At 42.0% G+C, this 113,867-nt stretch overlaps 1 protein-coding gene across 5 annotated transcripts; it reads left to right on the forward strand.

The window, feature by feature from the left end:
- The first annotated feature begins 349 nt into the window (after positions 1-349).
- Positions 350-110,663, forward strand: LOC146381484 (zinc finger MIZ domain-containing protein 1-like). Of its 5 annotated transcripts, XM_084937541.1 has the most exons (25): positions 350-663; positions 28,280-28,378; positions 48,757-48,882; positions 70,807-70,926; positions 76,346-76,459; positions 80,267-80,372; positions 90,831-90,866; positions 101,196-101,331; positions 101,713-101,827; positions 102,007-102,224; positions 102,358-102,559; positions 102,869-103,144; positions 103,228-103,410; positions 103,551-103,628; positions 103,736-103,904; positions 103,996-104,137; positions 104,578-104,788; positions 105,041-105,146; positions 105,228-105,388; positions 105,478-105,545; positions 105,637-105,705; positions 105,796-106,040; positions 106,140-106,303; positions 106,702-106,977; positions 107,104-110,663. In XM_084937541.1, exons 4-25 carry the CDS (start codon positions 70,858-70,860, stop codon positions 107,209-107,211), a joined length of 3,252 nt encoding a protein of 1,083 aa, XP_084793667.1. In that variant the 5' UTR covers positions 350-663; positions 28,280-28,378; positions 48,757-48,882; positions 70,807-70,857; the 3' UTR covers positions 107,212-110,663. The 5 variants fall into 5 exon arrangements, with proteins under 5 accessions (XP_084793667.1, XP_084793666.1, XP_084793668.1 ...); XM_084937540.1 differs by lacking the exon at positions 48,757-48,882; XM_084937542.1 differs by lacking the exons at positions 48,757-48,882; positions 90,831-90,866 and having other exon boundaries at positions 351-663.
- The last annotated feature ends 3,204 nt before the right edge of the window (positions 110,664-113,867 follow it).

Below are 113,867 nucleotides of genomic sequence, written 5' to 3' on the forward strand. Positions count from 1 at the left end.
ATTTATTTCACTGCCACTGTTATTATTATTATTATTATTATTATTATTATTATTATTATTATCAGTGGCCAAGTACTTGCGGAAGTAGTTGCTGTCATGTTTAAAAACATATATTTTCGTCTATTCTGATCAGTCTAAACCTAATTTATTAGAGGCCATTAGAGTTAATATTTCCTTAGAAACTGTCATAAATAGCATTTATTAAATCAGTATCGAAATGCAAACTAAAATACCCAGCAATGACGCTTTAACAGCCTCATTATTTAATCTAAATCTACCTTCCTGTTTAAACATCCCCAAATCATAACTACACAATGCGGTAGACAGTCAGAGCCACAATCAGAGCGGGTCGCTCCAGCACATCCAGATACCATATGGCCGCTGTGCTGAGCGACAGTCCGACTCCGCTCCCGGCTCTCTCCTGATGGCTTCTCCGCGTGTATAATCCGCGACACATTTTGTCAGCAGCCACCGAGCATGGGTCCCTTTGGTAATAGAATAGCCAATGTAATTTGACACTTCAACTTACTGTGCTCTCTCCGAGTCTATTCAGTTACTCACCCACTGACGCCGAGCCCATTCTCAGTGGCCGCGAGGGGGGAAGATATTTAAAAAAAAGCAAGAGTCGAAAATTACCGAGGACTTTCTGCGCTTAATAACCCGGTGAGTAGCTGCAAACTTAACGTTGCTTGTTCCCGGTGTCGCGCTGCGAGGCTCTTGTCTCGGAAAAGGTTTTGTTTCCACTTTGGCTCAGATTGTTTCTCAACAATAGAGTGACCACTTGAACTGGCACCGAGCGGCACGTCGGAGCCTGTAATAATAAACCGCAGCTTTTTATTTACTATCACGCCGCTTCGTGGCGTCGGGACTGAACCGGCGGGCTGTTAATAAGCAGGTTGTGCATTTCGTTAGTAACAGATGCCGCGTTGATCTCCAACGCGCTGGGGCTTGGAGGCTACACTGTAGCAGGCTGTATGGATCTCGCTCGCAGAATGAACCGTGTCTGGGTGCGCGTGTGTGCGTAATTTCATGATGTGGGGTTTGCTTTACCTTCAGCTTCTTGACGCGCACAAAGCACATGGTCTGTCTAAAATGGGTTTTTGGGTGATACGTGCAAGCTGTAGAATAACTGGACGTGGTAATAACGGTCACAGCACTGTTCGGGATTTTTCAATGAATGTCACATAAAATCATAATTTCTGAACTTTGATAGCAACAGCACATGTATACTATTAAATGATAATGGAAAAAAAGCAAGCATGTCTGTGACAGCCTGCAGTTATCTTGTTGCTGTAGGTCATTAGCGCTTCATAGAGGTTTAACAAGTTGACTCCCAAAATTCCAGCTGTCTGAATATATGGAACCAGTTGGGGGGGGGGGGCGCTCTCATTTAGAACTAGGTTGCCTTTCACTTGCAGTACATCTGTCCAGGAAGCAAAAAAGCATGGCCAAGTGGAAAAAAGTAAGCTTGACTCTGCTCCTGTTCTACTTCCTAACCATTGTGACTGAGAGAGAGAGAGAGGAGAGCGAGTGAGAGTTTCTGTCATCTGTAATTTTCTTTTCTGTTACAAAATGCAAGTTTTGGAGCATCAAGCAAGCAAACATATCTGTGCAGATGTTTCTCGTCCCCCTATTAAGATGCACAGGAGAGCTCTTCCTGCTTTTGTGTTATGCTGTTGAAAAGTTCATTCGGCTCATATCTACTTTTAGCTGCTGCAGCATCCAAGTTTGTCCTGCGAGCAGAGTGTTTTGCACCGAGCCACATATGGGGGTCATGAAAAACCTCCGTGGGGACTACTCCAGTTATTAAGCACCCTCGCTTGCTTGTTTACATTTTTGCCATGTAATTCAAGGGTCTTGTTGAGTTTCTTCACTTTGCTGTTTTCGGAATTTGAGATAACGGCTGAATGAAAGATTTGAGTTGATGTCAAAGTAGGAGGCTATCATTGGCTGATTCACAAGCACTTGATGGCACAAATGAGCTGAATGAGTGCCTGTATTTGGGAAAATTAAAACTTTCAATTATTGGAACAATTTTGGTGTTGTCAGACAGAGGAGGTCCTGTCCCCTCCTTCCCCATCACCCCACCTCGGTGGGGCCCCAGGTTGGGCTCCTGAATAACCACAGACCCCACCAGGCTGACCTTCTTCTATTCAAGCTGAGGATGTTGAAACACCAGCCGTCAAACAAAAGACACATTGAAACAGAGATCTGCAACCCAGCACGTGTGTCTGAGTGCTGAAGTAGACCATTTATTAACTCTCAGTTTCTTGCTGACCAATGGAAACTGTCGACACAACAAACTAAAGTCGTGAAAAGGACAAGTTTCTGCAGATACACGTATTAGTGAACAAAATCTAAAAATAAAGAGAAGCTAAATATATATATATATTTTAATTAAATCATACACAAAGCATCTTCTACACACTTTAGCAAATCTTTTCTTTTTGTCCAGACTCCAGGCTGGCTTAGGTTTGCATGTCGCACCGTAAGGCTGACAATGGCAACACGTTGTCAGCGCAGGGTGGAGGGTTCTGCTCTTGCTGTCCCACCCGCCCGACGGGCTGAGAGTAAAGGCGGAAGCTGGAAATGACTGTGCCACATGGGAAATTATTCAACTCTCAGATCAGAGAAGACACACAAGAGGCCTCATTACCTCCAGCAGCACTGCTGGTCAGCCTGTGAGAAGACCGAGAGCTGGTGTGTCTTAACTAGCTGAGCTCACTTACTACAATCCTGTGTATCATATGCTTCTTTCGTCTGAAAGAAATCCAACGCATGACACATGACGCGTGACACAGAAATACACCCAAAATCTTTAGGAATAAATGCTGTCTTCAGAAAGGAAATATGACCACTTTGATCTGTAATACAACAGTAAAAGAAAACCAGTCCCAAAGGTTTGCAGTCTAAGCCTCTTTTTACCAACAGTATGTACTTAAATAGCTGGTAAATAGGCCTGTTAGCTTGTGTATAATATCATAATGTTATTGATTCAGCTTGGGAATTCCACTTGCAGTGAGCGGCTCCTGTGTATGGCGAGCTCTCTGAAGCACTCTAACAGGAAAAAGGTGAACGAGTAAGCAACCGAAAGCTCTTCCTCCGCGGTCAGAGCCTGTGGGAGGTTTGTGTAGGTTTCGCTCAAGGTCCTTTTTGTGTTGTCTTTACTCAAGAGAATAAACTCTTGGGATGAATCACCCTGCTGGTATGGCTATTTTCAAATGGTAAGGAGAGTCGAGGGGTAGAAAGTATGTCACTAGGTAGATATAGCAGTTTAATCATGAGGTTTACCTTTGTGTCAAACAGCGCTTAATAGTCCTGTTATGTTAGTTGTGAGTAATTACAACCTTGTGCAGTGTTGCTGTGACTTTGAGATTGTAACTCGTGCTGGAAAGTAACTAAATGCATTACTCAAGCTACTTCGAGTCCTCTGCAGATATAAATTTTACATACAAAACTGATGAAAAGCAACACATTGTTACAAATGAAGCCCTTATTGGTCCTCTTGGCTTATTGTGACTAAGTGGAAGCGCCAAAAATGCAACAGGTAACATTTCACACATGGTGACCTCTAACTTAAGACAGTTTCATTTAAATTCATTTTACGATTACTTAGTATGATCAGCGAATGTGGTGAGGAAGAAATCCATTTTCTCACTTAAAATAAACAGAATTAACTGTATGGGAAGTTGTTAAGAACTTCAGGGATCTGCTGTAGCAATCACATGGTGAGAGTGGGGAAAAAGAATGTCCTTTTTCAACAAGACGATACACACAGCAAAAACAGACTTGGGGAGTGAGCAACTGGTTGGTTGTTGATAAATAATCGATCAAAATAAACAAAATAGTCTATGTAAGACATGATGCTTCAGATTGGAGTCACATTAAAGGATCCTGACCCTCAGGTTGAGACACATTAATCACAGGGCAGCATAAAGGCTTGAAAGTGACTTCCACCTTAGCCAGCTACAACACAGAAAACACATTTTACCTATAGTATCTTTTTTACACATCTTGTACTGTTTCGGTAAAGGGAACTGAATGCAGCTGATCTGAATAACAAAATAACCATTTGCTCTACATCATACCAGCGTATTCTTCTTCCATATGTTATTCTGCATTCCTCGTGTGTATGTGATGATTCGCGACGCTCCACCTCTGTGACACGGAGCTGCAGTAACATGTGTACCGCGCAGATATTCACTGAGGGGTTTTATGGTGGATAGAATGCTCTGACTGTACCTGTCAGCTTGACTGTTGACTGTTAATATGAAGCTTCTATTTTCAAAACACAGCTCAGGGAAAGGGAATCTGTATGTGTGTGTGTGTGTGTGTGTGTGTGTGCGTACTTGCTTTGTGCAGGAGGGAGATACAGAGCATAGCGAGGGATGGGAGAGGTCCTGGGAGTGACGCCAGACCACACATCATTTAATCATGTTAGCGTGTGCAACCACTTTGTGCATATTTTCGGTTGCATTGGTGATAGGAGTTGTTATTGTACAAACTGTACTCACACCGAGAGAGAGCGAGAGATGGCTTGACAGGAGGGAAGACAGAGATGACAGTTTGATGCAGGAGAGGCAAAATAAATAGCTCTTTGGATTTTTTAGATTTGTGAAATTTCAGTTTTATGGCAGAAAGCGATAACACAGCCCGAGTCTGATTTTCAGTTGCTGCTGCAAGCTATTAACATCGCTTGAGAAATCCAAAGTCACCACGTTTGAGAGCATTTAAATGTGAGCCGGTGGAAGGATGACCATTGTGCATATTAGCATTGGATTTCAGCATGCTCTTTGGGCTTAATCCCACTGTTGACTTGCCTGCTAAGTACTGAGTGTGTTATTTTTGCTCTTTTTAAAGAGCCCCTCTACATAATCTCACCTAATCTAATCTATCCCCTTTTATAATAGACTCGGAACGATGTGACTTTATAGAAAAAGCTTTAGTGTAGATCCATACCAAACAGACCAGTGTGCTGCTTGCTTCCGCAACCCCTCTGGCAAAGCTCTTGTGAAAATGCATGTGACCTCTGTGCCCCTTGTTAGTCTGAACAATAGGCTTGCCTCCTCTTACAGCTGCAGCCATGCTGGAGGGGAAGTTTGCCAGAACAGAAGACACACACCGTCTGATTAATAGGTTTAAAGACAGCAGGTTTAGCTTCATAGAAGGCACAACATCCTTAAAAATATAGATTACATTCAAGTTTTGTGCTTGTTGGTAGGCATGGGAAGCAAATGTGAAATTAAAATACATTTTTTAAATCTAAAACAGATGAAAGGGTTAATCAATTAACTGATTTTCTACTTATTTATTTTTGTTAAAAGTTATACAAATACTTTCTGCAGAGTAAATTAAATATTCAGACAACCAAATGGACAAAACAATCTCCTTGAAGATGTCAGTCAAATCTTTTTCTAAGAATTCCCAGCATTATAACTGTTAATTGATTATGAAAACAATTCCTTCCTTTATTGCTCATAATTAAAGTGCAATTAAAATCTACTAATTCTTTGTTTGCATGTTTGTTGTTGTCAGCAGGGTTTTAGAATTTCAGTGGACAAATTAGAGCACAAACTGAAAAATAGCTGTGCAAAAAGCAAAAGAAAAAAAAAAAAGAATATAATCTGCGAGTCTTAACCCACACAGGATGTAATTGGAGCTTTGTGGGGTCCCCACCAGTCGTAGGCTCATGCATGTTAAATGTGACATGCTGTGAAAAACAGACGCGGATGATGACAGTGCATCGTCGCAGTGTTACGTGTAAATGAAAGGCTCTGGATCTTGGAAAACATCCGGTTCTACAAAGTCTCAGCCTTTATAAATTTAAACAAGGTCCAACCGAGGATCCCGTCAAATCTTCCAAGTGTTGCATAGCAGGCATATTCCCCTCTTAAATGTGAGCAAAGACCGAGAAACTAGCTCTCAAAATTTGAAAATGTCTCAAGAGGTGTAATCTCACTATCAAGAAATGGGCACCGGGAAGGCTCCCGAGAGGGCTCTGCTGAAGCATCAGTGTCTAGTGTGCGCTCCAGAGGATTTTTCTTTTTTCTTTTTTCGGGGAGACAGAGAGATCTACATCTCTGATGAGTAATGAAGGTGATTCTGAGCAAGTGGTGGAATTACATTCAACAGAGCCCACGGGGGTCCATATCTTATTGTTCTGTGACAGGGAAAATTAACTGGGATTTACTAATACACAGGGAACGTCCTTCCCCCATTCTCTCCTGCGCTCAAAGAAAAGGTCTGAGGGTAATCTCTTTCCCAAGCACCCCCACCCCCACGCCCCCTCCCTTCCCAAACACAAATGTCAGATCTTTTCAAGTTTGCTATCGAGATGTAAAACATAAGTAGATAAAATCCCTGACATGTTGCCCCATCTCTCATTCATCTGTTGCCGTATGTTGACACAAAAGACGCGTTCTGCTTAAGTGTTGTTTTGCATTTCACCTGTTCTCCTTTGCATAGTCACTGCGGCAAAGCGTGCAGGTGACCCAAAGTAGACAGGGCTCCATGGCTTTTATTCTCATGGGATCTTTGAGTATTTGTGACAGTTTCACGCTTATAAATTGTCATCGTCGGTACTGCTTGTGTGCAGTTTGATTAAATCTGATTGATGCTGGCATAAGACAGCAACCCAACAACAGACTGTCTTAAATATAAAATTTGCATTAATATATTTTGATTGGTGGGTTATAATGCATGCTTTTCCACTTCATTTAAAGCACCCAGACAAGAATAGACACAAATCTTTGCAAGCCTTTTGCCTGCTGTGCATGTTAAGAGCACTTATGTACTCACTGTGAGGTTACCTTTGTAAAATTAGCATGTATGAAAATCCTGCCCTTGCTTCAAAATATACAAGATACTGGATATATTATTACTGATGAACAGGTAGAACTTGACTTCAATAGTATTATCACAAATCAGCCAGACAAGACCCCAAATTTATAAACATGACAAGGTAACAGAAATACATGTGCACACACAGAGAAGCAGTGCAAAACCATCAGCAGCCTTCATAAAATCTGAACATGGCAGATCACAGCAGTTATAGCCAGATGTGTACTCTGAGTAAGCAGCCAGGCTTGCTTTTTAGTGATTTTTCATATTTGTGCAGTTTTTGGCAAGAAAATAAATTAATAAAAAAAAAATGTTGATCTTCTCTTTGCTCCTATTTAAGTCCTTTTTGTGCCCTGTTTGCAAACCCATCTCACCAAAGACTCAAAAACTGATTTATTTATTCATTTATCGTTTTTTTCTTCTTGATAATTTAACGTTTGAATCTTTAAAATTGGCACAAATAGAAAAAAACAGCTTGCACAAACTGCCGAGGTCCAAGGTGACATCTTCAGATTGCTTGCTTTGTGCAACCAACAGTCCAAAACCAAAACACATTCAGTTTTCAATTATAGAAAACAGAAAAAGTCATCACACTACAGAAGCTCTTTACAGCTGCTGATCAACTGTTTAATTGAATAATCCTTTAAGCATCTGTTTACCGGAGCTACAATTCTCTCGCTGCGTTTTTAATCCATAATGATTTTTGTTTCTTTTGTGACCCAATCATACTTTATTTTCTCCTCCCTGCTCAAACAAAGTCTTTACTGATGATGAAGTGTGGACAGCCGTGACACCACACCCACAGCCTGTGTGTCAGCTTACACTGTACCCTCATGCTAACGCCGTGTCTGTGTGCGGTCGGTTACCCAGGTGCAAGGCATGCATCACACACCGGAGCTGATACACTGACGTGACAGCTGTCGGCAGAGAAAGAAGATCACGAGAGAGGTCTCGGTGCTGGATAGGGTGGAATATGTTAACCCTTAACATGCGACTGATGCATTTTAGGTCACAAAAGGCACACCTTCTGTTCTGAGTTTGCCTTATTTGTACACAATTTTCAGTTGATTGGGATTTAAGCTCTGTAACTTCCCATCTCATAATCCTCAAATCTCAGACCTCTCTTCAGTGTTAATATGAGGCAGACAAATGTTGTCAGTAGTGTAAACAGGCACTGCAGAAAGCTAAAGTCTGACATTTCCGTGGTGCAGATTTGCTCCAAAGTAAGCAAATATTTACCAAAACACCAGGGTCAGGTGTAGCCCTCAGCTAATTTGGCATAGCTGTGAGAGTACACCTGGTTTTCATCACTCAAAGCATGATGTAGCACAAATCCAAAATTTCTATAAGTTTACATTACTATTACTTTTATCTGCAGCACACAGACATTTCATCATATCTGACCATCTAGCATTTTATGTAAATTACAGGCAAAGATCCTAGAGAGCTTTAAATAACTCTAGTGTAAACATGTCCTCCATGTTTCTTTACGTTCCTTCATCCTTTGGCTTTTGCAAATGAACCGCGACCGCAGACAATAGATTTCTTTCACACTAATAGTAATCAGTGATATCCTAACAGCCACCACTGCTGATGATGAATGCTAATTAATTGGGCAGTGCTCCTGAATGTAAACATGCAGTGCGACACATATGCAGAAACACTTCACACTCCTATTTATAGGTGCCGATTGCATAAGCTCTTTTGCAACAACAGGGTGTTCTCACTTTGTCAGTATCAAACCGAGAAAAACTGTAACTGACCAGATTATTTTTACACGCGCGCACACGTATATTGCACTTCTTCCTGGCATACCGTGTGTGGCCCAATGGGTCCCACGGCTTACAAAAATGTTGACAGTGGACGCTATTTTTGACCATCTGCTCCGAAACGAGGGCATGTTTGAGTCACAGACGCTGTGGTGCGAGGCTGTGCCCGTGATGTGCCTGGCATGTGGAGAGAGTCAGGGAGGGAGGGAGGGAGGGATAGAGAGAGATGGCTCACCCGAGGGCCCAGCATCCTCCGTGTCACTGTGGAAGTGCACAGTGTGCGGCTGGTTTCACTAATGTGTATTACATTAGCATGGAGGGTGATGGAAGGGGGGAGGCTGTCGAGGGGTGCCAGGGAGTGGTTGATCCTTCACATCTTGGAGGAAGAACAAGAGAGGAGATATCCTTGCGCTTGACTCATGGCGTAAACATCGTCAGTGAGATGAAATAGTGCGAGGTCAGAAAAGTGTCTGCGTCTCATCTCTTTTTCTTGTGTGCGTCTGCGTTATCTGTGAGGCAGGAATGCGAAACCAAATCTGGGGTGTTCTCGGGATGGGTGGGTGGGAGTCACAGCGGGATTCTTTCAGAGAATTACCCCTGTGTGTCGCCACCTCTCACAAAGTTTACGACTTCTTTCTTTGGAGAGTAGTCGGGCCGTTAAACTACTTTGTAAAGTGCTATTTGTTTTTGCATCCCTTTAAAACTGCCTATATTTCTTTAGCTCTTCGACAGCATTTGTGCATATCGACAAATGTTTATCCTCTCTGATGTGGAGATTTCTACCTTTCTAGACGTCTTTAAGACTAAGTAATCACGCGCTGTCTTGCTGTCTCTCAGCATCAGCCATTCTCTTGATTAAGTGATTTAATTATTTAGTCCATAAAATGCTAGAGAAGTATCTATCCTAGTTGTCAGAGAGCTTCTGATGGCATCTGTAAGTTCTAAACTGAATGATGTTTTAACTCAGAAATAAAGTTTAACCTGCTTAGAGGGGAAGTATTTCAAGCTGACTTTTAACAGTTAAGCAATTATCCAAGTAATGGCTTAATGACAATAATTTTTTTAATTTGGGATGCACAGATATATTGGCCAGTATCAGTGTTTTTCTGAGGTGTCACATTAGATTTGTGCTGGCTAAATGTTCAAAGACTTTTAAGCAGTGAGCCAAAGTATTATTTTAACCATCAGCATGAGTGTAACACCACGCCTCCTGAACTCTGTTTAAACGCACTGATCCCTAAACAGGAAGTTAAGAGTTACCGCTTTTACGTTAACTCTGAGGTTTTGCTTGAGGTCAAACACCACAACGTGGCTTTGCTGTAACAAGGACCACCTGAGTTCACCGTTAAATCCTCAGCACTTTGTGGCTTTGCTGCTCTTGATTTTATTTTTCTGGCACCAGCTGATGTCAAGGAGCAAATTGAAAGAGCAAATTACTGCGGGCTGCGTATCCTTCGTCGTCTTTGTGTGCACTTCCTTTGGAGGAGGGAGGTGGAGAAGATCATGTGAGCTGTAATTATATTTATGTTGGGCCCCATTCAATCTGTCACAGTAAATTTTGCCCGACTTGTCATATTGTAAATCATTACAGCGGATTAAATGCTGGTTATGAACGCAAAAGGCCGGGAAAGGATTCTTTTTATTTATTTTTTTGTCCTTGTGATCGCTGTATTTGTTTGTTTGTGACAAGCTAGTTGTGCCTGATATTGGCGGTACAGTGTTTTCTACATGCGTTCAATAAATTTTAATTGGGTGCAGAATGGGTAATGTCACCGATGTTTGCTTTGAAGAAAATCCCTTTCAAAAGGGCAGGCAGCCTTCCAAAAGTGAAAGAATACCTCTGAAAGGCTTCGTGTTTCACAAGCCGTCCTGCGCATTTTGTTTTCTCATTTGTCTGGGATCAAAGACGGCGATGAGCACCGATGGAAAGTTTGACTCTTTTTCTGGGAAGGGGCTTCATTCAGGAAAGTGCGAGAGAAAAGTGTGTGTGTGTCAATCAGCTGCTGAGTGCCAGAGCAGGAGAGACTGATGAAAGAGTAATTGGTTTTGCATGTTTCACATACACTCGGTGTCCAAACTACGATAGTGATGGACTGTACTCTTGCCTATGGCAGGACTTAGCTGCCACAGTGAGATTCATAAATATCCTCATGATTAGCAGGGCTCCTCACTCATTAGTAAGTGGTACGAATCGTTACTCCCAAGTCACTAAAAAGATTAGTTCAGAATGAATAAACTTTTCATGCTGCTTGCACTTCGGCTGCTCTCAGACAACAATAGTATTGTTAGGTTTCATTTTACTCGTCCCTCATGAATTTTCAGCAGTTAAATCAACTTACAGCAGCCAGTTGTCATACATGCGTTCTGCCACTCTTGAGCACAAAGACTGGATGCAAGCCTCACATGTCGGAGCAGTTGCTTCATTTGTCTAGAAAATCACTTGTTTGGAGAAGCCCTGAATGTTGCATCCCTTGATTTGTATGCGAATAACATCTACCCAAATAAAGCTTTGGAAATTTCCCTAATGTTCACTGCAGCAAAATCACATTTCAGCCTTATTTATGCTGCTGTCTATACCTGAAGACATAATTTCATACCTAATTTTTTATAGACTCTCTTAACCTGCTATATATTATGGATTTTAGCTTGCCAGGACTTCTAAGAAGGAAACTATGAATTATTTGTGTCATTACTTTTGCTGCTGATAGTTTGTAATGTTTTGCATAATAAACAGCCGAGACAACAAGTGAAAAATTAATGAGCAATATTGTTCAAAGATACAGTTTATGATGCGTGTGATGTGATGCTTGCTGATGACCAAAAAAGAAAAGAAAGAAAAGAAACTCTATTGTTTTTGGAATGACTGTCAACCATCAATTTTCATAACGTCATTGTTCGGCTACGGAGTATTTATTTTCATTAATCTCCACAGTTTGTATTGTCATGTTAATTTACTCGACAAGTCTCACTACAGTGTGAGATTTTAAGAACAATGAGGATGAAAGCCAAGAAGGCAAGGCTCATATCAGCCGAGGAGGATATTGGAGAGGAGTAGTCTACACTTTGCCGAACTCCCAAAGCTTCTTTTTTAATATTTAGCTCCTGTCAGTTAAAATCAAAAAGTTTCTCACTTTCTCTAAAGCTCGCACAGAAAGAGAGAGAGCGAGAGGGGGAAGCTGCTTCACGGGTGAAAGCCCTCACACATGAATATTTAATGGTTGCATTTTAACCAGAGTCATAAAATCCAAGAGGATGTGGCTGAAAAGAGAGCAGTGAGGAGTGTGCAAAGTAGGCTACATTGTTTCTTTATAGTCTGAGCTGGATGCCTGAAAGTCATGTAACTCTTCTCAGGCTGAAATAGTGAATCAAATATGTGGATTGTGTCAGGCTAATTTAAAGCCTGGGCCACGTTTAGCAACGTGTTGCGGCCTGTTTTTGCAGGGTAAGCAGCTTGTTGTACAGCAGGATGAAGAAATCTTGGACCATTTTGACACTTCCTCAATGCACTCAGGAAAATGAATTTCATACACTTAATCCATTTGGCCAGTTGACCAAATTGTGAGGAAACATCTATTCAATACGCATCAGTTTTAGCTTAATGGAGCTGGAGCCAAAAAAAAAGAAGAGGAGGAGATGAGGGTATCTGTGTGTATTTAATATGCAACCTCTCCTTCTTCCTCTACTTCTAGTCTTGTCATGCATTTTTAAAATTCTGTTCAGCCCTCCGCTGAGCCAGACTTGCAGCCGACAGACACTGAGCTGATTGTTAAGTTTGATAAAGCTCTGCGTTTGTGTGTAGCTGGGGCTATTTTTGTGTACGTAAGCTTTACTTCACAGAGGTAATCATTTGTCATCCAATATTGAATCAAGTTAAATGGACTCATAAATTGCAATCACTTAACTCAGCCCAACTATTATGTTTAATATTGCTTTGTGGGAAAAGGTCAGCCGGCAGTGGATCAGGTTCCAGCAACACAGATAATTCAGCTGCCTTTTATGAGTCTTTTAAAGCTCCGGAAGGAGAAAAAAAATCAGCACCCAGGAAAAAACTGACTGTACACTACTTAACAGCGGGAGCGCAGGATACGCAGCAGCTCCTGTTTATGTTTTCTATCCTTGAATATCCTTAATGCTGTGTTTAAAGTGTGTGTGGCTGGCAGGTTGCAGATAAAACACAGTGGATGCCCTTAAGGGAAACATAATAAAAGGCTTTCCCCTCTGAAAGGTCCAAAGTGCAGTTGTCCACTCTGCACAGCAACAATGGAGCGCTTGTGCAAACGGAGCCATCAGTGGCACTGGCAAGCTTGGCAAACCAGCTTATCAGGAGGCAGTGCACTGAGTAGTGGGGGGGAGAGAGGTGGATAGAGTATGTGTTTTTGTGTGTGTGCGTGTTACTTTGTTTTGTCCAGAAGCACTGACCTCTTAATTAATTCATGGCTCCTCTTGTTTTTCTTGCATGTGTTTGTGTGCATACACGTTAATGTATTCGATCATGTGGAGCATACTAACGGCTAACCAATACCGTTAAGGGAATACTACACCAAAAATCTTACCGAATAACACAGTGAGTGCCGAAAACTACCTGGTTTTAGCAATCGTGCCACCATTATGTGATATCATAAATCAGTGTGGCAAGTGGCATTTGCATCTCCTAGACCAGAGGGTGATGAATTCAGTGAAAATTTTGTTTCCTTGAACCCGTGTCCACAGCACAAGTAGCACTGCTTCACTGAAAATGTGCCATATTTGCAGGGTATCTGCTGATCAGCAGGTTGTTGTTCCGAGCCATGCCTCCTTCAGTCTATATGTTGAAGTATTTTCAGGCAAGACACTGAACCCCGAGTTGCCCCCAAGGAATTTACTGGAGTGTTTATGTATTTTTAAAAAAGGCACTTGTAGTAAGTAAGCTCTTTGAGTGCTCAAATTGAGCATAAAAGTATATAAGTACCAGCCCATTTACCATTTATTACAAATTATTGTATAACTGGATTTGGCTGGAAAGGCTTAAATCTTCTTTGAGGGAGCCGAAGAATTCAAGTAAGAAATCTGCAGAGAGCTAATCTCGCATAAATGTTAACATGATGTTAAATCTTAGATCAACAATATTAGAGTTTACCACACGAGCAAGAAGCTGGGCTGGTGCATCAGCAGAGTAATTGGGAAAGAATCTGAGGTTAAATGAAATGCTTTACTAATCAGACAGAGTTTTGATCATTGATATTTGAAGTCTTAAATATTGTTGTCCTAACAAATAGTTTAAAAAAATTCAACTTAAGGCATAATGAGAAGTGTTGCTTAATTGATTGGGTCTTATTAGCCAGCTGGTAGTCACACAAGTGTGAATGAACCAATGATTGTGATGCACGAATCAAGCTCCTGATGACAATCAGGGAATCCCAGCACTGATTTACTGTCCAATAGCAGGCTTAAAAGGTAGCTCTGAAAAGTCTGGAGTTACAGTTTCCATGCTTTAAAGTCCCCGAGCATGGAGAGAGAGATGCGGAAAATTTTAGTCAACCACCTATTTAACCCTGGAATATTACTGAGCAGATGTTAAATGGCTGTCATCGGTCAGGTCAGCCGGATAAGCACTGGTGAGCACTATCAACGTGTCAATATTTACATTACTTTACCAATTGCAGTAATATTTTTGCACCACTGTGTCCCTTTTCGGCATCAAAACTGCATGCATGTAACCACATGAATTCTCCTCATCTCTCACACAGGTACAATTTCAAGAAGTGCAGTTTGTTGGTGGCAGATTTTTTTCTTTTGCTTTCTCAGAGCTGTTTGAGTTGTTGGAGGAATGCATCGTGTGCTTAGTTTACTCACTTGCCAGATAGTCTGTAGTGCTTTCACTGCATTTCCTTTGGGACACAACACTTGGGGGGGAAAAAAGGAAGTCTCAAGGTGCCTGTGTTCGGCTTTAGATGTGACTCTGGGTTGGTAAATATTTAGAGAGCAAACATTTTGATACCAGCAGGGATTATAGTTGGGGGAAACATGCTTTTCTAAGAATGGAAATGTCAGCATATTGCAAGGTATCATGCTACAATTTTTATTTTAATGCCAGTCTCCAAAAAGTAGCAATTTAGCAACTCAAATCCCACTGAGGAAACCAGATTGCTTTTCTAAGTCCGGCTTATTTTGATGTAGCTCGCCCACTGAAGCTCATTCTCTTTGTTCGAAAGCATCCAATTCATCAGCAGGGATTGTTGCCGCCTACCAACAACCAACATATTTGTTCTGCTGCTTCACCTTGTTGGCTTTGCAGAGAGAAGGTGCCAAAGGTGGATGTTAAACATGTCAAGTGCTATCTGCTTCATTTACTTGGTCACTGAATATTCATGTGCCTTTATACTGGTGTCAGCCTTCAGCCAGCCGTGCAGACAACCAGCAGCCGTCTCTACAGTCATCACACAAGCACCATCCCCGTGTCGTCCGAGAGATCCTCTTTAACGTTATCTTTTTTTGTTTTTTGGACTTTTTTATCGTTTGAAAATAAGGTGGTGATTGTGCCCGGAGCTGACAACCATTTCCTGTTCCAATTTGTGTGGCATGCGAGTAGAGCTGTGCTGCTTTTCGCTTTGAGGTGCTTGGGGACGAGTCAGAGTGGGCACCCCACGAAGACGACGAGGGAGAAGGAGGGAGGGAGGGAGGAGAGCGAGTATAACCCTGTGTACTGCAGTCATGCCCATTTACTCTCCCTGACACCTCCAGGGACACGCTCTGACCTCTGCGGGGATCTCGCCCCCTCTTTACTCTCACTCATGCGTTTCCCTTCCGCTCTGGGGAAATCGCACCAAATTCCTTGTGCATTACAAGAGCTTTCGGGAGGCCCCAGTTGACGCTTGGCCTCGTCTAGACTGCCGTGACTGTTGTTCGGCAGCGCTGCCGAGCTGCGGTGCAGGGTCAGACTCTTTGCATGGCAGCAGAGATTGCAGAGGTTGTCTCATTAAATATATGCTTCCTGGTAAGATGAAAAGCTCATGCTCTTTGTTGGTTCTTAAGATGAAAGGCCCCCTCTACAGGCTGTACTCAGACAGAGCTCGATAATGTAAACACGGTCTGTGCTGTAGATTACTCATTTGCATGGTGTTGCAGTGAGCTTTGATCAGTGATGGATTGCAGCTAAGTGTGTTTGTTAGTTAAATAGTTACATTGCACTAAGTTATAGAGGTTTATAACTTAAAAGTCTTGTTTGGAGCTTATTCTGAAGTATCAGCATTTGAGATGCAGCTGATTTTGATAGGGAAAGTTTAGTTTGCATCATGCGTGTTCAGCTGTTTAGTGATCATAGAAAAATAAGAAAAATAAAAATTTTGTGGGTATGATTTGAGTTTAAAGAATACTTCCTGCAGGAATACTCGAGGAAAGGAAAGAATAAGTACGCTATATTTGAGTAGGAAGACTCAGTTATTTGAGAGAGAAGAGCCTGTGCGCTTTACGTTGGCTGCAGCAGAGGGAATTTCATCTCCTGTCATCTCCCTGTTGATTAGTATTGATTGGTGAGGCTGAATTGGCCTCTTGAGTGGAAGTTGCATCAAATAATCCCTCATTCGACTTTCCCAAATCCATTGTGAGGGCTGGCGAATGATTTCATCAGAGGTTTTCTGAGCGTGAGGCACTGAGCTGAAACATTTCCTGCGGGCGACAGAAAAAGGCAGTTGTTTTAGCCTCCACTGTTTTACCTCTTAATGAAAGTATGGGAAAGCTGACCTACTGAATAAACTGCGACAAACAAAGCCGAGGGGGACCTGAACGTTACCCCTGCCCCATTACGCTGTTTTTTTTTTAAATCACTTGCACCTGTGGTTTGTGTAGACATGAATCTTTTTCCCCCAGACAAAAACGAGGAATTCTCTGCAGCTTGGAAGGATCCCCCTGCTGTGCACGGATGACACGGTCTGCTGTGTTGCTGCCACTGCCGCTGCTGCCGGTTGGCTTTCGATGGGGGCAGCTTGAGTGCAATAATGAAATGGAAAAGTTCCAGAGCAGTGAACGCTTGTACGCAGAAGGTAATTGGAGATTGCCACTGAAGAACTCCGCACGATATGCTTTCGATTCAACTTCACAGAAGGGCAGACCACAAAGTTTGATTATGTTTGCTGTTAACCAAACGCCTGCTGCAGTACAGAGAAATGGGATCTTGTTCAGACAGAGAGCGAGGTAGGAAAGGGAGAAGGAAGCAGCTTTGGCCGAATACACATATTTGTTTTTCCACCCATTTTTTTTCGACATGATTTTGTTTTGATTGAATCTCAAGTTTTCAGTGTTGACAAAAACCAGAAGGTTGTGCAGATACGAGTCAAACCGATAGGCAGACGGGCTCTTAATATAACAAATGACTCAGGGCCCATTTGTGTGGCACTGCAAGCAAGTGTTGGAGGTTCACGGCCTTGTTTAATTAAAGTAAAACCTGAGATTGGTGGTCCTTCAGCCACTTTAAGTCTGATTTGACACTAGAGAATCAGAGCGTGTTCAATGGAAAGCAGATGAATGATTGATAAGAGAAGCAAAGCTGCTTCAAATGCTGCTCTGAGGACATTAATAATGAAGGGCACTTTGAGTGCCTTCAGTGGCATATGGGAGACAAGAGATTTCATTACCTTCCCCATTTAGCACAACTGCTTTTGTATAGCTTTTGTTTGCTTTATAATTGTGTTATTATTTTATCAACTTTATGCTTAGAAATGCTGATAATTTAGACACAACCTCATAAAATCATATGTGGCATATGTTTGTCTTAACTGGTGCCCACAAACCATGGTTTGATTTAACTTATTTATCATTTTATTCCCTGTTAAAACATATTTTTTAAATAAAAATGCTGGCTCCAAATTAATATGTAAATCTACTATAACCTTATGTCCCTTTCCACGTGCCCTGTTTTTATATCTTTTCAAGTTGTCAAAATAGTTCCCTGAGGTGGAGAAGTTTTTCTATTAATATAGAAAACAACAACAGATTGCAGTGGAAACAGGCTTAGATAATTAATAAAATATTTAAAAATGTGGAAGATGTGTACATTTTAAACATTGATGTGAGGTTTCTCCACACTGGACAGATGGAAAATTGCAACAGATGTTAGTGGACCACCAAAAAGTCTGTGCTGTTCCTGAAATGAATACAGTAAAAAAAAAAAAAAAAAAATTACGTATTTCCACTGGTTTCCACATGGTTTCAAGGTGTGACAGATGCTCTTATACCTTTGTCATAAAGTTGAGCCCTTCTCTTCTGCAGACATTTCATGGCATCCGATTGGAAAGGCTTTGGGTGGTTTAATTCTAAAGCACCCAAAGACTTATATTTGCATCAAAGTCTTGGTTGGAAATGTCTATTTTTTCACATTTTCTTGTGAAAATTTCCTGTTAAGTTGGATAAAAATATGCACTGCGTTTGGATAGAAACTGTTGACACCTTCCCGTGAAGATTTTTGGGTTTTTTTTTAGCTCACGCCCAATTTTTAAGCAGTGACTGGCTCATTTCAATAGACAAGGCTGTGCTCACAGTGCTGCTTAAAGTTTGACTGCTCACTTTTGACTTATGAGTGCCAGAGGTGCCAGAACACATAAAAGATGTTGGAAGCGGAAAAAGGAAGATGAGATGTTTTTTGGCAGTGTTTTTACTCTGTGAAACTGCTTCTCCTGTCTGCACTGTAGATCCTGCTGCTCTGTGTGTCTTTGTCAGGCTTCGTGTCATCCTGCCATTGTTCAGGCCAGAAATCAGCACATACTTCCATTGTTCTACACTCAAATCTGGAGCTATACACCCTATTCTGCCCCACATTTCTGAACCTCATATTTGTTAAATATACTGCCTCGTCTTAGTCGCGGTAACCGTTCTCTACAGCTTCTGCCACCTCTCTTTGTGGTCTGCAGCTTATATAGCATCCGTAAATGTGAGAAATTGTAGACTCTTATTTAATTTAGGCTCAAAGCACTGCAGCGACAAAAGCATTAGCCTGAGTGTTGCCCATGAGTGGAGGCACAAGTGTGTCCTCTCTCCCAATCCAAACCTAAAACCAGCTCTCGACAGTAAAGGAAGACATGCCTCAAAGTGCATCAAAGTAGTCCCCCATCCCTACTGTCTAAACAAAGCAACTTGTTGACATGGTCCCAGACACAAGCTTGGTCGTTTGTCAAGAAGTGGAGGATAGCCGTAGCTCGTGGGAAAGGACTCTGCCTGAAAAGACGGCCTGACATTTGTTTTCGAAACAGCCAATGTCTGGCTTCACGTTAAAGGGCACCCAGGACTTTGGTGTGTTCAATGGTTTTTCTGTTCTGCGGGGGTGTTGATGCGGGCCAACTTCTTATGTTATTCTATGCGCTGCTTTCATGTGGTTTTTACTTTGTAAGGCACCTAGCTTAACACTTTTACTTTGCCGCTCCATCCACCGGCTGTGTGGCAGCACAGCACGGCTCCTTGAAGGGCTGCAGAAAGTAACCTTTATTTGAGAGGGAAAAAAATCATTTTTCTCTGTACGGCTTTATGCCACTAACGTTTCTTGGCCCCAGCAACGTTTTCTTTTTACGCCGTAGTCTAGGAGCATTCTCACGTAGGGAGAAATAAATGATTGTGTTTGCCTTAAATACTGCGGAGCTGTAGTCGATTCTCCACCGGAAGAAAAGTGCAATGTAATACAAGCTGTATTTGTTCAGTAGTGATGAATGAGAAGTTATTTAAGCTGCAGGCTTGAGAAGTGAAAGTGACTGGTTATCAATTTTCTGCAAAGAAATATTATGAAACTTTTCCAGCTGAATGATCAGACAGCAGTCTGCGATGAGCATTAATAAACGTCTGTGTTATTGCTGGAAGAGCACACCAAAATGTTACAAAAAAACAAACCCAAAACAATTAGATAAAAGACGGTAAAACTATTAAAGAACTTAGATAAACTGCTGGACTTTTGCTGGACAAGCATGTGGCATATCCAAAAAACATTCACTGGCGTTCCTCGTATAATTGTTTGAGGTCTTTAAATCATCAGTTAATTGAATACTTAATTTGTCCTTGATGGATGCTGAGTATGGGAAAAAACATGTGGCTCTGGTATATATAATAGACCGCCTGGTTCTGATGTTTTGCTACAATAATCTGCCAGACAGTTCGCTCTGCTGTGTGACATGAAGAGACCACAGATGAGAATCACCTGTCTGTGGTAAGCCCCGAGAAGCAGAACCCATCTCCTCTCAAGGCGGTTTGTCACAACAGCTATTAAGACTAATAGCTGGAGCCTGTGATAAGCACAGTTAGCTGAATTCATGACCCGAGTGGCCTGAGCAGCGCTATCATTTCCACTTGTGTGTTTTTCTGCTGATGCGTTTAATTTTTATCCTGTCCGGTGCTATGACACGAGGGGAAACGAGAGTAAGAGAGCGAAATAGAAATGGAGCGACGGGGCCTTGGGTGAAATATTGATTGATACAATCCGGGGTGAAGGCGTTGCAACAAGGAGGAGAGATTATTTGGGTCGTATTACTCGAACAGTACTCTGTGTGGTGTTGATTGTGTAAGATTCGAATCAGAGCAAACTGACATAAAAACTACAGATTATATCTAAGATGTTTATGAATCATCCAAAGAGTTAAACGGGTGACTTTTTTAAAGGGTCATTCTGTCAGAAAATACAATGGAGGCAAAACTAGTTTAGGCTGTGATAGTCAGAGCATCAAAATAGATAATTGGGCCTGTTTTCAACTGATTTTTGTTTTATGAAAGTGAAAAAACAGATAGGTGCACATAGCATCTCAGGTCCCACACCCCAGTATCCCACTCACACAGACCTTTTGCCTCTGTAATAGCATCACAACCTGCAGCCACAAGAGCTTTGGGGATTGACCAGGGATTAAAAATGTAGCTATGGGTTGTAATGACCAGCTTGCACAGATAGCCTATCGGGTTATTTTCTGTGTGGGTTGTGGTTTTATTGAACTAATCTTTTAAGGTAATATGGCTCACTCTGTGCTCTGTTCTTACCTTTTTGATGCTTTTCTTTAAACGTAGCGCCCAGTAAACACCAGCCAAATATTCAACAAGCATCAGATGCCGCACCCCACAACCCCGACCCCCGCCCTGCCGCCACATGGCATGCCTGGTATTAGCCGATTTCCTGGAGATCACTGAAGGATGCTGCTGGAGCACTTGTGCTCCTCTTTCTCGCTCTCATTCGCTCTGTGTAGAGTGGCCCGCTTAATGCATTGTAATGGTTGACCATTATTTACGCTGGGGATAAACAAAGAGAAGCAAGGAATTGATGGAGTAATCCACTCTCGCAGTCATTAGGCATTGAGATGGAGGAGCTGGTGGAAGCAGCCTCCTCCTTATGCCTCTCGAGTCGAGCAGCTAATGGAAATGGGACTCATTAAGACACCTTATACTCCGACGCACCCAAGATCATGAGGAATTGCTAATTGATTGTCGTTAGCGTTCTCGCAATGAGACGCTCTGCCTGTTTTCTCATTTGTTATGAACGGCTTTGTTTTCTTCCTCCCGTCTCCTTCACTTCATTATTGATGTTGCTGTTTTTCCTTCTCTTTCTCTTAGCCCGTTTCGCCTCGAGAGGCTTTTTCAACCGAGTCATCGTAACACTGTTAGACCTGGTTAACTGCAACAATCAGAAGCCCACATGTGCAATTCTGTATCAAATCTGTAATATTTTCAATAATTGGAAGATAGCAGTGCCTTACAAAAAATCAATATTCAAGGACTTCTAATGGTTGGCTGTGTATGAAACATACATGCCATAAGCTAGTGCAAAAAGTCGGATGTAGAAAATGTGCTTTGGTCAGCACGGTCATGGTTGAATAACATGAAGGCAGGTCTACTTGTGATACTTTGCTTATTGGTTCTGGAAATTCCTTCCCTTTTCCTCTGGAACCAGCAGATTGTGTTCATCTTACCCTTTAATCATTTTTCCCTCCCAATAGTAATGTGCTCTCTTTTTCCTCCCTGGATTCCTCTGTGTATATGCCCCCGCCCCCTCACACATTGCTTTTTCCTTATTATGAGACAGAGGAAGCAAAGATGAGGGAACGAGATGAAGAATGAGGGCTAAAAATGCAAATACAGGTTCTTTCTTGTCACACATAAGGGCTTGTCACATCCACCTCTAATTTGCTGCTGGCTAAAGGATCTCCTTCTTTTTCTCTGCCTTGCTTGTCTTTATCACATTATGAAGTCTTTCACCTCTGGTAAACCCTTCACAGGCTGGTGAAACAGTAAGAACAGCCAGGTGACCAAGGAAGAATCTATGGCTGCAGGGCACGCAGTTTGCTTTGCAGATGAAGAAGGACAAGGTAAAGGAGGCAGGAGGGGCATTGTTTTTATGTCGCTGGTCAGACGGTGCAGCATTTCTTTGCTTTAGCGCTCTGCCAGCAGTCTACAACTCCAGCTCTATCTCCCTTGTGGGAGTTGCTACCACCTTCTCACTCTGATACAGAAAGACTGGAAACAAAGGAAGAAAAACACAAGCACCCTCTTGGGCTGCTCTCGCCTTTGAAACAAGATATAGTATAGAGAGAGGAGTAGGAGGAAAAACAGTATTGAAGCCATCAATTCATGCAGGACTCATGAGCATCGTCTCACTCTTTGGAAATAGAAAAACAGTCTGTTAAAGTGACAAGCTTTCATAAACGGGTCTTTTCTTGATTCGGGCACCACTTCTGATGCACTGAGTGAAATAACCATTTACAGCTTCAGTAAACACACAGTAAAGACCACATTTGATCAAACACGTGCCATTGTCTACTTTGCAACCGTTTAACTTTTCCCTGTGACCCACTTGTTCATAGTTTCTCTGTGAGAGGAGCGCTCATTGCTGAACACTTTGGAAGTGCTTTGTTTTAATGACTGAGATTGAGACTGTTGCCTTTCCCTGATCTCAGCAGACATTTAATTGACTGAATCAAGGTTCTTAAGCGATAGACATTATAATCCCTTATAATAAACCTCTAAATTAACCTTTAAATTATTCTCATTTGGAAGATCAGCTTTTTTTTGGAGGGGGGGTGACTTCAATTGTTTCACTTGTTTAGGTGATCTAGCAATACAGACAATTGATGCTAGAGGGCAAACACATTGGGAAGTTATGCACAGCAGGAAGTAAATTACCTGAATTTGCATAAATAAGACACATAATTGGTAGTTGCTGTGATCCTGATCTGGTAGCACGCAGTATATATACAACTGCACCTTTTTGCACAAGGGTGTGTGTTGTGGATACGCGTGTGTGTGTGTGTGAGAGAGAGAGAGAGAGAGAGAGTTTCCATGTAATTGCAGCAATGGTGGTTAACTAGGCACCAGCATTTGTGTTAATCAGCAGAGAGTGAAGATCGGGGAGCTCACTGAGCAGGCGTCTCATGCCCTGTAAATGTATCATGGTAAAAACCATTATCTCAAAACCTGTAATCATCTCTACGGCATTCATTCAGTGAAGCAACGTGCTTCATGTTGATGGCTTTTCACCTCTAAAAAATGGTGTGACTCTTTGTGCATTCACTCTGTATGGATGTCCTCTGAGGGAAGCATTATGTGTGTTGGGATAGTGTCCAATTAATCCTCCATTAGGCACTAAGCTACAGTGTGTACTGTATCTACAATATAACCTGTAGGATAAATTGACAGATTAAATTCATTCTTGAGAAGAGCTTTATGTTGTTTATACAGTATTTTCTAACTTACACTGAGTACAATGATTCAAAATGTATTAACTCAAAACATTTATAATTTACTAATTTACACTCAGAGTTCTCTGTGTAACACCTAGAACAGCCTCAGTTATATTAGCGATGAGAGATACACCAGACTGTTCCTAGTTGAAACCTGGAAGCTAATTTCTTAACATATTTGAGTGGACTGCTTTATCCATGCAAGACATTGTTTTGCTAGTTTAGGAAGGTAGCTGTTAGTTAACGATAGATGGGTAATAGCCAACTTCGAGTCAGATTTGCTCTCCAAAACGAAGCATATTTTCAACCGCATTACCATCCCTGCAAGTATTTTGACACTTAATAATTGTCTCTTTTCTTCAGTGTGTAGTCATGGTTCCAAAATGAAAGCTAAACCAGCATCATGAGCTTTACCTCCACGTACATTTAAGGTACTTCTAGAAGATAGTCTGAACATCCTGTTCAAGGACATCAAGGAGCACTTTATGGACTAGAATAAAAGGAAATAAGCACAAAAGAAATCTCAACCAGGGGGAAGAAAAACAACTTTTAATGGTCAAACTCTTGATCCTAAGGTTTCAAGCTCCCTTCTTTTCTTACAAAAGCTAACTGAGTTCACGCTCAAGAAGTTGCATCCTTGGGTTCATAATACTGTCACTGAGGGCAATAATTTGATGTTAACTATGAAATAAACTGGATTGAATTTAATATAACAAAAACAAAACAGGCTATGCTAATAACAGTCTGTGTATGTGTCTGTCATTGAAAAAAAAAATCACAGATGCATTTAATTCTTTTATTGTAATCAGGAAAAGTGTCAACAATTCTGGAGAGATGACGCTAGGGTGTCAGCCATTTTTGCGGGTGTTTGGTTGGCCAGCTCGACTGGATAAAACTGGATAAGCCATTAAATCTTCTGATTACTGTAACGCAGATGTTAGCTAATTCTAGTGAAAAAATCAGTAGCCACCACACATAGATGTTAATAAGCAACTTGGTTTGTTGCTAAGGTTGTAATTTGTGAAGCAGCATCAGTTTTCGTGGAGTTTGGTTTCTGTTTTCTCCGTAATAATAATTTGCTCACACCGAGGCTGCTGGCTTGTGTCTGGCTCTGAGCTCTGGCTAGCTTTAGCTTTAGCTTTAATGACTTAGCTTCTGTAAAATGGGCATTTTCCTCTGGGTGAGGGCAATTTAAGTACCAGATTAGGTTTTGCTGTTATGTTTTCATGGTGCTTCCCCTGCAAACAAGGGTAAGCTTTGTGTCTTCATGCACACTGAAGAGCTTCCTTGGTAATGCTATATTAGCATGTGGCTGTGAGTATGCATATGACTATTTGCCAGCAACACTGTGAGCATGTTGTTATTCATGAAGTGGACCACAAATAACTGGACATATGTGAGGCAAATAAAGCTGGAAATTGTTTCTGGTCTCTACAACTACGTGTCATTAATTAGTGACCGTGTGTTTCTGTTTGTTTTGGTTTTTTGTTCTAAAATCCATAAAACTGCCTTTTAAATATTATTTGAATTGTAGTATTTGCACTAAAATTTACTATCAGATCTATTTACAGAAATAGTCATTTAAACCAATCAATTTATAATTGAATTAGTCTTAATTTGTTACCCTACTGTGGTTTATATGAAAGAATTATATTGACTTTTAACCTTAATTCCACAAAAAATAACATAATTATGCTATTACATGACAGCTGGCAGAAACCTCAATTAATTTGTCTCTAATTACAATATTGGTGTATACGTAAACAAACTCACCGTGCTGCAAAGTGAGGCGATTGCCTCTGTGTTTCCCGTGCTTCATTTTTTATAGTTTTTATTAGCTTCGATTCTGAAAATCGTTGCAAACAAGTAGTCTGCTACTGTCTGTTTCTCCTTTGACTTGAAGTGCCTTTTTTAGAAAGCTTGTGAAAAGAGGAGATGCATATCTTGATTGATCTTGCATGTCTTGACTATATCAACAACAGGAAGTGGTCTAAAGCAGGAATGGTGATTCATGTGCCAAGGTAACACTAAGTAGAAGTAAGGGAGGTGAATGGGAGTTCAAAAGTTTCAAAGCTGGTATTTATTAAGAATATAGTTGATTAAAACTGTTTTTATCTCCTTTTTAAGAATTTTAGTTTCCAGTCACTGTACATATTTGTCAGAAGGAAAGTGATTAAAAAAAGGAAAACAGCTGCTAAATATACTGTGGATTTTAAAGAAGGCTCACCCATGGCATAATTAATTACACTCAGCATATTCATCACTTTTAATGCTAAAGCAACTCTCCGTGTTTATGTTTTTGAGCTGCTTATCATTTTCACTAATTGTTTTATTAAGACCTAAAAATCTCTTTAATCCTTTTCCTCCTCCATTTGTTCGCATGCTTTCATATCCATATGCATTTAAATCCGGCTGTATTTACCAGTTAAAATGCAAATGCAGCTCACTGGGAATAATGGCCCCGGAGAGCTGGCTGGATAGACGGATATGGCTCTCAAGAGCTTTCCCCACAGCGCTGAGAGCAGAGCCAGGTGAGTGCTTCTCTCCAGGTGTCCCTCTCATGCCATTGTCGAGGCTTAGCGGGTGGCACCGAGAGCCCACCGCCCTTCTGGCTCGCCAGCGGGTTTCATGGCCATTTTGCACTGAATGACTGTTCATTGACGCAGCCAGTAAAACCCGCTGCTGACTTGGGAGGAATAAGTTTGTCCAGCTCCAGTGGCTTCAGCAACAGAGGGGATTTTGACTCCATGAGGACCCAATTAAACCTGGGAGGCCCTCTCTGAAGGAATAATAACAATGATAAATGCACCTCTGTGGCCAGCTTAAAAAGCAGCAGGGAGAAATGTTTTATTGTGCTGGCCTGTCTTGACACAATTTACTCCAGGCTTCTGGCTTTTGCAGCATCAGGACGAAAACCTCACCTTGTGATTTTTTTCCCCTTTCCCTTGGAGAAGCCTAATGTCATCCTGAAACATTGTGATGACTCGGCTTTGTGTACCATCAAACCATCCTCGTGTGCCCTTTGAAGTGACTTTACTTACTCAATGCTGAAAGTACAAATTATTTGTTTTTAAGTTGCAAGTCGGTTCAAGGACACGTTTGGGGGTATTTGTCAGAATAAAAGCAATCATTTTTAAGTTACTGATATTAATTTGACCTCGAAAATATTCATCAACTCTGAGGAAAAAAACTCTGAATTCCTCTGGATACACCATCTCATTTGAGAATATCTTCTGTTTTTCACATTTTGAGTAATCTTATTATGCTCTTTATTCGTGTTTACCCATCTTAGAAAAGACATTTAGTCATCACCTATTTTCCTCTGTCAGGTGGTAATTTTGAGAAAAACTCCTTTAATTAGATAACAGGCTTCTGTATTTCAGATTTGCACTTTACCAGCAGTTTATCAATTACTGCTTGTGGTTTCATACTGCCAGTCAGTCTTTGTCTGGGTGCTCGAGCCTCCTCCTCACCACGCTGCAGAGCCGTGTTATTGTACTTAAACAAATCAATTCTCTTGCAGTTGAGCTTTTTTTCCCTCCATCCCCTGTCATTATGAACTGTTTGCAGTGCAGAGCACATTGATTTTTCACAGCCCTGGAAAAGCTGTTGATGAATAGCACAGAGGTATCTGGGGAGAATCTGGCTTTAAAAAGGAGGCACCCAGCGTCAAACCCTCCTCCTCCTCCTCTCTCTCGACCCATTGAGCCCCCAGCGCTCCTCCACTTTCTCTTTTCAGAGAGCGGCACTTCCAACAGGGGAGAAATGCCGCCTGAAAAATCTTCCAATCATAAAAAAAGGATTAAAAAAGTGCGAGACACAAGGGACCACCCTCTCTCGCTGAATGCTAAAACACACTTTGTGGTTAGACAGTTTTTAGATTTTGGGTATTAGCCTTGTCCTGTCAACCAAAGCATGAGCTCACTAAAAACCTGCCTGGGAACAGAAATGGCTAGTATGCTACGTGTCACCTGATGAAAACGCCATTAAATTTGTTCTTTTCTTCTATAACTCATTCAGCTCCTTGGAATTTTATACTTCAACATTTTAAGAGTGAGAAAAACTTATTTTTTCTTTGGACCTGACTGAGCCTCATCTCTCTGAACAAACTCAGAAATGACTACCTTAAGAGATGACTATTTACAAGTACTACCTTGATGTGGCCCTTCATTTAAAGCAGGGAACTTAAGTTGCACTCTGCACCCTCTCATGGCCCTCTCTCAAGATCTGAATGACAGGCTTAAACATCTACAATTTGTCTTCGCATTTGAGAGTTTGTGGGACAACAAACTGCTGAGGTCATCCGTTTGTCTGAGCACTGACATCAGTGTTTGCTGAATCCCACTAGTCAGACACCTTATCATGATGAATTCACAAAGGGAACTAAAGCTTCTAAACTTGTGCGAACAAACAAAAGATGTGATTCTGAACTGTGTGGACCCTACATGATAAGCAGTATGTTTATATATATTTTGGTTTAAAATTAGCTGCTGGTTACTTTCTTCCCTAACTGATTTATAGGTTTTGTACTTCACCAGTCACCCTTAAAGAAAATATGGTCATTTTTTTAAGGGTCTGCATATCACTGGGTATATGCAGGAGTTCTGCCTGCCAGACTGGGTGCCAAGCTATAGTAAAGGACCGTCCTAATAGGCTTATCTGTCAATTGGGAGTGAATTGTGAATGCGCCACGGCAGTGAACTTACCGTGTGGTGGATGTTTATGATGCCATGCTGGTCGTGTGAAGTGTCGGCTGCTCTTTTGATTTGTCCTTTGTGGGCACGGGAGCGTGAAGGAGCTTATCCGTGCTGGGAAGAAGTGTATCACGTTAAGCGAGGCGCACATGGAAGCCACTCAAAGCCCACAGGAATCTGTGAGAAGTGAAATCACTGAATGAGATTGAGTTTCAGGAGAATAATGCAAATGTAATAATTCAGTGTTCGGAGATTGGTAAATAATACTGCGACGACTGATGTATTTTCTTTCTCTGATTTTTCTCAGGGGCAGAAGAATTGAGACACTGGAGTGTTTCTCCTCCTGGTGTGTGAATGGGTGGGGGGGTCCTTAGTGGTGAAGAGTCAAGGATTGAAAATAACACAGGTGAGTAATTTATTTTTCTGAAACATATATGGCGGAGGTTTACATAGCCAAGCTCAGATTTAAATCTGCGCCACAGCAGGAAGTGTGAGCGCTCTGCAAAGATCTCGCTGCTGCATGTTATCATTACACAAATGCACTCATTAAAGTTGTTCCCAGCCTTCTTTTTAGGCTGCATTTGTTTGCCACTTGAAGTTTTAAATTAACCTTGTACATCCTGATGGTGTGCATACAGTTACCATTTAAATTGGCTAAACTGTGTGAAAGTCAAAAGAGATCGCCTGTGTTGAGCGAATCAGAGAATCCTTAATGGGGGAAGCTAACGCGGGTTAATTGCTCAGTTGCACTGTCCACATTTGTATCTATGCATTTCTGTTGATTTGTAAGCAAATAGTATGTAGTCAAATATTTTGGAAAACACTGACTTTTAAACTTTGTTAGGGGCTTTATGGTTATGTAAGAGATCCCTGGAGGAGGCACAAATCAAGCCTCAGGGGCTCACAAGTGTACTCCTACTGCTGGTCCTAAACAGGGAGGGTTGCGTCAGGGAGGGCATCTGGTGTAAAATCCACTTCACATCCTGGGATATAAGGGAGCAGGTGAAAGCTCCCATTTTGGAAAAATGTGTTGCAAAAATTAAGCTTGCTTACACAGAGTTAACAGGCTAGCAAGGTCAGAGAATGTCAATATCTCTTTTTTGATGTGGTGTTCAGGAAACAGGAGTAAACACTGCAACAGATATAACATAAAATAGAACATCTGGGAGAGGTGTTCCTTCTGACTTGCATTATTATTGTATGATTTCATTTACTTTGTTTCCTATTAACATAGGTGATAAAAATGTACACCTCGTGAAGTTTGAAAGCCGAGTGCACAACTATATGTGTCCACATTATTTTTAAAATCCTAAAATTCAGCGGTCTTTGTTGGGAACTCCCTATTTAGCTCAGATGCTGCTTTGTGTGAAAATATGTATCAAAGCAGGAATCAAACAAATCTCGTTACTGGAAACCGATATCTGCCTCCCTTGTCACTACAGTGATATAAAGACCACGGCTTTGTTTGCACTGGCATGCGCTGTCCTCCGCTGTACTCGAGGGTCTTTAGTAAACATGTGATGGCAGCAGTTTGTGTGTGGCCAACATCAGCTCTCCTCTCACAGAACATGTTGATTTCATCAGGAGCTCCTGGGAGGCTCTGTGTAACAAAGTGCTTATGTTCCATATGCAGTCCGAGCACAGGCACGCACACACACATGCAGAAGGTCACAACTATCCTCTTCATCAGCGAGCCACCAGCTCATCCTTATGCAATATGGAGCTCAGTGTACATCCCGCTGAAGGGGGAGAATTATGTTGTGGAAAGCGAATGTAATTGGTTTGTCCACTGTATTATACAATGCAGCTATGGATTAGGAATTGGGGCATCCAGGACACACACGCACACACTGAATAGATAAGAGTAGTTAATCTTGATTAGAGCAGTGTGAATGCTGAGAAATACGGTGCTGTGACAAGCATCTGCCTGCCTCACAGCTGAGTGGGATAAACCAAAGTGATTATTGTGGAAATGTCAGACGAGGTAGACGGTGATAGCAAGTGAAACGAAGGGGGATGTGACATGAACGGGGACATGACATGAGTGCCTCAAAGTCAGTTCTCTCTCATTTTCAGTGACAGACTTTTCCCCTCTCACAGTGCCTTTGTGGAGCGATGGAGTGGAGGGGGGTTGATGATATGGCTACAGCCATGAGAAATAGCAACAGTCTCAAACAGAGGAGTGTAAATAGTGGCTGATAGCCACATAAATCAGCTGGGAGTAAATCTTGTTGGGTTGCAGCTAGTAGTTTTTACAGCATAACTCCTTATTTACTAAATCAAAGTTGTTTTACAGACATTTCTTTAGTCTGTAGACCATCACAAAAAAGTAAAAGCTTAAGGGGATATATTCAGATTTCTTGTCTGAAAACAGTATCAAACCAAACCTTATTCAGTGAGGAGGAGCTGGTGCTTCTGTCTGGCAATTTTTGCTGCATAAACCAGTGTAAAAATTCTTGGCTGGGTGCATTCTGTTTTACTAATTGATTAATCGACTAGGTCTTTCTCTACAAAGCAGACTAGGCACCCTCTTTCATTTCACCGGGTTGATATCTAAAGGTTGCCAGGTTGGTCTTTTTCTCTGTACTGCCAGTGTAAGCTCTAATGAGTAATTGCTTTCCTCTGCGAAATCCGAAGGTGCAGACATTCTGTTAACTTCGCTAAAGGAAAAAGGGGGAGGGGGGAAAAATCTCCTTCCTGTCAGTGGTCTGTCTTTCTCTCTGTTCTTGTTAGATCTGGAACTGATAAGTGAGAGGCCTCTGGTAACTGAACAGGAAGGATAGAGGGCCTGGCCTCAGAGCCCCTGCCTCTGCACACATGTCCACCTCCCCCTGCTCAGGCAAACAAAGGGAGCAGAGCCTGCCACTTAACTTCAGGTTTGAAAACATTCAAGCCTATTAGAAGGATAATCATCACTTATTCGAGTGAACTCTTATCCTGAAGAGATTTTTGTTGACTATAACAACAGAGAGGCATTTTGATAAAACAGGCCGTGGCCAAATTAATGCTTCGCAACCATTTCACATGCAAGCCCAATCACAACTCCCTTGTTCCCCTGGCTGGTGTTAAGTCAAGTGGAAGCACTGTATTAACCAGTCACGTGGCAGAGCGGTCTGGATTTATTGTTCATCCCAAATACCCACAGGTCTGAATGAGTAGCTGTTAAACTGATTAGTGTGATGAGGCTGTTGTAGCCTATATACCCTACATGCTAAAAGCTAGCTAGTATAAAGTAGAATCTAAATTTCTACTAGTATTTGCTATGTTAAAACAAAAACAACAAAACATACAGAGATTGTCTTTAAATGCAGGGTTATACACAACAGATTTCCCAAAGTCAGCGCGAGTTAAAATGGCCCAGAAATGAAGATCATGTGTAATCTTTTTTTGATGATAATCTTTTAGGGAAAAACAGCAAGCTTAATTAGAAAGAAAACATAGGAGTATAGTGGAAAACGTGAATAAGCGCTTGTTAAAGTACAATTTAAACTGTCCGTCACTGTCTGCTTGGTTACAACAATCTAAGCTCGGTGTAAACAGTGCACTACCTTGCTTTATGGGGCCATTTTGCTGTCTGTAATTGCATTTTATTCCTCTAGATAACAGAAGCAAACTTACATGATGTGACATGACAAGATATTTCCAGTGCAGTAACCATGGAGAGTGAATATTTGCCGTACTTATCTAAACCATCAGTACCAAGAGTTTAGTGCAAAACTATTTTGCTCTCTGCAGAATTCAAGAGACAGGTCCCCTTAAATGAAATTCTGTTTCAACGCAAGCTTCTCTGAATAAAATCCCAGTTCTCTAAAAATCTTACTCTGCTTATTACCAGCAGTGGGATTGGAATGTCCAAAAGCAGTCTGGGGAATGCTGGATCGTATTTAACTGGTTTATAATGACACGACTTGTGTGAAAGCGGCTACAACAAACATTACTTGATCTCGCTGAGAAACCTTGTGGAATTATTTGAACAACATTTGTTGTCGGTGAACAGTTATCCAAGGATTTTGCACTTAAAGCTTTGTGTCAAGATGACTGTTGACTCAAAGGTGCATTGTTCAGATGAGTGCATAGATTATTTTCCTGTACGGTACCGGCTGAGTAACTTGGCATGACAAGATAGCACTCGAGGTTTCATTCTTGCAGTGTGCTTAAGATCTCTCTATCATCTTATCTTTTGGACTTTGAATTTGAATGCTCATTTGAATTTTTTTGTTGTATTCTTTTTTAGTTAAAATGAAGGTTGGAAATGTTGGACAAATCCCTTTTTCAGGCTGAGACTGCAGTGGGGTGGTATTCCCAGGAGAAATTGTAAGATAGCATGCCAGTGTGACAGCTGACTTATTAGCCCATTAGTCATTGGAGAGAAAAAGAGGTGGATGAGCACAGCATCCGTCAAGAAAGCATCTCTTCTTTCCAGATAGCCTCCCCCAACGGCCGCCCAGGAATCTTGTAAGTGTCTCCCACTGATGTAGGAGCTGGAGTGCCGGGGTCAGATAGTACGGCCAGATCTCTCTATCCCGGCGCTCTTTGTTGCTGCAGATGACCTAGCTGCCTGTCCTAGGAACAGACCAGCGTAACAGAGGCAGAGCTCAGTGTACTGTACTAAAAATAGATGTAGCTTCATATCCCCTTTCTCAGAGACACATGCAAATGTAGATGTGTCAGCTTATACGTGCATGTATCCTCAGAGGTGGTCACAACCACTGGTAGCATGTCAGTGACTGTCTGACCGTGTGTGATTGACAGGTCGACTGTGGCGGTACAAAGTATCTGTGTACTCGGGACAGATGTTCTCCGCAGCTTGCTTGAGTCAACGTACATCGGGAGGAAGCTGTTAACCAACACTTGGCTTTGAGACGCACCTCCCCACTGCTCTGTGACCCTGCCGAATCGTCCTCTACATCTCATCTGTCTTTGTATAAGCCATCAACCCGACTCTGCTCAAACAAAGAAAAGCAGATAATATTAAACAAATGAAGTAGTGCTTGCTTCCACTGCTGCAAAATTGAAGCTGATGTCCCTTTGACATGCCATCCACGGAGAACTTGTCAATTTCCTGCTCATGATGAATAGCCTGAATAAGCCACGCTTCACGAGCCAACAAATTAATTAATGACATGCTGTAATATGTTTAAGAACACTTGGCATTGACATGTTGCTGGCTTGTGAATGGTCTGCCTCGAAATAGGACCACATTAACCTTTCCATAGCCTCACGCTACTGTATTATTGAATTCCTCTTTGTTAGAAAGCTTTACTAGGGCCTCATCAAATTAGTACATTTTTGTTGTAAAATATGACCAAGACCCAACAAGCTAAAGCTCCACACAGCTTAAATGCTCCATTTATAAAGTGTCTGTGTAAAGCTAATGAAATGATTATACTGGCACCACTGCAGGGCCTTGATAATCTGACTGCCATTCAGATTACCCGTTTTAAAAATCTATTCACAGCAGGATGACAAATATGAGCCCTGAACCTATGTGCTGTAGTTAAAATTCATCAAGTTACCTCAAGTGGCCGTAATTCATGCAATATTTGAAACGGTCATCGGAAAACAAAGTAATAGTGTGATAGAGGTTGTAGTGCGATCGTAGTGATGCCCCTCAGTAATCTGATAATAAGATACGGATATATTTGTCGACTTTACAGAGCAGTTCAGAGTTTCATTGCACTGTACAGGCCCCAGTCACACAGGTCTAGAGACCAGTCTGTGCATCTGGAAATCACTGGTATCTGTGAAAAATCGACCGCTAAAGCCCTAATTGCGTGGGCCTAGAGATCGCTCAGTGCCCCGCTGATAGCAAGGGAAAAGTGTGTATTCTGTTACTAGTTGATAAGTCATTGCTGGAGGTTGCAGGCGGTCACTGGCGTAAAATTTGTTGCAGAGAGGTATACGACGCTGCAATAAATACCAATTTGCAGTTGTTTTTGGTTGCTAGCTGGTTGCCGCGGTCACCAGTAGTTTGCATGGGAAGATTGCGATCTGTTTGCATAACACTGGAAAACTGCTCGCCAAGCTGTAGTAGATCTGTGAAGAGTGCAATGTAAACTGGTAAAGGCGAGCATTCTTCAGAATTAAAGTTGCACCTTAAGCAATGTGTCGGTTGCAGTGGTAAGAAAAATCTTGTATTTTAAAGACAAAATTCTCCATTTCGAGTTCTGGTTTCTTTATAGCTCGGAGACTAAATGGTGATTGCTTGCAGACAAGTCAGTCTTTCAGGTAACCTATGGGCAACTGCAGCAATCTGCTAGCAACCGCTCACAATCACAAGCAGGTTTTGGGTGCATCATAGTCAAATAATTTCACCTGTTGACTGCGAGCTACCCCCAGTAACCACCAACCAGATAGGAAATACACATTTTTCCCAGTCCCTAATGACTATGTGACCAACACCTTAGTTGTCTGATTCACGCTCTCATTTTCACTCATCCTCACAGTTGACCTTTTGCTGTTGCAAGGAGCTGTTCACCTAAAAACAGGCTGTCTTCAAATGTCTTCAAATGTCTGGATAGTCAAATAAACCAACAGAAGATGGTGAAGACCAAAAACAGAGCTAACATGGATTTTGATCTTGCACTTATCAGGTGGCCACAAACAGCTCTGAATGAATAATGATGTTGCTCCTTAACACCTGCGTTTGTACATAGAAAAGGAAACATTTTTAACCTTTAAACGTGAACATAATCCATAAAAGTGCAAAAAGTGGCCAGAAAAATGAACTACAGATTTAAAGGAATAGTGTCCTCTTGTCTGGAGAAAGACTCAATCCAGGAGACTCCCATGGATGTGTTATAGAAAGATCTAGAGGCAACTGTCTAAGCTTAGCATAACAACTGAAAAAAATGCAAAACGCCCAGCGTGCCTCTTTAGAAGTTGAAAATACACCTACTAATACCTCTAAAAACTTAATTGTTATTTATGTGATCCAATGAAATGCTTCAGAGGTGTGGTTAGACACACTTTTCTTGTTTACTACTTAGCAACTGGTTCTCTGCTGGCACTAGTCTTATGTTGGATGGGCCATAAATAGTAATGATCTAGAGCTGATATCTTAATATTTATAGATTTACGACAAACACAACTTTGTCACATTAAACTGTGAAATGCCTTAAAGTAGCTTCATACTCGATACGTTTCATACTTCACATGTATAATGTAGCATCTGGCATGACTGAGTGTTATACAGCGAAGTCCGATCTTTTTGACAACTTGTGAACTTACGTCTGACAGGCTGATTGTCATCAATTTCAGACTTGTTTGGTAATTTTGGGATCAAAGGCTATGATAAGGATGATGATACTGATGCTAATCCCACTAAAGGGGATGATTGAGTCATCAAGGCAAAACAGCTGTCTTATGTGCCGCCTCTCCCCCTGGCTGCTGATGACGATAGCAGAGTGTAAGTGAGTGCAATTGACAGTGGAGTTTGAGCTTCCTCAGGGAGGAGGGAGGAAAGACTGAATCTGAGCAGAGGGAAGCAGGCAGCAAGGGTGGCCATGAAACATTCATGCACCTGGGGACTCTTTGCATAAGGAGAGCAAGCTGAGCCACTAATGAAGTAAAGAGCAGAGGACTTTCAATGGCTCTGTTTGTCCTTTTATGAGATTAGCGTTAGTGTGGCTTCTTATATAAACTGCATTAAAAGCTGATATAGTGACACGTTGGTACTGCCTTGTAGAAAACATTATTTTTGGAGTAATTAAATCATGGTTAGCTGCAAGATTAGTAACACCACAGGTGTGTGGCTGGTTATAGCTAAACGCCGGACAGACAACGGTGCCCCAAATGTGGACATCCACAGTTGCGCCAGTTGAACATTTGTCCCTCCTAAACTCATCCTGCTCAAAGTCTGCGAGCTCACACAGGGACAGAAAAGGCAAGAGAGGAGCAAGATGAAGAGGAAAAAAAAGGAGAAGTAATATTTAGACAGCTGTAATGCCGTGTATCACTGTCAGTGGAAGGGGGGCAGAAGAAGTGGAGAGATATTTTGGTGTCCTCAGCAAGGCCTCAGACAAACTCCCGCTACAGTATTGATGTCACTGCGCCCTCTTGACAGCAGACTGTAAATCAAAAGTCACAGTTATCTATAGATTTACAAACACCTGCTATATCTTCACAGTATGTATCCGAACTGCATAAACTGAGAAAACCTGTTCAAACATGTTTAGGTGGTACTACACTGGCGGGACCTATCTAAGAGCTCACTGTTAGTGTTGCAGTACAGTAACAGCGGTTGTGTGAGACATCTGGTCACATGTCTGCAGTCCTGTGCTAGACTGCCTTGTGCCTTGAGGTGGTGGATGGCAGCTGACTGCTCTGATTCACTGGGAACTAGACTTGTGTGCTGTACGCCTCACAATGGCTTGACTCATAGGGAGTCGACGCTCAGTTGCGCGGAGTCCGTCTCATGGTCATTTTACTGGAAGTTTCTGTTTGACTCCTTTGTTGCTGTTGTGTTCGGATGGAGACAGCAGTCTTCTCTGTGACTGTATTTGTTTTTTTTCTGCACGGTGGGAATGATAGTTTCCCTGCAATTCCGATCCTCAGTCGATACCTAGTCACACCCTTGTCTTTCATGGGTTGCGAAGCGGTCATCGGCTCATTAGCAGCTTCTTTTCACCTGACATGTTCCCACATTAGTATCCCACCAGCATCACCCTTTGAACGTCTTCAACCCGTCTGGTTTCCCAACAAACCCTGCCACTGATTCTAAGGTTATGGTTAATTTTGCTTGTGCAGCTGTGATTTTAACACAACCCTAAAGTGTTTTATTCAAATTCGAGGCTTACTTGACTCACTGTAGTCTTCCCCTAAAAGATAGGTGTTGCTATTCAGAACGAAAGAAAAATCCCCCCTTGATTTGCTGGAATTTGAATACAGGACAGGAAACCAAACATTTGTAGAGATTTTTCCACATTTTTCTGTCGAACACCTTTTCCAGCTGATGTAGAAGTCTCCCTCTGTGCCATAGTAAAATCCCTCCGCTCCTGCATTCATGTATCACCTAACTGCCTTTAGAGGCCTCTTCACACACCTGGAGAGAAATAGTGAATGGTGCATGATAAGCCAAAATAACACCAAAGCACACCAACCAGCGGTAGTCAAGACATCATTTCTGAGAGAGAGGACACCCTCATTTCCAGGGTGTAAAATGCTGATGGGCATGCTAGGTATTCTACCAAGAACTGCCATGCTCACATTTTAAGCTGTCACTATTTGTTGCACTGCTTATTTCCAGAGCTTTCCAGAGTTTTTGTAACCCTGCTTCCTTTTAGAAACAGTGTTTTTATGTGCTAGCCACTTGATTTGTGCTTCATTTTGCCTGGTGACAGCGTGCAGAAACATAACATTAAATCTCTACCTGCAGTCACTCTCCTTCCCCTATCACATAATAACATGTGCAACACCCGCACAGCAGCCACTAATTGCTGCTGGATATTAAGAGCAAGGTCTCTTAAGACACTGACCTTGCTTTAGCCAATCATAACAGAGTGTGTTACCAGGTTGAGCTCTGATCAGAGTCCCCGCAGCTCGAACAGGAGGAATTAATTATTCAGACTGGCTGCTTGCACCTTTTTCTGGACACAGCATTTAATGACATTATAATGGCATCCATGTGAGATGTTACTGCTGATGTGAGAGTATCAAAGCGGGAAGTGCACAAAAGACCAGCCAGAAAGCTCCCTGAGTGGCAGCAACCAACTTTGACAGGCCGAAGGATGTAATGAATCTTCCACATCCTAATGTCTACCTTGTCTCTTATTCTTTCAATGTTAATCTAATTTATTTGCTTCTAATGATGACATGCAGTTAATTAAGAGATAAGGTAAGAGGCTAGATACTTTGTTCAAAATACTCAAAAACCCTGAGTTTCATAACGATCCACGGCTGGGTTTCCAGTGACCTCTAGCAGGACTTAAATGACTTAAAAAATGTTTTGATGTCAGCTAGAAAAAAGAGGAAACTGTTTTTTAGCTCCAGTAACATCTTAATCATGCGCAACTAAATTTTGACTGCAAAAAAAGTCACGTGGCTATTTGTTACGTTAAAGGGTGCTACGTTTCCCGCTCGTCTTACCTCTCTTTATATAAACAGATGCACTAATGTATTAATGTATCAGAGGCATGTAGCCAAAGAGAAACTGTCAAGCAGTGCAGCTCTCACAGCGCTTGTGTGTATACGCTGTAAATAGTGCTGAGCAACAGCAAGGTTACCGACTCTAAATGCATTTGCATTATGCTAATGTAATGAGAACAGGGAGCCAATGGAGGCTGACTGCACTGGATCGCTACGGGGACACGAACGCAAGAGTCATCACGCAAATTATCAGGGTGGCTGATCGCTCAAAAACAAAAGTTTAACGGGAGATAAGCAGCCAAACCGGACCGCTTCTTTTGGTGCGAGGCCAGATTCGGATGCCGAGTTCTGCTTTGATATTTCTCTCTAACCCAATGTTCTTATCACGGCCCTCAAGCAAACATGCAAACAATCTGGCCTGTGTGTTTCCAGTCACATGGGCCCGAAGTGCTGGAGAGTCAGCATGTCTGTCCTGGTATTTCCTGAGGCTTCGTAAACATACATACACACAAGCGTTCTCTCTCTCTCTCTTTTTCTCTGTCACACACAGAGACACGCTATTTAAACAGTCAACAATAATACAGTATAATGATCGTGCGTATTTGTATAGAAGGCAAAGGGCAGAAGCAAAGTAAAGTCAGTTCCCACAAAGCACGGCGATGAGAAAACAAGGAGGAACAAATTAGAGTTAATTTGCATATTAACAAATCAATAAATCAAGTCTCTGTGCAACTCTGTAAGTCTCATACATATTGGAGATGTGGTTGTCGTAGGTGGAATAACTGCGAATCTCTTTCCAACTTGTGGTTACTCTAACCTTAAAATAGTCGAGAAAAACAGAAGGAAGTTCAACTTTATTTTGCACTTCTCCTTTTTAATGCTCTGACATTAATCAACAAAGAAATAAAAGCCTTAAAACCGTGCGCCTGAAAGTTTCAGCGTGGCCACTTTAATCTATATTTTTTACGCATTTAAATAACTGAAAAGTTTTGGGGGGTTTTTTGTTAGTGATTGCGCTATCATCGCCGAAGCCGTTAATGGATGTTGTTTGTGTGCGTGTATGATTATTGGACTGGTCGTTGCTAGAGGATGCCCATGCATTAAATCATTATTGGATTTAAACAGCTGAAATGTGCGTGTGTGTGTGTCTGTGTGCGCACTCGTTCATCTAATTGATTTAGAGTGTTAAAGTGCAGGGTTCGGTGAATACTCTAATCAAAACTGCAGAGGCTGCTGCTAAATAGTGAAGAATGATTTAATACAGCCTGCACTTTTTTAGTCGTGGATTCTTCTGTTTGTTTGTTTGTAGCGTCACAGTCAAATGTAACTGCATGTGTTGATTTTCTTATCTAAAGCTGTCGAGTTAGAAGAGAATAGAATCAATTGAAATCATGAGCCCTCAGCCTTCATTTCAACCTTTAGATTCATGTGAGTGCTGTCAGTATCTCAAGCTACTAATCTCCCTTTTTTGCCCATTTAGTTGCCATCTAACACAATTTCATGGTGTTGATACAGAATCTAAAAATTCAATAGCTGAACATGTATGCTCGGATTATAATTTGGAGTCTCTTTGGGGGATGTAGGTCAACTGAAAGACTCTATTTCCTCAAATATTGTAATCCCCATTTGTTCTGCTTTTTCACCAGAAACACAGCTTTGAGGTCTTTGTCTGACTACAATGCACTGGGCAGGACAGTGGGTTTTAATGCTCTTGTCTTGAATTTTCCACTCGTATGCCAGTTTGCTGTTTATTGTTATTATGAAATCACTTTTTAAAGCTTTACCTGTTTTATTTTCTTTGTGCCTGACATGCTGGGAAAAAAACATCCTCGGTCTTTTACTTTCAGCTTGAACTTTTCCTCCAAGAGGCGACCAGTCGGCTCGGCTGCAGAGCAAGAACCCGAAGAAGGTCAAGTTTATGGTTTAAGTGGGGAAGAGGGTCAGCAGGATATACCCATTTAACCTTTCTGGAGACCAGCAAAGCACAGAGAAAGGAAGTCATTCATTTAGTCTCCAGTGATAAAGCCCAGATGAATAGTTAACTCTGTTTGCCTTCCCATTGATAAAAAGGAAAAAAAAAAAAACGTATTTCACCATCCCTTTTCCCAAATGGTTCCCCCCCCACTCGCCGTATTAACGGCCACGCTCAGCCAAACTAATTTTGTGCCTGTTCCTCCGGGCTTGAGGAATAGTTTTGTGAAACCATGCATGAACAGGAAAAATTGATTTGTTTTTATATCATTTCAGCATAATAGCTTTCTGCAGTGATTCAGTGACAAAACCTGATCTACCTTTCAGAAGAAAAAGAGGAAAGGATTATTTCACTCGCTGGCATGTTCATATTCCATCCCTGTGTTGTCTAAACCTGATAACGAGTATGGCACAAGACAAGGCTGTCCATTGTGGAAAGAGCTTTTTCCACAAAAGTCATTATGCGGGATCAATGCTCCCAGGAGAAACGGCAGACTCGAACGCCACACACAGCCGTGGAGGATTGCGTCAAAATATCTTAACAGCCCCGAGGCCTCTTCTTGGTGGGCCAAAGTACAAATCACATACGTGCAGTTTTACTCAGCTCGCCTAATTCATCTAATGTGTGTCACGCCTTCATGAAAAATGACTGAAAAAACATCTTCCGTGATGGGTGACAAATTAAAGGAAAGCCCCATATAGCATGTCTTAGTGAGAAGCTGCTCGCCAGAAGAGCTTCATGCACCTTGGCATTTAGTTTCCACATCTCCGGAACTGTACTAGAGGGAAGAAATGCCATTCTTCCTAAAGGTATTCCCTAAATGGGCGTTTTGAATATGGCGTGGAGAGCACTAAAATCTCCCATGACTACCCAGGCCTAAGAATATGATTCACATAATTTCCATAATCACCAAACCATTCAGCGACCCCCCCTCAATGCCGCCATTGTTACGCTGAAGAAATCACTCAGGATAGAAATGTTTCATCGCAGGATAAAGGTGATCGCTCAGAACAACTTTGTATTGATTTGCAGTGACCCCTTTCTCTAAAGGAACAAGTGGACCCAAACCATCGCCAGCAAAAAGCCCCCGGAGCATAACGGAGCCACCTGATCCCCTCACACAGGGGGTCAAGGGTTCAGGTTTTTCTTGCCTGTATTTTTGCACTTGCTACTAGTAGCTATGCAGATACTCTTGATTTTAGTTGCCCAGTTTTTGAGTTCATCGCAGGCAGTTGGATTTAAAATGGCATTAAAAGATTTATGTGGATAATCTACAGGCCTGTCTCTATAAGTAGATATAGGAATAATATGATAAGGGTACAATAAAAAATTGAATGGCAGCAATGTGTGCCTGCAGAATACAGCCTTTTAAAATCTTTATAAAGTCTAGTTTTCTTTATGGTGTCTTTTTTTTCTCTATATATTCTTCAGCCATTGCCTGCAATATAAAACTGTTTTCTTGATGCAACATGATATTTTTGCTCCAGTCCACCGCAATGAACTTGAAGACTTAGTAGAAGTAAATAGCCAAGGGAAAACAGCTTACAGCGATATGCATAAGCAAAATTCTCCAGAATGCATATATTAAAGCCTAAAAAATACAAACAAAACCATCTCAGTGTGACTGTAACTCTGGAAATAACCCTCATGGTTTGTCTAAATCAGAATGCTGAAATCAGGCTGGGTTCTCTCCACAGGCAGTATGGACAGGAGGAACAGTGAAGGCAAGTTATTTTAATGTATGGGTGGAGTTTAGAGATGGTTAATGTGCACCTATTCTCTAAATGAAGAAATATATTTTTGTCATTTGCGAGAACTAACCCATCGAAAAAGGGAAGCTTTATAACACAAACCCAAGGCACGTGTAACCTAGCGTCCTCTAGTTGTTAAATCATGGCGACCTGTCTGTCTTTGTCATCCGCCTGCAGTCTGTCTGGGGCTGCGGTACATGACAGCTGCATGTGTATGTATGGACAGCTCATTTACCCTCTCAGTCTCCTCTGTCTCATGTTGACTGTTTGTACCCACGGGTCAAATGAGGTCTCATTTAAAAGATACACTCAGAAGTATTTCCTGGTTTTGGAAGACTAGAGCTCGATCCTCTGAAAAGTCTTCGCCATGTGTCTGCATGAATGCATGGTACATGGAGCTGTGTGGTGGTGGTGAATCTGCTCGAGGGGGTTGTAGAGGCGAGTCGAGGGGATCAGGAGAGGCAGTGTGTGTGTGTGTGGGGGGGGGGGGGGTTCTGTAAATAGCCCACCCTGCATTAAGAACTGGCATGCAGGGGCTGCGCTCTGTGTAGCCTGACCTCACCAAGCAAGCCGCCACTCACATTTCCTCACAGCGCGGGAGGCTGTGGAAGCCAGCGTCGACTGTTTCTTCAGTTTATCCAGGTCAGCTCTGAACTACTCTCAGTAGTAAAGCACTGGCGCTCGTGACCCCACAGGCCCCCCTCGCTGCCAGCCAGTGTCAAAATAACACAAGCAGCTCGGCGGAGGGCCTCGGCTGCTCTACCTGCTTGTTATGAAATCACGCTGCCCTTATTTGGGTGTCTAAAAGTCTACTTGCGGTTAAAATTTCAGATCAAAACAAAGTGTCGGCTCGATTTGATTTCTGTCTTTCTCCACATTAAGCTGTTAAAAAAGAGTTTGCCTGACAGCATATGTTCAGTGGATATGCGTGTGTGTGTGTGTGTGTGTGTGTGTGTGTGTGCTTGGAAGTAGGTCATTGATTTGGAACTTGGACACTGATTATGTGCTGTCCTAGAAATGGGCTATAATCGGTGTCTCTCATACCAAAACAGCTTTTCATAAGTGGCAGTTATTTCAAGGTCAGGAAATAGTATGCATCACATTGTTGCACATGCACACAGATTTTATTTATCTCTTTCTCGGTTTCACCAGATTGTTGTTTCTAGAGTCTGTTCAGTGTTGTGAGACTGCTCATTTTTAAAGCAAAAGAGAAGAAAGATTGCATTTATCTTTCTTTTTAGGGATGAGAATGTGCCAAATTTTCCAGCATGCCCCGTTCTGTCCTTGATGACGACGATGATGTAGTCGCTTCGAATGCCGTTTGAGCCAATAATGTAAATATTCTTGGTCTTTGAACAAGCCAGAACATGATCTGATCTGTCTTTGACGCTAAGTCTCCGGCACACTTACACAGGGGAGTTTTTTAACATGACCGTGTTGGAGTACATCAAAGCTGGGAATTAACTGTCAGCTAGCATCATCACAACTCCCTCTATATGTCTCCCCTCATAGCTTAAAGCAAGTGCTGTATTAGTTTCTGCCATAGATTTTCCTCAAGCACCCCCAGGATTAAGCCTTGATATTGTCTTGCAAATTTAACTTCAACTGAAGTTAACTGAGCTTAATAGTGGTTGTAGGAAGTGAGTAGCGCATTGGTGCTTATGGATCGAGAATAAAAAAAACGTTGCTTGTATGAATGGAAAGGCCGCATGACAAAATGTTTTACTGTGTTGTTGCATAGTTAAGCGAGCATCTTTTCATGATAATACCAGGAAGAACTCGAAAGAACAAATCTATATTTGCATGTTATCCCGGGTTTGCATGAGAGCAGCGTTGCGATCGCTCCTCCTCCTCCTCCTCCTCCCCTCCATGTGTCCCACATGAAAGATCCTCACGTTCGCAGAATGTGCCTGTTTAAATGAGCCCTCACCGTGTTTGCATTTGTTTAGGCAGAGAGGCAGCACCCAACAAGCAGGCACAGACAAAATCCTATCAAAAAATGACATCAGCTGCAACAGCTGCAGGCTGTAGCACTTGGAGGAGAGGAGGGAGAGAGAAAGAGGAGAACAATTGACCAGAAGCGACACGGGAAAGAGAGGTGACCTGATTGCTCAGCTGGCCAAGAGCACGGGAAGGAAGCAGCAGGAAAGGCTGGTCCCCTCAGTCTGGCCTTACTCTGTGCTGCTTCTGGTGGGTCCCTCTATGGCCTTCCTCTCCTCCCTTTTCCCCTCTGCACCCCCACCCCCTAACCTCCTTCCCGCACTGCTGCCTGTCACGGCTCACTACATCGGAACAAAATGATCAGCTCTCACCTCCTCATGAACACGGGTCATCATGGTAGCCACGCAAAGGCTGGGGCCTTTGTATTAGATAGGGATCACTGATATGTGGGAGGAGGAGCTGCTTCAGAAGACTGGAGAAGTCAATATTGTATTATTATTTTTTGTTTGTTTTTCTTTTTTACAGCACACATATGCAAGGGTGTTTAATTTTTATTATTTTATTTATTAGCAATGGCCTTGAGGTTGCCAATTTTGTTGCGCTATTAATTTCATCTTGCCGCTCTCGAGGAATTATTAGATGTGTGCGCGTTTATGATTCCTCTCTCTACAAGGAGGCACATCAAGTACCTCTTTCACAATTCCTGTAGCTCGTAATGTAATTAATTCTAATCGCAATGATCATAATAGCTTTTCAGATCAAATACCCAGGAGCAGTCCTAACAAAATCATCCATCCCTCTGAAAAACAAACACCCAAACTCTCTCTCTGTCTCTCTTGCTCTCTCTCTCGCACGCTGTCTTTCTCCCTCCCTCTGTGTTTGGCTTTGGCTTGGAGAGAAGAGCAGTCAGTTGGTTTTTTGGGGGGGGGGGTGGTGGGACACACACACACAGCAGAAAACAGAAGGACCTGCACATTTGCATACCTTTTTAGCATGTGGCTGAGGGAGCCTTTATTAAATTCAACCCCCCTGTAGGGTGGGTCCTAAACTGTGAAGGGGGGAGGGGTACAAGAGCTCACAGGGAGGGAAAAAGGAGGGGGGGTGGGTCTCATCCTAGAGACGGGAGGCAACATCTGAGCCAGCAGACAAATAATGTTTCCAGTCACGAGAACAAGGTGGCAGCAGCGGCCAAGCATTTTGTTCCTGAATAGTGTCCTCCCCCACTCAGTGCGGGTAAGGGTGCGATGCTCACTCATTGTCTTAAAACCCCAAATTAGCAATGCAGAAATGACTACTTAATTAATCAATTAACTAAAGAATTAATCTAAGACGAGCGTGATCATCAGTTAATTGTTACGGTCTAAGAATAAAGCTCCTTAAACTTACAAATTTGCCAAATGTTATGAAGATGTTAAACTGCTTCAGTCATTTTCAGCAACTTTTTACAAGCAATTCTTTTTTTTAAAAAAAAAATCAAGACTTTTATCATTGCTTTTAACAGTCACTGTTATAATTGCTCATGAATAATCTAACCATGAACATGTTGCTATTAGCTACACTCGTGTAGTCCTATAAGCGCGTAACAGATGTGAATAAGCATCTTAACATGGCTTAGTAACATTTACTCTGGCTTGTATATTAGCATGTGCACATTGTATAATGTGTTGAAAATCATGAGTATTTTAAATCTACTATTAAACTTAAACATAATATATGTTTGTTTTAAAAAAGTAAGACAAACTGCCCCATTATAGTCGCCTACAGAAACTATTTGTGTTTATTAAAAATCCCAGGCATTGCATGGCTCCTTGTTACATCCACCTAAAGAAAAGCCCTATTAACAAGCGATAGGGCACAGAGGTTTTGTGTATACCTGTGTGCGAGTATGTAATGTATCTAAGACAAAGTGGGGCAAGCCCACAACACGCTGCAAGTATCTGTTCAAGCAAGCTGAGGCATTTTGCGGTTGTGCTTTTCCCAGAGAGGAGGCTGAGATAATGAACCAACATAGTGGAGTAAAGTGAGGTTTTCCCCCACCGTGGACAGAGGGATGAGCTGTTAGCACTCTGTGCTAGTTAGCCTGTTAGACTCCGTTTATAAACAACTCAGCAATGGCATGGTGACAAAACATTGACAATTATCACAGATAGTCGTGCACCTCTTACTTACTAGCAACAGTTGTGTTCTAGGGCAATTTTCATAATTAGCTTGTACTTAAGAGAGCAGGAGTGGGAATGACTGTACAATCTGTGGTGACGCTTTAAAATATCATTACATCATACTTTTTTCATAGACTTTACTGAAAGTAATATAACAATAATAATAACAGTAGAACTGGTTTACAGTTCTATTCAATTCAGTTTTATTTATACGCCGCCAAATTACAACAACAGTCGCCTCAAGGTGTTTTATATTGTAAGGTAAAGACACTACAATTATAAATACATTTACAGAGGTCAAAGCACAGAGGTGAAGAAGAAAAAATAATGGAAAATTGTGGAAAAGAGAAATTAACAGTACAGAGAATTATTTTTATTCATATTTGTATTTTTATTCTGTACTTCTACATAAATTCTTTTAAATCTGAGTTTTATATGTTTATGTTCTGTTTCAGAAATATACAGCATGTTTGGTTAATCATCTGGTGATCATCTGATTCATCTTTAGAAAGTGTTTTTTTTTTATTATTTCTTACAGATGAGTTAGTGCACCAACATCTACAATATTATTCAAGGTCACAAAATCAACCCAAATTCACAGTTTCTGAAATATCCAGATGTCTTACCTCCTTGCAAGTAGCTTAATACCACAGAATCAGCTAAACTACAACGCAATCACCTAGAAATATCAAGTATATTTGCATGTTTAGTGTTTTCTGTTGGAAATCGAGCGGAGGCTTTTCAGAGCTCGCTGGTCGTGAAAAGGTAAATGCATATAATCAATAAGCTCGCCTAACCTTCTGCTGAATTTGCAAAATAGTGTAGCAATGAGCTGTAACATCATTCTCATTCGCAAAGAAGCAAGAAACCACGATGGAGATAAATAAGTTCCATGTAACTAGGGATTGCAAATAACAATATTTATATAGTTTCTTTGACTTTAATAGTAGGAATATAAAAACGTTTGATTTATTGATTTATTTTTTCAAACTCTAAGAATTTATGATTACATGTGGCCATCAGCGCTATTCACAACACTCACCAAAAATACTATACTCACACTTTGCTGCTTTTGTAAGCCCCACCTTAACATTTGGCACACGCAAAGAGGGGGGGATGGGAGAAGGAGTATGAAGTGAAGAAATATCACAGATGTTAGTCTGCATGAACTCCTTCCCCTTTGCAGCCTTCCTGCTCAATCTGGCCTCTTTAGCCTCTCTTTTTTTCCTCGTGCTCCCTCCACCAAAGACAAATGACTTCTCCTAACCTAATTTCAGTTGCAGCATGCAAAGGTCTGCCTCAACGCCTGCAGGTCAACAGAGCTCAAGTAGACACTGTGCAGATTCGAGCAAAGAACCGGGTGCTAACTGGGTGAATTCTCATTGATAAGTTGTTGTTTTTTTAATTTTTTTTTTTCATGTAAATGACTTAGATTTTCTCACTTTAGCTTGTATTTTTGTCTTTGTGTGCACTTGTTTATTCATGCACGAGAAAGCGCTTTTCACCACATGCTGCAGGGGCCAGTTGTCTGTTTGAAGAGTGCAATGGAAACAGCAGGGTTAGTGTTTCAACCAGTGCTACAGCCACACTGTGTGTGTGGGTTGTGACTGCGACTGGGGTCACAGTTGTGTGACATGCCAAACCCAGGCTGGTGCTGGTGGTGGCTCTAGCAACGATACTGCTGTCATTCACCCGACCACTCAGTGGGTCAACTTTCACTGCCATTCAAAGTTGAATCTTGCTTATGATAAATTTGGTTAAAGCGAGGCCCTAATCACAGCCCATTTAGATTCTTTGGGCTGATAAAGAACAGGAAGTGGTGGATTGTCTTTGATTATCTTGCCTCTCTCTATTTCCCTGGAGACATGTTGCGGCTTCAAGCCTGACAGAGTCTTTGCCATAACTAGGACAGACCTTTGATTGGTTTCTGATGTGTGGACAGCAGTTGTGTCTCGAGGGTCCAAAGCAATTTATCCAGAGGATATTAAATGACCTAATGGCCATATTATTTGCAAAGAACTAGCCCAGAGGAATATCCAGGTGTTTTTAAGGTGCTGAGAGGTCTGCCCTTTGACTAGCATGCAGTTGACTGCACCGCGAAAGCTCAGATTCATGCATGCAGCTGTATATTTTCATTTTCTGTCTCAATTTCAACAAAACATACCAAAATGGTTTCTGAAGCCAACATAAAAGAGTAGATGAGCTTTGATTCTCTCCGATTTTGTCCGAGGGATGTAAGAGAAGCCCGAGAAGCATTGGCGTAAAAGCTGTGTTGCATTGATACTGGCCTTGTTCGGCTTTCTTTCTTTCTTTTCCCCGACAGGAACTGGCTAATTTCCTGAACTTGATATACCATTTGGTCAGCACAGAGAGAAACATCTGAGAGAATGGATATCAGAGAATTCTCCACGTTAAAAAGCTTAATGAGTGTTCAAATCTTTGGGTCAAGGCTTTTTAACGTTTTACAGGTGGCGAAGGAACTTGGGAGGCACCTTAAAAGGAAAAGCAAGGAGTCAGGAAATGAAAGTGGAGGAACTGTTTTTTGGGGGTTTTTTTTTAGTTCATCAGATTCCCCATATGCTCAGCCAGACTTATTTGGGTCGTTTATGTTAGTGGAAGGCATTGGATCACCTGCAGACCCTTCAGTTTGTAGTTTTCAGTGGCTACTTCAAAGAAGCATATGCCTATCTTGACTCAATCTCCATTCATGGAGAGTGACAGTATCTGTTTCTCCAGCTTTTCTAGAACTCAGTGTCAAAGGTCACACCTTTAGCTGGAGGTCATCTCTCTGGTCAGCTGCTGATTTGCAACATGACCCTCTCTCCTGATGCCTTAAACCCCTCCCCCATCTCCTCCTCCTCCCTTTCTCTTCCAGATGACCGTACAAAGTGGCTAACACATGTAACTTCCCCAATTGATTTAGATGAACCCTTGACCACACGGTGATCTGCGTGCACCAACTGCTTCACCAGTCTCAGACTTCTGGTCATCGGCGTCCTGGGTATGGTTTCTTTAAACAGATCTAGTTACTTTTGTTTCGCTTTCAAACAGCAATGCCACTGCAATTTAAAAAAAGGAATAATTTCCAGACAAAACAGTTGTCTGCCTCTGTACAGCTCAAGCATTAAACTTGTGCAGAGTATTACTTGAGCCTATTGATTGGAGTCCTCTGCCTTAGAGAGGGCGGCGTGCAAAATCAATGCTTTATTTTCTCTTAGGCTAGCCTTCCTCGTGCTCCTTTTTTTTGCCAGTGAAAATGAGAGGAAAACAAGGGAGAAACCATTTACCTCCACTGCATTCACTCTTTTCTGTTGACTTTTGTGACTCATCTGGACAAATTCAGCTTTGTTTCCCGTCATCTCTTCAGCCCACATTGTTTTGTACCCCTTATCTCAATCACATACACCAGCATGAATCGACCTTTTTACAGTGGTGGGTGGGTGATATCATTCTTGTTTGTGCTATGGTAGTTCTGTGAGATTGTGTGTGTGTCTCGTAATCCATCCTGGGGAATGTACAGTATAGTGTTTGCTTGTCCTAAGTTGTCTAAGGTTGTCTATTACTCTGAAGATAAGGTTTTTATTTCCGTTATTTATACAAAGAAGGTCTGTAACACAGCGATTTTCTGTAGGGATGATAAACCTGAGTGCTTGAAACTGCAGGCATCATGAGATTCCTTGATATGTGAAATGGCAAATCAAATGACACTTTCTTGTTAGAGTCTGTCTAGACTACTTTTCCCACAAAGCAACTTCTGTGCTGAAAATTTAGTTGGAGACTAAGATGTGTTTTTCCAGTAGCCTTGAGTCTCTTGCTTCAAGGATCAGGAGTGGGCCACAGAGGTCTGTGTTTTTAAACTCCATACCTTGTTATTCTTCAGTGCCTCTGCTCCAGTGAGCTGGTGACATTGTTTTCCTGTGTTGTCTCTATATCCATCTACCCAATATTAACCTCATATGTCCTAAATGCATCGAGAAAATTACTTCAGATTTGTTACTAACCTGTACTTGAACCCGAGGATGAGCTGCTCATATTTTTTTCTGGCCAGAGGTCAAGGTCACTGGGACCTCAGCGCTGTCTGAGTCTTGTGAAAGCAATATCTCAGGATGCACCCGGAGAAAATCCGATTGCAGCACAAACGTTCACTTAGAATTTAACAACAGGCCACAAAAATGAAATGCCTGATTGGTTCAAATTGTCAGCTGATGACATTTGATATCCAAAAGGTTAAAGGTCAGCCTCACTGTGAAGTCGTAGTGCTGTACAAAAACAATTTTCTGGCCATCATCTATCACGGTAACTCGTGATATGTATCCGTATCTGCACTGACATGGACTGCATGTCTGAACTGCAACTTAAGTGGCTTGGACTGGACTATAGTACCATTCAAAAGTGCTAACCCATTCAAATATGCACATGTGCACAGCAGATTATTTAATTTCGTTTTCACTCTTGTAATCTTAACCTCAGTTCAAGTCGAAATATCAAATCCAAGTAAGGCTGCTGTCTGCTAGTATGCATCACTCTCAAGTCCTCAAAAAGACTAAATGCTTACTTTTAATTCTAGTTGCTATACTGTAAAACTCCTCCATTGTGCTCATCTGAGGTGCAGCTGCTGTCGGACATGAAGTCCGACAGAGGACAGAGAAACACAAAAGGTGGTCAGCGAACAGGAACATGGCTGGTGACAGGCTGCCTGCATGTGGGGTGGTTTCGCTAACGAGAAGCCATTGTGCCCTCGGTGAAGGTTAACTCTCTGATTCAGGGAGGCAGGAAGTGTTAGCTGCCTCCCCTGCACTTTTCCCATCCGCAGCCTCTGCCAAGCCTCAGCAGAACAATCCAGCCCCTGTGACTGAGAGGTAGGGAGGGAAACAGAGGGAGAGTCAAAGACAGAAAAAGGGAGGACTAAGGGGAGGGGGGGCACTAGAGGTCCAAATCTGCAGGGTAACATCAGGCTCCTACGTTATGCAAGTGTTCCCTTTTTGTCTGCCTCACCCAGGGTTTTGATATGGATTGCACGAAGAATGATGGTAATGCCGAGCATTCACTCTGTCCCCTCTTCACCAAAACAGCCTCCATTTATGGTTACTCAGACATATTTTCCCTCACAATTGGAGCTGAAAAGTGGCCAGCTGTAGCCAGGTTCCAGTAGGTTTACGCTCTGCCCACACACACACACACAAACAGGCAGACACACACACACGCCCATAAGCACAAACACCGTGAAATGGATATAACTAAATGCACTCAGAGACAAACATTCACATAGAAAATAGATATCTCAAAACGTCCACACACAAACACACTCACTGAGAAAATAGATATCTCAAACTATGCACACAAACACACACAGACTCATAAGTCACACAACCTCATACCGAATCAACAATCGCATCTTTGTTAAATTATCCAGGAAATTGTTTGCAGTGCTTTGATAACACAGGTGTTTATATGGTAATAGCTTCTGGAGGCTGGATAAGAATGAAACAATAAAGTCATTAGGGTGTTACAAGAAGAAATGAAACCAGGTTTCTTCACACACTGCAATGCATCACCTAAACACACACGCACACGCACATAGTCTCAACAAGAAGAGGCTGAACACTTACACCCAGATTCATTAAAGAAAAAAAGCTTTTGTCAGCCACCTTAATGACCCTTGATGTGTGTGAACCTCTGCCAAGTTGTCCATGGAAGGGCCATTTATCTCTGCTGGTGTGGTTATACAAAAGATAAAAGAATATCGAATACACACAGGATAAAATGGATCATTCATAGGAATGACACCTGTTTATCTCACCTGAGCTGTTAAAGGCTTTCATCTCAAGTGTGGTGGTCCACAATGTACGTAAGTAATCACTGATATGAGGTGATCCCCCCCTCCCCGTTCAGATTTGTTATTGACATCAGGCTTATTTCCCATCTGTCAACATTTCATATCCTCAGTGATCTGCTGGAATTTGCTCCATCCTCACAGGTAGCGACCTTTGCTGACTTCTCTCTGTGTTCTGAAGTTGTGTGGGATGTCATATACACATCTGTAGGCGTTTATCAGCTCTGCTGCATGTTTATGTTCTGACATAGCGCGACTTTCCCCTTCACCTTCAACTTTGAAGACGATGTTTCTGTTCTTTAAAGCTGCCTGAATGGAAAGCTTTATATTAACGATGAGGAAAATCACTGTTGTGCTTATTTTGCTCATAGTGACAATTCACAATTATAATTAGAATCCATTGTTTCACACAAATACATTTTATCTATGTGTTTTATCCCTCCAATAGAACAACAGATTCCAAAATTGATTTTCTAGCGAGCGATCCCCTGCCTTTTATTTTATTTAGTTAGAGTTAAGTTGCTCCCCTTCTCCGTCTCATGTTTTCTTCCACTAGCCACATTGCAGCTGTGGTGCTCTTTGATATCATTTAGCTGTATGAGTCTCTGGTCACATGAACCAAGAGACTCCAGCATCACCATCTTGGACTGCAGCTGGCATTCCAAGATGTTCTATCCTGAACATCCATTGCAAGCTGGAGGGCCACTCAAATTAAAGATGGAGAACAGGTCCATATGCTGCTGTCACCAGATGCCTTCAAACACCTTTACCAAGTCTTACTGTGGGAAGAGGATATAGAGGTGGTACTATCATTCTGTTATTTATTCTTTAAGCAGTTGGTTATTAAGGTCTTTGCAGAGGCTCCTTATAAAAATATTATTTCACAGTTAATTTAGGAAATCTGTATGTGCCTACTTTAGCATCCATGTGTGTGCATATATGCACAAGCACATACCCCCCACCTCTCACAATTTCAAACTAAATCTAAACAAGAAATACATGAAATAAGAGCCTTTAAGTCCTCAACAGATGAGAAGAAAATGGCAAGTAAATGAAACATATGTTACCAGACAACATATTCCCCCTCCACTGGGGATGTGCTAGCTGCCTCCCACCCAAGCTAATACGACAAGATGCGTATTTATCGCCCCACAGAACTCCCAGAAAGTAACCATATGGAGAGGCACTTAAATGTTTAGTTGTGCGATCGTGCCTTTGTGGAAATTAGTAATTGTACTAGTCTGCGTAGATTTCTTCAGCTGCCACTGTTCTGGACAAGTGGAACTGTCTTTATAGCAGTGAAAAATCATAGATGCGTTTTGTCTGCTACGAAGAGCATTGCAGGGTGACAGGCAGGCAGTGTGTGAACAAAGATGTGTATCCACAAAGGTGCCCTCTCCCCATCTGATCCCGACACATTTCCCCTACAAAAAGCAAGGGGTTGTGCACAGCGTGCAGATGCTGCTAGCCTGCCTATGTTGGTAAATAATGAATAGGTCACACCTGGTGGTCTCTTAGAGGTTCAGTGCAGCCTCTGTCCCTCTCTGGTGGTGGTTTGGGAATATGTGTGCACCTTTGAGTGTATGGCGGAGGTCTAGCATTAATCAAAATTCTCCTGCAGTCTTCATATTTGTTGTGCTTTCTTTAACCTTTAGCAACACTGTGTCCTCTCGTGTCATCTCTCTAAAGTGCTTGAACAGTGCTTGTGCTTTTATCATGTGGCGGTGTGTGTATGTGTGCGAAGCAATGGCATTGAGAGCCTGTAAGAAGCATTAGCCGAGCCTCTGCGTTGGGCAGGGCCTCGTAAGGATGTGTTCAGCACTACCACAAGGTGACAAATGACTAACTTAGATCTCCACAGGGAGCTAAGAGACTGCACTTAAAAGTGTCCAGCAATCCGGTGTCCATCACAAGCATAAATGATTTCTGAAGAGTCTTTTTTTTCCTCTTCTTTTTGCCTTGGGACCACAAATGACTAAAAGCTAATTCATTATTTGCGATCACTTCAAAACATAAAGCCTCCCACATAAAAGATTTCTCAAATACCCAGTTGAGATGTAATGCATCATCAGTCATGCTAGCAATCTCGCTCTATCAAAAAGGCTTGTCTCATTAAAAATACATGCGGTGTATTGAGCTGAAGTGTACCAATCATGCAAGCTTTCCATGAAAACTCCTTGTGCTGGTTTACAATCAGCAGGTAATGAGCAGCTAGGGGCTGAAGTGGATTTTCTACATTTTTCAGCATCCGTGGTGAAAATTTGGCTGCAAGAAGGGATTGCTGTTACTATCAAGCAGTCTATTTAGGTTAATAGTTTAATGCAAGGGCTGTAAGATTTTTAAAGATAGTGCACAAGTTCCAAAACAGGAAACGTTTTAGAAGTTATGATGATTATTAATGGATTTGTTAACTGATTTTAGCATTTTTTCCAAATGCGCTTGTCTTTGTTCAGTGTTTGAATTGCTGTCGTTCTCTGCGCTGACTATCAGCAAAGCACCTCAATACTGTTAATAGAGATTTTGTATAAGTGGCTCATTTATTCAACAAGAAACTCTTCCGGAAGTGTTCGATACGAGCGGTTCTGCCTCGCCTATCAGCAGCACGGGTTGTGTGTGGCAGAGATAACGTATGGCCATTGCGTCACAGGGACGGCGCGATTGGAGGCGGATTCGGGAGTCAAACAGCGTCTTATCTCCTGTATATCAATCACAGTGCACTGTGGCTCCCGCACACACAGGAGTGCCAGAGCTTACTGCTTTGTTTGTTGTAGCAACAAAACTGCTCTGAAGTGGTATTGTGGTGCCCTTGTTTTGGGTTTTTTTAATATTTTTTCATAAAGGTTACTTGCTGTGTTGTCAGGGAAGCAGGAGAACAGAGTCCCCAGACTGTAGGTTCACAAAGCTCCGCAACAGCAAGAATAGAAATCATAGGATTTCTATTGACAGCAGCACTTCCAGTCAATAGTCTTTACAGGGTTTTGTGTTAACACAAACACCACGCGAAGCACCACAGCACACTCTATGAAACGCGCTCCACTCTGCAAGATAAACTGTTGTCATCAAGGAATTAGAGTAACTATCTGCTTTGTGTGTTTTCCCTGCGAACAAACAACACAGCAAATCAAAAGAATGTTTACAGGGGCTGCAGAGGAGAAGAAGTGGAAGTGAAGAACAACGCCATGTTTCCTGTCTAGTGATTTGTAAAACTCTTGAATTAATTTTGGCCCGGAAAGCTGGCTCAGCTTACAGGGAGTTTTCCCTATAAACAGTGGAACGGAGATTCCTGCCCCTCAAGTTCTTTCCATTCTTTCCACGCTCTCTTTGTGTGTGTGTGTGCTTGTGTGTGTGTGTGTGTGTGTTTGCACATGTTCACAAAACTTACACTAATTTACAAGCATGCCCGTTATTCCCGATTTGGATTTTGCGTTGTCTGAAAATTAGTTATGCTTGTTGAGTTTTTGCTACTGTTTTCAGCAGTAACATTAATGCAGGAAGTGCTTAGTTAAAGGACTATTCCTAATTATTACAACTTTGGCCACTGTGTCTGTTGTGATGACTATGGTAACAGTATCTTCAAAAACTGTGAGAGGTTTTAAACCAGCAACGTTTCTGCAGCAAGGTCTGAAAAACCTGCTGCATCATGAAACAAGTTAAAAAAAAAAATCCTAATTACTTTATTTAGAGATACGAGAAAACAGGTGTTGCATATGATGTTGTATCTTAATTAAAAAATATCTGAAGAAAACTGACTTTTTTAAAGTAGTTCAGCTACGAGAGCTGCACCAGCCATCACCCAACTGGTATCTATCAGTCCAACAATCAAGAACTGGGGATAAATTTGCTGTGTTGTGTGTTAAGAGCAACATCCCCTGCACCCACCACCTCCTTCTAATTCTAAATATCCCATTAGGGTAAAAGACCTAAATGTAGAAATCAGATGAAATAGACGCCTGGTAGCCTCTAAAAGGTCAGACCTTAATATTAAGTTTTAGGAGGTCTGTATATATTAGAATGGAATATAAAATAATGCGTATAATAAGCAACACAATACCTAACATGTCTGAATAATTTAGGCCTGAAACCCAGATTTAATTCTTTCTTTTGCTCCAATTAGTTCTCCACACTCTGGCCCAGTTCAGCTATGGTTCCCCTGCTGCTCTGCCAGCAACCCGCCCAGTTCCCCACGCGTCCTGTCATACACTCTTCCCCACTCTGCCATGGCTCAACAGCCCATCCCCGACCTGCCCAAACCTGCACTGATTATATATATTTATCTATCAATCACATCTAGCTAGATCGGTCTCATTTTATAGCAGCCATCACACAAAATGTGTGTAAACAATACGTGTTGCAAGGCAAGCAGGCACATCAAACGTTGATGGACGTCTAAATGATTCTCTCTGTGGTTCTAGGTATAAGTGGTTATAATGTTTTGGGGGTTTTTTTTCTTTTTATTCCACATACCCCAATATTCACTGTGTGCGAATTATGAATAAAACCTTTTGGGAAAAGTCATAAAAAATGAAATGAGAGGCTTTTATTTTAACAGTGTTACATGAGCACTAAAATGCCAAGGGCTCAAAATGACCCTGTTCTAGTGTTAACTAGCAATGTGCTGGTCTGCTGCCTAGCTTGAGCACTGGCGCTAGTTTCTTAGCTTGTGATCTTTACCCAAACAGATATGGAAACTTCCACACTGCTTTCTTTTTCTTCTTCTATCTTTTTATGGTGCTGAATATCAATCATACGTTGCCAGGTCTCTGATCGGTACAGTTGCTAGTCATGCATAGTCAGAATCTAGCATGGTGCCTGTTTACAACTCTCAGTGCCACCTCAACTAAACAAACTGGAATGAGGCACCACCTTGTGGCACTATTTAGCAGTTGTGTGAAAATCTCTGAATTCTCAAAATAAAGTGACAAAGTTGAGAGATCATTTAAGAAAGCTACTATAGATGTCAGCAGGTATTGGTTTCTGGGAAATTTATGATATGATTGTTAACAGAGCTGTTGGTTAAAACATGAAAATAAGTTCCAGATTTTGTGAAACTTGAAGAATCATGTAAAAAGTTTCAAAACAGCCTAAACTGCTTAAAGTCAGCTAAAATCAACAGGGTATCAAATACCTGCGAGAGGCAATTCTTCTACTTTTCATTTGCCTGCCTTTCTAGTACTTTTTTTTTTCACTTTGTGTGATCAAAATACAAATTGATTTGCCTGTGGCGCTCCTCTGTTCTTTGATGTTTCGTCTTACTACGCTCGTGTCCACCGAGGCCAGAAAGAAAAACAACTTTTCCAAGTTTAGCTGTCGAACACCAAATCGTGAACATCGGTATTGACTCGCGTCCCACCAGGCCAATTTAATCTGTGATTCAGCTCGCACAGTTTAGCCAGCAGAAGGAATCGCGTTATTAAGCCCCCTTAATGAAACAGTCAGGATGGACTCTCCATATCTTTGTGCACTAAAAAAAGCTCTTCTAAATGGAAAACACATTGTCTTCATTATTTGCAAGTGTACAATGATGGCAGTTGCCATGACTACAGCCATCGGAGGCTGAAGCCTGGTTTGAGGCCAGAGGGGCTACAGGAACAAAGTGGCTCCTAATGGAGAGATTGTACAAATGACTCTCTGAGAGGGTTATATATCGCTGGCATTTTCATGTTGGCCAACACAGTCGCGGCGCAACAAATGATCGGTTTCAGATCATATCCTCGTGTCAGTGCTGGTTCTGTTTAATGAAACAAGATAAATCTCGCCAAGTTATTTGCTATTCCCACCGAACAGTCTGCTAAATATTCTTAGAAATGCATCTCTAAATGGCTGTCCTATGTTGTTTTCCAATGTATCGGCTTTTTAAAGAGCCTTGCGGAAACTTCCAGTGTACACCAATCAAAATGCAGATTGTCTACACAGTGGGGTGTCCACCCAGGAGAATTAGAGCTGAATACTAAGCAGGAGAAAGCTCTCAGTTTTGACTGCTGTTTATGCTTCGGAGACAGCAAGAGGGAGGTAAAACGAGAGCGAGAGAAACGGCATCGCTTAATTTCTTTTCTCGTCTTGAATGTAGGTTAAATTACCTTTAAATCTCACACAGAATTGCACATTGCAGGTAAATGAGTCACTTGGCAGCTGATAAGTAGCTGCAAAGACATGCTGGGAATCAGAGACAAGGCGCCTTTTTGCTGGAAGAAAGAGACATTTTGCTAATAATAGAGGAAACGGTCGTATGGGACCTCTCTGCTCTCCGATTCATGTCAGATAATAATTGGTTTACCTGATACGATGCCCTGTGTTTGGTCGGTGATGGGGCGGCGGCGAAACAAATTACTAGGGGGTTGACCTTTTGTAGCGCCGTGCTGACCCCAGGCAGGGAGGCTGCATGACAGGAACACTAACACACCACAGTGCCACATAAACCAGTCTGGATATTACATACAGGGGTGTAGGTTTAGTTATTATACTGTCTGCGACATTTATATACCATTGTATCACCCTAGCAAATTACACTGCAAATTGCACACATATGTGTTATATGAAATGTTAATTGCTTTAATGCATTGGCCTTTTTATTTCGGCTACATACTCTGCCTTATACGTGAGCACACATATACATCATTTCTGAATAAAATGTAGATAAAATAGTCTAAATAACATTTTTCAGCCTTAAATGGTGAGAACACATTTTACACACAGGCTATGCAAAGCTCTAACACAATCTACCAATCACAGGGCAGCCTGCATATAGCCCAAGGCTAGTTCAGTGTCCCACAGATGTGACAGATGGTGTTTATGTTGATTAAAATATTTTATTTACAGAGATAAAACAAATTTTGAGTTGTTTGGAAGTCGTTTATCCACTAGAGCAGCTTACCCTATTAGCTCTGTCGCAGCACATGTAGCAGAGTAGCATCTCTAAGGAAGCTGTTTCAACCAATTAAAAGAAAGAGAGAAAAGAAAAGCAATTGCCATCCATAAGTCAAAATTTCAGGCCAGTAATTTGAAATTCTGAGTTGCATATATCTAAATTTTTACTTAAAAGCTAACTAAGTTTTCAATTTCGCAGGAAATGCAGATATCCTCTGCAATTTTTAAGGCTTTTTTAATGGCAATAAATAACTTTTAACACTAAATTAAGAACAAATAATTTGGCGCGGTATAAATAGATTTAGTTATATCCTATTTATTGATATATTTAGTAAATGTAATTTACTAAATAAATTATAAAATTCCAAAAAAAAAATAGTATTAACTTAAATGTATTAAATGTAATGTAATAACATGTGTAGCTGTCTTGAGTGTTTCGCTGAGTTTTCTCGTGTTTTTCGTTTTGTTCCATTATTTTCCAGTGGCAGAAACACACTTCCATACATCACAGTTAGGCAGATGGTGGTGAGGATTGTGTGTGTGTTTATTTAGATGCTAGATTAGCTCTAACACACAGTATGTACAGTATATGTATGCATACATGTAAGTGAAACCTGCAGGCATATGGATAACAGCATTTTTATATATTATATTGCCTTTTATATTTTATATTGCCCCAGAAAGTCAGTGTCAGTTGGGATCTAATAAAATTTGCCAAAAGAGCACTTTCTGCTGCCTGTAAAGCTTATTGTGTGAGCCAATTGTTTAAAAAAAAGGGGGGGGGGGGGGGGGGGAAGATGAGTGAATTAGCATTTTTGTCAACTCAGCCACTCGTCAATGGGATTATAACTGCAGGATAGTAAGTGATTTTACTGAGTAAATTGGACTGGAACTATAAAAGTTAAGGGCCGACCAAGAAAAAGGATCTGTCTGAATCTAAATTACGCCTGTGGTTATCGACTGCTAGGTGCCATTCAAAGGAACTTTGACTAGATGCAACATCAGATTTGTGATTGTCGACATAAAAAAAAGCAGTTGAGTTGCACTTTCAAGTTCCTTTTTCTTTAAGTCTCTCTTGTAAATGCATGAGGGTTCTGCACAGCGGCGGCAGCTCGCTGTGTCGTGTTTGAGCAAGGTTTATTTTACCCTTGCGAACAGGTTGTTCACACGTTTGAAAGGAACTCTGTTTGTGCTGTGGCTGGCCTTAAAGCTTGTTTCATGTCTTTGTTTATCTGAGAAGAGAAGAGTTCTCAACTCTCAAGACTTGTTTGTCCTTCCTGGGCTCAGACACTCAGCAGTCGTAGATCTAGTAGGACTGTTTTCTTTCGGTGTTCTCTACGGAGTTTTCATTAATGTGATGAAAGAGATCCGGGGCTTTCGAGGGCCCGGCGTGACGTCCGGAATATCCATTTTTCTGTAGATCAAGACTAGATATACTCCCAATTTAAATTCAAATCCTGGGGAATTGTCTGTGGTCTGCAAGGCACGTCACTGTCTCAAAAAAGGCGCCGCTCGATATTATAACGCAATATGTATGTTAAAAAGGAGGCCCCTGTTGTTTAGATGTGTTTGCAAGTGTGAGTGTGTTTGTGTATGTGTGTATGCGTGCGTGAATATCGACGTGTCACTGACAGGGACGGCTTCTCCGGCCATTGTGTCAGGGAGGGGAGGGTGCTTGCTTTCAATCCATTATTGACTAATCTCATTAGCCGAGGATCCTAACGCTGAATGAGCGGCAGAAACGGACTCATTGAGATGCGACAATCACGTGCGCACACACAAACACATTCGGCTGCAAGCTCACACGCACACATATTGAAGCACGCTGCCACAGAGAAAAGGAGTGACTTGTAATTATAGACAGCAGTTTGGAAAGAAGTTTTTATTGCCCGTAATTAGTCATTTTAATTAAGTGACTGCCTATCTGGGATTTCTACTGGAGCAGCTAATTATATGTTCAGCACTTTTTACTTGTGCCCGGACATATGTGCGTGTGCCCTCTGTCGCCTTTGTCCCGTGGCTGCCTGTAATGTTTGGTCCGCCACTCGTGGATCGCACTCACCTGTGCGCCTGAAAAAAACATCTGCTTTGCATGTGAGCTCGCACCGCCAACATCGTCAATTTTGCTGTCATGGAAAAAGGAGATGCAAAGTGTGGGCGCGATTTGCACAGTCTTAATAGGAGCTGCAGCGCCACGTAGCTTCGTGTCTCCGTGTTTGTTGCTGGCCAGGTGACTGGGCCACACACCTCTGCAGTATCAGCCAGCAGAGAGAGAGCAGACCACTGCAGAGGGAGATTCATGACCCAGCCAGCCTGTAATTGCTGATGGTTCAGCAGTTTTCAGGGGCTGAAACAGGAGGATACAGAATTTCTCAGCTTTTTCCACTTCTTGCAGCACTCATTTCCTCAGCCTTTCTGATCCAGTGCTTCTCTCTTTCTCCCTCCTCAATGTGCTGCTGCCTCTCAGACCTTCCCACTCTGTCTTTTTGTGCATGTTTGTCTTTAGCTATGTGCGTGTCTCTGTGTGTTTCCCGCACACTTCTGGAAATGCTACTGCAGGCAGCTTTGTTTATGTTCACCTGTCAAGCTACCTCAACTTCTCTGATGGATGATGTGGAGCTTGTTGTTTGCCAACAGCTAGAGACAAGTTGTTGCTAAATTATACCCCCAAACAACATGCCTGTCTACAAAACTAAGGTGAACTGCTGCTGGGAAATTGATTAATTGACTGGACTTTCAACCAAAACTGTATTCATTGTTGCCATAATTCCCAAATGTGATCTTTTTCTCTCAGTTCATAACAAATTCATTTTAAATGATCAGCAGTTGCACCTGTATGTTTAAATGTGATATGGATATATTATGATATTGCCCAATCTTTATAAAGTGATATCTGCATTTGAATATGCAGACGAATGTTGGCAAACTCTTCTGTTACCAGAAGCCTTTCATTTGTTATCCTTTTGTGATACAAGTTAAGTTGATCAGTTTGTTTGAACAGTCTTTGGTTGCATGGAGGTAAGCGGTCTGTGTAGAGAGCAAAACGAGGGATTCCACTTGCCAAAATGCACTCTCAGAATCACTGCCTCTCATTTAGCTTTTTATTAGCTTTTTTCAAATGTATCTGGTTTCATAAACAATGACCGGAACAGGAACTCTTAGCCTGGATATCCGCTGGCTACACTGGAAGCGCCGAGAAATTGGCTGTTGTCCCCAGAGGCTAAGTCAGCAGAGAAGCTTATGGGTTTCCAGACCAGTTTATATGCAGGCATAAGCTTTAAGTACTTCGGTAGGTCCTCACATTTTAAAGTTTGTTAATTGGTTGCTTTTTTTTCTTTTGTTAGGGGTGTATATGTAGATGATGTTTATGCATATAAAGTATATATGTCCATATGGAAGACATTTTAAAAGCTAATTTTATGTTTTATATCCATTTAATGTCTCATAAGACTGTGATTTATTTATGAAACGGGCTCCTTTTGCATTTTTCCCTCATAAAAACATAATTTTAAGAATTATGTATGAATAAGTAAACATTGTGTTGTATGAACAAGAGGCCACTTTCACAAGTATAAGAGCTATATATGAAACATAAACATTTTACTTCAGAGGCGGTGGGAAATTCCTAATAAGTTATTTCTTTTTCACATGGGTGTGTTAAAGGATAGACTGTTATCGCTCCATATGACAGCATATTTCCATAAGCTGGAACTCTGCCACCCCTCTCCTACAGTAACATTCAATATTAATTTGATACTATTTTTAGCTAGCAGTAGGATTATATAAAATGAGACCATACTGTTGTGCAAGCATCTGATCTGCATCGCTGAGACTCCTTGCATGCGATACGGTTTGCCTTTGGTGTTTTTATGCTGTAGTGACTCCCTAAAAAGGGCCACACACAATAGGGAAATAATATACACTGAGTGAAATGATCCAAGGATGCCTGGATAAAGAAAGAAAGATGAATAAATGAATAAATGTCTTCAGTGCTTGATCGAAGACTCCACTAAGTCTTTTTCTCCCTGGAGAATCTCCTTTTTCTTCCCTGACACATTGGAATTCTTCACAGCTGCACGTGAAATGAGAGGCTTCCCGATTCATTTACACAAAGGCAATCAAAACATAACAGCCCACGATATCTGGCAAATTAGTGCAGCGCAAGCAGTGTGGTGTGGGCTCCAGAAGAGGCCGAGGAGGGGAGGCAGAGGTCTGCGTGTTGCATGGGATTCATCACATGCTCGCGTGTGTCCCCCCCACTTCCATAAGGAGGATTTGTGACACGGATTTACTGCAGCCTGTGCTGTCTAACCTCTAAATCAGCCCCCTCCTACACGTCAGACCCATACTCCCTTTTTACATGCAGAGACACTCGGACTCACACGCACTCTGCGTGGTCACGGAGGGGGCGGGTAGGACGTCGAAGGTGCAGGGGGCGAAAGGGAAAGGAAGAGAGGTCGAACTGCCCTAGTCAAAAAGCCTCCTCTCTGCAGATCAAGCATCCGCCTGTCTGGTAATGTGTTGTCATTGACCAATTAGGAAATCCAGATCAAACGGGCGCAGGGAATGGCCTCTCACTGGCCCTCTCTAAGCACTCTGCTCTTTTTAATTGAGCACATTTGTGGAATGAGAGGCTTCTCCCCGGAGGGACCGATGGCTGTAGATACTAGCAAGCTGTTAACACGGGATCAGTCCACCCAGCAAGGTTATCAAACAATCTGCAAATATTAAAAAAGAATATATTTCTATGAGCCATGCCAGCTAGATCACTCCAATTCAGGTCTGTGGACTGGAGGAGAAAATGTTTTTCTGGAAAAATGGAACAAAAAAGATGAAGTAGCATCTCAGATGGCTTTTAGTGTTCAAAAAAACAAAACAGAAAATGGTTGTGAAGGGAATCGTTGCTTTATTGATTTGTAAGATGAAGGTTGTGGCATTCCTTCTTTCATGATGTTGACTGTATTTTTTATTTAACTATGAAACTTTCTCTAAAAATGTAACATCTAAAATAACTGGTCACAGGGTCACATTTGCTGTTTTCCTACTTAGATTTTTTTATTCAGGTTTTGGACTTTTGATTAAATAAATCAGGAATTTTAAGACATATTCTCAAGCTTTAGGAATTTGTAATTGGCACCTTAAGTGCTGAAAAGGAAAAGCCGATATTCCTGCTGATGAAATTTCCAAATGGAGATGTTAGCGAGGTCATTATAAGGTCTGGCAGTTTGATGGTATGTCTTCACAGACTCCTTTGGTGAAACAGAGAAAGCTCATGTTGCCGCTGTCCATCAGTGTCTAGGCAGGTTGAGCTCATGCACTATTTAAAATCCCTCACTCTCTGTTTCTTTCTGTTTCTCTCCTCCCATTCACTCAAAGTCACAAAAGGCCAAAGGTCACTGGCACAATGGAGACAAGGAGGTCCTCCATCCCCCTGCCCACACCAACAACTCCTTCAAACACACACACGCAAGCTAACAAACACCCACAACTGCCTCTAACTTATCACAGCTACTCTCACGTAGTGTATGCTTGTAAAGCAGCGAACACACAAACACGCACACCCCTCCTGTTCTGCTCTCAGCCTTCTTTGAATTCCTTCCCATGTATCTTGCAGCTCGCCTGTCACTCCTCCCCCCAGCGCTATCAGTCTCTCTCTCCCAGACCTCATAATGGCTCCTCTTGGGTAGCGGCTGCGTCTGCGGCTCCCGCTATTTCAAAGTTTTAGCTGGCCGGATTAAGCATGGTATGTGGAAAATGAACAGCCACTCACAGGAGGGACACATGAGCTGAATGCATAATAAACCAGGAGACTGGCAGGAAAAAAAACTGAGAAAGGAAGGCGGGGGGGCTCAGAAGTTGTCTGAGGCAGTGTCGGCACCTTCGTGGCAACAATATCACTCACAGAAATGGAAATAAAATGCCTCTTTGACTTTTCCTCTATGCTCGCAATCAAAGGCCATTTTTAAGACAAAGTGTTCCAAGGGGTGGTAGTGATGGCTCTCTTTTGTAAGACTGTGAATTTACCTCATATCTCAACAATGGCTGCAGGTTTACACTTTGGCTCACTGGTTTCATCATCACCATCATCATCATCGTCACATGCCCCCGAAATTCCAGGAGGATTGTGAAGGAGAAAGGAGCTTGGCAGCGAGCGGTGAGGCTGATGGAGCACCACAGGCACAGGGAGACAGAGCGGGGCTAGCTGCCTAGCCGTTTCACCTCGCGCTGCTCTGCATTTGGTGGGGGCTCGCACAGTCATGTGGCTCATCTGTGCTGCCTCTAGCGCCACGGGGGAATTGACCCCCCCACAGCTCTCACCTCCCCCCTTGTCTGCTATTAGCGTAAGGGTGGAAGGAAATTAAAAGAGTAGCTCTTTGGAAGAGGCAGTGCACAGCAAACAAGAGAAGGAGGAGAAACAATGATGCTACTCGTGTTTGCAGGTTCTCCTCTAGTTTTTGCCAGCTCCATGAGGGAGGTAGGCTAGCGGATGGATGGTGGCTTGGCAGTGAAGAGAGACTGGCTCCCGTTTGCCTTTGTCCTTTTTTTTTTTTTTAATCGTAGTCAGAGATCAGCCTCTGAGACTTGGTGAAATGTTACACTTGGTTAGAGAGGAGATATTGCTAAGGCCCCTCTATGATCCCAACCCTCTGTTTTCTTCTTCTGCTTCTGCTGGTGGCCATGAAGGGTGGGTGGGGGGTGTCTCTGCCACCCCGGCCTCCTGCCTCCAATACCATGCTCCCTTTGCTTTTCTAATCATGCTGCAGATGTGCCTGATGGCTGAACAATCTCTGTGTACTGAACGTGGGGCTCCCGCAGGAATCCAGGAGGCTTGCTTATGTGAGCTGTCATGAAAAAAAAAAAGTGAGAGGGCAAAAAGGGAGGGAGAGAGTGAATGTGGATCTGCGTGAAAGACAGAGCGAGGGAGTGGAGTGAGTTAGAGGGAGAATGGGAGATGGAGAAAGACAGAGGGAAAGAGGGAGAGATCAGTGAACAGCGACCAACACAGCAGGGCTCCTTTGGATTGAGTGTGTGCGCGCGCACGCACGAGAGCGAGTGGCACAACTGCAAGCCCGCCCTCGCTCACGGTTGCCTCTGGAGCTGCAGACCAAACCACATTAAATAAAAGAAATCCATTCCCAAGCCTGTTAAGGAGCCATGTGGGGAGGTGTGAGCGTGTGTGTGCACTCGAGTGGCTGCGTGTCCATATGTGTGTGTGCAGCAGAGACATGGGGGAAGGGAGGAGGAGGTGCTGGAGAAGGGTTGAGGGGAGGGGAGGTAGAGCGGGGAGGTGGGACAGGCAGGAGGCAGCTCATATTATCCTCCGTGCCAGCTCTGGATGGAGCCTGCCGGGGATTATGGCACATTCTGTAAGGCAACAATGGAAGAAGCACTGTTACGTACACATTTCCATCCTCTCTGCTTTTTCCTCCGTCGAACAAACACAGCTTTGTCCTCGCTGCCTGCCTGGCCACTTACCAGGCAGACACCTGGAGTCCTAGAGGTGCCCTCTCTAAACTGAACGCCCATCCCTCAGTGCAAAAAAAACAAAAACGGTCTTCTCTACAATGTTGAGATAATTAAAGGAGAGCTTTCACGCCGGCCTCAGCCGACAGTCGGAAGAAAACAAGACATATCTCGGAATCAAAGCTCATTAAAATCATGAGGGTGAAGAGATGCTTCCTCCCCCTCCTCCTCTTCCTTCTCTCCTCCTACTCCCTCATCTTTATCACCCTTAAGCAAGTGCTGCAAACAGCAGACCCCTAGTCAATGATGGTGCAGATTAGTCCTTTATTGCCTAATTCACCTACAACAGATGACTCACGGAGACGTGATCACCTTGAGTCTTGACATGTCCCCATAAGGTACGAGAATGATGCTGATTTCTTCACTGAGGCCACCTTGTTCAGATTTAATAGTGTCAGCAGTGCTTAGCTTAGTAGCTTTCGATTAGCGAGGTGTGTGTGCGTGCATTTTGGTGTGTGTCGAGGAGAGGGGGGTGTTTCACACTGCTCTGCGGAGGTGTAACACCCTGCCTGTAGTGTTGTTGTAAAGCACATTACGAGTGACTGAGGGTGTTGTTATGGTATCATGATGCCGGCCCAGCACTCAAGGGAAGGTGAGAAGATCTGTGTGCTTGTGTGTGCGCGCGCGTGTGATCGGGATGGTAGCCAGCGTGGTTTGCTGTCTTTCTACACCTGTAGCCGCACTCACTCTCTCACCTTTTCATGTCGACGAATACTTTTGAGCGCCTCGGGAGATGCGCTTCAGAAAAATGTCTCCATTCAAATGTGGTACATGAGTCAGGAGGGCACGAAGGAAACGCTCTCAGGCGATTGTATAGATTTTAAGCAAACTTCCACATGAGCTAAAATTATGTGTGTATGTGTGTGTTATCAGCATCCATCATAGTTTAGTGACTGATGTTCCAGTTCGGCTTTGATTCACTGCTCTTGCATTATATGTGCTGTTTTCTCTGTGAAGTAAAACGCTCTAATCCATATTATAGGTATGCACACTTTATTACCTTCAAATATCTTTTCTGAATTGATGGCCTGTCGACTTGTCTGACATCTTATTTCTTGCCCTATCGCACTTTGTAGTTGCATTGTCACTGTGCTTCCAGATCTCAGCAATTACTTTGGAGAGCACAATATTATCACGAGCAATGGCCAAAACTACAGAAATAAGAAATGTAATAAACTGGAAACATCCTTTAACAAGACTGCTCGCTCCCAGAGTGGCCTGACTGTTTTGGTTCACAAGCCATTTATATGAATAAATTAAATCTGTTTACCACTTCCCTGCGCCTCAACAGCTCAGTTGAGAGACTGTGTAAAGCGGCGCGGGTTCGTGATCCATTTGTTCTGCTGTGATGGCGGGATAAAGCTAATCATTGTCTACTTTTCTCCCTCTCCGACTGTTTTTATCCTGCAGAGAGGAGACGCGCAGCTCATCTACGTTACATTAACAAGCTAGAAACGCTCTTTGAAGGTTTTTGGGTGTCTGAAATAATGTTTAGATTCCAAACTGTGCGATTGTGACAGTTCAAAAAGCAATTCCCTCTTACTTACTGCAGATAATGTTGCGCTTTAGTGTCTTCATTCAACATTGTTTAGCGTCACCCTCTTCCAGCCCTTCCTGTGGCACAGTTTTGTCATCAAATTAAATCCGCAGCCCGTTTCAAGGTACGCTTACGTAACATGATCACGTAATGAGACAAACATGGACCCCGTCTGACAGGAGACGGTCCTCTCTCCGCGGGGTGCCGTGCGAAAACAAAGCTTTAAAGTAGTGTTACAGGGGGAAGAAAAACATTGTTTTACCCTAGAGGTGGGCTGATAGCACTGTGAAAAGCCCATCTGAAGAGGTAGGCCTCATCTGTCACTGGGCAATGGAGGAGGCAGCCATGCAGAAGCCCCCTGATTATAAAGAGATAATTTCATCCAATCCTCCGGTGGTGCTCCATCGCCTTGCCGCCATACTCCACTGCCTTTCATATTTGTTCCCAGCCTGCATCTCCTCACCCGTTTCGTTTTATTACAGCTCCCACTCAATACATATATTTTAGCTCCCCTTGAATAGGAGAGGGAAGCGGGTCTCCCTGCTCTCGTCCCACTCTCCGACTCCCCCCACACCCACGAGTCTTTTGTTGTGCAGGAATCCACAGCTCAACTTGTTGTGTAACGCCTGCTGTGCAATTTGCAGTAAATTAAGCTCAAGTAAGGCACATATCTGCAGCGATTTCCCCTCACACGCTCAGAAGCGTCAGGCAGGATTGCCGGAGTTACTATCTGAATCAAGGCAAATAACGTCACGTAAAGGTAGCGGCACACAGAAAATAATAAGCGATAACATCTGTAAGATAGATGAGAGCTTGTAAATAGAGGCGGGCTCATAATTGCCACTGTTGTCATATCTCCATAGCATCATGGGTTTAATCTGTAAATTGGCTCTTGTTAGTCATCAAAGATATAACAAAGGACTAGTGTTTAATTAGAACAAGTGAATATCTGGAAATTAAATTACACCTCAACACTGCCATGCCATTTAAAAAAAAGTCATTATCTTAGGAAGAAAATGCATGTAAATGTGTGCACACGTAGGCTTTACAGCGATTCCTGCACCGTGTGTTTAACCGGTTAAAAAACGGAGGAGGTGAATGGCAGCCCAACCTTTCTTTCCCCTCATTTTAACTCACTGTTGGAGGTAAGAGAGATGACAGAGAGAGAGCACGAGTGAGAGAGCGAGAGCAAGGGGAAGGGCAGGAGGGAAGAGAAAGAGAGAGAGTCGGAGGGAGCAGGTCGACTCGCTCATCAATAACCACAAGGTCAGACAGGCAGTGCCGGGCTGAGTGGGCCCTGTTAGGAAGCAGCAGCTGAGGATTTGTAGAGCTTGTAAAGGCTTAAAGCAACACTGCTCCGCCTTCTTTGTGCCACTAGCCAGGCCTTTGAAGGGCCAGGGAGACACCTGCTGGTGGCTGAGGAGCACAGTGGTCTGGGGACACCCTTGCCAAGGATCAGCTCACTATCAGCTGGCAGAAGGAGGTGACTGGGGGGAGTATTATAGCAGCAAACACCTGATGGATGTATAAAACATGGTGTCACTAAGGAAGCTGTTGTTTGACAGGAGTATCCGTGACCACATGTTATAAAATGTGAATGTTATTTGATTAAGCTGTAGATATCTGAAAGTCACTTAAACCCATGCCCAATCGTTTTTTTATGCTAAATTCCTCAAATCATTATCAGAACTCAGCCACGCCCACTTCAAATGTTTCAACTGAGGATTCAGTAAGTCTGTGAGACATCAGACATGTCAACAAACAAAACACTTTCCATCTGCAAAGAGGAGTGGAAAAAATACTCGGACATCTCCCCCCCCCCCCCCCTTTATGAGCTTTCTAATTTATGGAGAGGAATGCACTAGTGTGCCCTTCTCTCCTCTCAAGTACAGGCATGAGCAGCTCCAATAGGTAGCATAAAAGCTCTTTAGCTGTCTAGTGGAGTAGATTACTGGCCCTGCCGTTAAATCCAGCTAGAGACCCCTAAGTGAGCATTATCAGTATGGTGCAGCATGCTGCCTCCTCTCTCTCCCGCTCTCCTTTTTTTTTTCCTCCCCTCGCTCCTTCATCTCTCAGGTACTTTGTACGGCGAAATTTCTCACTGTGTGATGGTAATGGAGAAGGATGGCGTGGAGAGGGAGGGGTCTGAAAGAGCGTTTGAGTGAGAGATGATGCACCGCAGGACGAGATGCCCCTGCAGTAGCGAGAAGGAAAGATTGAGACAGGATGAGATAAAGGGGGAGTGAGGCGGAGGAGAAGATGGAGGTTACACTTTTCACCACCCATAAACGCGCTTATTAATTCACTAAACCTTCCACTTCAAGCTGCAGGTCACTACGAGTTATGGCCGACAGCCTTGTGTAATATTTATTTGACACTGAATGCAACATTAAATCAAACCCCCTAGAGGCGAAATTGATAACCTTTAATGTAGCCGGTGATACTTTTTAGCTTGTGATAATAGTATGTAGCATGTCAGCTCACAGCCTCATTGTTTGCCTTCTATAAAATATTATTCTCTCTGCTAAAAAAAAGAAGGTTTTCTATAAGCTGCTACTCCAAAATCAATAGTGCGCTGTAAGGGGTTTTGTTAGAGGAACTCTTATGTAGCTGGAGCGAGAAGGGAGGAGAAAGGGGAGTAAAATGTAGAGCAAGTCTGGGCCCAGGGTACAGATAATTGTTAACCAAAGATTACATAATGGCTAAGTAATGTAAACAGAGAAGCACATGCCAAGTTAATGTTCTCACAGGCCAGGATGGAAGGGTTTCGTGCAGTTTTCTTAGGTAATGCTGACAGACTGAGGTGCTCCGACTCAGTGTGTATGTGTGTGTGTGTCCCTCTACCTCTGTTCATTTTCACCCCAAGGTGCTTTAAACACAGTCAGACATCCTGTCTACGTCCAGTGTGTCATTTCCAAAGGTGTATGGCACCGTTCGGGGCAACCACCAGGGCTTGTTAAGGGTGTCACAGGAGCTGAGAGGAATGTCATCCTTTGGGCTCTCTGAGGTGCTTGTCACCTGCCAAATCAATATCTCCCTGCTCAGCTCACAGCACCCAGCACACACACACACAAACACACTATAACAGCAATATCCTGGTGGTGATGGAATTGGCAGCTTCACTTGGAAGAGGTGAGCCTTAACATTTGTCTGTGTTTGTGTTACAGAAGTCTCCAGTTTAATGGCTGGCAGGTAGAGGCCAAAGAGGGACAATCAACATGAACTCGATTCCGTCGATGGACAGACACATACAGCAGACCAATGACCGTCTGCAGTGTATCAAACAGGTGAGAAGGTGTTGAAGGTGTTGGCTCTCAGACATTAATGTTATATTTCAATTAAAAAACGAAATAAATAAACTGTGATGATGACAACGACAGCGATTAGCATCATCCCAAGTTGATATTTAATAACTTTTTCCACAAATAATTAAGCGTCATTATTAATGTATTTGTTATTTTCTTAAATATAAAATGACAGATTTTAAATTATATACTGTAGGCTGTAACTTCATTTGCACATATGTGTGCTTGTGCTATATTTGTTAATGGTTAGTAAATCATCCAGTCGTTTTGTAAATGACTCAGTTCTCATTACCAGGGCCTCGATTACAACCATTTAGTCCAGCGGTTGTAAAACTCTTAATTGTCGCACTAATGAAAATCTCACCCTGCACTCACACACACACAATTTTTACTGACTGCTAACAGTAAAAAAAGGATCCAAGTTGAATGTGAGCAAAATAAAGATCAACACAATAGCATCAGCAAACTCTTGTTTACTTCTCTAAAAAAAAATCACAGCGGTGCCATGCCCCTGCGGTTTGAGAGCTTCTTATTCAGTCAGAGTCACTGGTGTGTCAGAGACATACACATCTGTGCAATACTGTGACCTATTCCTTGATTTTGTGACAGGGCCCCTTATTTCTGTCTTTTTAAATGTGGGTTAATAAAGGGAAGGGGTGCATTGGAATCCAACATTTTTACTCCGTAGTCCCAAAAAACTGCTAGTGAATAAGAAAGTCTATGGTGGGTGAAACAGCACACAAGCAGCAGCCTCCAGGTTCACATTCATGTGATTTACAGCACATCTGTTTATATGCTTTTAAAAACAAGTGTTATACACATCTGTGAAAACTTTATAAACACACTGCACGGTATATTATAAACATTAGCTGCGGTTTTACAGATGAATTACATAAATGGTTTACAAAAGAATTATTAGCCAATAAGTAAACCTCCTGATTATCATGTTGTGGTCTGTTAACAGTAAAGTAGCTCTTAGTTTTAATTTGCCATTTATTAACACTGATTATGAAGTTTTATAGTTCATTTAAAGCCTTCAGGCTAAAGCATGTTCACTAAGTTAGTAATGTACTGGACTTTTTGCTGCTACCGGTGGAAAAACACAAGCAGGGAAAAAAACCCTCACCAGCACTGTTCACCTTTCCAAGTACACACATGTAGTGAGTCACATCCACGGTGAGACTGCCTCTCTATCTTCCTGTTTGGCCACAGTTAAGTGACTAATCTGTTCAGCTCCTATTATCGGGACTCTGGTGTGACTCAGGTTACCGACTGGGGTCAAAGAGCAGAGGCTCCCCTCCCTCCCCCCGTCATCGCCCTGCTTTCTGCCTCCACCGCTGCTGACTCCCAGCGTGTCCTTTTGTTCTCCTCTCAGCACCATTTACTGCAGGACGAATCTTCGGCAGAATTAGGCAGGCATACTTGTGTAACCCCAGGCTACAGGGATCTTCCTTTGATCTCTTCTCTTAACTGCTGGTCCATTTTGTTTCTGGGCTCTGTGCTGCCGAGGTCCACCTCCTTGAAAAGTACATCAGAAAGCCTTCGGGGGACAATATATGGGGGCTTGCACTTAAATGCAAATGTGGACGTGGTAAACTGCTTTATCCCAGCTATCCAAAAATAAGGCAAGGTGAGGCGGATAGAGAGACAAGGCAAGTATTTGGGGAGTAAAAAGAGCGAAGCTTCTCTATGTGTAGAAACAGGCCTTTTGTTCTTAAGTAATAAGGTACAGAGAAAAGGAGAGGTAAACACTCTCTGTCTTCAGTCTGGTTACCTTCTTCACAGCAGGCTATTAAATAATTCAATTTCCCCTCCTTTACTTGTAAGAGGAGAGAAAATTGATTCTATTAAAGCGCTGTATTACTAATAGCAGGTGAATTGGTCTGTAAAGGAAGTTGACAGAACTTGAAAGGGAACTTGTGTTTGTCTGAGAGTAGTTTACACAATCCCAAATGCTGTGGGGTTAAATGTATTGACCCCTCAAGTCAAAAATTTAAACAAATACATCCCAATGTTAGCACCCAGGAAAGCAGCACATGGGTAAACATGCCAATTAGAGAGATCCATGGCGTACAAGGAGGCCTTCAGTCCAACTAATAAATGGTTAAGCGCTGGGTCATTTCAAACCAACCAGTAAGAGCCAGCACCCTGCTAATAGAGGCAGCTTTGTGCCGCTGACAATCAGGGTTTGGAAGGCCCGCATAATAAATACCATTTATGTCCTGCCAATTAGACTAGCAGCGAGCCCATTCAGCCAACCGTCTATTCTCCTCCCCGCACACAAAGATGATCATCAGGGGAGATCAGAACAATTAACTCACTATCTTCTCCCCCTGCTCCCCATTGTCCAATATCCAAGCTATTAAAATAATTAAGGAAATATTGTAAACCAATCCAGCTGTTTGCTTTAATTGAAAGTGTGCACATGCTGAAATTTGGCATCTCGAAGGCAGTACCGACTTGGAGCAGGAATATAAATGAAGCCTCCTCCATTGTGTTGTTGTTTTCTGGGAGATGTGACATGTCTCTCTGAGTACTCCCAGCCAGTGCAGCGGACAGGGGAACAAATTGATTTTGTTGCTCAAATGATAAATTACTGCTGAGCGCGATGATAAAGTGGAGGAAATTGGAATCCGTCAACCTGATTGAATCACGGGTTGAAAGTTAAATCAGAAAATCATTACTGTGGTAATTTTTAAATTACTGTCTTGTTGTAAAATTGCAATAATATGATTTTTAAACAAACTCGACCAAACACTTGGGGGATTTTTTTTTGTTTCTTTCGTTCTTTTTTTGCCACATTGCGCTAAATCTGACTTTAAAATGAGGGACTTTGCTTTGGTTTCAGGTTATGCAGTTAATGGGAAAGATAAGGGACTAATTAATAGGTTGGCAGACAGAAATTTGCTCAGCAAGACTGAATATTTGTTTTGGTTATTATTTATTAAGGAGAATTTAAGAAAACAGCTTCCAGATGTGAGAATTTGCCTGTTTCGGGTCTTGTGGTTACAAAGACAAAATGCTTGAGATGTTGGTACAATATAACCCTAGAATATAAATATATATATCTGTATTTATTCGAAAGTGATACAGAAAAACAAATGTTCGCTTGTTTAACCTCCAAACAGACAAGTATGCTTAAAAAGTGATTTATAAAAACAGTTATCTGATTTTTCCCCCAACACGTTTTTTCTCAGAGCCTGTTTGTTTTCCTCCTGCATCTCAGAACTGCACCATTGCGAGCACTTTGGGGAAGATGGCTTGCCTGATAATGTTCGTATCTATTTCAGAGACAGTATTTTCCTCTCACGGTGGGGAAGCCAGTTTTCTGTCAGACTCTCCTTTCGCTGATACATACAGGGGTTCGCCAGAAACTATGAACCATCCTCTCGCCGCAGGAACACGTCCTCACATTCTTAGCGGCGATATTTCAAGACAAACTGGAGGACTGTCCTCTTTGCACCGCTCCTACACTGCTTGTGCAGCTGTTTCTGTCTGCCGCTGTGTTCTTTCCAGTGTTAATTGTCTCCATTAACGTGTTTTCAGTGCTCTGGGGGTGTCGATGAATGTAGAGCAACAACAGCAGCAAACTAAGAACTGTGATTCTGAATGGAAAGACTCTTTGCCCGATCACTTCTGATACATAAATGAAGTTATATCCAGATCCAGTTGTGTCAGAAGAAAAAAGCTATGTTCTCAGGACTCTGCAAGTGCCGTCTCTCTTTGTTTCCCTTGAACTGAACCGAGCATTAACAAGAGTGTACGTGTTGGAGGATCATTCTTACCCAGGGGACGGGGATAGGAGAGTGTGAGAGGGTCTCTTGGCCACTAGTTTAGGTTTGATTGGTGGGTTTTGGCCAGAGAAAGGGGAACATCTGTGGCGTGGTAGTGCCAAGCTCTCCGTGTGACAGCCACACTGGTGGGACCAATTGTTCTGAGTGCAAAGAACAGTAATCACTTCAAGCCCAAGTGGTGGTGTGTATTTTTTTTTCTTCCCTCTACATATTCTCCCTCCCTCCCCCTTTTCTCCCTTTTTCCATCCTTGGTGCACTGATTGCGTGTGTTGTCTAGCTTCCAGACTCATCTAAATTTAGCATCTGGGGATGTGTGTGTTTCTCCAGGAGACTTTTTATCCACCAGTAGAATTTGAATGCTCTGCTACCCCACCACATCTCCTTTTAGTCTCCCCCAACAAAGACATATCACAAGAGTGGGGAACGGTCTTGGACAGAGTATGAAATAAACAAGACTGGTTTCATCCACTGCTTGTCAAACACCAGCTTTGTAAATTGATATGAAAGCAGCCTTATCAAATCCTAACCTCTGCTGCCCCCTAAAGAGCAAGCAAGAAAAAAGCACTGCACAGCAGTGACTGTACCCCTGTCACTTCCTCTTCTTCTTCTCTCTCTGACAGTGAAATCAAAGCACGCCGACGTATTAGGAAGGCAGCCATTCACTTTAAGCTGACAAACCGCTCTATTTACCTTTGATGCCATGGAGTGGGAGTCCATTTGTTCCTGTTTTGTACAAGTGCACTACAAAAGCTTGTGTGCATAATCTTTCCAAAGGCAACAGATTACAGCAGAGTGTTGGTGGTGGTGCATCTGCTCTGCTATGTATAAAGTGATTTGTATTGTGGTTCGAAAGCTTTTAGAGGAGAAATGACCAACAGTAAGGTTGATACAGAGACCCAGAGAGGTCCTTTTTCAGTTTTCTGTGCTGCTCTACAGCAATACAGACAATGCAGGTTAGTGCTGGCTGCAGGAGGGGAACGAATGCCATAAAAGGGTGTCTGTAGGTCAAGGAGTTTGTTGTCAGATAAAGTCAGAGAACAGCCAAGGGTTGGCTACTGAAATAAGGGCTTCCTTGTGGATTCATGCAGCCATACAAGGAAGATTTATTGCAACAGAAACCTGAGATAGTAGCTGAGTGGAACTGGGACATACTATCAGCCTAGAGTGGTAATATTTTAACCCATTTAAAATAATTAATCCAAAGCATCATAAGCAAAATTTCAGAACATTTGGTCATAAAAATGCTGTTCTCATTTGCTCTACTCCGAGAGCTCATAATTTAAAAGTTAAATATTAAAAGCTGGTTAGATTTTTTTTTCAGAGCAGGTGGGAAAACATGTAACTGCACACATTTTAGACGAGCAAATGCTTTTATTGAATTCTAATAAGATAATACATTTTATTAATGACTAAATAAACATAGAGGACAGCACAAATTTATTACAATTTTTTATTGTCATGCTTCTATTTCAAGCATAACATCTTATTTGTTTTATTGTTTTGTTTAGTGCTTATTACTTACAGCAGTTACCTGTTATCTGTTTTCTTCAAGTATTTGAATATTACTGGAATCATATTGATTTCCATCTTTCTCCTCTTCTGCATAGCACCTACAAAATCCAACAAATTTCCAAACAGCAGCCACAGAGCTGCTGGACTGGTGTGGTGACCCCAGAGCCTTCCAGCGCCCCTTCGAGCAAAGCCTGATGGGATGCCTAACGGTAAGTCACCAGTCGTGAGCACCTTCCATAATCTCATGTTCAGAGTTTCAAGAATGAGGAACTAGCCGCTTGAACAACTGCTGCACTCTTTCCATAACCTCCGCAGGGATGCAAGAATACTCATGTTTAGCCTGGTGATCATCCGTGAGGTCACTGAAAATGTAAAATGTGTTTAACCTTGTAGAAACTGCTCCCATTTAGCCACCTTTCTGTTGCTTTAGTTCCAGCCTTTGATATAAAATCCACAAGGTCAAAAACATTCTCAAACCACAAAGCAATCAGCTCTCAATCTTCTCAGTCTTCTGTGTCTTTACCAAATGCCTATGGATTTTTGATTGATTGAATAATTACTGTCCTATGACATCTGAAATTAAGGCTTCTGGAGAAAACATTTAGCCCAAAGTAGTCAGGGTTTGTATATTTTCAACTAAATTTAATCAGACACAGAGAGCAATGGTGTCTGCAATGTTGTGCCAATATGTCAAGAGCTAAGTTCTTAACCCTGACTGAATATCGTTTATACTAGTGAGTTTAATGTTCACTTAATAAAATGCTCCACTGGGAATAATAGCTTAATCTTGAAATGGTAAATGGCCTGTATTTGTATAGCGCTTTACTAGTCCCTAAGGACCCCAAAGCGCTTTACACAACCAGTCATCCACCCATTCACACACACATTCACACACTGGTGATGGCAAGCTACATTGTAGCCACAGCCACCCTGGGGCGCACTGACAGAGGCGAGGCTGCCGGACACTGGCGCCACCGGGCCCTCTGACCACCACCAGTAGGCAACGGGTGAAGTGTCTTGCCCAAGGACACAACGACCAAGACTGTCCAAGCCGGGGCTCAAACCGGCAACCTTCCGATTACAAGGCGAACTCCCAACTCTTGAGCCACGATCGCCCACTTTGAATTGAAAGTTAGCATTTAATTTTTTGAACAACTACATAGTCGTTTATTGCTATGACCCTTAGCCAGTTAGCAAATGTAGCTCTATATGATAATGGTAAACTGACATAGTAGACTAATTTCTCTTGAAAAATTGTCCATTTAGTTATATGTGGTGTTTATTTGTTTTTGTTTTGTTTTGCATTACATATAGAATTTGAAAGATAAACTTAACACACTGCTTACACAGCCTGTTTACTTTGTAATTTGCGGCACTTATCTATGCTAGCTTAGATGTGTAAGGAACAACTACCAGAGCTAACGCTATATATACATATATATATATGAACCATACGAGGCAAATGCGTAGGCAGATTTGTGCTATGTGAAATTTCACTTGAAAGTTTTTGTTTTTATGACATTTTGCCACCATTAAAACCAGTATAATTATAGCTGTCCATGCCACGTTTTAACCAACATTCACCATTGACTATTACAAAAACCTTTAATGCTCAGAGCTGATGCACTGACTCCAAATTTAGCTAATCAAGTACCAAGAGAAAGAACAGCCAAAAGAACAGTGAATAGACAGTGGGTGTGTCAATCACCTGACACAGTGGGCCTGACTGTGCTTTAACATGCTGCCTCCAGCATTACATAACAGACACACCTGTTAGGTGTCATTTGTATCCCCATCAAGCGAGCTCGGCTGCAGCAGGTGAAGAAGCCCGAGAGGTTTGTGCTTGTGGACCTCAGCGAAACTACTGTGACACGTCCCTCCATTCAAGCGATTGTGTTCCTGCTTTAATGTGCAGCAGCAGGTGCCTTCTCCTCCATTTCCCCACTTCAATTTGTTTCCCGCCGTGAAAATCTCAAAGCTTTTCCTTTTAGTTTATAGGTTGTGTAAACCTTGGTGTGAACCACACTGGGAGGGAGCACAGAGAATCTGATGTGATTGTGAAATTACCTGGTCACAGACTTTAATGGTAAACACTTTACAGTTTTGCCTGCATGCTTGCACTTAAACACTGGTGAGTGGCAACACTGCAAAAGATTCTCCATGCAGGCGATAACATTTGTAGAAATTTGCTGCTGTACCAGTGAGAAAAAAAAACAGGAAATTACAGGACTTTTAAAAAAATTTACGAATAAGGTAATACAGTATTCAAAACAGGAGATGGGTACTCAAAACTAGTCTTTTAATTAATCTCAATGTAAGAGTTAATAAGGCTTTTTATGTTTAATTATGACTGGAGCTTCTGTTGGATGTTGAATTGCTTTTTCTTGAAAAAAAAACCCAAATCAATTAAGCTATCATGTTATAACTCTAAAATCGTATTTTTAATGACAATATATAGCATTCATGTATGACGCAGTATTGATTTTTTTAAGCTTGTTTCAAGTTGATTAATCTCCAAAATATTTAAGAGGGGAAAAAACAAGCAAATTTAACAAAAAGATTAATTTTATCGAGCTTGAAACTACAGAAAAATGTACAGCTGAGTAGCAATTCCCTGCTTTCAAGCCTTGCAGTGCCTGCTTAGATGATTGCCTTATGGTAGACAGTTCACCACAACTCCTCTGACTGTGTACAATTAAAGTCCTGAAATTAGAACTGTAACTTCTTACACTAAAAATACCATTTAAATGTCCCTCGCAAGTTTAGATTCTAATTAGGCAGCCTGTACTCTATATTTCTTCTTCTTAATGGGGGATTCCCATAAATAAAGGCCAGATATACATAATCTGTTTTGGTGTCACGTCCAGACTATACTTACAGAAGATAATGATATGGTCCCAGCAGCAGTGCTACCTCAGGGCTTGTACTGAAGTTTGGCGTGTGACAGCGGGATCGCTGCTATGAAAAGCCAGGCAGCGAGGGGAATCTAGTGGGGCCCGTTGTTCCACACAGACCTTAGTATGTCCTAAAGGTCTAAACGATTTGAGTGGCTTTTTTTGAGCTGATAATGATGACAGCAAATCAAAGCAACATGTGGGATGTAAGGGTGATTTACACGGCCTCCTGTGGCATGTTGATGCTTCCCCTTAATGTTTCCTCTCAGTGGGCATCTGTGGACTGGAGGCAGTATTTTTTTTCTCATCTTGCTGTCCACTTACTCATATGGAACTGATAAACTTGTAGTGACGTTATCCTTTAACAGTCAGATTCTGGGAAAAGCCGATTTAACTACCCAGCACAGATCTGTATTCAGTAGATACGGATGCAGTCGTACAGCTTTGCGAGTGTCTGTCATTAGTTTGCAGGATTTTCAAGATTCAATTGTGGAAATTTTAGGAGAAGGAAAGAAAGAACTGAGCAGATTATGATGGCGATCTGCAATATTAATCATGAAAACAAAGCTTGTTGCCATCAGCTGCTGCACTGGAGTGCGTAAAAGGAGGCGTGTGCATGAGGCCGTGATGCTCTCTCTGTATGTGGATGTCAAAGCAAATGGCGCTGCAGATGGTAAATCAAAAATGTAAACATTTTCTGTTTGGAAAATAAGCACATTAGAATGTTTGTGTGGGCTTGGAACAAGTGAGGAAATTTCTCATAGTTGCCCCCACTGTTATTCAGCTGGCCTTTTTAGGAACTCCCTGCTAGAGACAAAGGGACATATTGAGTTTATGCAAATTTCCCAAAATCTGCTCTTAAAATGTTGTTTGTGAGCTGGAAATATAATGAAACAGCCTGCAGAAACACCTTTTTACAGTAATGTCCCTATTCAGCACTGTATGCTGACCTCTGCTCTCTTCTGTTGACCTATATGTAGGTGTAAGCTATCATAATGCTTAGAAAGTGAAGTTTTCTGAGAAATAAAAGAGGTTTAGACTTGGTGTCGTTCAGCTTTTTCTTCAGAGAAAACATACCTCAGGCCATACTGACTCTGTGCTGCATGCTGTTGTTGTTTTCAGGTGGTTAGCCGCGTAGCAGCGCAGCAGGGCTTTGACTTGGACCTGGGCTATCGGCTCCTGGCTGTGTGCGCTGCCAACAGGGACAAGTTCACTCCAAAATCAGCAGGTAAGACCGGAGTTTTCTCAACCGCCGTCTCAGGCCATCTGGCCATGTTGGCCCACTCAAGTTTATTTCTGCATTCTTTGCCGCTTTTCCTCCACTTATTGCTTCTAGACTAGATCCCCTCACAGATGTATGGGCACTGATCTTTTTAAATTCATTCCTTTAACTCTTGACTATTTATGACTTTTAAGATTAAACAAGACCAACAGTTCAATATTCAATATAAAGAGCAATCCAAGAAAATCCCTTCATAGCTTTAGTCCAGGTTCAACTGAACATTACCCTTTAATATCTACTTGACCTGTTTTCTTTGAACTTGTTCACAACATTGGGAACTACAACTCAATTTGTTACCTTTTCTGGGGTTTTAGATAAAGTGTGTACAGCAGAATATTCCATTTGTCACATGCGACAAGAACTACTGTATCAGTGATGACGAGTTCCTGTTTTCATACGCCTCTATCATCTCGGTCCTGTGATGGATTATTGGAGCAGATGCAGACTGCTAAATGTTGTTATCGAGCTGGCAAAAGCATGCTGAAGCACAATGAGAATGAAGACGCATAGGCTGTCAGCAGCTCAGAGGAGATAACAGAAATATTTTTGTGCTGTTTTACAGTTTGTGATTTGTGGTTTCCACCTGTCTTGGGTTACGGGGAAAGCTGGGTCGTGCATTTGCTTCTGTGTGCTCGGCCGCTACACTGAGCCCTCTTAAGTGTGCCAGGACATGAAAGTCAGAGGCACATATTGTTTGAATTTTCACTCATGTTTCCCTTTTTTTTTTATTATAAGAGGCTTCAAATCATGCAATGTCACTATTATGTCGGCATGGGTGGGGAATCCTTCCCTGCCTGCAGTTAACTCACATCGCCAAATGTTCTAATTCTACTTAATGCTAAATCAAATCTCAGGGCCTACTTTATGGGCTTAGATAAAATTGCCAATTGATTCTCTGTCTGAATAATTTCCTGCAACAGTAGTCATTTGGAAAGCGGCAAGTTCTCGAGTCTAGGCAGCATCCCAAAGTACATTTCATGGACAATTATGTACCTGTAAATGCATGAATATTTCCAGAGGAGAGGCCTGCAGAGAGGTAGAGAGAGCAGTGGAAACCAATGCAGAGGCATTCTCCTGCAAAGCTCCCAGGTCCTTTAGAGAGGAGGCCCGAGTCAAGGAGGGTGTTAAAGTGGAGAGAATACCCTCTCTGGCAGCCAGGGGAGATAGCTCTTAAAAGACACTCCCACGGGGCCCCAGGGAGGACCTGCTCCCCGACATCCTGCAGCGGTGTTGCTGAGCGACAAACGAAGGGAGTAAGTCACATGACGGGGGCTAGAGTGGCAACAGGAGGGTCAGCCATACAAGACCAAAGACAGACAAGTTAGTGTATGCAGAGGAGACTTTGGGAAGCCTTGAACAGCTGAGAACAAATCTGAAAAGATTTTATCTGTGTTGAGAGGATATGAGGAAGAGCTGAAATGAATATAGTCTCCTGTGTTTTTGCAGAATTGTGTCCCTGGAGGTTAATGTTCATTTTGTACTGAGGGTGCTTTATGAATTCTCTGCACTGTTGTTTTTTTTATATATACAAAACAACCTGTCGACACCAAGCCCCGAGAGCTTTCAAGGAATATCCTGTAACTGCTGGCCTGCTCAGTCTCATCATGCATTTTGTAATCTGCTCTGAAATGTCTCCGTTAAAAGTGGGCGAAAAACACGATTTTTGGTGGTTACGAGCTGGGCTGTTTGCCTCAGAAAACATCAGGTCAGCGGATGAGTGCTAATAAGTAAATCAGATTTGGCATCCCATTTTAACCAGACCTAACTTGTCTTGGCTCTGACGCACGGCGCGGTCAAGCTATTACATTTCTGTTATGTCATCTAAAATTCCTCTCCTGAACATGTTAGAAAATTGAGCGGAAGGGGAGGCTGAGCTGATTTCAGCAGTAGGAAATCAATGTTCACAGTCAGCTTACAGCTGAAATAGGTTGTAGCTTTGACAAATTGATTAATCATGAAATGCCTCCAACAATTTAAGGCATTAGTTTGTTCTTTTTTTTCCATCTTAGGAAAAAAAAAGCTTAGGAAGGCAAAGCGCTAAAGAAATAGACCTTTATCTTCATGACACCTGAGCAAAACTTAGCTATAATGTCCTATTGATTTCAAAATGTAGCTGTATAAGAAGTTTAGACAATGTTTGTTAGATATTGTAAAACTATCCAGCAGACTGGAATTGGAAAACCCATCATGCAGTGTGATTTTTGTGAGTTGATCTCTAATGGATGGACTCAGGGGGGTTGTCCGGTTGTAGTTCTTTTCCCTTTGTGGCCCACAGTGTTGGAACAGATCTGGGGGAGGGGCATCTGTCTGCTAGTAGTGACCTCTTTGTCAATGGGATTAGCCTGCTCTATTAATCTGTGATTACTCGGACTGTCTTACTGCAGGGCAAAGCGATGCACGTGGAGCTCTGAGGACTTCAAAGCAAAGACATCACTTGCTCAGTCTGCAAAAACTCATCAGGGCCTCACCTCTCCCCTTCTCCATCCACAGGGTACATTACAAGCCCTGTTAGGCCTGTTTCATCAGCGTCACCGGCGGTTCATTCCGGTTCGAGAGCCTCTGCAAAATGCTTAATGACGATTTTTCCTGCAAGAGGGACAGAGTGGCACATTCCCAATCGTTTGCGCTTCAGCAAACTTTGGGAATTCCTCAGCTCTAAAGAGTGAAAGGAGGTTCCAGCTGAAGTTTTTCAGCCCCTGAAGCCTTTCATTCTCTCATGTAACAAACGCCTGGTGAACTAGCTATTCAGCAGATAATTAGTTGGGCTTGTTACACTCATTTTTACACCTTTTTGCCAGGCTGTTTTTCAAGTACGATCAGTAGACATTGCTGGTTTTAGTTATTAGTGTCAGCTTGATATAGAAAAAAATATCCAAGCAATTTTTGCTTTTGTTTCATCGTGTTTAAATTCAAAAGGTGGTTTCCCAGTTTTTTAATCAGTTCAAGCATAAACAAGCAGGAGACAGTGTAGGAGGGGTGTTGGGTTTGTTTGCTAAAGACAAGGAAATGTGGCCACGTGGTTAACACTGTAGAAAAGTCAAAGCTCTGTTTACATTTTCTATCACAATTTGTAAGTCAAGTCAGTTTTATAGGAAATAATGTAAACTTGGCTTGAAAAAGCAAAAACCTTCAAGTCAAATGAGTTCAAAAGTTTGCAAGTCTTGCCCCCCAAAGCTGTGTTGCAAGAGTTAAATGAAAAGCGGAGAATAATACTGATGCAAGGAATGTAACTTATTTCAAGTGAACTTTGTATCTATGAAGCGCCTTGAGGCGACTTTTGTTGTGATTTGGCGCTATATAAATAAAATTGAATTGAATTGAATTGAACTTTGTTTTTTAAATGGAAATTCCCCTGAATGGGATATTCTTTTCAAAGAACAAAGACGAAGATAGACAAAGCTAAGGTTAAAATGAACATGTCTAAGACGTTTATTCTAAGTATTTGGTTGAACTTGGTTGAATTCCTTTGTATCCTTGGGTGCATGTGTAAATTTCCTTTAAAACTGTAGTTTCGAGTGCTGATCATACGGCAGCTTATGGCTTCCAGTTAAGTGGTGCTTAAGATGAGGAGGTCAGATATGTTGTTGGTGAGCTGTGGAAAGGTCTCAGTTTCTACACATAATAGAGAAGTTGAATATACACATGCCTTTCTGCAGGGCTATAATTTCTACTCTTGGAGCTTTCCACACCAAAATATTTTTTTCTGTCTCCTTTCGCTCAACGGGTTTCAACATATAGTTTAGCTGTGGCTTTTCCTAAATGGAGATTAACACAGAAGACTAAAACCATTGTTGGTGACCTTGTATGACTCAGAGGTTAATGGATTAAATGAATCCAACCAAGCAACCAACAATCTATCCAATTAAGATCACTGGTTGGCAGCACAGTGGTACGGTGGTTAGCACTATTGCCGCACAGCAAGAAGGTCCTGAGTTCAATTCCACCACAACAGGCCGGGGTCTTTCTGTGTGGAGTTTGCATCTTCTCCCTGTGTTTGCATGGGTTCCCTCCGGGTACTCTGGCTTCCTCCCACCGTCCAAAGACATGCAGTTTGTGGGGATAGGTTAATTGATTAATCCAAATTGCCCACGAGTGGTTGTCTGTCCCTGTGACAGACTGGCAACCTGTCCAGGGTGTACCCCGTCTCTTGCCCTATGACAGCTGGGATAGGCTCCAGAAAAAATAGACCCTGAAAAGGATAAGCGGAAGCGAATGGATGGATGGTTAATCAAACTGAGATGTCAATTCAAGAAACAATTGGTGGCTTTATTTCAGGGTCTTGGTGGAGCTAAAAAGCTGCTTAAATGAGCTTCTGCAAAAAATAAAAAAAATGTTTTTCATTATTACAAATATGAATAATATCTTGATAATAAATATGATTTAAAATAATTCAATTCTATTCAATTTTTTTTATACAGCGCCAAATCACAACAAAAGTTGCCTCAAGGCGCTTCATAGGTACAGAGAAAAACCCAACAATCATATGACCCCCTATGAGCAAGCACTTTGGCGACAGTGGGAAGGAAAAACTCCCTTTTAACAGGAAGAAACCTCCGGCAGAACCAGGCTCAGGGAGGGGCGGCCATCTGCTGCGACCGGTTGGGGTGAGAGAAGGAAAACAGGATAAAGACATGCTGTGGAAGAGAGACAGAGGTTAATAACAGATATGATTCAATGCAGAGACTATTAACACATACTGAGTGAAAAAGGTGACTGGAAAGGAAAAACTCAATGCATCATGGGAATCCCCGGCAGCCTACGTCTATTACAGCATAACTAAGGGAGGATTCAGGGTCACCTGGTCCAGCCCTAACTATATGCTTTAGCAAAAAGGAAAGTTTTAAATAACACTTGTATACTTTAATTTTTCTTAAAAGAAATCTGATTCTGCCGTTGAAATGATAGGAGCCTGCTAATACTTGCTGAATAGTTGCTTGACGATACATGCGCTGTCAGTGGCACGAGTTTTCAAACAATAACAATTGTTAGAAGCATGTTTCATGAATGAAGTTGTGCTGCGTTCTTTTTCATTTGGAAGTCAGATCTTGGGACTGGTGGTGATTTCGTACCCAGGGTAACAGTGTGCCAGTAATAGAAGTTGGAAAATGGGCTTTGTTTTGCTCTCTAGCAAGGTAGAGCCATCACTACCATTACCTGAGGGACCCGTGTGCTACAAAGCTGGACTAATGGGTTAGCATGCTATGGTGACCTTAAAGTCAGAGTTTTCTGTGCCAGAAAAGTGGCTCTTTCTCTCCTTTTTTTTTTACCTGGCTAACACACTCGGGTAACTTATGCTGAGCGTAGCCTGTCTAGGCTGGAAGAACCACATTTTTACTAATTGTATTATTTTCAGCACGTTATAAGTGCAATGGAGTCACTAGAACTATAGATGTGCAACTTGATTAGTGAATCATTCTTTACTTAGTGAAAGTAAAGAATGATGCTCAGCACTGGAGTTTGTATGTGTTCACTTGGTGACATAGAAAATGTATAGATGTTGTTTACACTTGGTTCTAATCTGCTGCTAAGTCTCCTTCACACTGCTGAAATTACAGGCACTAGAACGCATATTAAATAACTCAATTTAATCAATACGTTAAATTTCACTTTGATCTGATGACAATCTAAAGCGAGTTCCGCATCTCCTTAAGTAGCCTATGAGACAGTAACCGTTTCTAATATTTAAATACGTGAAGAAATCTGTCCAGTCGAAAGTTTCAGAGCTCTAATGTGCAGCCTTCACAGTAGAAATGAACAGCAGCACAGAGAGTGCACTCAGCGTTAAAATAACTATATTAACTGAAATTAAAATGTTTATTTTACTGCTCTGTGCACTAAATTCCATGATTAACGACTTTCTGCTGCGTTTATCTCATATTATTTGCATCAGCATTGCATTTTACTGTTACATTTTTTAATGATTTGGAGGACGCAGCACTCATAGGCATTATTCTGTGCAGAAGAAGAGTCACATGATGCATGACATACCCCTTTTTTATGTAAGCGTGCACAGATCCTGAGGCAGGTAGCACTGATAAACACTATTGTGATACCTAGTCTTCAACCCATTATTGTTATCATTCTCAAGCAAGCTAACATAAACATAAAGAAAGCCAAATACAGATTCGGGGAACCACATTAGGGGAACTTTTGGGTAAAATAAGGGAAATGGATATGAAAACAGACTTTGGCTCCAGTTATTGTGGTATTTTAAAAACGTGAGTTTTAAAGGCCCGGTTACAGAATCACTAAATCCACACTGTATCCACTTTGGACAATCTGTGTGGGGGGTTTTTTGTACTTTGTAATCACTTAGACGTGAAAGTCTTCCAGCCAACCGTGATTGATGTGTTAACTTGCAGCAGGGGTGCTGGGCTGTAAGTCACCCGCCGTGCACTTAGCTGATAGTAAATACCAGGAGAGCAAATACAGACAGGAGAGACTAGAGATAAGAGCTGTTGCGCTTCTCTGTCCTTCCTCCTTTGTAGTTGTTGCAGTTATTATGTCTGTGGCAGCAGGAGGTGTAGCATCTTCAGCTATGCTCCATATGGCTCAGTAATTTACTGTACAAGAAAACTGGTTGTTTGCATACTAAAATTGATTTACATTGTACCTTATGTCTCTAATTAAATGCTTATTGCAATTTTTTTTAGCAAGAGATCAGTTTCATTAATTTGACACCCGATTTGACTCGCTTGTGGTGAGTGCAAGTACTTTTATTAGCGGATGACAATGGAAGCCCCTGCGCTGCCTCAGGTGGCTTGTGTACTCACAGTTTACATGTTTTATAAGTGTGTAATTATTTATCCAAAAGCTTACCCGGGCTCATGTGTGCTGAAAGACAAATGTGGTCTAATTGGCCCCTCCCTCGCTGATACCAACCCTCTGCGCATCAGGAAGCCACAACGCCCAGCCTCCTCCCCCCCTCCTCTTCCATGCCCCTTAATTACAATGACTAGTTTGATGGATTAAGTCGACTGTATTGCAAAGAGAAGGTTCGAGGGCTGAAACCGCAGATTCGTGTACCTGCCCGAACCGTTTGTGACGGGGCCCGCAGTGTTTGTCCACTGCAACAAATGTTGCTTTAAATTAATTGATTGAGGCTTCTTTTACTCGTTGCTCTGGACTCAGGCCAAGATACAGGCTGTCTAGCACATTAGGCACCACCCCCCTTTGCAAGTTTGAAATGTGAGCTGCCTGCATTTTTTTCCCCTCTCCTCTCCTCCCCTCCCCTCCCTCTCTCTCTCTCTCCCTCTCTCTCTCCCTCTCCCTTCTGGCGAAGTGGCTGTGGCTGCTTCTGTGTGATGTGTGTATTGGGAGAGCAAGCAATGGATCACTAGACAGAAAAAGAAGATACATCAATAACAGCTGCATACATCCGAGGTGAGGAGATAAGCATTTGGTTCTCTCTCTCCCTCTCTGCCTGTCCTCCCACCCTCTCTCTCAAGCTCTCTGTCCCCCCCCCACCCCCCCACCCACCACCACCACCACCACCATCACCCCTTCCCCACCCCCTTCTCAGTCTTTTAACCCTTTCCTGCAGCAGAAGCCGGTTCCTAATTTTGGTGATTTTTTTTTTTTTTTTTTTTGTCACGATACGTACCTGCATTCTCCTCTGACCACAAACGCGTGTCCTCCTCTCCTTCTTGTTGCTGTTAGTGCTGTGTGAAGTTGCTGTTTTTCTTTTTTCTTTTTTTAACAGCTTATCCCTGTTTTTCCTCTCATTGTCTCTGGGGTATTTGTTGCTTGAGTGCAAAGAAGCCGGTGGCAAGTACAGCAGGAGCCCATTAGCAGTGACTCCATCTGTGATTGGTTTTGCCTGCGAAACAGAGAGAGCAGCCATGAATAATTGATGTGTATTGTGCAGTCAGTCACTGGACACGCAGGGAGAGAAGAGAGGAAAACAGAAGCTGCTGCCCTCAGACACCGAGGGAAACAAGGGGGGAAAGAAGGAGGGAAGGGGAGGAGAGGGGTTCGGAGAGAGGAAGAATGTTTTAGAGAAGAGAGAAAGGTGGGAGGGATGGAGAGAAACACAGAGCAAGAGCTTTAAAATAGCCCCTCAGTAGTGCAAAGATTAGGCTGCCTTTGTTCTGCTGTTGCAGATTTGTGCTCAGAAGTGTTTCTAGACACATGAGTTCCCTTTTTTTCTGTTCAATGAAGAGTGAGAAATAAGCAGGGACATTGCTGGAGTTAGTCTGGTAGAAATGTGGGTGGCATTTTAGACATGGAGAGGGGACTGAGGAAGAGTCTTTGCCACAGCGAAGAGGACCGGGCTGCAAAGCTGTGAGCTGTCAAAAGGAGGAGACAACAGATAAAGACTGCTGTGTTTGTAGAGGGTGTACTCAGTGACAAGAGGGAAGGTGGATCTGCTGCCACTGCTGTTGCTGCTGCTGCTACTCACAGGAACTTCACATTATTTCACCCCTAGGGGGGCAGATAGAAGGCTGACTCCTGCATTGGTGGGTGCAAGCAGGCACCCTGCCATGTCTTAAACTAACGGAATGGGCTTTGACAGTATGACGAGTGCCTCGCAGCGCCCCGCGTGATAGAGTTGCAACAGCTGACTGCTGCATTTGACCCACTTACAGCTCACACAGAGGGGGTCAAAATGGCCTTGATTATCTCTCTCTGAGTTGCTCTGACCTACTTGAGGCAGCGTTTTTCCACGAGACTCTTGGCAGTTTATCACACCTACTCCCCTCAGTGCCACACAGTGCAACCAGCCAGGCTCACTGCTGAGGCACACGAAGGAATTCACTGGGTTCAGTTCACTGTTCTGTCACGGTCCAAGAGTTTAAACGGGAGCAACAGGTTTCAGTTTGAAAATCTGACTGCAGCGACTCAAGTGAGATACCAGTAAAAGCACTATTGTGGGTATCGCAGATTTCCCATTATCCAGTATCAGGCACTGAAGGGTTCTTGGTGTTATTATTGTAGGATCATAACTTACAATATAAAGCATGAGACAGCTGTTGTGATTTAAATTAATAAAATAATACAATCTAATATAAAATTACATATCTATTAATATGGTGATTAAGTGGTGTCCTGTACTATATTTTTTTTCTGCGTCACCTGTCGAACCCAACGCCGTGTATTTAGCACAAACTGCAAAATGAAGTTTTTGTCACAATTAAGAGTCAGGGTTAATTATTTTCTCCCACTGACCCGAATCGAACGCTTCGGTCTCCGAATTTCGGTTGTTTATTGTTGGCTTTCTCTGCACTGAGAGGGTTTTTGTTTAGCAGTACAGCAAAGTCAGTCAGTCAGTACAGCATTTGGGCAATTATTCAAGTAATTCTTTGCTAAAAATGTGTCTTTGGGACAATTACCAACATGGTAAGACAAAAACTAGGCATCCACACTTCCAACTGTTCATAACTGTTGCTTTGTCGCCTTCAATGAATCTCTTGTTCTCTGTATTGAACATGTTTGGGGGGGGGTTCACACCAAGTTGTGAAATTGCATTGACTTTTTTCTTTGAAGTTTTTCGAGTTCCAAATCAAAATAACAGCACGCTGGAGCATGCCGATTGCTGATGCTATTTGTATACTCGTGGAAAGTGCAGGCCCCTTTGTTGCTTTACTTTAATCAAAGAAAATGCACCGTAGGTAATTATAGGCTGTAGTGTGTTTACACTTCTCGTTATATTGTGAAACCTCAAATGGGACTTTGATCGCATTTGATATTGAATCTTCCAAATAACAGATGTTAAACTGTGACCGAAGACAGAATGAGGAAAAGAGTCTCAAGTTTTGTAGTGGTTTATACAGTTTGTGATATTATAAGTGCTGCTGAAGGAAAACACTGGGCCTCTTATGAAAATAATTAGACTTTTTTTTGTACTGTTTTATAAAACCAAAGCTTATTTCGTGGTGTGATCCACACCTGAAAATACAGATAATCTTAGTTTTAAATTTGCATGTAGTTGCCAGGTGTTACTGTGGGTGGATTCTCCTCCTCGTGTCAAAGCGGGACACGAGGGCCTCCGCCTACTTGCTGTTCTTTATCTGACAGAACAAACAAGACCAACTGAGAGCAGACTGCAGCAGCTAATTTTATCTTAATTTTTGATTAGTTCCCCCGAGTAATCATACATTTGGTCCTTTTTTAGGGAGTTGTGCGAAGGTGGAAAGCACTTCATCTTCATGTACTGAAGAAATTAGGGAAATGTCTTATTCAGGTGGGAATGACATGACGTAACAGTAAGAAATGTCCATAATTTTCCTTACAGTAGTATTTTCAGTCATAGCTGATTCTCAGGTAGTCAGTGGCGTACAAGATATATTTTACCATCTGGTCACTGACGTGTGTTTTTGTTTGAAAAGGGGAGCAATTCACAATCAAATGTGTGTCATATAATGAATATTTTGTGAAGTAAATTGTAAAATTTGAACCCTACAGAAACCAGCTGCTGCAGGAGATGTCAGTCTGACTCAGGTACTTGCCGTATATTAAAGTGGTGCACAGAAACCCATTGGCTCAGTCCAAGCAAACATACTCATGTTGTAGCTGCTGTTGTGTTGTCTGTCTGAGTTTTACAGTATGAAGCATGTCGCACATGTATTGCCATCTTGCTTGTGTCACAGTTCATGTTTATGTTCTCGGCTTTTTGTCCAAACCATAATCAGCTGTTCCTGAAGTCATTATACCTCTCCATACCCACTTTTGTAAACAAGTTAGTAAGACTTGGGTAAGCTGCGCGTACCTCAGACTTATGCAATGAAACTTTATCGATCGGAAACAAGCATACTGACGTTTTATATATAGATAATAGTAAAATGGATATGAGTAGAGGACATGTGAAAATAGTAATACAAAATACACTTTGTGAAATAAATGGACTGTATAGAATAGGATAGATGAAAAAAGATGATAAAATTGTTGCAGGAATCTAGTTTAAAATTCCACACTCAGTAAATTGTACAATACTGGTCTTGAACTACCTGTCATTTCTTTATATTTTGTTTCCAAGGAGTCAGACTTTCTTGTAAGTGATTTTAAAAGGTTTTTTAAAGTAGTTTTACAGGCTTCCTGAAGGTCTTTTGATTTTTTATTTGGACTTTTTATTGTTCTGTCATTCCTTTTCAGTCCAATCCCTGTACCTGACTATTTTCAAAGGAATGTTTTTTCTTTGGTAAAACACACCACTGGCCTAACTGTTCAAACATGAAAAAAAAAAAAACACCTAACTCAATGCTTGTGTCTAAAAATAACAGTCAACTAAAAAAAAAAACAGTTTTGAACTGTATTTTAAGCACTTTCTTACTATCAGCCTGTCACAGAACACGTAATTTGTTGCCATTTCTTTAGTTGAATGTAAAGAAAACTGTTTGATAGACATAAAGAAGTATTTTGGCATCAACAAGCTGATTCCTAAAGACCTACCCAAAAACTTGACATGGTGTGCAGTGCGTCCTTAAAAAGTTTGAGGAAACTGGATAAATGAAGGGCAAAGGAAGAAGTGGCACGACTACAAATCTACAGCAGGTGAACAGTATCTGAAAGTCATGTCCTTAAGAAATAGGGAAAAATCCAGCAAAGACCAGACACAGAACCTGAGAGATGCATCTGGCACTTCAGTTGATCCATCTACAGTTCACCAAAATCTCATCAGAAATAGTCTTTGTGGAAGGGTAGCTACCAAGAGGTCATTCTTAAGGAAAGGAGGCCAAATTACATAAGAACTGGACTGAAAATCAGTGGAAACAGGTTTTATGTAATAATGAATCCAGATTTGAAATTTGTGGTTCAGATTTTCCTCAATATGTACTGAGGAGGTCTAAGGAGAGGTAAAAAGTGAGTGCCTAGAGTCATATGTAAAGCATGGTAGATGCTCTGTCATGTTTGGGGCTGCATTTCAGTCAGTGGTTTTGGAGCTCTTGTCAAAACTGATGCAGAAAAGTAGCATCAGATTTTTTATATACTGTAAAATATCATATAGAAAGTGTCTGATTGGCTTCATTTTTCAGCATCACAATGATCCCACACACACTATTAATGTATTAAACCTGCGATCATCTTCTCAGAGAATGCAACAAAAGATAGTCCACATCCATAGAAGCGCTACAGCATTATCCTTCAGGAAGCCTGGAAAACTAGAACTTGACCTTGAACTTTTTTATTGTCATTGTACAGTTGCCTGCACAGCGAAATTAGATAACAAGACCACAAAGGTGCAAAAAAAACTCCACTATGTATAAGTTACAGGAAACATTGTGGGGGTGTATACAAGGGCATCATAATATAATATAATAAATAAAGGTGGAAGGGCCATGGTCATTAAAGATAGGGATGGCAATTGCACATCTGCCAAGATATTGGACAGGACACAGTCCAGCAATAGCAGCAACATAGCCAATCAATAGCAGCGACAGAATGACTGTATGGGAGAAGTCTGCTCACACTCTTAATTAACATTAAGAGTTCTGACAGCCCACTGTCAGAACTCTTAATTAACATTAAGAGTTCTGACAGCCCACTGTCAGAACGCCAGAAGCTGTCAGAAGACTTCCCAGAGAAATTATAAGGAAGCTTGCATAAGAGGCTGTGTTAAAGAATAAAGGTGGCCATACCAAGTATTGACTTACAAGCTTGTTAGAATTGCCCTTTGTACTCTATTTCCATGTATATGTAAATGTGTCAGTAAATCACAGGACCCATTTTGCATTTTCCTAGCAAAATATAAAGAAATAAGGGGTGGCTCAAGACAGCACTGTATAATATTTTAAAAAATCATCAAAGACCAAGAAACACTCGGTGTCAGAATAATGTCAGCTAGGATCAGGTTTGAGTTTCATTGTTTCCGTTTGGCTTGAATGTTTATCATGAGGGGGCTTTTTATTCAAATCCTGATCTGTTGCACATATGGAAGTCTCTAATGAGCCTAGAGGGGTGCCAAGACCAGACCCAGGTTCCACTAGTGTCAGCTTCTACTGTATTTATAAAGAAGCTTTGACCCCAGGCCTACTGTGTAAAGGTCACGGGTGAATCAGCCACCAGCGAATGCAGTCGCGACACTGCCGGCCATGCCCAGCACCCTGAGGTGGGCACAACTCCAGGCACATCTGCTCCATTGCTAATTAGTATCATTGTAGACAAGGGCTTAAGGCTGGGCCTTTGTTAATAGCAGCCTGTTGCTTGGGGAAACAGTCTGGCCCCTGTAAGCTGCTTCTCTGCAGGTCTGCTCAACTGATAATCTGGTTGGAGAACTCTACAGTTAGATCAACACTCTGTTGGTATATTGGCCATTTTTGGTCAGTTAAATGCGTTTCATTGAATAAAGAGGATTTCCATCATTTGCTGGGTCTTACTTGTTTTCAAATTGTAATTACTTTAACTAGAAGTAATATAAACATATTTGCTGTTTTACTTTTCTTTCTTCTGCATATTTCCTTTGATTTCCACCAATTTCGGTATAGTTAGCATGTCTTGAGACTTCAGTTTAGTTAACTTATTCACACAGCACAATACAATAGCATAAAATTCGAGCATTATAACTGTGTGATAATCTAGTCCTGATTATTCGCTTCTGGCTAAGCAGCCATGCAATGCAAGTGTGACTTTAACAAAATGTTGATTTTTATAGCACAAGATTAATTAAAAAAAAAAAAATGTCCACGTTTTTAGTTGTGACAGATCTTAAGAACAGTTTTTCAAAAAAGCTATGAAACTTGACCTCAGGCACTTTTGTTGCCAGACCTTAACTCCCACATTAAGACATAAAGATGTAGGTTTGGAAGGAGTTTTGCTGCCAATCAGCTTAATGTATATTTTAACAGACTAAACACTGAAGCTGGGGAGATGTTTGGCTTTAATGCATAGAGTACTAATCCTCAGCAGGGGGTTAGATTCCCACCTTCATGCTTAAAAGAGACACTGAATGGCGTGCCCTGTTTTAAATGGAAGAGATTTGTTGCATGTGCCAAAGGAGATTATCTTTTAAAACACTGCCCTGCTTAGGCAAGGGTTGGTTTCTGTGTTACCATGACCAAGAAATGACAGTCCCACTGATGAGATCTGCATTAATCATCTAGAGATTGTGGCATATATTGTATCTTGTTCCAGTTGGCATCCAGTTAGTCCTAAATCATAATCCTATCTGAAAATCCTTATGTGAAATCTGAGAGCACTGATTTTATTTTGAAGATACATGTTTTTAATTTCCTGCATTTTCTATATAGATAGATACATTTGCATGTCAAAGAGGTTTTATTATAAACTTTTTTTTTAAAAATGTACTACAGCACCATTGGTGGGACATTAAGGAACACAGGATGTTAAAACAGCAACCTCGTCTTCCTGCCTCCACATGGCCACATATGCTTGTGGCCTCAGTAAAACCTTTTTGGCGGGAGTCCAAGCGTCCCCCCCTCTTCACTTCGCCGGATGGACATGGCACGACATTGTGGCCATGTGGCCAGCAGGAGGCTGTATTTAAGCCAGGGCAGCTCTGAAATGGGCCATAAAACCTAGCCAGCAAGTCTGGCTCCCCGTGAGGCAACGGGCCTAAGTACTCATTGACAAGACTCCAATATTACCGAGAGGGAGAGTGGCAGAGGGAATAATGTAAGAAAAAAAAGATGAGGTACAGACAGGAGGCAGTTGTCTGGCCTACACAGACATGCTGTTTTATAACTGTTAGCACTAATACTTTCAATCCACATCAAAGCTGATCTTGCATTGCTAACACTAACTTTCATCTTTCAATGAAAGATGCATAGCAGTCATGTGAAATCGCCCCTTAACTTTGATGCCGTGTAGCAGCCATGATACCAACATGTGCCTACTTTATACATCATCCCCACCTCATCGGGTTTATGAAAACCCTCAAATATGTTGCATAGCCACCCAAATTTAAAATCTCAAACTAGTTTGACAGCCCCCATTTCGAGTTTGCCTCTAATGTCAACAGTTTAAGGGAGTGAAATGTGCACCATGTGTTTAAGGTGTTTCACCTGTGAGCTTCTACCTAATTATCCAGACATGGATGAACAAGTAGCAATCTTCTGGCCTGTCGTGGGGTGACAGGTCCGTAACCTGTTATACACTCGCCTTGCTGGTGAAAAAGCCTGCATGACGAACATGTCGCTTCCATTTCATTATCAAATTGGCATCAATGAATAATTCGTGGCATCTGTGTGAAGACAAAGAGAGACCTGATGCCTGCCAGGTTGGCATCCGTGGCTCTTTGGTTACTGTGTGCATGTCAGGCAGAGGGGGAGATGATTTACGATGCAGCTTGCAGTTTACGCAGGAGAGCTCAGCGGTGACTGGGCCTTCATAAGCGACGCCATAGCAACTACTTATTCATGTAGTTTTCCATACATATGTTGAAGAAAATCCCAGAGTTTTATAGTTCTGGGAAACCTACATGAGGCACATAAGTGAGGGATTCTTTGGCTAAAAGTAAACGTGGTTGTTTTGCATGGCTTCTTAGGTGCTTTCAGTAACCAGGGATACCGGGGCTCCCTAGACGCTGTCTTCTTTTAATTGACTTTGGCCTGCAGGAGGCTTGTGTCCATTCAATCCTTTCTGGGCAGAGGAGGGAGGGTGGGCGGAATCGAATGTGAATAGAGCGCTCTCAGAAACCAAAGAGTGCAGCCCACTAGAGCTGCTCTTGTTAGTTTGCTCATGGTCTTTGTTCTCCTTTCAGCCCTTCTGGCTAAACGTCTTCAAACAAGCCATTTAGGGGTCGTGATTCTCTACGACAGGTTTACTGCGAAAATTGGACTTCACTCTGATGGCTAGTAAGGGAATAAGCGAGGAAGTACTGTCGATAATGTGACTCTGACGTGATGACAGGATATGTGCTGTGCGTTTGTGGGGAAGTTAGTGACCAAACCATGTGGGACAATGCCAGGTGGGACTCCAGGGTTGACAAGGGAGCAGGTGTCTATTACATACAGAGCAGAGGGAGGGGGAGGCAGAGAACGGGTGCGGATGAGGATCATAGAAACTCTTGGCATCTGCGTTACCTGCTGCCTCCCTTGCAGTGCCCTGCCAATAATGGAAGGAAAAGGAGGGAGGTAGAAAATGAAAAGGAGTAGAGGAAACTATTCTTGAGGCAGCAGCAAGTGTAGGGGTGACCTTTGTAATAGCAGCTATTCATGTGTTTAAGGTTATATTCTCCCTTGTAGCACATGGTCCTTAATCATTATGGTGCTCAATTTTTTTATTTTTTAACAATTTCTGCTGTCTTAAAAGCACTAATATACGGAGCACGCTGTGTAATGACATACAGTGTTAATGTCTGTAGCATACATGAAGTCTGCATGGAAGTTTTTGCCATCCAGTAGCAACTGCAAAAAAAGATGTATTTTGTTCTTATTAATTTAATATTATTATTCATCACGGTATTTGTTTTTGCATACTTTGACTTACTTTGTAATATGAGTGACAGTTGGTAAGTTGGTACTGTCTGGCGGGCAGAAGCTTTGCGTTGGGGATGATTTTACTGGATGAATGATATTGACACAGGAACATCTGCCGAGTTTATTTCCAGATTTTGTAAATTGATTGGTCTGTGTTGTATTTATAGATGAGTCCATGGTATGTTAGGCATGGGCATCACCACTGTGGTGGCTACAGTGGGGCAGCTGTGCAAGTGGAAAGATGATGTTTCAATGTCTGAACAGTGGGGCAGCTGTGCAAGTGGAAAGATGATGTTTCAGTGTCTGAATCCTCCAGTCTGCATGTCAGTGTGTCCTTGAGTAAGATGCTGGACTCCAAATTGCTTCTGATGCATAGAATAATGTGCTGTATACATGTGTGTGAATGGGAAAAATGCCTTGTGGTGTAAAAGCACTGCACATGGTGAATATGGCTAGAAATGTACTGTGTAAAATCAATACGGTTTACTAAACTGAGATTAGAAGGTAATGCTGGCTAGCTTGGTTAGCAGCAAGCTAACTCACTAAATAACCGACCTTTATTGGTTTAACTGTGTTAGAATATTTTGTTTAATTACCTTGTTAGTGCAGAAAGAAAGTAGACCTTAAAAATAAGCTAATGTTCCAAAAGCAAATAACTTTACACACAACCTTACAATTGAAATTTTAATTGAGATCTCTCTAGCACTGATAGTCACATGTTAAGGTACTACAGTGCAGCCACTTGGCCTACATAACAGTATATGGTAGTCACTGTCATTTTTTAACACATGCCTATAAAGCTGCCTTGTTGCCTACAGCAAACTGATACATGAAACTCTTAGAAATGAGCAAAATTTTAAGAATCTTTTAGCAGCACAAAATAAATTCTATCAACCTCCATACAGATATCTTGAAAGATGAACATCTAAATTTGTCAAATGACAAAAATATTAATGTTGCAATCTGGGTTAACTGACCTTTTATTAAAAGCTCTTTGTTTTCGGGAGAGCACGGCAGAGCCCAAATCAGAGTGTTTAATCAGCACAGTTTATCTCTCTGCCTCGTGTCTGCATGGGCCATGGATGGAAGGTTGGGGGAGCATTAGGCTATCATTGGATAGAGCATTGAACAACTGTCAGGGATGCAGTCCATGTCATTTGTCATGTCTCCCTGGGGCTTTATGACAGCAAGTGAAGCTGGAAGCTGCAGACCCAATCACTGAACCACCCATCTAGTCCCAGCAGATGCGTTTACCACCCTTCGCCATGGTTGACCATCAGGCTGGGCAGCTGAGCACCAGAATATCAATACGGCTCAGACTCAGCCGGGCCCCTGGGACCATCTACGAGGCAAACAGGATAGCCTTCTCTCCTTATGGAAGGCAGAGACTCATTGCCGCCAGGGAGACCAATGTAAACATGGCAGAAGGATGCTCTCTAGCACAAAATGCCAGTTTGATTCACTCCAGAATGGTCTTTGAGATTTGGAAGTGCAACACCTGAGACAATTATCTCCAGATTTGGCTCTTCTCAGAGAGGGAGACAGATGAGTCTATTGAAGGGCCGTCTGTGGGAGGAGTGGAGAGGAGAAACAGTAATCCTTTTGTGTTCCTCATCTGCACTGTCCTGAGCCGTGTTTGGGTGTAGGAAGAGTAGGAGGGAGCGACTGAAGAGAAACGAGTTGGCTGTTCCTCCTCCTGTCATCTGAAACCTGAAGTTTATCCTCTGAGTCAATGACAGGGCTTCTCCTTTAAACCGGTTGGTGCTTAGTGGAGGTGGTAATTTTGTGCAGAGATAAGCCCTTTATCTAATGATGGGGTAGAATAATTATTTAAGTGGCAACACTTGTGATTCCTTCTCTCTCTCTTTTTTTTTCCCTGTTTCTCTCAGATAGCCGATGTATTGTCATCTTTCTGCTATGTTCCACACGGTTGTTGTTTATGTCCTGCGGCTGTTGATGTCGGCCTCGGCGTGAAACAGGGACGCTGTCTGCTTACCCAGACGGCCCCACAGTGGCACAGCTATGGGATAAATTGTGGAGACATGTTTATCAACATAGAAGAAGTGCAAGTTACCCCTTGTTGGAAGAGAATAATGGGACCTAATTGAGCTGTAACATGCTGGCTGGTCGCCAGGCCCTTGAATTGAAAACTCTCTCCATCAGAAGGGGGTCTGAGGAGAGGGAGGGTGCTGTTAAAAACACTGCAGGACGTACTAACATAGATGTGAAACCCGTACACCTATTAGCCACACTTGGATCCGGTTTTTATCAAATTAAAAGTAACTCAGGAATCTGTGCCTTTACCTTTGAGCGTGATGCTTTTAGCAGAAAGTGCACCTGAGCGGCCTTTTCCGTCAACTAAAGCACGGCCGTGGTAAAGTCAGATCAATTCTCTAGAGGAACAGCACAGCCTGTCTCCTGGCACCTGCCTTGCCAAGAAGAGGAGGGGGAGGAGGAGGAGAGAAAAAGAGAGGGAGCGTGAGCGGGTGGGAAAGAGGAAAAACCCAGCTGCCTCTGTGCCTGAGCCCCGTGCTGCTTTTAAAGGAGTGGGAGGGAGAGGAGAGGGAGAAGCAAGGAGACTGCTGGCACCATCTGTACATGTCTTTTGTATTCCAGCCCTCATCTTTACACAGAGTGAGGCTGGTGTGCTCAGTGTTCAAATGAAAGGATAGGAGGTGCCTTTTGGGGTGCAGTGCTCTGAGAGGAGAAGGTGTGTGTTTGTGTGTCGAAGCAGAAACTCAGTTTTGTCCTCGGAAAATTCGCCACACTCAGAGGACATCTTGTGTCCTATTTATTTTACGCCTGTGTGTGTGTGTGTGTGTGTGTGTGTGTGTGTGTGTGTGTTATTATAAGCTCGTGCTGTTTCTTTCCTTGTCTGAGTGTGCTGGTAAGCTTGTACGGTTTGCAAGCAGCCATGTGTGGTCAGATGTCTGGGTTGCCATGTTTGTGATGGGAGTCAGAAGCTTTTGTTTGTTCCTCCTTCCTATCAGCCCCATTAGACTGATGTCTCCTCTCTCGCTGATTCATTCAGCCTTCTGTATTTTCTTTATTTTTAATCTCGGTTGTTTCTCTCTTGTGCGTCTGCATCTGTGTGTGTGTGTGTGTGTGTGTGTGTAATATGTGGCAGCCCACCCTTGCATGTGGCAGCAGGGTGCATCTGCCTGCGAGGACAGCGCGCACTGTCTGCTGTCATATTGACGTGGCTTTTTTGCGCGAACTGCAGCTGAAATCACCAAGCACTCTGATTCACCCACCCACCCCTCCCGCTCCTTACTCAGCCTAGAAGTGCTGTGAATCATAAGAGGAGGTGGCTGCCCTGCTCTTTGATTGAATCCACATTCCCTTTCTCCTCAGACAGCCACAGAGAGAGGCTAGAAGGAGGCAGAGGAAGTGAGAGGGAGAGAAAAGGGAAAAGTGAGTCTTTTGTAGTTGGCACAGTACAAACACATGCACTGCAGATGAAAAGCATATGATTCGATCAAACGCACTCTGTGGTAGCTACCTAACCAAGTGGTAGGTAGGTGGGGAGAAGGGAAGGACTGGAATTCATTTGCAGGCCCAGAGTGAACCCTAGTGGCCATGAGCTACAGTGGCATGCAGGATTTAGGCTGATCCTTTATATTGCAGCTTAAAGGTACAGGCTGCAATTTGGGCTCTTAAAATGTTCCAACGTTTCTTAGAACAAACACTATCATGATTTAGAAATTTCTGTCCACGGGTAGACTTTTCAATCTAAATTAAACTGAACAAAAAGTAACAGGATAAAAATATTTTAAATAGCAGAGCCTGTGCATATGGCTATTTATGCAATGACATTTAGGTGTGGTTATGTGAGTATTAGTGTAAATATAAGCACAGTTGATATAAATCAATGGCCCCAGTGTGCACTTGTGTGAGGTATGAATATAAGCTGTTTAGTGCATTTCCCCCAAACACTCCTGTTTTTCCTCACATGAAATATGCATATTCACTAACTACAAGTGCCAGAAAATAAACCGCCCTAATTTTGAAATAATTAATTCATTTAGTAAATAAATAAATCATAACAACCTGTAAACATATCACTCTTGAGCAAACATTGTTTTTCACATCTCATGAATGATAGGATGTCTTTGTGTTTAATGTTGTTGCACTGTTACATACTGTTTGCTTGTTCCATTTTGCAGGTACCTTGCACAGAATATAGCTCCACAGTTGTGCCATAGGGTACAATGCATATTTATTTTTGTGCACTTTTTTCCAGTCAGGCCATTGCTTTTTGGATTTTTAACATGAACTTTTGCTCAGAAGTTTTTTGCTTTTTTTGTTCTTAAGTGCTTGCAATAGTAGGGTGGTACCTCTGTAGTTATTTCTAACAGGTCTCCAACAGTACTTATGTACTCTGCTCTCTTTCCAGCCCTCCTCTCCTCGTGGTGTGAGGAGCTTGGACGCCTCCTCCTCCTCCGTCACCAGAAGAACAGGCAGAACGAGCCTCCGGGAAAAGTGCCCATGCAGCCCCCCATGAGTTCCATGAAGCCCAGCCTCTCACATGGGTCAGTGTTCACTGCTGTGCTTTTTGGCTTGTGTGTGAGATGTGTTTGTGTGTGTTGGGTATACGAACAGACAGACTGGGCCCTTGGGGAAAGCCCTTCCTCTCTGTGTGAGGCCCGTTGTTCCTTATGGATCAGTGGCTAGACAAACTGCCAGACAAACTGCATATATCACAGTCAATAGTGGCAAACAGTAACTCAACCATTTGCCTTTCAAGAAGAAGAAGACGCATTCATATTTTTTTAAGCTTAATCACATAACTTGCCTTTTCCTGTCTTTCAGCAGTTGCAAACATACTTACTAGAACTATACTGTAAATACTTGTGCTGCTTGGCAAACCATTTTGTTTTGCTTAAGTGAAATGTGTTTTCTATTCCCTGCAGAGATGGGTCTTTTCCCTATGACTCAGTTCCCTGGCAGCAAAACACCAACCAGCCTCCCGGTTCAGTGTCTGTGGTGACCACCGTGTGGGGTGTGACCAACACTTCCCAGAGCCAGGTGAGATCCCCTTTTTGCTTGAGAGTAAAAATGTGCCTGTTCCAAGTCTTTATATTTAATAGCTGTAATAATACCACCTGCAGATTTGTGTATTTGGCAGTGGTATTCTGAATTGAACCTCATCTGAAATCATTGAAACATTTACATGTGTTTTTCCCTCTATTCCTAATGTGTAACAGGTGTTGGGGAATCCCATGGCCAACAGCAACAATCCCATGAACCCTGGTGGTAACCCTATGGCCTCGGGTATGTCTGGTAACACTCCAGGTATGAACTCTCCTCAGTTCCCCGGTCCGCAGCAGCAGTTCCCCAACAAAGGCAACTCAAACCCGGCCTATATGCAGCAGGGGATGTACGGTCGACCCAACTACCCTGGAGGAGGAGGCTTTGGTGGCAAGTAAGTAACCAGTAGATGGATTGCTGATGGTCACTGGAGTGATTAAAAATGCTTAAAGAACTAATTCAGACAATTACTTTAATTAATTCTCTTCTCTAGAACTTCTTTAATATCTTTTTGCTTATTCTTATAGTTACCCTGGAGGGCCGAATGCTGGACCCGGTGGAATGGGCATCCCTCCGCACTCCCGTCCTCCCTCTGACTTCACCCAGCCTGCCGCTGCTGCCGCTGCAGCTGCAGTTGCTGCTGCTGCTGCCACCGCAACTGCCACTGCAACAGCAACTGTAGCTGCCCTGCAGGAAACCCAGAATAAGGACATGAACCAATATGGACCGGTAGGATGACGCACAAACTGATAGCATAAACTGTTGCATTTTGTGCACGTGTCAGACTACTTAGAATTCATCAACTTTGACTTTTGGCTCTATCCCTTTAATGCTAACAATAGCAAGCTGGAGTACCACATTTATTTGCAACAAAAGCAAACAAACTGTTTCTCAGACGTTGATACCATTTTGTTTCTTTCTGGTGGAGTTTTTTTTGTTTGTTTGTTTGTTATCTATAAAAAGTTTTGATTCAACAGAAACTGCGTAATATTGACAGTCAAGTCTGAGGTGGTTGATCAAATTCATTTTGTCTTTCAGATGAGTTCCTCTTTCCAGATGGGGCCAAATCAGGCATACAACAGTCAGTTCATGAACCAGCCAGGACCCCGCGGCCCTCCATCCCTTCCTGGAAACATGGGCACAGGCATGAATGCATCCAACATGAGCGGGCCTCCAATGGGAATGAACCAACCCAGGGGCCAAGGCATGGGGCCTTTTGGGGCACACGGTCAAAGGATGCCTCAGCAAGGCTATGCAGGTCCTCGGGCTCAGGGCATGGGTATGCAGGGCATAAAAAGACCGTACCCAGGGGAGGTGAGTGGATTCAACAGTGTCACCTTAAATATGTAGCTCCGTTGCTATATGCTGAATGTATGTCCCGGTCACTGATTCCACAGCCAAACTATGGTGGGCAGCAGTATGGACCAAACAACCAGTTCCCTAACCAGCAGGGCCAATATCCCACACCAAATGCCTCCAGGCCGCTGCCATCCCCCAACTACCCTGGCCCGAGGATGCCAGGACAGCAGCTGCAAGGCCAATACCCACCACCCAGTGGTGCCATAGGCCAGTACTATAAGGTGCAGTGTTAAAGCTATTCAATAAAAATGTGATGGTGTATTTCACATTGTATATGCAGTTTTATCAAAGTCTCACTGACATTTTTTTTAGCTAATAATGGTGTAAATTTGACAAATTATTTGTTTAATTAAAATCACAGCAAGAGCCACCTTTCAATGGCCAAACAAATAACTTCTCTGGGAGTGGATATCAGTACAACCAGGGAAATATGAATGGGGTAAGTCTACTTTGGTACCAGTTTATTAAAATTTAAAATTATACACTTGAATGTACTCTTTAGTGATTTAAGTAGTTGATTTACAACTCAATTTGTGTTTTATATAGCCTCCAAGGCCAGTGGGGAACTACCCTCACTCGCCTGTGCCAGGGAACCCTACTCCTCCAATGACACCAGGAAGTAACATCCCGCCGTACCTGTCGCCAAACCAGGATGTGAAGCCACCCTTCCCTCCTGACATTAAACCAAATATCACCGCACTCCCTCCCCCACCAGGTCAGTAATTAATCAATGAACAGTAAGGTCAAGTGTTTTAAACTTTTTTTTAAGTCTGTGATTTAAGGTTGGTTCTTATCTCCAAAAACAGCAAGCCACAACGAGGAACTGCGTCTGACGTTCCCAGTGCGGGATGGAGTAGTCCTAGAGCCCTTCAGGCTAGAACATAACCTGGCTGTCAGCAACCACGTCTTCCATTTACGGCCCTCTGTACACCAGACACTCATGTGGAGGTAACGCATATTTATGTACTACTGCTTTTTCCCCCCATCCACTTTAACAGTTATATGGGTCTTTTAGGCTGTAAATATTCTCTTATTAATTTTCATTACTTGCCAAGAACATTAGATTTAAAAAAAAAAAACAACCCTTTTCCCAGGAACGTGACAAATAAGGATCATTAAGGCATTAATTTTCAGAATTTTCTGGAGTATTGCAATTTCCTTCATCACTATCTTAAGTAAAAGTCAATTCAAGTCAAGAGTCCTGATATGAGGATTTCTCCTGCTGCCAAGCTGAGATTATATGCTAAGTTTAGAGTCCAATTAATGTTATATATTACCTCAAAATTTTTCCCTGTTAATGTGTGAGAATGAATTGCTGTTTTTCTAACTCATGTATCGCATACAGTAACCCTCCATAACCGTTACCGCTTTATATTTTATCTGTGCAGGTCGGACCTGGAGCTGCAGTTTAAGTGCTACCACCACGAAGACCGTCAGATGAACACGAACTGGCCGGCATCTGTCCAAGTCAGCGTCAACGCCACGCCGCTCACAATCGAGCGGGGAGACAACAAGACCTCCCACAAACCCCTGCACTTGAAACATGTATGCCAGCCTGGAAGGAACACGATCCAGATCACAGTCACTGCCTGCTGCTGTGTGAGTGCACACATTTCCAGAACTTATGAAAAAAATAAACAAGTTCATACAAATCCACTCAGGTAAATCAAAGTCAAATGCAAAATATTTCCCATCAGATGATATTTAATGCTAAAAGCAAGAAAATAACAAAAGGGATCTGTCATGTCTCTTTTTTTTTTACACAACTGATGAAACAGTAAAGAATGGATAAAACAGATACACCTTAGGAGAATGTCTTTGATAGTCACTTAGATGTTTTTCCCCCCCCAGTCGCACTTGTTTGTGCTACAACTGGTCCATCGGCCCTCAGTTCGCTCTGTCCTCCAAGGCTTACTGAAGAAGAGGCTTCTGCCTGCAGAGCACTGCATCACCAAAGGTATTCACATTAATTTTGCACCCTTATGTCCTCATTGCTCTGTACTTGTTTACTCACTGTGTTTCTTCTCCTGCCTCACAGTAAAGAGGAACTTCAGTAGCGTGGCAGCGTCGTCGGGCAATACCACATTAAACGGGGAGGATGGCGTGGAGCAGACAGCCATCAAGGTTTCGCTCAAATGTCCAATCACCTTCCGGCGAATACAGCTTCCAGCAAGAGGGCATGACTGCAAACATGTTCAGGTAAGACTTCAAGGATACACCATCACAGTAACAGTGACAAACAAATAGAAATATACATTAAAAAAAAATCTATTTTCTTGTTCTTGCAGTGTTTTGATTTGGAATCATATTTACAACTGAACTGTGAGCGGGGAACATGGCGATGTCCTGTATGCAAGTATGTCTAAGGAGTTAAAATGCTAAGGAGTACATGCACTTGCCTTATTTAGATGACTTTTTCTTAAATACTATTTCTCTTTTTTCCTCAGTAAAACTGCGTTGTTAGAAGGACTTGAGGTGGACCAGTACATGTGGGGAATCCTGAATGCTATTCAAAAGTAAGCAGAAATAGGAACATCAGTGCAATCTTATATGCATATGTATTTTTCTTTTAACTTAACTATTTGATTTCATCTACATTTTATCAGCTCTGAGTTTGAGGAAGTGACAATTGACCCGACGTGTAGTTGGCGGCCGGTGGCTATAAAATCAGAAATTCACATAAAAGAAGATCCAGATGGACCACTGGCAAAGAGGTTTAAGACGATGAGTCCCAGCCAGATGATCATGCCTAATGTGATGGAGATGATAGCTCAGCTTGGCCCCGGACCCTCACCATACCCATCGCTTCCTTCTGGCCAAGGAGGCAATAACAGCGAATATGGAAGCCAAGGTAGCTCAAACACGTACAAAAAGTACAGTAGCACCCAGAATTATGCAAACAAAGCAGAGCAACAACAAAAAATTGTAAACATATTCTGTCTGTGTCTAGGCAACAGTTACCAGAGCCATGGGAACTTTGATTTCCCTCACGGGACCCCTGGTGGTACGTCGATGAATGACTTCATGCATGGTCCCCAGCTGTCTCACCCACCTGACATGCCCAACAACCTGATGGCACAAGACAAGCCACTGTCCCACAATATGCCTGACACAGTGAGTTTACCAACAATTCCTAATATACTGACTCTGTCATATTTTGTATTTCGTTACATAATGTATTCTTTTTGCTTTACTTTGTATATAGACTATCTATAAAAGTGGGAAAATACTGGCAGCAACCAGTTAGCATAGCTTAGCATAAAAAACAGTTACTGGCTACAGCTAAATTAAATATGCAACTTGAGTCAGAATAACTAAATTTACCAATAATTGGCTCCACTTCCATATAACTTACATATTAATAAAGTTAGCCAAGCTAGCTGAGCTAGCCAAATTATGGCTTTAGCTTTATATTTAAAGTGTTTGTTGGAGGTTGTTAGCAGTCACAAAATGAAACAGGTTGAAAGACATATATGGCTATTCTGAATTATTCCCCCTCTCTTTCCCTACAGATACCTCATTCTGTTGGCAATGACCAACCGCATGGTCCACTGCAGCAGAGTTTACAAGCGTCTCCACACCCTGGGAGCCAATCAGGGCAGCAGCTACACCACAGCGGGCCTCCTCAGCCCTCACGACAAGCTCCACCTCCTCAACAACAGCAGCAACAACAGCAACAACAACAGCAGCCCGGCCCCAACAACCACCCTCACAGTGACCTGGCCTTCAACCCCTCCAGCAGTTTGGACAGCCAAGCAGGGTCAGACATGCCTGAGCCGTCCTTAGACGTAAGTTCTCTGAAACAGTTTTCAGAATCTTCACATCTGTAATCTGACATATTTAACAGTTGATGCAAGGAGATTCCTTGAATACTTACATAGCAATTTTTTGTTGTCCTTCCTTCTACCATACAGCTTCTTCCAGAGCTCGCTAACCCAGATGAACTGTTGTCCTACCTGGATCCCCCAGACCTCCCCAGCAATAGCAACGATGACCTTCTATCGCTCTTTGAAAACAACTGAGGCGATTCAGAAACATATAATCACTGACTGCTGCAGTTTCCCTGAGAACCCAAGATGGTCACTCAGTACTTGATAAACACAAAGATGCACTCCCTTTCTCTTCTTCCTCTTGTACAACTTTCATTCGCCAGCACAGATTGACTGAAAGAGGTTACAACTCAAAGACACGGCAAGGGTTTTCCCTGCCCTCTCACCCAGAGGTGATAACTTTGAACTGTGCAGCTATACTCAGTTGATTTTTTTTTTTTTTTTAATGTCACACACATGTGTATGTGTGCTTATTAGGAACGCGTTGTAGCATTTTTTTTATTCGTGTTTTGTTTCCTTTTCTGAAGAAAAAGGAATTCACTGTAAAAAAAAACAGAAAAATAACTGAAAAAACCTGCGCTATCTGGCCAGTGCGTTTTATCTTATTCCAATCTGAGAGGCCACAGCTTCCTGGTGTCGCAGCTCCATTCCCTGACTGGTCTGGTTAGTCGCACTTTTTTGTCCACCACACATCATTTAAAAGCACAAGAGATTCTGACAACGCAAAAACACAAAAAATCAGCCTTTCCAAAAAGAAACAAAAAATAAGATCAACGTGTCCATCTTTGACAAAATGTTTTTTCTAAAACAAATTTTTGCTCCTCTGCCAAGATTTTAAAAAACATTTTTGGGACTGATCGGCATCCACTTTGTCTACGATTGTGCTATTTTTTAAACACATAGATGTCCCTCCTTTTTGGTTTCGACAGCAGAAAATGAAAAAAAATTGCCCCAATTACACCAAACAACATTCATAACAGAGTAGCATATCTGTCCATCTACATATTGTAAAGTTATTGTCCCCTGTACAAAGAAGGGATTTCATTGGAAACGTAAGGTACAACGTGCGAGGTTTGGGTTCCTGTGACGATCCTGCTTTGTCGCTTCCTGCTACAACTCCTTCCATCAGCTCTGCATGAGCCATCGTGTTTCTCTTGTCAGCAGTTTTGCTGAATTACATCTCTCTTCCCGGTTAAATGATGTTGTTTAAGTAATCTACAAAGTGCATGTGTGCCAAGCCCTTGTCTAGTGCTGTTCCAAGTGGTGATAACAAAAGATAGTGTGGTTTTTATCAGTTGCTGTTTCCACAGATCTTGTTTGTTTGCTTGTTTTATGATTTTCTGTCAGGTTTAGTATGATTTTATTTAACACTAACATTGAAGGGATGATGTTGATGTCAGCAGTACATTTATCATGTATTTGCTGCATATACTGTGTTATGTTTATTATGGGTTTTTTTTATTGTTGCTGCACAATTAAACTATACATAAACCTTTTGGGAAACTGCTCAACATCACCAAAGTTAGAGGGATGAGAATGGAAATGTTTGTGCTTGCTTGGTCCTGTAAAGACTGAAAGTGTGTGAGTGTGTGTGTGTGTGTGTGTGTCAGCGTGATTGGATGTAATATTGGTTTTAAAGATAAAGGAGAGGACAGTTTATCCATCACTGCTGTTCAAGAAGTGGTTTTCAAAGCAGTATTGGTGCAGATTTCTTTCTTTTTGCCACATTTGTTTTCATTTTAATGTTAAAAAAAGAGTGCTGTTCTGTATGCAAATGTATTATTTTTTAAGAAATGCTATTGTACTGTAAATATCATTGTGAATATTTTTGTATCATCTTGATAATGTTTGTCCTTCGATCATTAGTCGTCCAACTTAACCACATATGCTCCCAAACCAGCATACGGCTGTCTCGTCTCCACGCCGGGGCGTAGCCAGCCCAAGCATTTCATAAGCTATCGCAGGTCATCGTCGTTTCCCCCGAGTCGCTTTCCCCCGAGTCGCTTTCCCACCTGTTCATGTCCTAATATTCGTTGTCCCCTTCCTTGCATCAGCTCAAAGTGCTTGTGTATCATCGTTTCAGTTTTCAGACGTTGCACTCAGTTCGAAGCAATATTTTCCCTCATGCTACGATGTATTGATTCAAAATGATCAATGTTGTCTGCTCATGAATTTATGTTGACCTTTGTCAGTGATGCTGAACAGTAATGGGTTTCGAATTATGTGGTGTCAGCTGGCTTTCAGTGTAATTAGTGAGCTATGTGAATATCATAATTGTTGCTAATTGTCAGTGGTATTTTAAAGATATATCACAACCATATTTTAAAGAAATTCATGATATTGTTTATATTTTTGTTATAGAAGAAATGTGGCTTTTTTAAAAAAGCATGAGACCATATACATTTTTATCCCCCTTTGTTCTTGGTAAATTATTTTGTACTGGTTTTCTTATTAATCTGTAAGGCTAGAAATCCAATTTCTTTCAATTGTAGCATTGTGCTGAATCGACCATCCTGATTTCATGTACGCATTATTTTTAAATGTTATAAAAGGAATTTGTTTTTTCCTATTCAGAGCCCTAACTTGTTTCATATTTTAGTCACAAGGAAACATCAAATCAAAAGTCTGTGCTTTCAACAGTTCACTGGTGTGTTTTCATTCTTCGTGATCTGAATTGAAACTTTTAAACAATCCCACGGAAGTCTTTATCATTTCAGTCTTTTTCTTCTTCTTTTCAAATTGGTGAAAAAGGCAGCACCCCTAATTTGTAGTTGCACAATCACAATAAAGGGACATTTCTCTGGGGGGGATGTTGTTTTAAAAGAAAAAACAGTTGAAAAAAGAAAACAAGTTAATAAAAAATTTTAAAAAAACAAAAAAAAAACAGAAAGGAAGGGCACGTTCACTAGTTTGACCTGGAAAGGATTTTAAGACCAGGTCAAACATCCCAAGGATGCCTGTATATATGTAAATTAATATAGAGACATGTGAACAGAAATGTATTCATTTTCCCTGGGAATGTGCATTGTTTCTTCAGAATAATAAAAAGCTTGCAACCCCTCTACTGGAAGTGGCTGAATATGGAAAATGAAACTTGTTAGTTAGTGTCTGTGGGTATCGCTCAGCATTTTGTTCCCACTCTGTATTATACTTTCACCTCTTTTGTTACGGGAACTGGGACAGCAATGTTTTACATGTAATATTTAGCCTAAGTGTTCTAGTCTGTCACCTGCATACTCTGAGGTGCTAAAGCTAAAAACTTAAAAAACAAATACATTTAAAAAATTAAAAAAATACATAAAGCAAAACAAACAATAAAAAAAAAAACGGTTACAAAGAAAACTGCTCGGAGGTGAGGGAGAAGCACGGTGGGAGGGACGGGTCCAGAAGATTGTAACCAATCCATAGTTTGTACAATTTTTGATATCATGAACAGTTGGAAAAATTATACAATCTAAGGTGATTCATGCAATGTGGCCATTGTCTCTCTGTTTGTACATTGTATGTACAATCATTTCATATTCTAAACTGGTGAGAAAATAAAGGAACTAATTGTGATTTTTAGTCTTGCAGAACTGTATGTAGTTAGATGATGTGACAACCTAATATTTATCTAATAAATATGTATTCAGATGATACCTGTATGTCACTGTGATTTTGTCTTTTGTGCACTTGTGATGCAGTCTGCGAGACCTGTTTGACTTGCGTGCTGTTTACAAAAGCACGAGGTGTAAATTATGGATTTTTACTCAGATTTTCATTGAGTTGGCTCAAGGTTGCCTTGCCATTGAGTGAAAAGTTGACGAACTAATAATTACTGACACATCAAAGTAAGGCTCTCATGAGTTGCAATCGCCAACTGAACATTTTTTGAGAATCAGTCAACAAAGTAACGGAATTTTTTTTAGAAAATATCATTATTGAACACTCTGTTACAGTCCTTTTTTAAAAAGTACTGTACATTTTATTATTCTTACAAGATTGAAAAAGGAAAGTGAGAAGTTCAATTTCCAGTTCTACTGTATGTTGATACCAATTAGATGCCTTGTCATAGTTCTCCAGTGTGCAACTTCAGGCCATACAGGTTTCAGTTTTTCAGACACAACTATTGGTTCAGTAGCTAATGTTGATTTGAATGTTATACAACCACGCATAGGTCGATAGAAGTCACTCCCTAAACAATTATGATTCATAAGCTGTGAAAACTGGTTTTATCTAAACATACAACCAGTGACTGAATGTTCAAGAAATATACGAGGTGGGGAAAAGACCGTTGGCGTTAATGTGTAATTCCAGTCTCTTTTTACTGTGAATGTAACTAAATAATAACATTAAAATATTAACACACTACAAGCTAACATTTAGCATTTAAAATCTTCATTTAAAATGAAAAAGTCTTGAGGAGTTTATGTTTTTGGTAGCAATTGTGTGCGTGCATGAACGGTTGTTCTGTCCTGTATGTAAACATGATAGCTCGAAAAGTTTAAAATTAATTCTGTACAGAGGGTGTACACAGGGGGCAAGTTAACAATCCATTAAAATCCATAAAAAAAATTTAAAGTTGACGAGAAAAAAACAAACAAAAAAAAAACCCTTACAACCTTATAATTTTAACTAAACTATAATTCTTCTGAGGATGGTGTGTAATATCAACACAGATCAGGTATAACATTGAGACCGCTAAAAAGGAGATGTGAATAACACTCATTATCTTTTCATCATGGCACCTGTCAGTAGATGGGATCTATTAAAGAACAAGTTGATGTGTTGGATGCAGGAAAAATGGGCAAGCGCAAGTATTTGAGTGAGTTTGAAAAGGTCCAGATTGTGATGAGAGGACTGGGTGAGAGCATCTCCTATAGTGCAGCTGTTTTGGGGTGTTCTTGATTTTCAGTCATGAAAGGGTCATGTACATGTGCTACCTATCTAAGCAGTGTTGCGGACAATACAAACCCTTCATGATTCCCTGACGGCTGTGGCCTCTTTCAGCAGGATAACCCGCCCTTGCCACAAAGCAAAAATAGTTCAGGAATGGTTTGAGGAACACAACAACGAGGCTGCCTCCTAGACGTCAATCCAGTTGAACATCATTGGGATGTGCTGGACAAACAAGTCCAATCCATGGAGGCCACACCTCACAACTTACAGTAGAGGACTTAAAGGATCTTGGTGCAAAGCACACCTTCAGGGGTGTAGTGGAGTACATGTCTTGACAGCTCAGGGCTGTTTTGGTAGCAAAAGGGAGATCAACACAATATTAGGCAGGTGTAGGGATGGGTACCGGTATCCGGTGCCATGATGGCACCGGTTCTGTCATAAACGGTAGTAACCAGACCGAAAAGCAGCGCACATTTCGGTGCTTTATTTCGGTGCTTTATTTCGGTGCTTTTTTTTCCTGAGCTGTGATACACTTTAGATTCTAGCTAATCATTTTACGTTTCGAGGATAGTAGGCAGGTCCAGGTACGTAAGTTCTTTTAGAGCAGAGCTACAGATTAAAAATGCCCAAGGCAAAGCGGTCAAAAGTCTGGCTGTACTTCACAGCAAAAGATGCAAACTCAGCAGCCTGCAACAAGTGCTTTAAGCTGATACTGTGATACTGTCAAAGGAGGTAACACCTCAAATCTGATGAAACACCTGGCGACGCATAGCGTTTTTTTTAAAGCCGAGAAATGCGCCGTATTTGATAGCTTGCTGCGAGACCTCACACCGTGCACATCTACTGCGGGTGTGGTGCCTGTTATCGGACCCGGAGTTGGCAACATCCCCCAAGAACCTGAAGAGTAGAGTCCTGGCCCCTAGCCCTGCCAGTGTAGCAGAAATGATGACGGATGATGATGCAGCAGCAGCCGTTCTTCTCTGCGTGAGTAGCCTAATGTTGTTCGTGTGTAATTTACGTTGAGTACGCTAACCACGTTATTAAATTAATGCATGTAAGGTGAACTAGCAAACATCATCATAGCTACATGCGGCTGTCTTCTTGTTTGATGGCAGGTACTCCCTTCACCCTGGCCAAAAAGGCTAAAATGACCAAAGAAAAAGTGGAAAACAGTTAAACATGAGAGGTTTTTGGACAAAGTTTGTGTTTTTTCCATTGTTTAAGCACTGCTTCCAGCCAAGAGTGATACCATATATGCCCCATAGCTGCAGAAAAGGCTAACATTGTTATCTTTTTACAAAAAAACAGCTGAACATGAGAGGTTTTTGGACCAATTTTGTGTTCTCCATTCTTTAAGCACCGGTTTGAGCACCGTTTAAGCACCGGCACCGTTTCAAAAGTACCGGTTTGGCACCGGTATCGGATAAAACCTAAACGATACCCATCCCTAGGCAGGTGGCCATAATGTTACACCCAATCAGTGTATGTTTGTATTAGGGGTGCAACAATACTCGTATCAATATTGAACCGTTTGATACAGTGCTTTCGGTTCGGTACGCATATGTATCAAACAATACAAAATGTTTTATTTATTTTATCAACTTTTCTTCTGACGTTGCTGTCTGTGTTGAGCGCTCAGTGGATCTGCGTTCAACTACTCCGCCTAGGCTGCACTGTCGAGTGCAGATCCACTGAGCGCAGCGCAAGCTAGCAAGACAAAAGCTAAGCTTGTTGCAACATGGCAACTGCCTTCACGCTACCTGAAAATGAACCTCCCCCACCCTCATTCAGATCTGGCGTTTGGAACCAGTGTTGCCAACTTAGCGACTTTGTCGCTATATTTAGCGACTTTTTTTCTAAAAAGCGACTAGCGACAAATCTGGCGACTTTTTCTGGTGTTATTGGAGACCGTCTACACCCCTGTTGCTTGTCTTGTTTCTATGGTGTATTGATAGTCATGTGCTTTTTGT

The sequence above is a fragment of the Perissodus microlepis genome, chromosome 8, assembly GCF_051167445.1.
Source record: "Perissodus microlepis isolate ML-2025 ecotype Zambia chromosome 8, ASM5116744v1, whole genome shotgun sequence".
Lineage (NCBI taxonomy): Eukaryota > Metazoa > Chordata > Actinopteri > Cichliformes > Cichlidae > Perissodus > Perissodus microlepis.

Coding starts and splice junctions, on each gene's coding strand:
- LOC146381484 (XM_084937541.1), top strand. CDS start 70,858: ATGAACTCGATTCCGTCGATGGACAGACACATACAGCAGACCAATGAC. Junction 106,304..106,701: donor CCCACAATATGCCTGACACA/GTGAGTTTACCA, acceptor CTTTCCCTACAG/ATACCTCATTCTGTTGGCAA. Junction 106,978..107,103: donor TGCCTGAGCCGTCCTTAGAC/GTAAGTTCTCTG, acceptor TCTACCATACAG/CTTCTTCCAGAGCTCGCTAA.